General features: G+C 35.6%; 2 protein-coding genes across 2 annotated transcripts; both read left to right on the top strand.

Moving 5' to 3' along the window:
* Positions 1–37,128: 37,128 nt before the first annotated feature.
* On the top strand, positions 37,129–40,417 carry ATP5MC3 (ATP synthase membrane subunit c locus 3). Its single transcript, XM_012753432.3, has 5 exons — positions 37,129–37,183; positions 37,371–37,481; positions 38,676–38,753; positions 39,275–39,468; positions 40,159–40,417. Exons 2-5 carry the CDS (start codon positions 37,443–37,445, stop codon positions 40,271–40,273), a joined length of 426 nt encoding a protein of 141 aa, XP_012608886.1. The 5' UTR covers positions 37,129–37,183; positions 37,371–37,442; the 3' UTR covers positions 40,274–40,417.
* A 13,600-nt stretch (positions 40,418–54,017) lies between these two features.
* ATF2 (activating transcription factor 2) lies at positions 54,018–143,975 on the top strand. The gene is made up of 14 exons (XM_020288368.2): positions 54,018–54,179; positions 67,136–67,235; positions 83,853–83,927; positions 90,152–90,221; positions 99,467–99,563; positions 102,852–102,970; positions 103,113–103,241; positions 107,216–107,394; positions 107,990–108,104; positions 110,075–110,161; positions 120,433–120,582; positions 124,303–124,509; positions 136,017–136,122; positions 141,394–143,975. The coding sequence occupies exons 3-14, from the start codon at positions 83,896–83,898 to the stop codon at positions 141,618–141,620; spliced, it is 1,518 nt and encodes a 505-aa protein (XP_020143957.2). The 5' UTR covers positions 54,018–54,179; positions 67,136–67,235; positions 83,853–83,895; the 3' UTR covers positions 141,621–143,975.
* Positions 143,976–144,179: the final 204 nt, after the last annotated feature.

The following is a 144,179-nucleotide window of genomic DNA, read 5'->3' as shown; positions in this document are numbered from 1 at the left end:
ACATATTACAAGATACAAAAAGGTTACACAATTGCATGATTCTGTCTAACTTTATGGTGATATTTATGTGATTGCTTTTTGTCAATGACCCAGGCCAGAGTTCTTCTGATAAATTAATTTCCTTTTATACCTCCCTTAATCACTCTCTTCAGAGGCTCATGTACTTTAGAATTTCCTTGTATTAATTCACCTTGATGAAAAATCTTTTTTACCTTCACATTTGCTGTGCTTCTTAAAGTCAATTTTATCAATGGAACTCCTGAAATTGCCAAAGTACAAGGATGAATGTCAGAATGTCAGGGGTTTTAAAATGAATTCTGACAAGACAGAAAAGGTCAAAGCAGATTTCTTCAACGTGTTCAAATGTGGTCCTGATTATAAAGAATTTTACAGTGAGTCTTTAGGTTATTCCTTAAAACGACTGCAGTATTCTGCTATACTTGATGGATTAAATTTTGCCTGGAACACTGTTCTCTCAAGGGCCCCCACCTTCTGTCTGGGTCACCCCTCCTCATGCTTCTGCTCTTGGTTTAGATGTCATCTCCTCCAAGAAGTCTTTCCAGGTCCCTCAAGGCATAGTCAGTTGCCATTTCTAACATCCTGTGCTCAGTGTTTATCCCTAGTATAGTATTTATTACATTGCATTATAATTCCCTGTCCATTTGTGCATCTCTGTTCCTGCTCCTCTCCACATAAGATCAACTTCCTGGGGGCAAAAACTGAACCTAACTAAAATACTCCAGAGCCTAGCACAGTGCCTACAAAAAAGTAGCTGATGTGTCTTTATTACATTGAGTATCATTCTTCAAAACCATCGTCCTGTACTCCAGAAAAGCACCAAGGTCATGAAAGACTGAGAAACTGTCTCAGATTGGAAGGCTGGAGGAGATCAAGAAGGCATGATTCTGATCCTGTATAGGATGCTGGACCAGAAAAAGAACATTAATGGGACAATTGGCAAAATTTGAATAAGGTTAGTAGGTTAGTTAATAGTACTGCATAAAAAGACACCTGCACTCAAATGTTTATAACAGCACAATTCACAATTGCAAAGCTGTGGAAACAATCCAAGTGCCCATCAATTCATGAGTGGATTAATAAAATGTGGTATATGTATACCATGGAATACAACTCAGCTTTAAGAAACAATGGTGATATAGCACCTCTTGTATATTCCTGGATAGAGCTGGAACCCATTCTACTAAGTGAAGTATCTCAAGAATGGAAAAACCAGCACCACATGTACTCACCAGCAAATTGGTATTATCAGATCAACACCTAAGTGGACATATAGGAGTAACATTTATCGGGTGTCGGGAGGGTGGGAGGGGGGAGGAGGAGATGGGTATATACAACCACAATGAGTAAGATGTGCAACATTTGGGGGATGGCCATGCTTGAAGCTCTTACTTGATGGGGGAGGGGGGCATGGGCAATATATGTAATCTTAACACTTGTACCCCCATAATATGCTAAAAAATAAAAAATACAGTAAAAAAATAGTACTGCATAAATATTAATTCCCCGGTTTTGGTCATTGTACTGTCGTTTTGTAAGATGTTAACATTTGGGGAGCTGAGTGAAGGGCATATGAGCATTCTTTGATTTCTGTAATCTTTTGTATGAGGCTAAAATTATTTCAAAATGGAAAGTTCAAATTTTTAAATAGGAACAAATGTTCATGTGTTTAAATAAAGTAAAGAAGGAAAGGAGGGAGGGAGGCAAGTAAAGTAGTAGGGAAAAAGGAATGAAAGTTAAAAGCTAACTGGCTTTTGGAAGTATAGCGAGGATAATGGAAGGGTAGGTTTCAGAGCTCAAATGTGCCTCAAATGCCATTATTACCACATTCTTAGCAGTCAAATTAGGAAATGCTGTTCATGACCACAACTTTATGTAGTTCTTTCTTTGCTGCTTATTCCTGAGCTTTGTTCCATGCGCTTTCAAATCATTCAATTTAAGGAGTGCTTGCTGAATGCTTGCTATGTGTTAGGCACCGCAGATGAGCACCCAGGATAGATACAAATGTGGCAAGATACATTCCCTGTCCTCCAGGAGGAACCCAATCTACAGGGCAGACCAAAGCAAACAGGGTTGATACAGTAAGAAATGTGCAACTGTTCCCACAAGTACCAAATAAGGAAGCAAGGCAGCAAAGTGTTTGCTTTCCTGGGAGCACAAAAGCCTCACAGAAGGGGTGATGTGTATGTTGAGATTGAAAATATATGTAACCTAAACATTTGTAGCCCCATAATATGCTGAAATTAAAAAATAAATAAGTAAACAGAATAAAAAATAGAAATTTGCCAGGTAGACAAATTTGGGAAGAGCATTCCAGGCACAGCATGTATAAGATCTCAGAGGTGGTAAACAGCAGAGTGAGTTCAGCACAGCTAGAATGAGAAGCACACATAGAAAAATGGCATATAATTCCCATATCATAAAATTCACCCATTGAAAGTATACACATCAGTGATTTTTAGTATTTCACAGATTTGTACTGCCATCATTCCTATCTAATTTTAGAACATTTTCATCACCCCTCCCCAAATAAAATTCCACATCCATTAGCAGTCACTCCCCATCTCTCACAACCAGCCCTAAGCAGCCACCAATCTACTTTTTGTTGTTGCCTATTCTGGATATTTCATATTAAAGGAATAATACAGTATATTATTTTTGTGTCTGCATTTTTTAATTTTTTTTTTTTTTTTTTTTGGAGACAGAGTCTCATTCTGTTGCCCCAGCTAGAGTGCCGTGGTGTCAGCCTAGCTCACAGCAACCTCAAACTCCTGGGCTCAAGTGATCCTTCTGCCTCAGCCTCCTGAGTACCTGGGACTACAGGCATGTGCCACCATGCCCAGCTAATTTTTTAAATGTATTTTTAGTTGGCCAATTAATTTGTTTCTTTTTTTTTTTTTAGTAGAGACGGGGTCTCACTCTTGCTCAGGCTGATTTCGAACTCCTGACCTTGAGCAATCCACCCACCTCAGGGTCCCAGAGTGCTAGGATTACAGGCATGAGCCACTGTGCCCAGCCTGCATTCTTTAATTAGCATAATATTTTCAAGGTTCATCCATGCTATAGCATGAACCAGTATCATTCCCTGTTACTGTCAATTTTTTATTGTCAAATAATATTCCATTATGTGGATACAACACATTTTGTTTATCTATGCATCAGTTGGTGGACATATGGGTTGTTACAACATTTTGGCTATTGTTAATAATACTGTTATAAACATTGATGTGGAAGTTTTTATGTAGACATACATTTTCATCTCTCTTGGATATATACTTAGAAGTAGAATTGCTAGTTCATATGGTAATTCCCTTATTTTTATAATGATCATTTTTATATAAAAATATTAGAGGTAGAAGAATATCATAGTATTCTTGTTGCATGGATGAATTGTATAATGCTAAAGTCAGGGCTTTTAGTGTGTTCATCACCAGAATAGCATACATTACATCTTTTAGGTAGGTCTTTATCCCTCACCCCCTCCAAACCTCCTCCTTTTTAGTTTCCAATATCCTTTACACCACTTTATGATCCTATGTACCCATTGTTTAGTTCCCACTTATTAGTGAGAACATGCATTTGTTTTTCCATTCCTGAGATACTTCCCTTAAGATAATGTTCAGTCCATCCAAGTTGCTGCAAATGATGTTATTTCATTCGTTTTTATGGCTGAGTAGTACTGCATGGGTGTGTGTGTGAGTGTGTACACACCACATTTTCTTTATCCACTCATCAATTGATGGACACGTAGGTTGATTCTACATCTTTACAATCATGAATTGTGCTGTGATAAACAGTCAAGTACAGGTATCTTTTAGATAAAAGTACTTCTTTTCCTTTGAGCAGATACCCAGTAGTAGAATTGTTGTATTCAATGCTAAGTCTACATTTATTTATTTGAGAAATCTCCATACTGTTTTCCATAGAGATTGTACTGATTTACACTCCCACCAACAGTGCATAAGCATTCCTTTTTGAGTGTATCCATGCCAACATCTATTGTTTTTTGATTTTTTAATAATGGGCATTCTCATAGGGCAAGGTGGTATCTCATTGTGGTCTTAATTTGCATTTCCCTGATGATTAGTGCTGTTAAGCATTTTTTCATATCTCTGTTGGCCATTTGTGTATATTCTTTTGAAAAAACTCTGTTCGTGTCTTTTGCTCAATTTTGAATGTCGTTATTGGCTTTTTCTTGTTTATTTTCTTGTTTATTTGTTTGAGTTTTTTGCAGACTCTAGATATTAGCCCATTGTCAGATATATAGTTTGCAAATATTTTTCCCATTCTGTACATTGCCTATTTTCTCTCTTGGTTATTTCCTTTTCTGTGCATAAATGTTTTAATTTAATTAAGTCCCATTTATTTATTTTTGTTGTGATTGTATTTGCCTTTGGGGTCTTAGGCACAAATTCGTTGGCTAGGCTAATATCTAGAAGAGATTTTCCTACAGTTTTTTCCATGATTTTTATGGTTTCAGATCTTATATTCAGGCTTTTAATCCATTTTGAGTTAATTTTTGTATAAGTTGAGAGATAGGAATACTGTTTCATTCTTTTGCATGTGGCAATCCAGTTTTCCCAGCACCAGTCATTGAATAGGGAATCCTTCTCCCAGTGTATATTTTTGTCTGCTTTGTCAAAAATCAGTTGGTCATAGCTACATGGTTTTATTTCTGGGTTCTGTATTCTGTTCCAAAGGTAGAGGTTTATGTCTCTACCTTTCTCTACCTTTATACCAGTACCATACTGTTTTGGTTGCTATAGATTTGTAGTATAATTTGAAGTAGGTAATGTAATACCTAGAGATTTGTTCTTTTTGCTTAAGATTGCTTTGGTTATTCTGGCTCCTTATTGGTTCCATATGAAGGTTACAATTATTTTTTCTAAATCTGTGAAAAATGACTTTGGTATATTGATGGGAATTGCATTGAATCTGTAAATCACTTTGGGCAATATGGACATTTTGACAATGTTGAGTCTTCCAATCCATGAGGATGGGATGTTTTTCCATTTGTCTGTGTCATCAGTGATTTCTTTCATCAGTGTTTTATAGTTCTTCTTGTAGAATCTTTCACCTCCTTGGTTAAGTATATTCCTAGGTATTTCATTTTCTTTGCAGGTTTGTAAATGGTATTGTGTTCTCAATTTGACTCTCAGCTTGAATGTTATTAGTACATACAAATGCTACTGACTTGTGCACATTGATTTTGTAACCTGAGACTTTGTTGAATTTATTTATTAATTCTAGTAGGAATCTTTTCATGGAGTTGAGTTTTCCTACATACAAGATCATACCATCAGCAAACAGGGATAATTTGACCACTTTTCTCTGATTTGAATACCTTTTATTTCTTTCTCTTGCCTGATTGCTCTGGCTAGGACTTCCAATATTATGTTGAATAGAAGTGGTTACAGTGGGCACCCTTGTCTTGTTCCAGTACTTAGGGGGAATGCTTTCAACTTTTCACATTCAGTGTGATGTTGGCTGTGGGTTTCTCATGTACAGCTTTTATTATTTTGAGATGTGTTTCTTTTATGCCTTGTTTCTTGAGGGCTTTTTTATCATGAAAGGATGCTGGATTTTATTTATCAGATGCTTTTCCTGTGCCTATTGAGATGATCATAAACCCTTTGTTTTTCTTCTGTTTATGTGGTGAATCACATTTATTGATTTGTGTATGTTGAACCATCCTTGCATCCCGAGGATGAAATCCACTTGATCATGTCTTTTTGAAGTGCTGTTGAATTTGGTTTGCTGGTATTTTTTTTGAGGATTTTTGCATCTATGTTTATAAGGGATATTGGTCTGTAGTTTTCATTTTGTGTGTGTCGTTTCCTGGCTTTGGTATCAAAGTGATACTGGCTTTGTAGAAGGAGTTAGGGAGGGTTCCCTCCTTCTTAATGTTATGGAACAGTTTCAGTAGGGTGGATGCCTGTTCTTTTTTGTTGGTCTGGTAAAATTTAGCTGTGAATCCATCTTGGCCAGGGCATTTTTTTTTGAGGGGGAAGTTTTTTTTTTATTATTACTATGTCAATCTCACCATTTCTTATTGGTCTATTCAGGATTTCTTTTTCTTCCTAATTCAGGCTAGAGAGATTATGTGTTTCCAAGAATTTATCCTTTTTCTTTTCCTCTATGTTTTCTAGTTTGTGTGTGTAGATTTCCTAGCAGTCATGGATGATATCTTCTATTTCTGTGTTATCAGTTGTAATGTCTCCTTTTTCATTTCTCATTAAGCTTATATAAGTCCTTTCTCTTCTATTTCTGGTTAATCTAGCTAGTAGTCTATGGATTTTGTTTGTCTGTTTAAAGAACCAACTTTTTGTTTTGTTGGTCCTTTATATTATTTTGGTTTCCATTTCATTTAGTTCTGCTCTTAGTTTTGTTATCTCTTTCCTTCTGCTGGCTTTAGGTTTGGTTTGTTCTTCTTTTTCTAGTTTCTTGAGATGTGACATTAGGTTGTTAATTTGTGATCTTTCTGTTTGTTTCATGTAAGCATTTAAGGTTATGAACTTTCCCCTTAGTACTTCTTTTTCTGTATCTCATAGATTTTGGAAACTTATGTCACCTTTGTTATACAATTCAAAATTTTTTTTTATTTCTTTCTTGATTTTCTTGAAAACCTAAAGATTGTTCAGCAGGAGGTTTTTTAATTTGCATGTATTTGTGTAATTTTGAGAGTTCCTCTTGGAATTGACTTCTAATTTTATTCCACCATGGTCTGAGAAGATACATGGTATGATTTCAAGTTTTCTACATTTGCTGAGGCTTGTTTTATGACCTAACATATAATCTATATTGGAAAATGTCCCATGTGCTGATGAGAAGAAAGTATATTCTGCAGTTTGGGGATAGAAGGTTCTGTAAATGTCTGTTAGGTCCATTTATTCTAGAGTCCTATTTAAGTTCAGTGTTTCATTGTTCATTTTCTGCCTTGATGATCTATCTAGTTCTGTCAGTGGAGTGTTGAAATCCCTGGCTATTATGATATTGCTATCTATTTCTTTTCTTAGATCTTGTAGAATTTACTTTATGAATCTTGAAGCTCCTGTGTTAGATGCATATATATTTAGGATTATTATATCTACTTGTTGAATATAGAATATATAATGGCCATCTCTGTCTTTTTTTTTTTTTACCATTGTTGATTTAAAGTCTATTTTATCTGATATGAGAATAGCTACTCCTGCTTGCTTTTGGTTTCCATTTGCATGTAATATTTTTACCTTTTTATCTTGAGTCTATGAGAAATTTTGAGAATCAAATGGGTTTCTTATAGACAGCATATATCTGGGTTGTGTTTTTTAAATCCATTCAGCCAATCTACCTGGGGTTTTTTGTTTGTTTTGTTTTGTTTTGACAAGGTCTTACTCTGTTGTCTGGGCTAGAGTGCAGTGGTGTAATCATGGCTCACTGCAACCTCTGACTCCTGGGCTCAAGTTACCCTCCAACCTCAGCCTCCTGAATAGCTGGGACTACAGGCACATGACACCATGTCTGGCTAATTTTTTGTAGAGACAAGGTCTTGTCCTTGTTCAGGCTGATTTTGAATTCCTGGCCTCAAGAAATACTCCCACCTTGGCCTCCTAAAGTGCAAGGTTTACAGGCATGAGCCACTATGCCCAGCCCAAATCAATTAATATATCTTTTAAGGGAAGGGTGTTGAGACTGTTCGCATTCAATGTTAGTATTGATATGTGAGATACTGTTCTAGTCATCATTTTTATTGTTGTCTAGTTGTTTTGTATTTTCCCTTGTGTTATTGTTTTATAAGAGCTGTGCATTTTAACTTTTAGTTGTTTTTACACTGATGGGTATCAATTGCTCTGTGCCATGTATAGAATAGTTTTAAGCATTTCTTATAGGGCAGGTCTAGAGGTGATAAATTCCCTTAGTGTTTGCTTATCTAAGCAAGACTTTATTTCTTCTTCATTTATGAAATTGAGTTTTACAGGATACAAAACTCTTGTCTAGCAGTTATTCTTTTTAAGGGGACTAAAGATAGGACTCCAGTCCCTTCTGGCTTGTAAGGTTTCTGTTGAGAAGTCTATTAGCCTGATGGGTTTTCCTTTGCATGTTACATGATGTTTTTCACCTAACATCTCATATGAGTTCCTCCTTCATGTTGACTTTGGCCAGCATGATGACTGTATATCTTGGTGATGCCCTTTTTGTAATTAATCTTTCAGGTGTTTATTGGGCTTCTTGTATCTGGATGTCTAAATCTTAGCAAAACCAGAGAAGTTTTCCTCCATTATTTCCTTAAGTAGATTTTCCAGGCCTTTTGCTTTTTCTTCTTCACCCTCAGGGATGTCTATGATTCTTATATTTGGCCATTTTACGTTATCTCATATTTCTCATAGACTTTGTTCATTCCTCTTGATTCTTTGTTATTTCTGACAAACTGGGTTCATTCAAAAGGGTTGTCTTCAGGCTCTGAAATTCTTTCTTCTGCTTGATCTAGTCTATTCTTAAAACTTTCCACCATGTATTGTATTTCCATAAGTGAATTTTCCATTTCCAGAAGTTCTATTTGGGTATTTTTTTTTCTCATATCTATCTGTTTAATAAGTTTTTCATTCATTCCCTGAATTATTTATTTGGTTTCTTTGAGCTGGTTTTCCATTTTCTATTAGATCTCATTAAGCTTCCTTACAATCCATATTTCAAATTCTTTATGTGTCATTTCAGTATTTAATTTTGGTTCAGATCTATTGCTAGAGAGCTAGCTTTTGTAGGGGTGGGTCCTTTGTGTCTGATTTTGTGTACTTCTGGAGTTCTTGTGCTGATTCCTTCTCATTTGGAACAGCTGCTGCTTCTTGGTTTTGGATTTTCTTTTGTTTACATGGGACTTTTTTCCCCCTCACTCTTAAGGGTATGCCTGTAGCATATGTTGGGTAAGGACCTTTGGCTTTACTTGTGGTACTTTGATGGGGGTCCAGGTTCTGGATGGATACCTTAGTTACAGATATCCTTAGTGTGGTGTTTTTCTCAACTGCTACTTTTTGTAGGCTATAGTGGTAGTGTATTATGTGCATGGGCATATCCCCTGTCTTTTGTCAACAAGGGGAGATGAAGATCTTTGCAATCCTTTCTCTTTCCTGAGCTCTGTGGTCTTTTTTCAACAGTGAGAATTATATTGGGATGCCCAGTTTAATCTCTAAATCAGTAGGTGGTGCTTGTAGGTAAGAGTCTGCCAAGCCCTCTGTGATTGAATCAGTAAGTGCTATGATGGGCTCTGTGTTGTTCTCCCTGCCATTATCTGATGCTTGCAGGAGATAGCCAGCTGCAATGGTGATTTTGGGGACCTGCAACTGGCTCTAGTCCATCACGAGAAGCACTGGATGCCCCAGATGGTGGGTGGGGTCCTAAAGCTCTCAGATGACTCCTTATTCTCCACCATAGCAGTGGGGGTTGGAGGAGTAGGGCTGGGTGGGGCTGGGTCATATGAGCCTGCCTTCAAGCTCCACAAAGATTGGCATAAGAGCTGTCTTGGCTAGGGGTTAAGTTTCAGCTCCTAAACTGCTGGGAAAAGCCACCACAGAGGGGCTGAAGTGGCCCCACCACACCAAAAAGTCTGCTTATGAGGAAGAGGCAGTCTGGGTTTCACAGTCTGGCAGGGGGAGTGGGTTTCACTCTTCTCCCTCTTCACTTGACCCGCAGATCTCCTTCTAGCATCTTGCCACAAGCAGCAGCCCAAACTAGCTTAGCTCACCAGCAATGGCACTAGGTTGAGATCTTCCCTGCCCAGGGTCCCTCCCCAGACAGAAAATGTGGCTTTCCTGTTGGGGGAGGGGTGCTCCACAAGTGTGCTGTGGCTGGGACCCACACCACATTCTCCTTTTAGTTCTGCCTGCATGGGCTCCCTCATCTCCCAAGATTAATTCACAAATCTCCCCTCTGTGCACCAGGGCAACATGACTGAGTCTTGGGGGTATAGGATCCAGCCTGTGGGCATGTTACTGGGTCCCTGAAGATCAATCCCTGACTGTGCCAGAGGGAAGCATGTTGGTCCCAAGTTGCCCATGAAGATTTCAAGCAGGCTTAGTGTCCCTCTGCTTCGGGGTATGCCCTATTCTGCTGGAGCATCCAGGCAAAGAGCACCAGGAGGGTCAGGGGGCAGGGAGTTCACAGTCCAAGAACCCTTTGGTCTGCTGCAGTTCCTTAAGAGGAAAAGTGTGAACTCCACCCTTTGTGGAAGCCTCAGTGTAGTGGCTGTGTCAACAGAGGAGAAGCAGCTGCTTCTGAGAGCCCCAGCTCAATCATACCTTGGGGCACCCATGCCAACTCACATGGGAACTACCACGGCTACATTAGTAGCTGTGGATGCAGGAAGGGAGGAGGAGAAGAATCTGAATGGAGGAGAGCTGGTACTCTGGTCTCCTTTGTCCTGAGGGACACCCCCTGGCTTGTTGCACCCCCCATCCCCTGAAGGCAGCCTGCCCTGAATGTCCAAGCTCTGGGATCACACTATTCCCCTGGGACCCGCTGGCCCCCTGTCACCACTGCAGTCTGGACAGGTGTTGGGAAATGTTTTTGGGGGAACCAGTGACAAGAAAACTGAAGGGCTGAAGGTCCCTGGACAGGACAAAGGCATACAATCGGTGGAGAAGCAGTACGACCCCTGCCAGTCCAGCTTGGAGCTGTGCTAAGATAGAAAGAGATCCCCAGGGAGCTGGCAGTGTGGTGCTTTATCCTCAAGAAGCTCCCAGTTCACTGGTGGCCCCAGCCTTTGGGCTCATGGAAAAGAGAAGCTCTCCAACAGTTTGGGTAACTGTTGTAACAGCCTGTAGTCTACCAGAGGTGTGAGGGGAGGGAAAACAGACACTCCCACCTACCCTTTCCCTGGGGCTCCAAATTCCTAGGGGTTGATCCCTGCCAAAATCTTGCTGCTTCTTATTCTTTTCCACAACATCTTCCTATAGGATCTCTGGTAGGTTCTGGCACTTTTCCCTCAGAATTATACCTGGAGTATTTTTTTTTTTCCATCTAAAACTTTTTCTTCTTTCTGCGATGATCTGGCAACCAATGTCTCTAGTCAGCCATCTCACCTCTCCTCTGGGTCATATGATAATTCTATATTTACTTTTTTAAGGAACTGTCAAACTGTTTTCAAAGTGGCTGTGCCATTTTACATTTCCATCAGCAAGTACAAGGGTTCCAATTTCTCCACATCCACACAGACACTTGTTATTATCTATCATCTTTGTTATAGCCATCATAGTGGGTGTGGAGTAATTTGCTAGAGCTGCTGTAACAAATTAGCACAAATTGAATGGCTTAAAGCAACAGAAATTTATTCTCTCACAGTTTTGACGGCTAGAAGTCCAAAATCAAGATATCAGCAGGGTCATTCTCTCTATAGGCTTTAGGAGAAAAAGTGTTCCATGCCTTTCTCTTAGTTTCTTATGTTGCCAGTAAGCTTAACCATTCCTTGGCTTATAGATGCATCACTCTAATCTCTGACTCTGTCATCACGTGGCAGAGTCTGTATATCTTCTCCAGCATTATTGAATTAGGGCCTGCCGTAATCCAGTGTGACCTCATCTTTACTTGATTACATCTGCAAAGACCTTATTTCCAAATAAGTCATATTCACAGATGCAAGGCATTAAACTTCAACATATCTATTTGGGGTACACATTTCAATCTACAGCAAAAGGTGGGTATCTCACTGCAGTTTCAATTTACATTTCCCTAATGGCTAATGATGTTGAGCATTTTTTCACATGCTTATTGCCCACTTGTATATCTTCTTTGAAGAAATGTCTACTCAAATGCTTTGTTCATTTTTTAATTGAGCTGTTAGCCTTTTTATTTTGAGTTATAAGAATTCTTTATATATTCTGGGCCCTCGTCAAATATATGATTTGGAAAAATGTTCTACCATTCTGTGGGCTGTCTTTTCACTTTTTGATAGTGCCTCTGAAACAAAGAAGTTTTTAATCTTAATGAAGTTCAATTATTTACTTTTTGTTACCTATGCTTTTGATGTCATATCTAAGAAACTAATGACTAATCCAAGGTCATGAGATTTATGCCTCTGTTCTCTTCTAAGAAATTGTATAGTTTTATCTCTCCCATTTGGGTCTTTAATCTATTTTGAATTAAATTTTGTGCATGGTGTAAGGTATGGATCCAAATTCATTTGGTTGTCCTAGAACCATTTTTTTTTTTTTTTACAAACTAGGTAGTATTTATTTATTTATTTTTATTTTTTTATTTTGGCATATTATGGGGGTACAGATTTTAAGGTTTCAATAAATGCCCATTCCTCCCTCCCCCCACAAGTCTGAGTCTCCATCATGACCATCCCCCAGATGGTGCACATCTCACTCATTATATATGTATATACTCACCCCCCACACCTGTCCAATACCCTATTACTGTAGTACCTATGTGTCCACTTAGGTGCTGCTCAGTTAATACCAATTTGCTGGTGAGTATATGTGGTGCTTGTTTTTCCATTCTTGGGAAACTTCACTTAATAGTATGGGTTCCAGCCCTAACCAGGAAAATATAAGATGTGTTATATCACTGTTGTTTCTTAGAGCTGAATAGTACTCCATGGTATACATATACCACATTTTATTAATCCATTCTTGGATTGATGGGCACGTAGGCTGTTTCCACAGCCTTGCAATTATGAATTGTGCTGCTATAAACATTCGAGTGCAGGTGTCTTTTTTGTAGAGTGTCATTGGATCTTTTGGGAAGATGCCCACCAGCAGTGTAGAAGTATTCCTCTCTCTCCGAATCCACGCCAGCATTTATTGTTTGGAGACTTTTTGATAAAGGCCATTTTCACTGGAATTAAGTGATATCTCATTGTGGTTTTGATTTGCATTTCCCTGATGATTAGAGATGTTGAGCATTTTTTCATATGTTTGTTGGCCATTCTTCTGTCTTCTTTAGAAAAGTTTCTGTTCAAGTCCTTTGCCCACTTTTTAATAGGGTTATTTGATTTTTTCTTGCTGATTTTCGTGAGTTCTAAGTATATTCTAGTTATCAGTCCCTTATCGGATGTGTAGGATGCAAAAATTTTCTCCCATTCTGTAGGCTGTTTACTTTCTATTTCTTTGGCTGTGCAGAAGCTTTGTAGTTTGATCATGTCCCATTTATTTATTTTTGTCGCTGCTGTGATTGCCTTTGGGGACTTCTTCATGAACTCTTTGCCTAGGCCGATGTCTAAGAGAGTGTTTCCAACTTTTTCCTCTATAATTCTAGTAGTTTCATACCTTAGGTTTAAGTCTGTTATCCAGGGTGAATTGATTTTTGTGGGAGGTGAAATGTGAGGATCCTGCTTTAGCCTTCTACAAATGACTATCCAGTTTTCCCAGCACCATTTATTGAAAAGGGATTCTTTTCCCCAGCGTATGTTTTTGTCTGCTTTGTCAAAGATTAGATGGCTATATGAGGATGGTTTTTTATCAGGATTCTCACATCTGTTCCACTGGTCAATATTCGTATTTTTGTGCCAATACCATATTGATTTAATGACTACAGCTTTGTAGTATAGTTTGATATCTGGCATATTAATGCCTCCCATTTTGTTTTTGTTGCCTAGAATTGCTTTTGATATGCGGGGTCTTCTCTGGTTCCATACGAAGCGTAAAATTATTTTTTCTATATCTGTGAAGAATGCTGATGGGATTTTAATAGGTATTGCATTGAATCTGTAGATCAGTTTGGGTAGTATAGACATTTTGATGATATTGAGTCTGCCGATCCATGAGCATGGAATGGATTTCCATCTGTTTACATCCTCAGCTATTTCCTTCCTCAGTGTTTCATAGTTCTCCCTGTAGAGGTCTTTTACGTCCTTGGTTAAGTATATTCCTAGGTACTTTAATTTCTTTGTTGCTATTGTGAAGGGAATTGAGTCTTTGATTTGGTTCTCAATTAGATTGTTGTTGGCGTATATGAATGCCTCTGATTTCTGTGTATTGATTTTGTATCCTGAGACTTTACTAAATTCATTGATCAGTTCCAGGAGTTTCTTGGTTGAATCCTTGGGGTTTTCTAGATACAATATCATATCATCAGCAAACAGTGAAAGTTTGATCTCTTCTGCCCCTATTTGGATACCTTTGATTCCATTTTCCTGTCTGATTGCTGCAGCCAGGACTTCCAGCACTATGTTGAACAGAAGTGGAGATAGTGGGCAGCCTTGTCTGGTTCCAGTTCTAAGTGGGAGTGATTTCAATTTTTCCCCATTCAGTATGATGTTGGCTATGGGTCTGTCATATATGGCTTGTATCATTTTTAGGTATGTCCCTTCTATGCCTATTTTCTTAAGTGTTCGTATCATGAAAGGGTGTTGAATTTTGTCAAAAGCTTTTTCTGCATCTATTGAAAGAATCATGTGGTCTTTGTTTTTGTTTCTGTTTATGAGGTGAATTGCATTTATAGATTTACGTATGTTGAACCATCCCTGCATCCCTGGGATGAAGCCCACTTGGTCATGATGGATTATTTTTTTTATAAGCGCTAGAACAATTTTTTGAAAATAATATCCTTCTCCATTGAATTGTCTTGGCACCATTGCAAAAAACAAATTAACCAAAAGAATAAGGGTTTGTTTCTGGACTCTCAAATCTATTGAATTGGTCTGTATGTCTATACTTATGTTGGTACTACATTCTCTTGATTATTGTAGCTTTGAAATCTGAAATGTGAAATCTCCAACTTTATTCCTATTTTTTTTTTTTGAGACAGAGTCTCGCTTTGTTGCCCAGGCTAGAGTGAGTGCCGTGGCGTCAGCCTAGCTCACAGCAACCTCAAACTCCTGGGCTCGAGTGATCCTTCTGCCTCAGCCTCCCGGGTAGCTGGGACTACAGGCATGCGCCACCATGCCCGGCTAATTTTTTTTTTTTTATATATATATCAGTTGGCCAATTAATTTCTTTCTATTTTTATAGTAGAGACGGGGTCTCGCTCTTGCTCAGGCTGGTTTTGAACTCCTGACCTTGAGCAATCCGCCCGCCTCGGCCTCCCAAGAGCTAGGATTACAGGCGTGAGCCACAGCGCCCGGCCTTATTCCTATTTTTTAAAATTACTTTGGCTATTCTGAGTCCTTTACATTTCCATACGAATTTTAATATGAGATTGTCAATTTCTGCAGAAAAGTCAGCTGAGATTTTTGTATGGATTATCTTGAATCTGGAGACCAATTTGGGAGTACTGCCATCTTAACAATATTAAGTCTTCCAATCCGTGTGCATGGATGTCTTTCTATTTATTTAAAACTTCTTTAATTTCTTTCAACAATGTTTTATGGTTTTTCAATGCACAAATTGTATATTTCTTTTGTTAAATTTAAGTATTTTTGACATTATGATATTATAAATGAAATTCCTTCCTTACTTTTATTCAGACTGTTCATTGCTAGTATGTAAAAATAAAGTAGATCTGTACCCTATAACTTTCTGAGTTTATTTATTAGTTTTAATACCTTTTTAGTGGATCTATATACAAGATCATGCCACTTGCAAACTGAAATATTTTACTTCTTCCTTTCAAATCTGGATGCATTTTATCTATTTGTCTTGCTTAATTGACTTTGCTAGAGCCTCCAGGTCAGTGTTAAATAGAAGTGGTGGCAGTACACATCTTTGGCTTGTCCCTGATCATAGAAAGCAAGCTTTTAGTCTTTCATCACTATGCGTGGCATGAGATGTGAGTTTTTCATAAATGCCCTTTCAGACTGAAGAAGTTTCCTTCTAGTCCTAGTTTGTCAAACGTTATTATCATACAAGGTGGAAGAATTTTGTCAAATGTTTTTCCTATCTTCTGAGATGATCATGTGGGTTTTGTCCTTTATTCTATTAACATGGCATATTAGATTCATTAATTTTCCTGTGTTCAACCTTACATTCCTGAGTTCAATCCCATTTGGTCATAAGGTATAATTCTTTATGTACATTGTAGAATTAAGTTTGCTCATTTTTTGTTGAGGATTTTTATCTCTGTATCCATAAGGATATCAGTCAATAGTTTTCGTCTGATATCTTTGTCTGGTTTTGGTATGTGGATAATACCATCCTTATAGAATGAGTTGGTAAGTATTCTCTCCTATTTTTTTGAAGAGTTTGTGAATGATTGGTGTCAATTCTTCTTTAAATGTTTGATAGAATTCATTAGTGAAGCTGTCGGGTCCTAAGCTATACTTTGTGGGAAGTTTTTCAATTATTTATTCAGCCTCATTACTTGTTATAGGTCTATTCAGATTTTCTATTTCTTCTTGATTCCATTTTGATAGTTTGTGTCTTTCTAAGAATTTGTCCATTTCATCTATGTTATATAATTTGTTGGTATATGATTGCTCACAGTCTTTTCTTATAATCCTTTTGGCTTTTTAAAATTAGTAATGATAATCCCTCTTTTATCCCTGATTTTAATAATCTGAATTCTCTCTCTCTCTCTCTTTCTTTCTCTCTCTCTCTCTCTCTTTCTTAGTTTAGCTAAAGGATTATAAATTTTATAGATCATTTCAACTTTCAGTCCATTGATATTTTTCTATTTTTATTCTCTATTTCATTTATTTCTACTCTTTATTATTTCTTTCCTTCTACTTGCTTTGGATTTAGTCTCCTCTTCTTTTTGAATGCCTTAAAATGAAAAGGTTATGATTCGAGATCTTCCTGCTTTTTTATTATAGGCATTTACAGCTATAAATTTCTCAATAAGCACTGCTTTAACTGCATCCCATACATTTTGGTGTTTGTGCTTTCATTTTCATTCATCTCAAAGTATTTTCTAATTTCCCTTGTAATTTCTTCACTGGTTATTTAGGAGTATGTAATTTAATTTCAATATATTTGTGAATTTCCCAAATTTTCTTCTATTGCTGGTTTTTTATTAAATTCCATTGAGGTCTAACAATCTATTTTATAGATTGTTCTTTAAGAGGCTTCAATTCTCTTAAATTTATTGACAGAAGAATGACTCTCTAAATCCCAAAAGTCATGAAGAACATTTGAAGGGTTTTAAGAAGGGGACAGCATGTAAATTATAGAAAGATTGCTCTGGGAGAAGTGTTAAAAGAGGATCAGAGGGCATGGCATGGAAGAGGAAAGGACGAGTAAGAGCCATTGAAAATTATTCAGACAAGAGATGACAGGTTCCTGGACTAAGGTTATGACATGGAGAGGAATGAATAAACCAAAAATATCTTCAAGAAGGAATGTCACCAAAGAAGAGAATTAATTAGATATAGTGAGGACATCTAGAATGACTCTTATACTTCAGACTTGAGTCATTGGATATCTGCTGGGACCATTTGTTGAGACAAGGAAAAAAATGATAAGCAAAAGTTTGGTGTCTAAAGTGGGTGATGATTATGACTCAGTTTTCTATTGAGCATATGAATCACAAGCTCAGGAAAGAGATTTGCACTAAGTTATCTTATTAGTATATTGTCATATGAAGTACCAGAAAGCTAGAGATATGAGTGGGACTCTTCAGAGAGAACAGAGTAAAAAGAGAACAGGGCCAAGGAGGGAAAGTGGGGAACATGGCCATTTAAGGAGAGACCAGAGGACAAAGAGCCAGGAAAGTGCTCTGAGAAAGGCAAGTCATAACAAGAGAACCCCAAAGGCCTGGTGTTCAGAAAGCCTGTTTCAAGAAGGAAGGAGAGGAAACTAAGACAGGAGGATCACTTGAGGCCAGAAGTTTGAGACAGCCTGGGAAACATAGAAAGACCCTGTCCCTAAAAAATGAAAAAAATTAGGCATGGTGGGATCCACCTATAGTCCAGCTACTTGGGAGGCTAAGGCAGGAGGATCACTTGAGCTCAGGAGTTCAAGGCTAAAGTGGGCTATGATTGGACTACTATACTCTGGCATGGGTGACAGAGCAAGACCTTGTCTCTTAAAAAAACAAAAAATAAATAAAAATTGGTAAAAAATAAGAAGAAGGAGAGGTGAACACCTGAATGCCAAAAGGAAGTCAAATTACCCTGCAACTTGAGGATAACCCACACATGACTCTCCTCAACTGTTTTCTGATAGCTTTCTGACAAAGATTTGATTTTGATCGATAAGGTGCAACTGAACACTTCTTTTATTTTTCTTTCCTGGATTCTGTAATTGACATCTGCTGTTCCTACCTGTCATGTATCTCATCCAGCTTCTTTTGAAAACAGCAGTGCTGGTGAAACTGTCAAGCAAGGTAACCCCCACCCTGACCTACCAATGAGAGAAGGGCAGGGCCTCTGACTCATATCAGGCCAATCAGCATCTTGCCTCCTGGAATTTGAATCTTGAGCAGTGAAATTCAAAGCAGTGATAGCTGATCTGAGCTTCTGCTATAACCCAAAGAGAATGTATGGTGTTGCCTACTACTTAAAATATAGAGCTGGCCAAGTTTTTATCCAGCAGAACTCTGGATTCTAAATAGTACTGGGTCTAGGGTCCAAAAAACTCAGTAGTCAAGTTAATAATGTTTTAATGCAATATTTTTAAAAATCAAAATTAATGCAAAAATCTGTGATACAAAATCAAAACTTTAAAAACAGAATCAGCATTACTGATTTTCCCTTTTTGCCTCAGGGTCTAACATGGCTTGAAATTGTACTATAGAGCCCTAGTTGTTCACATTTTCCTTTGTTTCCATGAGCCAGTTCCTATCCTTCTGGTAAATTTCTCCTTTCCATGAGTTAACCAGAAAATATTTCCTTTGTTTATTGCCCAAAACCTAACTAATGTGGGGTCTGACATTTAAGTAAAGTCGACTGCCTGGTAGTTCCTTGGCTGCCACAGATTCTGACTTAAAATTCTAATTCATTGTCCTTCTACTTGCAGAGATTCTATGTTGTCCTAAAGCAAACCTAAAATTCATCTCACCTGAAGACTATTTGAAATCAGAGATAAAAAGCCACCAATTGGGGATGAATCTTGCAAAGTGAAAGAATTCAGACAAAAATGGGTACATACTGTGAGGGGATTATAATAAGGAAACTTTTGGAATGTTCAAAGATTTCCTCACATTACAAGTTTGATTATAAGACAAATCAAATAACATATACACTTTGATTTATAATCTATGGAACTGGAATTCTGCTGCAGAAATTCTTCCCTCCCACTGTAACTTTATAATGGGACTCTTCTGTATTTTAAAAGTCAAATCAGACTTTCAGTTTTCACTTTGGCATATGAGTAGCCTGAAAATTGCTACTCTGTCCTTAGATAAGTAAAAAGCTGAGAAAACTGAAAAATCAACAATTGTTCTTAGATCTGTAAGAGAAGTGAGGTCACAGGGCAAACCGCTGCCTCCAAAATTGGAGAGAGCAACAGGCAAATAGAGAGCATCACAACTTAACAGAGCAGAAACCCATGGCAGCAACCTCTACAGGGACTAGTGCTGAGTTCCTTTTACTCAGTACATCATGACCAGTTATCAAAAGAAAATTATTACAAGACATGCTAAAAGGAAAAAAACATCATCATTTGAAGAAACAAGGCAAGCCTCAAAACCAGTCTCAAACATACAAGGAATATTTGAATTATCAGACCTGGAATTTAAAACAACTATGATTAATACGATAAGCATTCTAATGGAAAAAATAGGCAGCATGCAAGAAGAGTTGGGCAATATAAGCAGAGAGACAGAAATTCTAAGAACCCAAAAAAATAAAAATAAAAAGCTAGAAATCAAAAATACTGCAACAAAATTAAGAATGCCTTAATGGGTTTATCAGCAGACTGGACACAGCTGTGGAACGAATCTCCGAGCTGGAGGCTATCTCAATAGAAACCTTCAAAATGGAAAAGCAAAGGAAAGAAAAACATATCCAATAACTGCAGGCGACTACAGAAGGTGTAACACATGTATGATGGGAATGCCAGAGGAGAAAAAGAAACAAACGAAATATTTGAAATAATGATGACTGAGAATTTTCCTAAATTAATGTCAGACAACAAATCACAGATCCAGGAAGCTCAAAGAACACTAAGTAGGATAGATGCTGGAAAAACTACACAGAAGTCAATCACTTCCCTTCACAACAGCAATAAACAAGTGGAATTTGAAATTAAAAACACAATACCATTTATATTACCACTCCAAAAATAAAATGCTTAGCTATAAATCTAACAAAATATGTACAAGGAAAACTATAAAACTCTAATGAAAGAAATCAGAGAACTAAATAAATGAAGAGATATTCCATGTTCATGGATGAAAGACTCAATAATGTCAAGGTGTTAGTTCTCTCCATCTTAATCTATAGATTCAATACAATCTCAACCAAAATTCCAGCAAGTTATTTTCTGGATATTGAACAAACTGATTCTGAAGGTTTTATGGAGAGACTGAAAAAAAAAAATACCCAGCACAATACTAAAGAACAAAGATGGAGGATTGACACTACCTGACTTTAAGACTTACTATAAAGCTACAGTAATCAAGACAGTGTGATATTGGCAAAAGAATAGACAAATAGACAAATGGAACAGAATGGAAAGCCCAGGAGTAGACCTACATTAATATAATCAACTCACCTTTGACAAAGGAGCAAATGATGTAATGAAGAAAAGATAGTTTTTTCAATAAATTGTACTGGAACAGCTGAATATCCGCATACCAAAAAGTGAATCTAGACCTTACACTATCCACAAAAATTATCTCAAAGTAGATCACAGATTTAAATGTAAACTGTGAAACTATAAAACTCCTAGAAGAGAGGAGACAATTTAGATGACATAGTGTTTGGCAATGGCTTTTAGGACACAATACCAAAGACACTATCTATGAAGAAAAGAATTTATAAGCTGGATTTTATTATAATTAAAATTTTCTGCTCTCTGAAAGACACTGTTCAGAGAATAAAAAGAGAATCCACAGACTGTGAGAAAATATTCTCAAAAGACATATCTGATAAAAAAAACTATTTTCCAAAATAGACAAAGAACTCTTAAAACTCAATGATGATAATAATAATGTTTTAAAAACCAATTTAAAAGTGAGCCCAAGACCTTAACAGGCACTTCACCAAAGAAGATATACACATACCCACCAATATAGTGTCATACAGAGTAGTTTCCCTGCCCTAAAAATCTTCTGTGCTCTGCGTATTCATCCTTCTTCCCCCTATAATCCCTGGCCACCCCTAATCTTTTTGCTGCCTCCATGGTTTTGCCTTTTCTATGATGTCATATACCTGAAATTATACAGTATGTGGTCTTTTCAGATAACTTTCACTTAGTAATGTGAATTTAAGTTTTCTCCATATCTTTTCATGACTTGATGGTTCACTTCTATTTAGTACTGAGTAATATTCCATTGTCTGGATCAGCACATGAAAAGATGCTCCACATCATATGTCATCAGGGAAGTGCAAATTACAACAATGGGATACCACTACACACCTATTAGAATGGCCAAAACCCAGAACACTGAAAACATCAAATGCTGGTGAGGATGGGGAGCGACAAGAACTCTCATCCACTGCTGGTAAGAATACAAAATGGTACAGCCGCTTTTAAAGATGGCTTGAGGGCTCTTACAAAACTAAACATACTCCCACCATGCGATCCAGCAATTGTGCTCTTTGACATTTTCCCAAAAGAACTGAAAACTTACGTCCACACAACAACCTGCATGTGGATGTTTACAGCAGCTTTATTCATTATTGCCAAAACTTGGAAGCAACTAAGATGTCTTTCAGTAGGTGAATGGATAATAAACTATGATACATCCAGACAACAGGATATTATTCAGCACTAAAAAGAAATGAAGTATCAAGCCATGAAAAGACATAGAGGAACATTAAATACCCATTACTAAGTGAAATCTATCTAAAAAAGCTACATACTATATGATTGTAACTATATGACATTCTGGAGAAGGCAAAACCCTAGAGACAAGAAAAAGATCAGTAGTTGCCAGGGGTTGGGAGGAAGGAGGGATGAATAGACAGAGCACACAGGAATTATAGGTCAGTGAAATTACTCTGTATGATACTGTACTGGTGGACACATGTCCTTATACATTTGTCCAAACCCACAGAATGTACCACACCAAGAGTGAATCCTAATGTAAACTATGGATTTGGGGTGATAATGATGTGTCAATGTAGGTCCATCTATTGTAAAAAAAAAAAAAAATGCTCCACTCTGGTGGGGTATGTAGTGATAAAGGAGGAGGTTATGCATGTGTTTGGCAAGAAAGTATATGAGAAATCTCTGTACCTTCAGCTCAATTTTGCTGTGAGCCTGAAGCTGCTCTAATATTAACAAAATCTATTAAAACATACATAGCCAGGCATGGTGATATATGTCCATAGTCTCAGCTACTTGGGAGGCTGAGGTGAGAGGATTGCTTGAGCCCAAGAGTTTGAGGCTTCAGGGAGCTATGATTGTGCTGCTGCATCCCAGCCAGGGTGACAAGCAAGATCCCATCTCTAAAGAAAAAAAAAAAAATATATATATATATATATTTTTTTTTTTTTTAAAGATTTTTTTAAAAGTCTAATCAGAGAAGACCTCAGAATACTGATGATAAATGGGGGGTGAGGACCCAGCTCAGAAACAGGATAAAAGCCTGTAAATAAAAATAAATTAAAAAATGATGATGACATCTTCAAAGGAACAAATGCAGCTGATTCAATTCTTGCAGTTTTAAAGCATTACATGTGTACTACATGGTCCTTTAGAATGGCTTCCAGCTCACCAAAGTGAAAGTGCTTCTCTATATGCCAAATTACAGCGCTAAGGCAGATTGAGGGAGAAATATAATCAACCATTTGTTGATTATTTATTTTCTAATCATGTCCTCAAGCATCTACAGATGTAAGGAAGCATGTGGCCTCAGACTGGAGCTGTTTGCAAACAGCAGGATTGCCTGGCCCAAGAAATGGCGCTTGCTGTGTGATGAAAGCCGCTCCTCTAAAACCGTGTTTGGTTAGCACCTATGCCCTGCTGAAGTTGGCATAGCACATTCTCCGTGGGCATGCTGCCAGCCTAACAGATGGGCCTGAATGTAACCCTGCCAGAGAATCAGTGTGTACAATGAGTTCACAACTGTGGCTAGATTCCTTTCCAAGGATGTTGCATCTACTTAGGCTGCCCCAGCAAATTTATGACTTTCATGTCTTCCAGTGGGACTAATGCATATATAAATAATTCTCCAAATTGGTGGTTCTCAAAGTGTGGTTCCCTGAACCAGCAGTACCAGCACCATCTGAGAAGTTGCTAGAAATGCAAACTTTCAGGCCCCACTTTTCACCTACTAAATCAGAAACCCTGGGGATGGGGCCCAGCTGTATGTGGTTTAACAAACCCACCAGGTGATTCTGATTCAGCTAAAGTTTGAGAACTATTGCACTAAACCACTGGTGCCCAAACGTTAGAATTACCTGAGAAATGTTTTAAAATACTGATGGCTGTGTCTCAACCCTAGAGATTTTGATTTCATTAGTATATGTTGCAACCTGAGTTATAATATCTCCTCAGGGAATTCTAATGTGCAGCAAAGTTCGAGAAGCACTATTCTGACAAATCACAATACTAGCACAAGCTTTGAGGAGAAATGCTTCAGACCTTTGTAAATGCAGGTAAGTCTTTATGAAAGAGTATACATACAGGCTTTGCTTAAACAATTCTGTGATTGATCATTTTATTTTAAACCCTTAGATAAGATAAAAAAAATTATGTAATCTCTGGCTTTCAGCAAAGCCCTCTGTGCTCTGTGGGTCACTTACATTCTAGTCCACCCTTCCTCACAGCATTATATTTAAGTATGCTTCTGATTGCAGTGTACTTTTTAAATCTCATTGAACCTCGTGATGTAATATCCCAAACTCCTATTCTACTGATATTCCACTCCTCTGTATCTCCCAAACCCTCCTTCTCCCTGGACAGGGAGAGACTGATATTAAAAAATTTAAACTGCGTACAACTAAGTTGAGATGATAGGCCAGATGTGGTGGCTCACATCTATAATCCTAGCACTTTGGGAGGCTGAGGCAGGCGAATCACTTGAGGCCAGGAGTTCTAGAGAAGCCTGAGCAACATAGTGAGACCTTGTCTCTACAAAATATGTTTTAAAAATAGTTAGGCATGAGGCCGGGAGCGATGGCTCACGCCTGTAATCCTAGCACTCTGGGAGGCCGAGGTGGGTGGATTGCTTGAGGTCAGGAGTTCGAAACCAGCCTGAGCAAGAGCGAGATCCCGTGTCTACTATAAATAGAAAGGAATTAATTGGTCAACAAATATATATAGAAAAAATGAGCCGGGCATGGTGGCGCATGTCTGTAGTCCCAGCTACTCGGGAGGCTGAGGCAGGAAGATCCCTTGAGCCCAGGAGATTGAGGTTGCTGTGAGTTAGGCTGATGCCATGGCACTCACTCTAACCTGGGCAACAAAGCAAGACTCTGTCTCAAAAAAAAAAAATAGTTAGGCATGGTGGTGCACACCTGTAGTACCAGCTACTTGAGAAGCTAAAGCAGGAGGATCGCTTTAGCCCAAGAATCTGAGGCTGCAGTGAGCTATGATGATGCCACTGCAGTCTAGCCAGGGCGACAGAGTAAGACCCCAAAAAATAAATAAATTGAGGTGATAAAAAGCAAAAAGAAGGCTATTTAAGCCACCAAGTTACTTATAGTTCTTTATGTTTAGAGTTTAGTGTTTAGTTAGCATGTTTAGTGTTTATAAGTACTTGCTAAGAAGGCAAGAGCAGGAAAACTTGAAATATCAACTAATTTGCTGGGTTTTCCCAACCCATTTCACATCAAAGCACATGTAGAAATGATAATATTTGCACATCCCAGTGGAGTTAATAGGTCAGTGAATGGCTGACCACCTTGTGGGCAAGAATTCAGACAGGAAATTCACTGTTGGGAAGGTCTGGATTGATGAAAATACAGATACACAGATGAACTGTTAATATAATTTTATGAAAAATAAAATTTAACAAATATTTGTTTCCTTTCAGTTTTTCAGCAACAAATCTATTATAACATGGCAATGATAGCTCTATGTAGTACTATCCACATGGCTGACTGGGACTCTTTCAATCCATCTAGTCCTGGTCAATCTATTTTCTCAGGGTCTGGACCATGTTCCTGATCCCCTCATGCTATCTGGGATTCTGTTTCTATCTGAACCAACACGCTATCACCCATTGCGCGCCACCAGTATGGCCGCTGCTCAGGGAAACGTGCTTGCAGGATCCCAGTGCAACTTAATGGACACCTTAACTTGGATTTTGTGACTTGGTTCAGTTTCCTTGGAAACTGGTTAGGTCAGTCCCCCAAGTGCTTGCCCTCTAAAGTTTACGTTTCCTCTCATGTCCACATAGACCCACTGTTAAGAGCCCACCATGACCACAGGCACATTCTACATCCTATGACACTTCAAAGCTCCTGAGAAGTATGTTTCTAAAGTATAGGCTTCAGAAGCCAAATTGTTATGATAAGTCTATTCTAGCCATATAGAGATGGCAGAGTACTTAACCCACAATTTCCTAAGCTTCCTTATTTCCCAGATTCCAGCCTTTCCCCCATAGATAAGGGTTATTTTCCTTTATACTTCAAGGAATTATTCCTCTGAACATACCAACCCCTTTGCCAGAACACAGCCAAAGACCATAGACCAACATCAGACTCCCTTGGGGCCTCCCATTCAGGTTTGGTTTCCTGTCTGAAGCGTATTCCTTCTGTGGTTGACTGACTCTACACATGATAAATAGCCTATACCTTCTAGACTATTTAGGATAACTCTAGCTCCCCCAAAACTCTGGGCAGTGGCTTTGTCACTTACACGCTTGCTATATAAATACATCTTATCCATTCAATATCAATATTATTCATCCAAAAAGGACTTTGCACAAATTCATAGAGACTAAAAGCAGAATAGTGGTTACCAGGGACTGTGGGGAGTGAGGAGTTACTGTTTACTAAATACAGAGACTTAGTTTGGGATGATGAAGAAGTTCTAGAGCTGGATGGTAGTGATGGTTGCAGAATAGTGTGAATGTATTTAATATCACTGAACTGTTTACTTAAAAACGGTTAAAGTGGTAAGCTTTATGTTACACCTATTTTACCACAATTGTTTTTAAAAAGGATTCTGAAAGCAGGGAACAATAATATTATTCTCTCGTATTACTCCTATTCTAACTAGTTACTTTGGTTGGAACGGGACAGATATTCACTCAAGTCTCCGCAAGTAATGGCTATTTATTGGAAGATATAGGGTGGAAGCCAGGATCTCATGGCAATCAATGATCTCATGGCGAGCAGGGACCAGAACTAGATCAGACACTGGGACTGTCCCCAAGAACCCTCAGGAGCAAGAGCTGTGAATCTCATCTCAAGGGCTTCACCAGAAACACAGCACAGCCTCTTCCTGTTCCCACTATCTTCACATGTCTTCTTATTAAAGATTGGATCCTTCTTCTCCATCTTTTCTCTTCATAGCTTCTGCTTATTTATTGTGCCACCTTCTTTAAGGCTGAGTGTCCTCATAACCTGGCTTCGCTCTTGGCTTCTATTCCATATTACACCTCTCGGTACATCATATCATGTCAGTTCCTACTCTTACCCACTTCACGTTCTGTTTCCCAAATCAGATTCTCATGGGTGAGCATATATGATTGGTCCAACTTGTCCCTCTTTGAGTAGAGCTTTTGGAGCTAGACCACCCATATGCTGCTCTCCAATCTATATTTTGGCTCCTTGTACTCCCATCGGCCATATAAAAGGTGGATTTATATGGTTCAAAATATGGCCACCTTCAGTTGCCTCTTTAGAGAGGCAGTGGATATAAAAGAGACAGTGCTATCCACATCCAATACAAGCCCATTTTTTATATCTTCTCTCCTTATGCTCTGGAATAATAACCAAACCCTTTGTAGGCGGAGTCACAGCAACTGTTACTACATCTTTGACATCAGCGTACATCAGGATGATCTCTACTCTCAGATGGGACTGAAGAGCAAATGGCTGGCCCGGAGATCACATCAGTAGCAGCCCCTGCAAGGAGCCTTCCTTGCTCTGGAGACCACCAACACATACCCATATCAAGGAGCATGTTAAAACACTTAGCTTGATTTTATGGCACAGTTTTTACCCCCGCTGTTTAATTATTATGTTCCTAATTTTGGCATAGAATAAATCCCAAAAATCCCCTGTGGACAAAGATATCTTTTTTAATCAGCAAATTATTTTTAGCTCTTGGTCATTAAATCCTTACAATATATCTAGCACATTTGGCGTATAGCAAATGTACTAACTAGTAATGTTTTAAGCAGCACCTAATAGTTTCTTGTGTGGGCAAAACACTAAGTAAAATATTCCCCAAACTAGGAGATACAGGGGAGCTATTCCTTGAGACATCAGATCTGGCTGTCCCAGTCCCGTGGAGCAGACTGAACTGTCAGCTGGCTCACTCCAGCTCTGCAGGGCTTGGCGCTTCTGGGCAGAACAGGCAGAAAAGCTGCATTGTGGGTGCCCCCAAGTGGGTACACTTTGATGTGCACGCTGAGGATTTTCTGGCTGGCTCTTCTAACATTAGGTTATGTCTGTGAAGTGTTTTTAAAGATGGGAAAATGATAAAAAGTGTGTATGTTTTTCAGCATACATCTCTTGTAATGTGGTATCACCTGAAATAATATTTAATGTTTCAGGTTACCACAGATCATTTATTTTAGCAAATATATTTAGCAAATATATTACAGGAAAGTTTTCAAGTTGTGCTGCCATGTAAAAGTGTGGGGTAGAAAAAGGATGGACTTTAGCATCAGACAGAACTTGACTTTGAACAATAGCTCAGCCCCTTATTAGTTTGTGATGTTGGGCTATCCATTTAACCTTCCTAATACACAGTTGTCTCATTTTTAAAATGAATTTACAAGTATTTGAAAGGGAATTTACATCATGGGTTATGGTAAGACAATACATGTAATGTAGCAAGGATCATGTCCAGGACATTATAAATATACAATTTAAATCTTTATTGTTATTTATAAACAACATTGTTTGATATACAAATTTATATATAGTCAAAATAAAGTATACTTTTTGAGATATATTGAAGTTTTAGGAGTTCCCCAATACCTTTTCAATAAATTCCTTTCCTACTTAAATCAGCCGGAGGCAATTTCCATTATTTACAACTCAGAACTGAGCAATGTATATGATTATAGCAGTAAAAAAGTATGAGGTTGAACTGCCTTCTTAAAAAATGTCAATATCATGAGAGAGAAAGAAAGGCTAAAAAAAAGTTCTTGGTTATAATAGACTATAGAGACACAAAAACTAAATGCAATATGTAATTTTGGACTGGATCCTGTATTAGAAGGGAAAAAAATTTTGTAAAGGACCTTATTTGGAACAATTGATGAAATTGGAATATGAACTGTAGTTTAGATAGAGGTTTTATCTCAATGTTAAATTTCCTGAATTTAATTAATGTCCTGTGGCTATGTAAGAGAATCTTCTTATTCTTGGGAAATATTAAGGGGCACAATGCATACAACCTACTTTCAAATGGCTTTGAAACAAATTAATAAAAAATAATATATCTCTATGTGTATGTATATAGATGATAGATAAATAGATGCCTATGTATATAGACAATACATGTGACTGTGTATGTGTGTGTGTATAGTGTGTATAGTCAGAGAAAGACCAAAAATTAAAAAGTGCAGACAATGGTAAAAACTGATGAATCAGGGTAAAAGGTAAACAGAAGTTCTCTGTGCTCTTCTTGCAACTTTTCATCATTAAAAATATTTAAAGTTAAAAATTTTTAATTTAACAATATAAGTTAAAAATATTTTACATAAAAAATTATAGAAGATAGTGAAGTAGTCCCTGAAAAAAATCAACTAACTATCCAGAACTTTGAGACAAATTCACAAAACTATTGCAAATTCCTTGGCAAATAACATACGTCGCGTATGTTCAAGGAATGTCTACTGTCTGAAGAACATTAAAGTATATTAACTAATTCTTTTTTGAAATTGAGAATTAAAGCATAAATGTCAAGAATGAGAAAAATTGTGAGCTGTAAGAACTCAGAGGGACATTTGAGATCACCTAGTCCAGGCTTCTTTCAAAGGCAGAAAACCATCCAGATTCCCTTAAGGGATATATTGCCCACTCTTACTCTATGGGATAAATCACTCTGTACTCAGTTCCTAGTTGTTAAAAATTATATATGATTCATTATTCTGAAAATTTGTACATAAAAGAAAAGACTCTACAATTTATCCTGCCTTTTCTGTTCTCATTGTAATACAAGGTAACACAAATAGTGGATAATGGAAAGTTCTTTGTAAAATAATTTCAGCTAATAAATGAAGAAGTAAGGCTAGAAAAGGAATATTGCCATTCTTCACTTCTAATGAAATAACAGATCTAGGCAGTAATCATCAATGGCCACTAAAATCACTAAGTGAAAAATTGATGGGGAACTTTACAATAAATAAATCAGACTGACCTAACTGACCAATTTTAACATTAGAAAAAAGACAACCAGGTATTAAATGTCTCCTAAAAGGTACAGATAGGAAGTGCACAACACTACCTATAAACACTATTTAAGAAAGCAAAAACCCATATCTGACCAAGCCTGTAAATCTAACTACTAATTTACGGGAAATATAGGGTCAGATGAACATGTTAAGTGACAGTTAATTAGCAAAATCCAGAACGTGGAAAACTATATGACAAACATCACAGTTTCTTTAACTAATAAAATTGAAATAGGAGGAAGAGAGAATCGAGACACTAAAAGAAACTTAAAAGCCATATAACTAGTTACAATGTATAGACTTGTTCAGATCTTTAATTTCAATAAACCAACAATTGCAAAATACTATGAGACAATCAGGGCTATCTGAATAGTAGCTGGATATTTGATGGTATTAAAGAATTATTATTAACTATTATGGAAATCATACCTAAATATTTATAATTTAAATATTATCACTTCTAGAATTTGTTTCAAAATAAAATGGAGTATATACCCAAATGTTTATTATAGCACAATACACAATTGCAAAGACATGGAATCAACCAAAGTGCCTGTCAATTGATGAGTGGATAAAGAAAATGTGGTATGTGGAGTAGTACTCAGCCATAAAAAGGAATGTCATTTTCAGCAATTGGGATGGAACATTATCCTAAATATCTTAGGAATGGAAAAGCAAATATTGCATGTTCTCACTAATAAGTGGGAGCTAAACAATGGGTACACATGGTCACAAAGTGTTGTAGATAACATTGGAAACTAAGAAGTGGGGAGTTGAAGGGGGTGAGAAATAAAAACTTACCAATGGGGTATGATGTACACTAGTCTAGTGACAGGCACACTAAAAGCCCCAACTTCAGCATTATACAATTCATCCATATAACAAGAACACTTGTACCCGATAATATTTTGAAATAAAAATTATAAAAATAAAAAAATAAATGAAATGGGGTAGGGGGGAAAGGAAGTGGATGAGAGAGAGAATAGAAGGCACAACACCCTGACCAAGTGTTGATAACTGTTGATGCTAGGGGACAGGAGGGAATTTATTACATTAGTCCCTTTACTTTTGAATATGTTTTAAATTTCCATTATAAAATTGTAAACATCATTTTTATTTTTTTTAATTTTTGTAGCGAGAGGGTCTGGCTATGTTACTCAGGCTGGTCACAAACTCTTGGCCTCAAGGAATCTTCCCACTTTGGCCTCTCAAAGTGCTAGAATTACAGGCATGAGCCACTGCACCCAGCCATAAACAATAGTTTTTAAATATTAAGGTAGCTATATGTTTACTGAAATGAAAATACTACTAATACATATTTGTTGAAAAATCAAGATATAATTTTTACTATGGTAAAATAAACACAAAATTTACCATTTTAACCATTTTTAAGTGTAAATTCAGTGGCATTAAATGCATTCACATGTTGTTACCACTATTCATTTCCAGGACTTTTCATCTTCCCAAGCAGAAACTCTGTGCCCATTGAACAATAACTTCCCATCTCCCCCAGCCCTTAGGCCCTAGTAATCTCTATTTTACTTTCTGTCTGTATGAATCTGTCTATTCTAAGTACAACATATAAGTAGAACCATATACTATTTATTCTTTTGTGTCTGGCTTATTTCACTCACCATGTTTTCAAAGTTCATCCATGGTGTAGAACATATCAGAATTTTATTCCTTTTTAAAGCAGAATAATATTCCATTGTATGTATATACCATATTTTGTTTATCCATTCATTTGTTAGTGAACATTTAGGTTGTTTCCACCTTTTGGCTATTGTAAATAATGCTACTTGAACATTGATGTACAAGTATCTATTTGGGTTCCTGCTTTCAATTCTTTTGAGTATTTACCTAGAAGTGGAATTGCTGGATTATATGGTAATTCTATGTTTAACCGTTTGGGAAACCACTAAACTGTTTTCAACAGTGGCTGCACCATTTTACATTTCTACTAGCAATGAACAAATGTTCCAATTTCTCCACATCCTCACCAACACTTCTTATTTTTTTTTAATAGCTACCCTAATGAGTGTGAAATGGAATTTCATTGTAATTTTGATTTGTATTTCCATTAGATTAGTGATGTGCATCTTTTCATGTGCTTATTGGCCACTTTTAGATCTTGTTTAGAGAAGCATCCATTCAAAACCTTTGTCTGATTTTGAATTGGGTTGTTTGGGGTTTTTTTTGTTGTTGAGTGGTAGACACTCTTTATGTATTCTTGATATTAGTCCTTTATCCGATATGCTAATATTTCCCCATTCTGTGTTGTCTTTTCACTCTCTGGATGGTGTCTTTTGATCCATACAAGTTTTGATTTTCCTGAAGTCCAATCTATTTTTTGCTGTTGTCTGTGCTTTTGGTGTCATATATAAGAAATTATCACCAAATCCAATGTCATGAAGATTTTCTCCTGTGTTTTCTTCCAAGAGTTTTATAGTTTTAGATCTTATGTCTAGGTCTTTGATCCATTTTGAGTTAATTTTTTCAGATAGTATAAGGTAAGGATCAAACTTCATAATTTTGCATATGGATATTCAGTTTTCCTAGCACCATTTGTTGAAAAGAAAGTGTAAGTTTTTATTTAAGAAAATTAAAAACTACATTCATACATTTCCATGTAAAAACATAGTGAACTATCTGGAAAGATATAAACTAAACTGTTAATAATGATCACTTCTGAGAAGGGAACAACAACGCTAGGGAGTAGAGTGTGCAATAGCTGTGGGGTTTTTTCTACATAATTTCTTATCATTTAGATTATTTGCAAGCCCATATTCATCTATTACTTATATAATTTTAAAAGCATTGGTTTGCTTTTGTTTTAAGAGAAAGTTGGTCAGATGTCAAAGCATGAGATGAGTAGGCCAAGAGTCAATATTTTGGCAGGCTACAGATCCAAATTAAATAAAAACTCTGAGGCAGGAGAGCTGTAGCATGGGAAGGAATTAGCACATCTCAAGGGCAATGCTGTTTGTTCAGATAATCTGGCAGCAGCAGTAGCAAATAGAAACTGTAAAGAAGACTTGATCTTATTTCTTAATCTTCCCCTGATACCTCCCCTACACCACCAATTTATTTTATTTTTAATCTTCGGCTATATTTAGGTAGCATGTGTCTTGCTAATGTATGTAAGAGGTAACTGAAGACTCAGAGGTCCCTGTGAACTTTACTAGAGTAAAGCAATTAGAGTTACAAAAAAGTTCTTATGCAATGGGTGTTTGGAAGATGGGAAGTGGACCATTTTGGCCACATCAGAGGGTTTCAGTAACAGAGTGGGGGAGGGAGGACAAAAAAGAAGGCTTAAACATTTACATTAGTTAGTATACATTTTATTCTAGGTTTTTCATAACAGAGATATATTAGGAAAGCAGCCTGGCAATTGTATATAATAAATGAATAAAATGCTTATTGAATGAAAAAATGAGACACAAGAATCTGAAGGAAAAGAGATGAAGACAAGCAGATTAAATAAGAGTAGACTAAAAGCAGTATGACCTAAATAAGATGATTTTAGTGGAAGAAGAAAAGAAAGAATGTGTCTACACTTGTTCCCTAGTGCCACCTGACAAGACCCCTGTCTGGTCAGGAAGTGTGGATTGGAAGCCTAGGACATTTGCCCTCCAGTAAGCTATTAGTGAAACTGACCCATCATTGAACTGATGCTGCCTCCCATTTCCTGGCTCTCTTTCTATTACTTTTCTGACCAACACTCTGTCATTGATAACTCTCCTCTAGCTGTCCCTTTCCTGCACAGTTTTCTACACTAACAGCAACTAGGAACTACTGGAGCCCAACCTGGAAATATTTATAGCTCTTCTTTTAACAGTCAGTGGTTCAGAAAGTGTTCTGTTGCTTTATGCTCAAGAACATTTCATCAGCACTATTATATATCAGCTTCCTGTATCTACCTGCCTGTAGATATCAATCTTCACTTCTAGTATACTTCTGTCCAGTTTCTTGGGTGTGTGGCTTTTTTTCCTATCCTCCAAAATTGTGGGTGTCCAGGATGAGCCTGGTCCCATGATCCAGCCAGTTGGCTAGTATACCTACTGTCATCTTAAAGATCATGTCATCATTTGTCAGCACATGGCCCTATGCTTATATCCCTAGCTTTGTACTAAAGTCCATAATGAATGATCCATCCCACAAAACAAGCAGCACCTCAGGTGCCTGAATTCCAAAATCAAAGCCCCATCCCATCTTCTTGATTTCTACTCCCAGATTAATGACTCATGCTTGGAATTAGACAAGAGTTTGACTATTGTATTAGTTTTCTACTGCCACTATAACAAATCACCACAAAGTTTTCAGCTTAAAACAACACAAATTTATTATCCTACAGTTCTGGAGGCCAAAAGTCCAAAATGAGTCTTAGCAGGCTAAAATCAAGGTATTGATAGCACTGTGCTCCTTCTGGAGGTTCTAGAAGAGAATCTATCACCTTGCCATTGCAGACTCTGAAAACTGCCCATTTTCCTTGGCTGGTGGCCTCCTTCCATATCCTCAAACCCAGTAAAGACTAGTAGAGTCCTTCTCATGCTGCATCACTCTGACCACTGCTATCATCACATCTCATCTGACCCTGACTCTCCAGCCTCTCTCTTATACTTATAAGAACCCTTGTGATTACACGGTGCTCATCTAGATAATCCAGGATAATCTCATGTTGAAATCCTTAACTTAATCACATCTGCAAAATCCTTTTGGCCGTGTATGGTTTCATATTAACAGGTTCTGTGGATTAGGATACAGACATCTTTGGCGGAGTCAGAGGAATCATTCTGCCTACCAAAAGTACCCCTCAAAGGATTTAGCTGAAGAATTTGCAGCCTTTCTATGGCGGAAGAAGCTATCAGTTTGGGCCCTGAGTTCAGCCCCTGAACTTCTTATGCCTGGTCCCACCCTCCCAGTTCATTTCCCAGAGCTCTTGGCATGCTTGCTGTGTGATCAAATGATGTAAACTGATGCTGCTTAGATATAAGAATGTGGTGCAAAAAAAATTAATGGGATGTTTTGAGCCAAGAGGTTGAAATACAGTGAGGAAAAGGGGTACGGGGAAGGATTTGATTAAAGGTAACTCTTGAGAAGTTAAAATGTTAGGATCTTTAGAAAAGAATTTGTATCTAATTTGCCATTGTCTAGTAAAGTTTCCAGAAAGGTGGACTATTTACCTGCTGTCTTTGTTGTTGTATGTTACATATCCTTTATTAGTCAAAGACCATGGGATGAGAAGACCAGAAAGAGGAAGTTCTGAAAATAAATCCCTCCAGCTAAAGCTGAATCCTTGCCCTCTTGAGGTAGGCAAAGGTAGGGTAGCATGTGAGCAAAAGCATAGGAAAGCATGACCTATCTCCTGGTATATAAGTTTTACTTGAGAATAATGGGGGAGGGGGAGAATTAGGTACTTTAATTGGCAATTTAAAGCATTTTGAATTAATTCAATCAGATATACAATAGAGTATAATTGCATGATTGTTTAAAGATTTGAAGATTTTCTTTAAGATTAAGAACAGAAACTTTAAAAAAGTTTCACTGGTGTTTAAGGCTTTACTCTTATAAAGGATCTATTTGTGTTCCTCTGCTGGAACAAATTGAGAGGACTCCCTTAAATGGTTAAGAAGGGTAGATGGAGTCTGACCAAAGAACAACCTGAAACTACTGATATAATTTGCAATTAAATAACACATAGCCACCATGAACACATGGCCTTTCTCCTGAAATGACTGACCAGCCATGTAAGATTGCACAAGACTGAGCAAAAATTGGGCCAGATAAAACAAGTGCTTTACCAGTGTGTGGCTTTGCATATTGGAATGTTCTTTTCACAATGAGGGGATAGGACCCATTAAATTAAAGCCTTTAACTACTGTGTTCCTTGCTTTGCTTTCCTGTAATTACTGATCATGGGTGTTTGTTGGACCACATTTTCTACTTCAAATTCAAATACAAGTTTTTACATTTTAAACTTGCATCTTTTGCTTATGCTAATCTCTAGTTCAAATCAAAGAAAGCAATTTCAGCAAGCACCCTTATTTAATCTATAAATAAATCTTGATGCTTCCATTTATAGATCTCATTTTATAGAATGTGCTTTCTTGATGTTTTGCTTCTGAAAATCATCCTTCTCTTAAAATTATTACATAGCCATTCCTATCTTAAGCCAAGTTCCCTGGCTTGGGGACCTGACATAGAAAAGTAACCAAATTATCAAAGCCCATGGATCAAAAATTCTCAGAAGGGTGAGATGGGTAAGGAAAAGTCTGAAACTATTCATCTAATGGAATAATTGATTTAAATCAATATGGAAATAGGTAGCCAAGGAAAGCATGATTAGTGCTATGTAACCATGTTATTCCTCCATAAGGCCATGATGGTCCAAAAGTGGAAAGAAAATGAGGTATTGCTCACTATGGTTCACTAGTACCACACAGGTACCCTAGAATTCCGTAATTGATGTAGGAGTCTCATATATCACATAGTACTAGGACTAGAAATATGTCCCCTAAAGACGTCACTGAGACTAAAGTGGCAGAAAAATTTGATAAGCAAGAGTCTTCTCAAACATTTTGTTAGTGTTGTGAAATTTCTTATGTCTTAACCATAAATCAAATATCTGGGTCCACTAAACATAGATGGCTTTCACTTCTTGAAGGAGAATGAGGACTTATACTTGCAACTGGCTTTCTGGAAAAAAATAGCTAATATTCATATAACATCTTCTATCACATATAAGAAACTCCTGCCAATATATAGCTAGGAAGATACACACACACACACACACACACGAGCGCCCTGCTGCACGCACTGCTTTAAAACAGGGATAGCCTAGCTATAGATAGAATTTGAATACAATTTGAAGAGTATTGGCTTACTGTCTACAAATATACCCAAGTCTATCCCCAAGAACTGAAATTCAACCTTAGTCCCTTTTATTTAATACAAGCACATAGAGGAGATAATATAATAAATTTTATTAATTACTGTGAATTAACATTCCTAACATATTATAGTTTTTAAAGTTTTTAAATAATGCTTATTGTAAACATATCAAATAATACAAATACAAATAATCTTTCTCCCACCCCATTTCTCAAAAATTTATTGAGTGTTTATTAATGGGCCAAGCATGTTCTAAAGTGAGTGAATACGGGAATGAACAAAACAAAGTCCCTGATGTCATGGACTTATAGTCTAATACAGGAGCCAAACAAACAATAAATAATGCCAGGTAGTAATAAGAGCTAAGAAGAAATATAAAGACAGGTAGGGGATCCAGGAAAGCCTGTCTTAAAAGGTGACATCTGAACAAAGACTTGAAAGAAAAAGGTCCATTATTCTCCAGCCAGCTCAGATCAAAAGCCAAACAACCAGTTCAGTGCTCTCTGCCGGGATGCGTCTTCAATTTTTTCTGGTTGCTTTAGCACCCTCTGGTTCTAGTTCCCTTTAGCACCCACTGCCCGCGAGCCCACCACCAGCGGCTGTCGTTGTCCTTCCGGGCTAGTTACCAATAAAGTTGTTACAAAGTGACCTTGAGCGACTCCCTCATGCACCCGATACCCCGCCTTCTCCATCCGGGTGCCGCGGCGCCAATAAGAGGCAGACTGCGCCTGCGCGCCCAGCCCGAGTCTGTCGACCTCTGCCGCCGTCGCTGCCGCCGCCGCCAGCCGGAAAGGTAAGTGGCGGGTGCGGGAGCGCGGCCTGGCGGGGCGGAGCAGCGTCCGGTGGGGATTCATTCATTCTAGTGGCGCCTCACTGGGCGCGGGGCCCAAGGTGACGGTGTGCACGGGACCTGGCAGGGCCGGGTTGGAAAGGACAGGCCCCAGGAGAGCGCTTGACCTTAAGCCTCTTTGCCTCCGCAGAGAGGAAGCGGGAGAGGAGCCCAAGTCGCCTGTCACCCAGGTCCTACAGCCGCGCGGTCCGAAGAGTGTAAGATGTTCGCCTGCGCCAAGCTCGCCTGCACCCCCGCTCTGGTGCGTAGCCCAGGCTGGGCCGGGGGACTGAGGGCCCGGCCTCTTGGCCTGGAGCGTCCACGTTGTTGAATGGGGCGACCTTCGGGCGGGACACTCCGCCCTCTCAGTGCCAGCTTTCCCCTTACCGCTTACCCCAATGCCCTTTTCCTCCTTTCCTCCTAATCCCGGAGCATCTCAGCCCTCCTCTCCTCCACTAGGACGGTGGAGAACAGCCAAGGCCTAGCTGTCAGGCCCCTCTCGGCGTAGGTCAAATCCTCCTTGCCCCTAGTCCTGGAGTGGCCCACTCCCCCACTTTCTCCATTTCTCTTTTGGGTTTGGGGTCGACGCTGAGTTAGGGGTACTGCTGCGGATGTAGGGAGCTGCTGAGGCCTAGTTCACCGCAGCTTCTCTTCAGTGCTTCTCTGTAGGTCAAACTCGCTGCTGCAGAGGGAGGGACTTTGCCTCACCATGTGGGGGCGGAGGGAGGTGGTGAGGGAGCCCAGTCTTTCTTCCTGCCTCTAGAGTATTGTTTCCATGACCATTTTGCAGACTTTGAGTGAAGTCTAAATCTGGAGGATTTGTTTTAGAGAATCAGGTCTTGGTTCTAAAGGGACTTTCTGTGACCTTAGTTTAGTGGACACTCAAGGGCAAAGAAGCTGGACTGGAATATATCCTTATTGTTATAGTATTTTACCAATTATTCTTAAAACTGATATAGAATTGCTTCAACCCTTTTTTTTAAATTTTATGATTAATGGTCATAGGAATATCTTGGAAATGGGGGGAGCTCATTAACTACTGGACTATTTGAAATGACAAATGTTTAGAATGACACTCCTAATATCCTTGTTGGTCCACTTAAACTTACCAATCCATGTGGGGTTTTTATTGCTGTTTTTCTGACTTGCATTGTGGCACTACAATAATTGAAACATTAAAAGCAATTCTTACTCTCTTTTAATTTTTAACTAATTGTTCCTAGAATTTTTATTCAGAGTATTGCGAACAAATTATGTAAAACTCTACATTTCATTAGCATGAAACTATAAAAATGGCTTCATGTGTTGAAAATGATCCAACAGCAAAGATAAGAGTCAATACAGAGAAGTCTCTGATTTTTGCTGCTTGCTTTTTTAGAACTCATAATACAAGAAGGTCATTGAAGTCTTATCTATATTCTCATTTGATATTTGGAAGTCTTTTTTTCATTAATAGATCCGAGCTGGATCCAGAGTTGCATACAGACCAATTTCTGCATCAGTGTTATCTCGACCAGAGGCAAGGACTGGAGAGGTAATAGCAATAATAAAACTTAGGTAACACTAGTTAGCCTTATTTATGGTTTTGATTACAGTGAAGGGGGAAAAAAAGCTTATTAATGAATAGTTTGAAGACAATCCTTTTTTACCCTTTTATCCAAAAAATATGTGGAAGATGAGCCAATGAGAGAAACTTCTGTATCCAAAAGTTATTCACCTGAATTGGCCAAGAAATATTGTAGTCAATATTTATATTTAAGTCTATAATTTTGAGTTTCCTGTATTTGAGATTATAATAGCTACAGTTTTTTAAAAATTTACTTTATTGTAAAGCATATTCATATAGGTTGTTACATAATTTTCAACAACCTCATAAGGCATAGATACTGTTATCCCTATTCTACGAGATCAGAATTTTATTCTAAGCTCTTGATTTTTCTATTGTGCCATACCACTGCCTATTCACAAAATAGAGAAGTACTCATTTTGACAGTACAGTAATTAAAATAGCTGTGATGACTGATTTGACCTTTGCCTTTATTTCCTGTTCTCTAGGGCTCTACAGTATTTAATGGGGCTCAGAATGGTGTGTCTCAACTAATCCAAAGGGAGTTTCAGACCAGTGCAATCAGCAGAGACATTGATACTGCTGCCAAATTTATTGGTGCAGGTGCTGCAACAGTAGGAGTGGCTGGTTCAGGTGCTGGTATTGGAACAGTCTTTGGCAGCCTTATCATTGGTTACGCCAGGTAATCATTTCTATCCCTGAATACGTTTGTTTAAGAGCATGCCTGAAATAGTTGGAAACTTAGAAAACTACCAAAATAATAATAGCTACTTTGTAGTAAGTGCCTACTCTGTGTCTTGCATTATATTTACAGGGTTTTGTATGCATTATCTCTCTTAATCATCATGACAACCCTTGGGGTATACTCTACCTATAAAGGACCAGAGACAAATATAAGTTATATTACTTGCTTGAGTCATAGCTAGTAAGTGTTAGAAAATGAATTTTTCAGTCTGACTTCAGAGTATGCATTCCTAATTATTAAGCTATATTGGGAATATAATAGAGCACTTTAAGAAAAGTGTCAATTCCATTTTATTTTTTAAGACCTTATTTCTAAACTTTCAGATCTTAAAAGGTATAGAACATACTTTCAGAGGGAGGGATAAGAAGAATGTCAGAATCCCTCAAAATGGATGAAAACAAACCATTTATGTTGACATAGAGAGCTCCCTGCCTTTATGCCATATGATTATCAGAACTGGGGAGAAAGGAGTGTCAAAGGCAGAAGCAAAAAGATGTTAGACAAATACTCTTCTAATAGACTTTCCAGTTTACAAAAATTCCCATGCTAGTAATCTGATTCTTTAACATTTACCAAATATGTTGAAACTAATATTTCAAAGTAACAGTCATATGTGGTCTCTTTTAGAAACCCTTCGCTGAAGCAGCAGCTGTTCTCATATGCTATCCTGGGATTTGCCTTGTCTGAAGCTATGGGTCTCTTTTGTTTGATGGTTGCTTTCTTGATTTTGTTTGCCATGTAACAAATTACTGCTTGAAATGTTGGCATTCATATTAATTACGGATGTAATTCTGTGTATCTTACTGTGACTCCGAAAACTGTAGTGTTGGTGTCATGGAAATGTACGTTATTTCCAAAGTAATTTCATTAAAGATGAAAACTTTAATTTTTGCTGTGATTTGTACTTATACGAAATTAAGGTCATCACAAAGAACATGCATTCAGGCAGCTGCTGTCCAATTCAGAGGAAGCTATAGCAGTTGCCTTACTGATGAAAAATGTTATAATGTAATTTTTATGGGAATTCTTTTATATAGTGTTCTGCACATTGTAATTTATAGGGTTTTTGTTTATTCATATAAAGGAGAAGTATTTGAGTGTTTTGAACTTCTATGATATATGATGAATTAAAGGAAGGTAGTTAATGGTCAAGATGGTTTTGTGTTTTTAAGGTCTAACATGAATTAGAATACTTGGAAGCAAAATCACCTCCAAGGACTGACTTGGCTGTTCTTACACAGCTGGTTCAAAAACTAAATCATGCCAGCTTTTTAGGAATTAAAGCTTTAAACTGGGGGGTAGCATGATTTTTGTTTTTCATTAAGTTTCACATTAAGCAATTGTGTGTCTATATTGAATCTTAACTGTTTTCTAGAAAGGGACTCAGTCTAACTGGCAGTTAGTTTCTTACTTGAACAAGACTCTTATTTATTAAAAACCAAATTTTGAAACTGAATTGGCTACATTTTTAAAGCCAAAAGTTGCTAACATAATGCTTATCACTGCTGCTGACATGTTTATAGTGGGAGTCTTGGGAATGATAGTTGGCTCAACAATATCAGTTAGCTTCTGATACTACATGTTGCTTCTTGGTCAAACTTTTCCTATTAAAAAGAATAAAGTGGTGCTACTATAGAAAAGACTTGAGTTTTTCCCCTAGCAAATATATCATACCATTATATTATTAGTCATCTAAGTTTCAGGGTTTATTTGAAGATTAAGATGACCGTTAGGAAAACTACATTTTACTCCTTTAGTGGCCTCTGCCTAATTTGATTTCAAGTGAGAAAGAATGGTCAGTTTATACTAAAGTTTCTCAAGTGGGGTGGGAAGACCACCGCCATCAGAATCACCTAGAGTGCTTGTTTAAAATACAAATCCCGGCCAGGCGCGGTGGCTCACGCCTGTAATCCTAGCTCTCTGGGAGGCCGAGGCGGGCAGATTGCTCAAGGTCAGGAGTTCGAAACCAGCCTGAGCAAGAGCGAGAACCCCGTCTCTACTATAAATAGAAAGAAACTAATTGGCCAACTAATATATATATAGAAAAAATAAATAAATAAATAAACCACAAAAAAAAAAAATACAAATCCCTAGGCTTTGCACCTACTGAATTAGATTCTTTTTTTTTTTTTTTTTTTTTTTTTGAGACAGAGTCTCACTTTGTTGCCCAGGCTAGAGTGAGTGCCGTGGCGTCAGCCTAGCTCACAGCAACCTCAAACTCCTGGGCTCGAGTGATCCTTCTGCCTCAGCCTCCCAGGTAGCTGGGACTACAGGCATGCGCCACCACGCCCGGCTGATTTTTTATATATATATCAGTTGGCCAATTAATTTCTTTCTATTTTATAGTAGAGACGGGGTCTGGCTCTTGCTCAGGCTGGTTTTGAACTCCTGACCTTGAGCAATCCGCCCGTCTCGGCCTCCCAAGAGCTAGGATTACAGGCGTGACTGAATTAGATTCTTTACCCATGAGACTTAGCAATTTGCATTTTTTAAAACGCTTCCCAGGTAATTTTTGCTCATACCGTATTTCCCCGAAAATAAGACCTACCCATAAAATAAGCCCTAGCAAGATTTCTAGGCATTTGAGCAATATAAGCCCTACCCCGAAAATAAGACCTAGTGATGGGCGTGGCTGTGTTACAGAGCAGTAAAGAAGAGCAGCCCTTCTCATCTGCCCCATGAGAACTCTAGTGCTCGACAGGAGAGATTGGAGCCAATGGTTATAAAGGTATTAAAGTCGCAAGAAATTCAGGATGGAATTCAGGGTTTGGAGAGTTATGATGATGATCCAGAAGAAGACAACTTAACTGTAGTTGAACAAATGTAGATTGTTATACTGTACTTAAAAAAAAATAACACATCCCCTGAAAATAAGCCCTAGGGTGCCTTCTTGAGGAAAAATAAATATAAGACCCTGTCTTATTTTCGGGGAAACACAGTACTGTTTGAGAATGACTAAGTTATACATCGCCATGAAATGAGGCCCAAAAAAGCTAAAGAGCTAGAGCCACTACCAGTTTTTAGTTGATTAATCATCTAGTTTATATCAAATATGAAATTGCTGGAGCCTAAACGATTTTCTTGAACAGCACTACCCAGTATTTAAAACTCAGCAACGTAAATAAAAAGCAATATTATGTGACCTAGCAATTTCATACTTGGATATGTACCCAAAGGAATTGAAAATAGGTCTACAAACAAAAGCTTATACACAATGTTCATAACAGCCAAAAGGTGGAAACGGCCAGGTGCACTGGCTTGTGCCTGTAATCTCAGCACTTTGGGAGGCCAAAGCGGGAGGCTCACTTGAGGCCACGAGTGATCAAGACCAGTCTGAGGAACATAGCAAGACCCCATATCTATAAAGAATAATTTTTAAAAAGTTAGCCAGGCATGACAGCATGTGACTGTAGTCCTAGCTACTTGGGAGGCTGAGACAGGAGAATCGCTTGAGCCTAGGAGTTCAAGGCTGCAGTGAGCTGTGATTGTGCCACTGTACTCCACCCTGGGCAATAAGAGCTGGACCTTGTGTCAAAACAAAGGTGGAAACAACCAAATATCCATCAGCTGATGAATGGATAAACAAATGTGGTATATATCCATATGTTAGAATGTTATTCAGCCATGAAAAGGAATGAGGTGTTGATACATGCTAAATAAACATGAGTAAACCCTGGAAACATACTAAGTGAAAGAAGCCAGACACAAAAGGCCACACATTTTATGATTCCATTTATATGAAATATCCAAAACAGGCAAATCTATACAGACAAACCCAGTTAGTGGTTTTCAGGGACTAGGAGGAGACGAGAATGGGGAATAACTGCTTAATGGGCATGGGGTTTCCTTTTGAGATGATGAAAATGATGAACTAGATAGTGGTGATGGTTATATAACATTGTAAATATACTGAATGTCACTGAATTGTACACTTTAAGAGTTAAAATGGAAAATTTTATAATTAAGAACTGTACTATGTAACAGTACATAGTATAAAATCAACAAATTTTTAAAAATCACCAGGAAATACTTAGCTAAACTAGTCTAGTCCTCTGTTCTAAGTTCATTTTAAATAAAATTAGTCTTAGTAAAGACCTATTCTTGGTGCTGGTTTGGTGATTGAAAAAGCCTGAAACATGATTCTGGGACAGTTTTCTTGTAAGAGATGCCCTAGCTGAGGGCATCCCCTGAGAATGAAAAGGAAATACCTGAGCTGTAGCTTCAGGTTACTGTGGGGGGGAGGGGGCAGCAAAAAAGTCTGGACAGAACAGAATAACTCAGAAGTTTAACTATAGGCTATTTTACTTAGAAGGGGAAAAATAATGAAAGTTCAATATATAGTATATATCCTTCTACTTACTATGTAAATTTCTAACAACAAAGTTTCTGACATTGAAAGTACGTCACTGGAGTGCATCTACTCTGTCAGCGGAAATGTTTATTGTGTACCATTTTTATAGGAAGCACCACCTCCTTTAAGTTTACGAGCTTTGCAAACAAATATTCATTGTAAATGCCTTTTACTAACTGAATAGTTTCTGAACAGAGTCTGATCAAGATGTTATTTTCATGTCATACAGGAAATGAAGAATTTTTCATGTTGATAGGAGTTGGCCTAGCACTCTGGAAGGCAGAGGTGGGTGGATTGCTCGAGGTCAGGAGTTCGAAACCAGCCTGAGCAAGAGTGAGACCCCGTCTCTACTATAAATAGAAAGAAATTAATTGGCCAACTAATATAGAAAAAATTAGCTGGGCATGGTGGCGCATGCCTGTAGTCCCAGCTACTCGGGAGGCTGAGGCAGGAGGATCGCTTGAGCCCAGGAGATTGAAGTTGCTGTGAGCTAGGCTGACGCCACGGCACTGACTCTAGTCTGGGCAACAAAGTGAGACTCTGTCTCCAAAAAAAAAAAAACAGAAAAGAAAAAGAAAAAATTAGCCGGGCATGGTGGTGCATGCCTGTAGTCCCAGCTACTTGGGAGGCTGAGGCAGAAGGATCGCTTGAGCCCAGGAGTTTGAGGTTGCTGTGAGCTAGGCTGACGCCACGGCACTCTAACCAGGGCAACAGAGTAAGACTCTGTCTCAAAAAATAAATAAATAAATAAAAATTTAAAAAAAAAGATAAGAGTTGGCCTATTTATAAACTCCAAGTCAAGAGCACCCTAGAGTGGTAGAGTGCCAGTTCAACTATATGTATTCAGAATGTTGTTCCTAAAGGCATTTCAGATTTTTAGGCACACTTTTTATTTGGTAATATATTGTTTCCTTAGTACAGAAATGTAATATTTCTAATCCCTTTGGAATTAATTCAAAATATAGATTTGAGGTATGAAGTCTATCATTGCACTAACTAAAGAGAAGCTTGTCATTTGTCATCTAGCCACAAACACTAGACATATGTATGCAAACAAAATTCAAAGTAAAATGATGAATTTCACCAGAGTGGCAGTAAGTGCCAAGATGTTGACAAGGAGTAGAAATAATTTTCCAATGAGGGAATCATGTGAAAAAGTGCTATTTGTCTATAATTTAAGATAAACCTTGAAGAACTGTTGTCATGGGGACAGACCAGAAGAAGAAGATATCTTGGCTAGTGAACAGCAATGAGGGAAGGTAAATCAGCAAAGCATTGGTACCTGAGAAGCAAAGTAGTTGCCTGAGTATGAGAGGCAAATAGCATGATATAAGCCTGTAAAGGTAGACTGAGACCACATTATGTAAACTGGCAGATGTAAGAGTGTGTATGGGCTTTATTCTTGTAACTATAGCCAGCCATTGAAACTTTAGAGCTGTGTTTTAGAAAGCTTGACATGCGACCATTGTGGAATAGACTGGAGCCAGCAATGAACAGCAGTTACTACAGGAGCTTTTAGGTCATGTGGGTCTAGACTGGGATGGTGGCAATGAGTACAGATGACCCTTAACACAGGCTTGAACTCCATGAGTCCACTTATACATAGATTTTTTTTCAATAAATATGTTGGACAATTTTTTTGGAGATTTATAATTTGAAAAAACTCATAGATGAACCACATACCCTAAAAATTTTTTTTAAATTAAGAAAAAGGTATGTCATGAATGCATAAAATATATGTAGATACTAACTAGTTCATTTTGTCATTTACTAGTGTAAAATATGCCATAAAATCTATAATAAAAAGTTAAAATTTATCAATACTTATGCACCATACATGGCAACATTCATAGTCAAGAGAAACATAAAGATGCAGTATTAAATAACTGTATAAAATTTACTGTACTACTGTAATAATTTCATAGCCACCTCATGTTGCTATTGCAGTAACCTAAGGTGTTTTGAGTATCCACTTAAAATGCTGTGTGATGCTAATCATTTGTGTGTGAGCAGCTCGTCTCTCTAGTAAGTTGTGTCTTGCAATAAAAAGAGATCTCTCTCAGTTCCTGTGTATTTTCCATCGTGTTTAGTGCAATACCCTAAACCTTGAATAGCACCATGGGAACCATACAAAGTGCCACCAGTGATGCTGGAAGTGCTCCCAAGAAGCAGAGAAAAGTCGTGACATTACAGGAAAAAGCTGAACTACTTGATATGTGCGGTAGTTTGAGGTCTGCAGCTGTGGTTGCCCGCCATTCAGATAGATGATTGATCTTATAAACAGACAACATAAACTTACAGTATTGATAAATACAGTAAAGTACTGTATTTATCTTCCTATGATTTTCTTATAACATTTTATTCTCTCTAGCTTACTTTATTGTAAGAATACACTATATAATATATATAACATACAAAATATGTGTTAATTCCCTATATAATCAGTAAAGTTTCTAGTCAATAGTAGGCTGTTAGTAGTTAAGTTTTGGAGGTGTCAAAAGTTATATGCAAATGTGTTATTGCATGGAGGGCCAGTCCCCTTAGCCCCCACATTGTTCAAGGGTCAACTGTATTTTAAAAAGTCTACAAAAGTAGTATCAGTAGGATTTTACACCTAGATCTCAGGAACCGCATAGGAGAGTGTGTATGCATCTAATAAGTGTTACTCCCTGCGCTAGAGACATTATGTATACTACCCTTTAACCTTCATGACAACCCTGTTATAAATTGGTATTAATTTCCAAGATGCAAAGAAAAACAGACTCACAGGGGTTAAACAAATAACATAGCCATTAAGTGGCAAAATTAGGATGTTCCTTGATTTCAAAGCCCATACTTTGATTTTTTAGTGTGACTGTGTTAGGAATGACAAGGAGAAAGCTGATTTGGGGGAAATGAATTTTGTTTTTGCTTCTTTTTTTTTTTTTTTTTTGGTATAATTTTAAGCATAAGAGGTATAATTTTACTGATCTGTAGGCCTGAAAACAGAGGAAAGGTACAATGTATAGCACGGAGCAGACGTGAATAAAAGAAATGCAGAGCAGCAGTAAGGACTCAGCTCCAGGTAGACAATGAATTTGTAGTGAACTTAACCTAGTTTTGTGAGTCTTTCACAATGTTGGGAAGCTTGTTAACGTGGACTGATGTAAAGAGCAGTGAGGGTTATCAGGGCTGGCTACTGGCAAGAAATGACAGAAGGTCAAGGGGGCTCTAGGCAGAAAGCAAACAAGCACACTGACCTATAAACTTCAAACGGTAAGGAACAAGAGAAAACACCATAGGGGTGACAAATTGAAATAAAAGAGAGGGGTCAAGGGCCCAGAGGTATCAATAAGGTTGAAGGTCTATTTTAGTAAGAGCCAAGAAATACACAAGAAACTTAAAGAATTTCAGAGTTCAAGATCTTAGCGGTAAGGAAGGGACAAGGAATGATCAAAATTTGTGGTCAAGTCACTGAGTGACTAAAGTTGGGTAAAAATAAATGTCATTGCAGTTAATCGGAAGAGATTGTAGACAAATGGGAAATAACACTTTAGAACCAAATAAACTATACTCACACTACTGCTGTAAGTTTAAGTTATATTAGGTTAAGTTTAGCCAATATGGTTTGGTTTGGGTGTTAGGTATTTGGGAGAGGAAAAGTATGTATCATTAAGGTACTATCATCCGCAAAGCCTTTTAAAATATGTGATTTCTACACATGAAATTATAAATGAGTTGTTGAATTCGCTACATGCTGAGTGTATCAACTTTGTGATTTTGTGGTATTACTCTACTGCTAACTTTACAGACTTAAGACCCAAAACACATGATCTATTATCAGTTATTTGCTGAATTCTTTAGATTATTAAGGGGAAAAATTATTCTTTTCAAATCTAATACCATCCTCCTCTGCCTCAACAAACATGGCAGTTTGATTCTGTCTCTGTCAACAGTAAAATGTCTTGGTTTGATTTGATGTAGAGATTGTTAATAAATAGTAGCTAACTAAAATTTATCATAAATATAGGATTTACCAAAAAAACATTGTTTTCATAGACTTTAAAAGTACATAGCATGAGTTTATATTTCTCTTTCCTCCACCCATCCCTATCCCTCCTACCTTCCCACCCTCATATACACACATCCTCATTTGCATACACTCCTGTAGGCTTTCTGATGATGTGTATAACATACTAGAGAGGTACTGAAAGTCCTATCCATGGATTAGCAGCATTGGTATCACCTGGGAGCTTGTTAGAAATGCAGATTCTAGAGCCTCATCTCAAATCTACTGAATCAAAATCTGCATGTCTAACAAGGATCTCAGGTGATTTGTATACAGCTTAAACTTAGAGAAGCACTGTACTAGAATACTACAATTCCCAGCATGCCATGACTTATGTTTAAAAAGCTGTCAACTTATTCATTGAGAGAATTTTTTTCCCCTGCATTGGAATGTACTGCTAACCCAGTGATTCTCAAAATGTGGTCTGATAACTTCTGGGGGTGGCGAGCTCAAGACCCTTTCAGACGGTTCATGAGGTCCATTCTTTTCCAATACATAGCTGTGTGAGGCTAGATTTTCATTATATACTTCAAAACATCATAACAGACAAATCAAATGCAGAAGCAGATATAAGAATACAGCTGTCTTCTATTAAGTATGACATAGCAACTTACAAAAATGAAAACAATGCCATTGTGTTTTGGGCATTGTTTTGGAAAATACAGGGGTATTTTGAATGTTATTTATGTTAACATTTTGTTAGGGGATCCAGGGTCCCAAAACCAAAAGTTTGGCTATCACAGGTCTAATCTGTCAGTGAGAAAACAGGTTCCAATATATGACATTTCATTTACAACTCTATAGAAATGCCACTTTTGTAAACTGAGGGTAACCCTATCTCCCTAGGTCATATCCTGTCCACTATCAATCTGTTTATAATCTTTTAAAACTGGCAAGAATTTGTACTTCTTTGTCTTGAATTGACATAAGTAATGTATCTCTTCTGACATGTTTAGTAGCTTAGATCTTCTTGCTCAAGGGAGCTTAAATATTGAAGAGAGGAATTGAAGAGAGTCCTCAAGATCAATAAGGATTCATAAATCCAAGAGTTTTTGGTGGTTCCTCTTACTAGCACAAGCTAGCATCCTATAACTGACCTTGGCAGACTCCTAAGAGGACCCAGGTTGTTGGCAGTGGCTGCTTTTCAACATCTTCTAGTCAACACGTCCCAGCCATGGAGATTCCAAGATCTTCTCTTATAGTTGAGTCCCAGGGTTTGCTTCCTCAAATAGCTATATAGGTTGGCTGAGTCTCTCAGCTGCTAGACATCTCAAGTTGTTCCCTCAAGACTTGTACCTAAGGACAGCTCACAGAACTTTCCCACCTCTCTAGAGCTATCTATAATGTCTGTTGCTCTCAAGTTCTCTAAAGCTGTGTTTAAAAAGCAAGCTTATAATACCTCATGTTATCACACCCCTGCTCTATTTTCTAGTACCTACTGCTATTTGAATTATCTTATTGTTTATATACATAGTGTGTCTTTCTGCCATTGTACCATGAGAATCTCCTTTAAGGGACTGTCTTATTTATAGTTGTAGCCTCAGAACCAGGAACAGTGCCTGGAATGTTCATGCTCAATGAATATAGATGCTTTGAGTAAAGAGACAGCATCCAGTTGATAATTGACCTAGTTAGCCACAGTTAACCTAAAAGGCTGTATCCAAGGTAAGACAGTAAGAGAAAAAAGCACGGTGTTAGTCGAAGGAACCAGAAGGGTCTCTATAACCAGACAGACCTCTCTCAGTTTCTGGCACAAGGATTGCATGGCTTTTGTATTATGTGGGCCTCAGGTTGAAAAGTAGACTTGTTATGGGGAGCCATGAAGGGTAGACATTGGACTGCCAGACAAAACTCTACACTAGGAGTGGTTCAATCTACTTTTATTGATAGTGTGTAAAGAGCAGAATATAATGATGGCATCCCTCTTTCTACTGAGTCAGATACAAGATAAGATGAGGCATTGGTATCAAGGGTGAAAACAAGGCCCTTAAATTCCATTCTCTCTCTCTGGGCTGGTCTCATTGAAATTGGTATAAGCTAATTGGTATGATTTGAAAATAAACATAGCCCTCTAATTTTTCCCCACAAAGCCACACTCCATTAATTACAAATTCGTTTAGAAAACCAAGGATTTGGGTTGGAGTGTGGACATCCTTGCACTTGAAATGTTCTGAATGGAAATTTCCATGAGGATAGGTCTCGAGAGGTAACTATAACATAGGACATTTCAGCAATGTGCAGGAAAAAACCCTGTGCTTTCAGAGGGAGAAAAGGATCTGCCATGAGATAGAGGCTACCAAAGAGTTGACTACAATGTCTAGGGCCACGCTATCCTCACCTCATCTCTCAGGTATCAGATAGGTAATCATACCCTGCTTCCCCCATCCCTTACACATCACACATAAACCTTGATCTCACTGGTAAAATTCCAGCTAATCCACTGTACTGGACTGTGTCTTGAGGATATCAGGACAATGTGGAGGGTCTTTCTCTGAGCCCAGGACTAGTTGTGCAAAGCAGACAGAAGAGGTGCCCTGGAGTATTCTATGTTTTGTTTAGCTACAAAGAGAAAATGTTTTTAAAATTAATGATTTCTCCTTCCCTCCCTCTCTCTCACACACAATGTAGTTATTTCTATCTTGCTTGGAAGTATTTTATATATATACACACACACACACAAATGAGAAATATATAGTATATATATATACACACACACACATATATATAGTTGGGCAGGGTTTTAGTAGAATTTTTGTGAGCAATAACAGATGAATGGATTAATAGCCCTATAAGGTTCTGAGAGCATTTAAAGGTGATCACTGATTCTTGTGGTATTTAGTAATAGGCACTTTGTAACAGAAATTAGTTTTCTTCAAATAGCCTCTTTTTGTATCTAAGGGATATTAGTTTTATTCACAAGTCATGCTAGGTTCTTATGGAAGACTCACTAGACCCTCACTAATTCGCCTAGAAATAAATTGAGTAGAAGCATTTACAGAACAATAAGACAGAAGTTTCCTGCATTGGTGGAGAAGACTGTAAAAGAACTTTAAGACTCTTGGGGATATTGAGGAATGAGGAAGTGAGAAAGAAAATTGAAAAGTACAGCATTTTATGAGGATATGGACAGTGAGATTTACCAGTTCATGGGACCAGAATTGAAAATACTAACTACATTCATTCTGGCTATGCTGAATGTTTTCCCCATTTGTAGAAAAGCTATAATAAAAGAACTGTTGTGGAACTATAAGTGTGTAAAGTAAAGTGAGGCCCTTTGTTAACTGCCAGATTGCCAAAATACATATGTAACAGAGCTACATAGTTTCCACCTGTTTTTCCCCCCTAATCTTGGGCTTTTTCTCACTTTAGGTATACCTTCTGTTTAGAAAATTAGCTAAAATGAATTCTCAAAACATATTGGAGTACTATCCATATTACTAAATGATTCTTCTCTTTTCTAAAATAACTCTTGAAAGAATATCTTTAAAATAGTATGTTCCTCTAGTGCAGGGGTCCTCAAACTTTTTAAACAGGGGGCCAGTTCACTGTCCCTCAGACTGTTGGAGAGCTGGACTATAGTTTAAAAAAAAAAAACTATGAACAAATTTCTTTGCATACTGCACATATCTTATTTTGAAGTAAAAAACAAACAGGTAAAAACAACCGCCTGTGGCCTGTGGGCCATATTTTGAGGACGCCTGCTCTAGTGCATTATGTAGATAATTAACTGCTTGACAATGGAGTAGAGAAGTAAAAACAAGTAGGAGAAATTTAAAACCAAAGCTACTGACAATTGAAAAGGAATCAAATGTCATATTTTTAATGTATGTGAATAGAAAAATAATTGTTTAAAGAAATCTACTCTAATTGACCCAAGCTTATTTTGAAATGCTATATAACATAGTTTTTCTTCTCACATTAGATGTTTTGGGGAATGAAAAGAGAAATATCATTTTTGTGAATGTTTTCTAGAGCTAACAATTGTGATCTGTCAATCACTCATTTAGTCCATCATCATTTTCATCATCAGTAATCTGAGATGTGAGGTTTTATTGACACAGTGTTACAATAACAATACTACAGTGATAATATGATATAGGGATAGTACTTTCATTTTAATTTAAGAACTAGTGTTAATAATTTGGCTACTCTCAAATATCTTAAGTAATTAAAATTACTTTTAAAAGAGGATTGAGTTGGCTGACATACATGTATATAGGCCAGAAACCTGTTAAAAGGTCCATTGCTATTACAATTTCACCTTTATGCCAGATATCATTATAGAACTACATGCAGTTTCATTAACTCTCAAATACTATCCCCCACAACCTTCCAACAACATAGGGTATAATATAGAGTGCATTTTATGTTAATATGTAAACTAATTCACAATTTTGTAACAAACTAGAAATCAGCATTTAGTAAATGGAAAAACATAGGGCTCTCTTTCTCTCTTTTTTTAATAGTTAATGCAAATTTTCAACGAGGCCTCCCTGATCACACTTTTCAACTTGGGCCTGTCTACTTATTGAACAACCAGTATCTCTACAGTTAACAGTGAAATCTTTAAGTTGTATAGAGAATCATAAAGCAACATTAAGATGAAATATTTTCAGCACTGTACTGTGTTTTGGAGAGTGTACCTGTGTCAATAGCAGAGGTATAAAAATGGTCTCTTTTGTCCTCATTTTAAATTAACCAAACAATCTTTCTTCTTGTCCCCCCCTTTTTAAAAGTACTTTCAGACTTGACAGACATCGCTTTGGCACTGCAACAACCTACTAAGCAGTAGGATAGTATTGTGGGAAGAATGCTGTTTCTATGCCATAGTCTAATTTGGTGTCCTTTGACCCTCTCTAAAATGTTAATACCAGATTGCTGAAGTTTTATAAGGGCTGAGATGATCTCTATTAAAATACATTTTTGGCTTTTGGGAGGCTGAGGCAAGAGAATTGCTTGAGGCCAGGAGCTCGAGACCAGCCTGAGCAAGAGCGAGACCCATCTCTACAAAAAATAGAAAAATTAGCCATTGGTGGTGTGCACCTGTAGTCCCAGCTACTCGGGATGCTGAGGCAGGAGGAGAGGCTAAGAGTTTGAGGTTGCAGTGAACTGTGATGACGCCACTAAACTGTAGCCAGAGACAAAGTAAGACCCTGTCTAAATGAATGCATGAATGAATAAATAATTTTTAACTATGAATAAGTAAAGGTAAATTGATAAATAGAATACACAATTATATGGAGGATTTTCTCTTAGAAACAAGTCGTTGCACTGTTTTAAATTATGATGATATAGCGGAAGATACTGTATCTCCTTTTGGTAAGTTTCTTCGAACATGATTATATGCTAATATCGTACACAGTACTAGACGCTGGGTAAAAGAAGCCCGAAGAATCAGTTCGTTATAGCTTAGTAAAAAGAGAACAAAATCCATTCAGAGAATAGGCTTTTTCTTTTTTCAAAACTGACTTATCTCGCTTTCCCTCTTTAGACAGGTAACGGTGTTTTGGAGAGAGGGGGTGGTTAATTACTAGCAAACTCCGCCTCTCCCAAACCACACCTTACCCCAAGTTCACCTCTCAGGCTTCAGGGTAGACACCCTACACTTTACCCACCTCCCTACTCAAGGCTGAGAAGTGACGGCAACGGAGATGCCGGGCTCCTGAGGCTGGGGTCGGAGGACTCATCCTGCTTTCCCTCCAGCCACTCGCGGCCTTTCCAGAGCTCACTTTTCCTCCCCTCACACCGCCACCTCTTCCCGCGACCCAGCACCCACGCCGGCCTCCAGCCGCCTGCCAATCACAGCCGTCAGCAGCTCCCGGGTTACAGAGCCTCCTTTAGCCTTCTGGTCCCGCCCCATCAAGAACTGCTTCCCGCCCTTCGGGGTCTTTGCCCAATCATCAGCGCCCGAGTGTTCTTGCGTTCCCGCCCCTTCTATCCCCGCCTCTTGAAAACTCGTCTCCTTCCTTAGGCCTGGCGGAATCACCTGACCCGGAGGCGCTCCCTCTGAAGGAAGGCAAGAAGGGGCGTGTGCGTGGAGGGGAGGGGCGCGAGAAGAAAGGGGGGATGCCGGGAGTGGGGCGGGGAGAAGGGTTGTCAGTCCGCTCTCGCGAGAGAGGACGGAAGCCTGTGGGAGCCCGTGGCCTTTAAAGTGCGGTTCAGCCCTTTCCTCCAGGGGTAGTTTGTAAACACGGCTGTGCTCGGGGCTCCCAGGCAACCAGAAGGATCATGAACTAGTGACCTGGAAAGGTGAGTGTAGTGATGGGCAGAGGGCCGCAGGACTGGAGACTGTAGGGATACGGAGAAAGAAGGCGCTAACATGGCGACGTCGGTCACCATAGTCCCCACCCCCCGCTTCCCATCACCTCGGGCGCTCCTGCCGCGGTCCCTAGCCCTCGGGGTGACTGTGACTGTGGCTGTGCTGCCACCTCAGCAGCCCTCAGCTTCTGGAGCCTGACCGGCTGGGCCGGACCGTTAGGTAACTAGCGTTCGTTGTTCTGGCCCCTCCCTCTCGCGCGCTTTCCTGAGGAAGAGGAAAAAAGGAATAACGGCTCTTCTTAAACCCCTCCCTCCGAATTATCTTTCCCTTCGCCGGTCAGTTCAGAGGTCCCTGGGGCGCACATCGAGTTTGCGGGGAGACCTTTCCCCCGACCCCAGCCCTTGGATTGGGAAGGGAGAGGGCCCACTCTGGTGTCCCCACCCAGGACTCAAGCGGTTGAGGACCATGTGTTTGTGATGGTGGCGGGGAGGAGAACCGGGAGGCACGCCTAAAAATAGGGTCAGGGTCCCTGGCTTGTGTGGAAGGAACCTGATGGAACGAATGGTATGGAGAACCTGGGAACTGGAAGTCTCGGCCCTTTCTGCCACCCTCCTACTCCCGTCACCCCCCACTTTTTCCCCGTGGGGCGGGGCTGAGGTGTGCGTGCAGATTGATTTCGGTATTTTCCCCTAATTTTGATCTCCCTGGGAGGATAGCAGATCTTCTGTAGGGAAATAATCTGCTTTTTATCAATGTCCTAGGGACTAGAGCCGATATGGGCGGGGGGAGAGAGTGTTTGTGTGTGTGTATGTGTGTTTTCTATGCACGTTCGTTGAACCGAAGATAGGGGGAGGGAGAGAGAGGAGGAGCTGGGGACTATTTTAATGCCCCTAGTTTAATATAAAATTGTCTTTCTTTAATGGAGAGTCTTAAAAAAGGTGAAGCAAGAGCAAAACTACTGTGGATATGGTGGAGTATAAGAGCTTACTCTTGATGGACTTTAGGCCTATTGACTAATCCCTAAATTATAATGGGAAAGTTACAGTATCTTAGGGGTTTTAAATTATGAATCTGGTCATAATGCATACATTTAATGCATATATTTAAAATCAGAACAAAAACTGACTTCCTCTGAGCATACTTTTAGCCCTATTTGAAGAAATATATAACCACTGACATTGCCATTGTCAATAATAGCCTTTCTAGGCATAATCTTTAAATAGTCATATAGCCGTGGTATATTGTACCAAAATTATGAAGGTATGACTTTATTTATAAAAGCTTGTTAAAAAGTCAACCCTGGGAGAATAAGTGCCTTAAAAATGCAAACCCCGTAGCAATTTTATCTTGAATTTAAATTTGTTTCACTCACTTGAGAAATCCACTGTAAATACTTTTTTCAAAACTGTAGGGACTTCCTTGTAAAATGTACTCTACTGCAGGCTAAAATTAAGAATCTTAATCTTAAGATCTTTAAGATCATCAATAATTGGGTAATAGTTAAGAGTCATAGTCTTTGTAAAATAATTTGAATCTTCCAAATTTGCAATGATGTGTATAATGCCTTCCTAAAATGTGTTTAATCTTGCTTTGAGAGGATGTTATTGCCAGTAAGTTTAAAAAATTTAAAATACAGTATTGTGGTAATCTATAACTTAGGTGTTTTGTATTATGATTGTCAATAAGGATGGAGCTTTTAGGGACTTTTGTATGTGTATTTAAGGTACGTAATTTGGAGATCTGATTGCATTTCTTGGAAATCTCTTATTAGAATGTTTATTTCATATTGGGAGCACTGTATTATTATCTATTAAATACCTAGTCCAGAAATTCCTGCATTTGCTTTTTTATTTGGGTATTTGTTTCTTATTTTTAAACTAATAGTATAGTTATGTCAGCTTTTTAACAAATAAATTGGGGGATGTTTTTTGTTGGTATTCAGGATTTGGAAGCTATGTGCGTATCATTTAAAAATGATATGCTGTACATCAAACATTTACTACCTATAGCTAGCATTAACTGTTTCAAGAAATCATGTACTTTTTTCCTACCAAAATTTTTATATTTTGGAAAACTTGGGTTTTAATGATATATATGTTCTTTGCTGGTGAATTGTTTTATCAGGTAAACAGTCCCACCATGTATGTCATTTCCACTCATTTTGTCTTCAGGGTCTTCCTTTATGAAATATGTCTATAAGCGGGCATTTCTTTCTCTTTGTTACTATTGAAATGTTGTTTGAGAAGATAAAGTAGTTGAAGTTGCACTTATTTAAAACCAAATTTTCACCAGGAACTCCCTTGTTTAAAACCCAGTGAATAACAATAATTGATATTCATCTGATCCTTATAAAAACAAATACTATTCGTATTTGTTTATAATTAAAATTTATCCTAAAAACAACCTGCTTTGTATTGTTATAGTTAATAGTTTAACTTAGTATTTGTGTTTATCTTATATTCACACTATTCTCAAGGCTAAAAACTTGTCTAAAATGCTGCATGTTCTCTTTATGTAATTTTCAATATTTAGGTAGTAGGATAGCAGTCACCTATTTATATCTAAGGGAAAACCCCACAAAACATTTTATTTCTTTTGTTATGTTTCTCAAGGTGAAAAAGTTACAATATGGTATAGTTTCATAGAAAATTGAGGAAATTTGGGCCAGGCGCATTGGCTCATGCCAGAAATCCTAGCACCCTGGGAGGCCAAGGGTGGGAGGATCGCTTGAGGCCAGGAATTGGAGACCAGCCTGAGAAACATAGTAAGACCCCATCTGTACAAAAAATAGAAAAATTAGCTGAGTATGGTAGTACATGCCTGTAGTCCCAGCTGCTTAACAGGTTGAGGCAGGAGGATCACTTGATCCCTGGGCATTTGAGGTTGCAATGAGCTATAATCATGCCTCTGCACTCTACCCCAAGCAATAGAGTGAGACCCTGTCTCAAAAAAAAAAAAAAAAAAAAAAAAACAGAAAAGAAAATTGAGGAAATTTGTCAATCTTTAATGCCATCAATAATTATTTTACACGTTATTTTAGATTATAAATATTTAGTCATAAATAATTATATAGTTATGTATGTCTTCATTCTTATTTTTTTTTTCTTTTTTTACTGAGATTTCAAGATGTATATGTCTTCATTCTTATTGACAGTCTTGAAATGTGTATTGATTTTCACTTTAAAGTATGTTTAGTGATGCTTATTTTTCTTTCTTGGCATTTTGGCAATGGTAGTAAAGTGATTAAAAACCTTTTTTCAACAAGAAGAGATGTAAATACAGTGTTTTGGGAGCTAGGCCCATTCACCATGTCCTCTTTCTCTATCTTAACAAAGATAGTGGTTCTCAACTATTTTTTTGCCTTAATACCCCAGGAATAAGAGGCTTTCAACAGTAGTAGTGGCTTATTACCACAGAAATTCTCAACAAGATTGGTAGGGAAAGATGGGGTGGGAATAATTGTAATTGGCAAAATACCATATAGACTTTGGTTATTTTTGTAGTATGTAGGTAGTTGTGTAGCATAGACTATAAATTTATAAATATCTCCCCTAAATGTTCTTTAGTTTGCCTAATAGAAACTAAACCTTTGTCATTCCAGTTTTATAGCTTTGTTTTTCTAATTTTACTGTTTGGGCTAGAATGTTTTCTTTTACTAACAAACAGAATAGAACATTTGTTACAATAGTATTAATTAGAAATCAACTTCAGTTTTACCATACTAACAAAGATTTAATTATTTTTGTTCCTTCTAGCTTATGTATATACATTATAGTTTTTATAGAATTATGAATAAGTTTTGTTTATTTTACTTTTATAGCATTGTATTTTTCCATGTTATATAAGCTTTGTAATATTTGATGGTTACCTGATAGTTAACCAGGTAACTGTTAAATTCGCTCAGATTTAATTACCCAAGAGGAAAATAATTGTTTTCTGTTTTTGCCCATTTTAACATTGAATTGAACATCTCTCTGCATATACTGCTTTCTTGTTGTGAATTGTTTCTGTAGGATATTAATCTCAAATGTGATTACTGGTCAAAGGATATAGATGTTTCAACAGTTGCCAAATTTTTGCCTCCCCAAAGACTTGAGCAAGTTTACATTATCATCAGAGAATGGATGCAGTAGCTTTGCCATAATTTTGCCTACTTTAGAGTTGTGGTTATTAATAAAGTGTGATTACTTAATTGGGAATTATTACTTGAAAAACGTTGTATTATAATTATTTAGTTAGCCATATCATACTGTAGTTATTTATCTACAAATGATCTATGCTGGGGCAAATATTGTATATTTCATATTTTCTGTCATTTCACTATTTCTCTTAAACTTTACTGAAACTTTCAACAGCCTAGTAACAGTAATCCTTAAATTGTATGCACTTTTATATGGCTTGCACATTGAGTATCCTATGCTAGTTTGTTTAAGAGGTACTGTCTGAAATATAGGTTTCACAGGATTACTGTCTTATGAATTTGTCATTATGAGTTAAGATTTATGACGACAGATTCCTTTCCATATAGGTAACCCTTCAAATAAAGAGTGTGTTATGACCAAATTGACTGAGTTTTTATTTCCTCAATATCTTCTGGCACATAGTATATAATCAGTATTTTAGGATAGTTATGAGGAGCCAGATTGTCATGGGTCTATAGCTTATTAACTGTGTTACCTTGGGCAAATTATATAACTTCTCTATGGCTCGGTTCCTTTTTTTGAAGAATACTTACATAGTCTTGCTGTGAGCATTAATATAATATGTATTCAATACTTAAAACAATGTCAAGAACTTAATGCACTCAGTATGTAGTGCAGTAATTATTGTTAAAATTCGTTCAGAAGCAATAATAATAATCTAGCACAGCCTTCCTGGATGGAAGACAGTACAGCAACCATCTATTTGGTATCTTTGGCTACAAAGTTGGGTTTTCCCTAGGAATTTATAATTTGTGGTGGAACTTACCACCTTGGAATTCTCATAAATCCATTTCAAAGAATATTTCATATTTTTTGTTACATATGTGCCCTTTCTTCCCCAGACTTTTTCTGTAACAAATTCATGCAGTATGGCATATCCTTATTTTGATATGTTATGATAACCATGATCATGATTATGAAATTACGATACCATGATTTCCATAAACTCTAATGATCTTTTACTCTACCAATCCCACTATAAACATTCTAGTAAAATCTTTCATTTCTCCTTGCCATTGTGGAATTGATTATAATTAAATTAAAATACCATAGTTCTAATGTTCTTTTGAAATCCAACTCATAACTACACTGTCATTTCTCAACCACAATGTTGAGAGTCACTGAAATCTTTTATTGTTTGTAAGATAGGTTTTAATGATTGTTGAAATGTGGATGTTGGATTGAGGGTATATCACTTTAACTTACTTGAATTTTGATATACTTTGAAAAGAGAAAGAAGTGAGCTTATCTGTGTTGTATGGGTATTGTACAGAATCAGTAGTCTATCTTATTTGTGCTTTCTTTGTAATGAGACATTTTTATTGATATACTTTTTTTTTTTTTTTGAGACAAAGAGTCTCACTCTGTTGCCCTGGCTAGAGTGCTGTGTCGTCAGCCTAGCTCACAGCAACCTCAAACTCCTGAGCTCAGGAGATCCTTCTCCCTCATCCTCCCAAGTAGCTGGGATTACAGGCATGCGTGGCCACCATGCTCAGCTAATTTTTTCTATATATTTTTAGTTGGCCAATTAATTTCTTTCTATTTTTTAATAGAGACAGGGTCTCGCTCTTGTTCAGGCTGGTCGTGAACTCCTCACCATGAGCGATCCTCCCGCCTTGGCCTCCCAGAGTGCTAGGATTACAGGCGTGAGCCACCGTACCTGGCCTAATATACTCTTAATAGTGGTAATGACTATGAATTATTGAAATTCTTGGTGAGCTGTGGATTTCTATGTCTAGTATCTTTTTACTTTTACAAAAAGCAAATTTTAGTGAGGGAAAAGCAATGATAGATACTTATATATTTTATACATCTACCTTGGGCAAAAAAGCTGTGGACCTTATAATCACATAGTATATTACATTATATATTTATATCACATTACCACATCTAAAGTGATGTTATTAGTAAAACTTGCACTGGCACTGTTCATATTCATAACTGTTAATCTGTAAGTTCTTTGTATTTATGTATTTCTAGTGTTATTTTATAAAACTATAAGAACCTAGCCTGGCGTGGTGGCTCATGCCTGTAAGCCTAGCACTTTGGGAGGCAGGAGAATTGCTTGAGACCAGGAGTTCAAGACCAGCCTGAGCAAGAATGAGACCCTCTCTCTACAAAAATTGCAAAAGTTAGCCAGACATAGTGGCACATGCCTTGTAGTCCCACCACTCGAAAGGCTGAGGCAGTAGGATAGCTGATGGTTATAGCCCAGGAGTTGGAAATTGCAGTGAGCTATGATGACTCCACTGCACTCTAGCCCAGACAACAGAGCGAGACCTTGTCTCAAAACAAAAAACAAAAAAACTTGTTTACTTTATATTACCTAGGGATTAAAAGTCTAGGAATAATCAAGACTCACTTTACAAGTGAAAGTTTACTCATGCCTTGGACTACTAGAGTATTTTTGAGGTTTGGGGCTGATACAGCTATTCACATACTCATAGTACAGGCTTGAGAAGACTGATGCTCTTTATGTGTCCCATCAGCCTTGAGAAATTTCATCAAAACTTTAAGTATGCTCTTGGAAATAGTGATATTCATGAAGGACATCTGTTGTGTCTGCTGTGAGGAAAAAATAAAAACTGCTGCTTTCCTCATTAAAGTTGGGCTTATATTTTTCTCATTTCTGAAGTTTGATTTCCCTACATTGATGAATGTTACATATCAAATATATTTATGGATAACATCAAATTCATGGGTTAAAGATTAATGTAAAAGTCGTCTGTCTGAAAGTTAAACTTACATAATTCTCAGTTTCTGGCCTTAAAAGTAAAGATTAGGTATTTATGAAGCGTTAGGAAAATGTACATTTAAAGTCAAAGGAAAATGTAGCGAAATTTATGGACTTAATACTCGTGATGTACTATACTATATATTTTACATATATTATTTTCATTTATTCCTTTTGATAACTCTGAAATGTGTATTTTTTACTGGAGAGGATCATAGTGAAATCATAACATTTCAAATTTTCCTAATATAGGAAGTCAAAGATACTTTAGCCTTGAAAGGGGAATGAAGTCCTATTAGCTCATGGCTACAAGTTTTCAAACTCCTGGACTTAGATTTGTTATGGTCATATTGCTGTTCCCAAGATGAGCTCTAGGATCCTTTCTTGCATTTTGTGGTGCTTGACCAAGATAAAAGAAAGAAATTATAACACATACACACACACACATACCCCTCTCTGTCTATAAGGTGCTACTGCTCTAAAAGTCCTGGGGCACAAGTCCATCTTTCTGATACCTTAAAACTTTTGCTCAATGTATTAAATTTCTATTTCTACCTCACACATTACCACATACTTAGCATCTTAAGTTAACACAAATTTATTATCTCACAGTTTTTGTAGGTCAGAAGTCCAGGTGGGCTCAGCTGGGTCACTTGCGTAGGGTGCTAGAAAGTCAAAATCAATGTGTTGGCAGAGCTGTGTTCCTTTCTGGAATCTCTGGGGAAGAATCCACTTCCAAGTTAATTTAGGTTGTTGGCTGAATTCATTGCCTTACACTTGTAGGGCTGTCATCCCTCTTTCCTTACTGGCTATCAGCCAAGGGCTGGTTCTTGCTCCCAGAGGCTGAAATGCTATTCGTTCGGCCCCTCTCTAATAATGGCAGGTTAAATCCCCTGTCTTTTTTTTTTTTTTCTAGCTTAATTTCTGACTCCAGATAAAGAAACTTCTCTGCTCTTAAAGACTTATTTGGTTAGATTGGGCCCATGTTGTTAACCCAGGATTCTCTCTATTTTAGGATCTGTAATCCTTTTACGTCTGCAAAGTTCCTTTGGCCTTGTAATGTAACCTGTTTAGAGGCTTTTGGGATTTAGGGTGTCAACATCTTCAAGGGGCTGTTCTGCCTGCTATACTCATGTATACTCTTGAAAAGAAATTTGAGAAAGTGTGTACCATTGAACATTTCTAAGTTGATTTCTAAAATTTTTCATAAGTTTAAATAGTTGAAAAAAGTATAATTGCTGGCTTTTCTAGATATTGACACCACTCTTTTATAAGTATCTAAATACCATAGTGATTTGATACTATCATTGGTTTTAAAGAACAAACTTGAATTAACCCCTCTATAACAGTTAGAAATTTCACTGTTCCTTTTTCTTATTAAACTTTTATATTCTTTCCACTTCTCCAACATAATTTTACTTGGATCCAGTGTATTTTAATGTTTTAAAATATTTTATTGATCTCTCATACTATGTTAAATACAAATTTAGCTTTTTGAAATTTTTTGTTTGTTTGAGACAGAGTCTCACTCTGTTGCCAGGGCTAGAGTGCCGTGGCGTTAGCCTCGCTCACAGCAACCTCAAACTCCTGGGCTTAAGCAGTCATACTGCCTCAGCCTCCTGTGTAGCTAGGACTACAGGCATGCACCACCATGCCCGGCTAATTTTTTCTATATATTTTTAATTGTCCAGCTAATTTTTCTATTTTTTTTAGTAGAGATGGGGTCTCGTTCTTGCTCAGGCTGGTCTCGAACTCTTGAGCTCAAAGGATCCTCCTGCCTTGGCCTCCCAGAGTGCTAGGATTATAGGCGTGAGCCAGCTTTTTGAAATTTATTACTGTTTTCCTCTTCATTCTTGTGGAACTTCTTAGGGTAGTACATTTTTGGACAACTTTTCAAGAATAAAAGAGGCAGTCATTAAATGAAAATTGTTACTGTTTCTGCTGTCACACTATACAGTATATCTGAATCAGAACATTCCTAAACACAAGTCAGAACACCATTCTTAAAGCCATGCTTTGCCTTTAACAGAAATAATTTATAAGACAGGGAAAGACACAAGCCTGGGGGTTAATGATGCCTTGATTAATGGAGGCTTGGAGACATTCTTGTTTTAAATTATCCATTTAGTTTGTTCCATGGAAGTTTTTCCAACCTGGGGCAATGCACTCTAATAAGATTTGGGATGAATGAGAGGTATGAGTTTCTTTTGAAAAGTAGGAGAATGGGGCCTCAGAGAAAGTAGGCAGATTTTTAAGAGAGCACACAAAGGGAAGTTGAAGATATAGAAATTGATTTTAAAACTTGTCTTGCTCTAGTATCCCCTAGAAAGCCTTAGTGTATCTTTGGTACCCCAGTTTGAACACTGCCTATTTGAAACAACTGTCCCTCTCTCATGCCTAACTCCTGTCTGTCCTCTCACAAGGACAGAAGCCAGCTTCTTTCGGCCACCCAGGGTTCCCCTTGGGTCTGTTACGTTATTCTGAGTCCAAACTCATGAGATTAATTCCTTTCTCACACTAATGCCTACCTTTTGGGCCCGTTTCCTGGCACATACAGTATTTGGCTCTTACCAGGATACTTGCCATTAGCAGTGTTTGTACCTTTCAGTGGAGATCCTATCCATAGGTTAGTTACATCCAAATACAGTTTGGACAAATATGTTACTTAACATTTGGGTTAACAACAAACCACATATAGGACATTATGATGTCGTAGTGCAATTCATGACTTAAGTATTTGTGGTGTTGCTGATGTAAACAAACCTGCTGCATTGTCAGTTGTATAAAAGTATAGCACATATAATTACATATTGTACATAATACTTGATAATAAATGACTGTGTTACTGGCTTATGTATTTTTTATCATTGTTTTGGAGTGTAGTTTACTTACTGAAAAAGCCTCTGGTAGGTCCTTAAGGAGGTATTCAAGAAGAAGGCATTATTGTCACAGAAAATGACAGCTCCATGTGTATTATTGCCCCTGAAGACCTTCCAGTGGGACAAGATGTGGAGGTGGAATACAGTGATACTGATGATCCTGACCATGTGTGGGCCTAGACTAATGTTCACGTTTGTGTCTTAGTTTCTTACACAAGAGGTTCAAAAAGTAAAAATTTTAAAAAATGGAATAAAGCTTATAGAATAAGGATATGAAGAAAGAAAATATTTTTGTACATTTGTACAATGTGTTTTAACCTAAGTGTTACTACAAAAGAGTCAAAAAGTTTTTAAAAATTAAAAAGTTCATAAAGTACAAAAGTTATAGTAAGCTAAGTTTCATTTATTGGAGAAAGAAAAATTTTTAAATAAATTTAGTGTAGCCTAAGCATACAGTATTATAAGTCTACAGTGGTGTACCAATGTGTCCTAGGCCTTCACGTTCATTCCCCACTCACTCACTCACTCACCCAGAGCAACTCCCAGGCCTGCAAGCTTATTCTGTATTTTCCCTGTACCTTTTCCTTGTTTAGAGACTCAAATATCATGTTGTGACAGTTGCCTACAGTATTCAGTACAATAACATGCTGTACATGTTTGTAGCATAGGAGCAATAGGCTATACCATGTAGGTTTGTCTAAGTACACTCTGTGATGTTCACACAATGATGAAATCACCTATTGACACATTTCTTAGAATTTATTCCTGTTGTTAAGTGATGTATGACTATATAAGAAATGTACAATAGGGTAGTGATGGTAAAGGAGAAGTTTCTTTTGTCTGTGCCTTTCAAGTTACAAAAAAGTCATTTTTAATGTTCAAAGGCTGGAAGATAATGTTAACATTGCATATGTAAGACATAGTTGTACAGGGCAGGTACAACTAGCTAGCTTTAATCTTACTGACTTTTGATTCAAATGGCAATAATATTAGAAGTTTGTCTTGGAATTTTTTAGGATGTTATTAATATTTCCTGATCTTTTGTGAGCAACTGCTGAAATAAGAACACGAAAATCTCTGTATAAATAGTAAAACAAAAAGCTATACATAAAATAAATATTTCTCTGAAAGAAACAATTCACAGAAATTTATTTCTATTTAGAAGATGTGAACCTTAACTTATCCCACAGAGTCATTTGTCCTCTGAATTGCTGTTCCATTTATAGTCCCTGTTTTACATTTATGCAGCTAAATATTCTATTCGGGTCTGTTTTTTCCTTAAGGAAAAGTCTGTATATAAAACAGAATTTTCGGCCGGGCGCTGTGGCTCACGCCTGTAATCCTAGCTCTTGGGAGGCCGAGGCGGGTGGATTGCTCAAGGTCAGGAGTTCAAAACCAGCCTGAGCAAGAGCGAGACCTCGTCTCTACTATAAATAGAAAGAAATTAATTGGCCAACTGATATATATATAAAAAATTAGCCGGGCATGGTGGCGCATGCCTGTAGTCCCAGCTACTCGGGAGGCTGAGGCAGGAAGATCGCTTGAGCCCAGGAGTTTGAGGTTGCTGTGAGCTAGGCTGACGCCATGGCACTCACTCTAGCCTGGACAACAAAGTGAGACTGTGTCTCAAAAAAAAAAAACAAAACAGAATTTTGTTGCCTCCTTTGGAATGAGGGTCTTTGTGGTATTCACGTCAAAGTTTTAAGCATACTAAGGATGTTTCAACCAGTCTTATTCAAGGCAAAGTACAACCTTTCTTTTCAACAGTCTGCACAATTGGGAAATCTCCCAAGTTCACATATGTCCTGATAGTGGAAGCTCAGCCCTGCGATGATGGTAAAGGAAAGTCTACTTTCCCTTTAAACATCGTGCTCTCAGGATCACTGCCTTTTCCTTATGTGTTTGGTAACTGAGCTTTCTGCCAAGTACTTACCCAGTCTCACCGTGGCCTCTCCATTACTTACATAATGATTCTGCTCAGTCATTTCTGAGTTTTGTAAACTGCTTATGTGAGTTTACCATCCCAAACTACAATTTAGGTTGTTTCTTTGTTCTTACATTGTCATTCTGGTCTTCAGATTTTTCCCTTTTTCCTTTCACCTGCAGATTGGCCTTGCCTATTTAGAGAAGTCCTTATGAATGTTGGTCTTGCTTCTTGGCCACTGGCAGCTTCTGCTTTTGAAAACTCCCTTCAGTAGACTGCCAAGGCATTTCTATGAGGTATCCAGCTATTCTACATTTTAGAATGAAATGAGTATGACAGAAGCGACTAATTTGTTCACCAGTATTAAATAAAGTTTCCTGTGAGATTCCTGAAAAGTTTCCTTAAAAGCAGGGGGTGAGGGGTGTGCTGTTGCTCATCTTTCCTTTCTCATCTTGCTGTCTTATCAGCAGATGTGATAGCTGGAACTTGAGCAGTAATGTTAAAACCAGAAAGGGGAAGGCACATATTGAGGATGGCAGAGCAAAAAATAGAACTGTGGGCACCTAATGATCATGCTTCTAGACTGCCTGTATTTGTGTGAGAGAAATAAACTTCTGAATCATTTAAGCCATTGTTAAATTTTGACTTTTCTGTCATTAACAGCTGAGCCTAATCCTAACTGATATAGATAAAAAAAAAAGTTAAACTTTTTCCCATTAAGAATCAAATAAACCAGGTCTCATGGATTTTATGGTACAATAATGACAGAAGAAAAACTTAATCTCCACTCTAAATATTTTAATGTTCAGATTCACCATTGCCATTTCATCTGTTATCTATGATTCCCCCCCTCTCCTCACCCTCCATCCCTGTCTATTATGGTAAAAAGGTTCATTTTTCTACTTTCACCAGGTTTCCATTGCCCTTCTATCCTTGAAACTGTCATACCTCTGATAGGTGATAATGTGCCAGGAGTTATGGGAGGCTACAGGATAAACATCTTTCTGGAGCATTGAAGATTTTAGGGGGAACCTTAATTTTTATACTAAAAAATACAGAATGGAGGGCAAAATTTACATGCATTTTTAAAATACAAAATAAAGGAAACCTTTTTAAATGTTTATTATGGAGTTGAACTGCATGAGGCCATTTCTTTAGATCCCGAAGGGTAATGAGTTTACTCTCTTCTACCTCTCCTTTTCCCTAGAGATACTAGATGGAAACTTGAGAGGCCCTGCTTACTTGATAAGAGCTGAGGCATTCCTGGCAGCAGAGTGATTAAAGCTCATGGCCCACCAGCTAGAAAGGTAAGAGATTTTAAGCTTAACATAAAAGTATTTTTTTATGTTATAAGAATGTATCTGATATTGTAAAATATACATATATGTACATAAGATATAACTCAAATATTATATGATTTTGTGATTATCTCTCAAATATTACTGAATTCAGCAAATGTTTAAAGATAGCAGTCCTTAGAATACTAATGTCCTAGTAAAAAATACTGATGTTTAGTAAAAAAAAGATTGAGGTTCAGCAAATTTGGAAATGTCCTTGTGGAAATAGATTGCATATCAGCATATAAAAGCACACTAAGGACTTATGTTAAAGTGTTTAATTTTAACGCAGAGGTTCCTAAACTTATCTGAGTAGGGACACCTCTTTAGCTAAGGGTCCCAATTTAAAGGTCCCAATTCTCCTAGGATTTTATAAGGATAGTAATGAGAGGAGTTAATCTGTAAGGTATTTTCTACATTTCAAAAATATTTTGAGCAAAATGTTTACCCATTCTATGGCTGTACATGCTAACTAAAATGTCAAATTTATTTGCTTTTGGATTGAATTATAGGAACTAAATTTGTTACCATGATTGTCTCATGCTGATCAGAAACATTGATTCGAAGTTGTATAGTCCCTCAAACATGACTTTATTGAACATCTACTATGTGCCAGCCACAGTATGGTGATACTACAGATACAAAGTAGAATGGCTTCTAAACATGGAAGGAAAATATCAATTTAATAAATGTAGTCTAGCATACAAAATATTTCAAATCATGGTGATCTAGAAATAGACTTTGTCAGATAATAACAAGATACATAAGCAAATTGGCCTGTTCTATTGTACCTGGATGTGAAGGTTCAGATCAAAAGAGAAATTATGCATAAATGCACAATTTGACAAAGATTTGGAAAATAATTTAAATGTACATAATATCTATTTGAAAAGTAAAAAATTTTAAAGCAAGTATAAAGAAGAAAGGGTGGTAACATTTGATAATTTCTTCTTACACATTTATATGTGCATTAAATAATTTTGAGCTACTTGACTAGCTTAGATGATCAAGTTTACTATTTTGGTTAGATGTATTCTCCATAAATAGAAACCACATGAGGGCAGACACTGTGTGTCATTGTATCCTGGAATCTAGCATAATTCTTACCCTATTCCATGTGCTCAGTATTTATTAACTGAATGACTAAATGAGAGATCTGAATTTCAGGTTAGGGGAGTAGTAGATGGAAAGCTATCAGAAGTGAGCCATGTTAACTAAGAAGGGGATGGATGAGTGAGAAATGGATGACATGAGGGAGGAAGCTGATTCAAACCCTGCATAACAAGATTCAGAGATTAAGGGTAGCATAAGACTGAGATGGGAGGCAGTGATCAGTCCATGCAGGGGTCTGGAAACAATGTTAAGGATTTGAGGTTTTATCCTAAGGATTTTTCTTTATAACTGGTCCATTCCTCTTATTTTAACTAGCAGTGCTTAAGTTTAGATCAGGCGTCCTCAAAGTACAGCCCTCAGACCACACGCGGGTGTTTTTGCCCATTTGTTTTTTTACTTCAAAATAAGATATGTGTGGTGTGCATAGGAATTTGCTCATAGTTTTTTTTTAACTATAGTCCGGCCCTCCACCAGTCTGAGGGACAGTGAACTGGCCCCCTGTTTAAAAAATTTGAGGACCCCTGGTTTAGATCATCATTCTCTGTCTTCATCTGAGCAGTAGCTTATGCTGGTTTAGATCATCATTCTCTATCTTGAACTGAGCAGTAACTTATGTTGGTTTTCTTTTTTCTTTTTCTTTTTTTTTTTTTTGAGACAGAGTCTCACTTTGTTGCCCAGGCTAGAGTGAGTGCTGTGGCATCAACCTAGCTCACAGCAACCTCACAGCAAACTCCTGAGTTCAAGCAATCCTGCTGCCTCAGCCTCCCGAGTAGCTGAGACTACAGGCATGCGCCACCATGCCCGGCTAGTTTTTTCTCTATATATTAGTTGGCAAATTAGTTTCTTTCTATTTATAGTAAAGACGGGGGGGTCTCACTCTTGCTCAGGCTGGTTTTGAACTCCTGACCTCGAGCAATCTGCCCGCCTCGGCCTCCGAGTGCTAAGATTACAGGCGTGAGCCACCGCGCTGTGCGTGGCCTGTGTTGGTTTTCTTATGCGTTGCATTGTACTCTCTTAATTTATCCTCCACATTTCTATTAGTGGTCTTGCAAAAATGCTCCTCTGATTATCTAGTTCACTTACTTAAAATCTTCCAATTTCTTAGAGTAGGGTTAGGCAACCTTTTTCTTTTCTTTTTTTCTTTTTTATTTCAGCCTATTATGAGGGTACAAATTTTAAGGTTTCCAATAATCCCCTTGCCCCCCTCCCCCCACAAGTCTGAGCTTCAAGTGTGACCATCCCCCAGACGGTGCACATATCACTCATTATGTATGTATATACCTGCCCCCTTCTCCCCCCTCCCACCTGCCCAGTACCCAATTAATGTAATTCCTATGTGTCCACTTAGGTGCTGATCAGTTAATACCAATTTGCTATTGAGTATATGTGGTGCTTGTTTTTCCATTCTTGGGATGCTTCACTTAGTAGTATGGGTTCGACCTCTATACAGGAAAATACAAGATGTGCTATATCACCATTGTTTCTTAGAGCTGAATAGTTCTCTCCTTGGTATACATATACCACATTTAATTAATTCACTCATGAATTGATGGGCACTTGGGTTGTTTCCACACCTTTGCAATTGTAAATTGTGCTGCTATAAACATTCGAGTGCAGGTGTCTTTTTTGTAGAGTGTCATTTGATCTTTTGGGTAGATGCCCAGTATTGGGATTGCTGGATCAAATGGTAGATCTACTTGTATCACTTTAAGGTATCCCCATAATGCTTTCCATAGAGGTTGAACTAGTTTGTAGTACTACCAGCAGTGTAGGAGTGTTCCTATCTCTCCGCATCCATGCTGACATCTAGTGTTTTGGGACTTTTTGATAAAGGCCATTCTTTTTTTTTTTTTTGAGACAGAGTCTCACTTTGTTGCCCAGGCTAGAGTGAGTGCCATGGCGTTAGCCTAGCTCACAGCAACCTCAAACTCCTGGGCTCAGGCAATCCTTCTGCCTCAGCCTCCCAAGTGGCTGGGACTACAGGCATGCGCCACCATGCCCGGCTAATTTTTTCTATATATATTAGTTGGCCAATTAATTTCTTTCTATTTATAGTAGAGACAGGGTCCCGCTCTTGCTCAGGCTGGTTTCGAACTCCTGACCTCGAGCAATCCGCCTGCCTCAGCCTCCCAGAGAGCTAGGATTACAGGCGTGAGCCACCGCCCCCGGCCAATAAAGGCCATTCTTTTTTTTTTTTTTTGAGACAGAGTCTCGCTTTGTTGCACAGGCTAGAGTGAGTGCCGTGGCGTCAGCCTAGCTCACAGCAACCTCAAACTCCTGGGCTCGAGCGATCCTTCTGCCTCAGCCTCCCGGGTAGCTGGGACTACAGGCATGCGCCACCATGCCCGGCTAATTTTTTCTATATATATTAGTTGGCCAATTAATTTCTTTCTATTTATAGTAGAGACGGGGTCTCGCTCTTGCTCAGGCTGGTTTTGAACTCCTGACCTTGAGCAATCCGCCCGCCTCGGCCTCCCAAGAGCTAGGATTACAGGCGTGAGCCACAGCGCCCGGCCAAATAAAGGCCATTCTTACTGGAAATAAGTGATATCTCATTGTGGTATTGATTTGCATTTCCCTGATGATTAGAGATGTTGAACATTTTTTCATATGTTTGTTAGCCATTATTCTGTCTTCTTTAGAAAAGTTTCTGTTCATGTCCTTTGCCTACTTTTTTTTTTTTTTGTCATATTATGGGGGTACAGATTTTAAGGTTTCAATAAATGCCCATTTCCCCCCCTCTTTGCCTACTTTTTGATAGGGCTGTTTGATTTTTTTCTTGCTGATTTTCATGAGTTCTAAGTAGACTCTAGTTATCAGCCCCTTATCAGATGTGTAGGATGCAAAAATTTTCTCCCATTCTGTAGGTTATCTGTTTGCTTTCATGACTGTTTCTTTGGCTGTGCAGAAGCTTTTTAGTTTGATCATGTCCCATTTATTTATTTTTGTTGCTGCTGTGATTACCTTTGGGGTCTTCTTTATAAATTCTTTGCCTAGACCAATGTCTAGGAGAGTGTTTCCAACATTTTCCTCTAGAATTCTAATAGTTTTATACCTTAGGTTTAAGTCTGTTATCCAGGGTGAATTGATTTTTGTGAGAGGTGAAATGTGAGGATCCTGCTTTAGCCTTCTACAAGTGGCTATCTAGTTTTCCCAGCACCATTTATTGAATAGGGATTCTTTTCCCCAGTGTAGTATGTTTTTGTCTGCTTTGTCAAAGATTAGATGGCTATATGAGGATGGTTTTATATCAGCATTCTCAGATCTGTTCCACTGGTCAATATTCCTATTTTTGTGCCAATACCTATTTTTGTGCAAATTAATTTAATTAGTACAGCTTTGTAGTATAGTTTGTTATCTGGCATATTAATACCTCCCATTTTGTTTTTATTGCCTAGAATTGCTTTTGATATGCGGGGTCTTCTCTGGTTCCAAACGAAGCGTAAAATTATTTTTTCTGTATCTGTGAAGAATGATGTTGGGTTTTTAATAGGTATTGCATTGAACTTGTAGATCAGTTTGGGTAGTATAGACATTTTAACAATGTTCAGTCTGCCATCCCACGAGCATGGTATGGATTTCCATCTGTTTACAGTCTCTGCTATTTCCTTCCTCAGTGTTTCGTAGTTCTCCCTGTAGAGGTCTTTTACCTCCTTAGTTAAGTATATTCCTAGGTACTTTATTTTCTTTGTTGCTATTGTGAAGGGAATTGAGTCTTTGATTTGGTTCTCAATCTGATTGTTGTTAGCATATATGTATGCCTCTGATTTCTGTGTGTTGATTTTGTATCCTGAGACTTTACTAAATTCATTTATTAATTCCAGGAGTTTCCTGGTTGAATCCTTTGGATTTTCTAAATATAATATCATATCATCAGCAAGTCATATCATCAGCAAACAGTGAAAGTTTGATTTCTTCTGCTCCATGGTATTAAAGGCCTTTCAAGATTTGCTTACCTTTCTGGCCTTACCTCTCTTCTCTTAACCTTATATGCTTCAACCATGAGAAGTTATTAGAAATTCTCATTGTTCTCTGCTTTATTGTGTCTTAACATGCTGTCTCCTTTTTCTGAAATATCCCTGACTGGCTGATGCCTCTTACTTTGAGAAGACTCAGCTCACGCATTACTTCCTTCATTCAGTAGCCTTTCCAGGCCTTCTCTTGGGTTAGCTTGGTCCTTAGGGAGCAGAAATTCAATCAGGTAAATTCAAGTGAAAAGGGGGCTTATATTAAGGATACTGGAGACTGGGAGGGACCCAATCACAGCAAGCATAGTTGATCATCACAGAAACTAATTTTCATCCTCTTGACTCCATGGTTTCTCGTCTTTATTTTGCTCTGTCTTCTCGATTCAGGCCTTCATTAATTTCTTATCATTATGAACATGACAGAAAGTGTCTACCAGTCCTAAGTGTGATTTTTAAATCTCTGGTACCCACTGCTGTTTGACTGATTTATTTTTCTTTTTATAAATTTCCTGAAGAGGTAGTTTGATTTGGCTTAACTTGGTCAGGTGTCTCTTCTGGATCACCTGAGGCAAGTGTCAAGGTCATGGATACATAAGATGGCCGTTTACTGGCAGGGCAGATCAGGCTCTCTAAGAGGAGAGTATGGGTGCTTTAGAGAGATGACCAATTCCATTATGCTCCTTATGGTCCCATAGTGTCTGTGTTTATCTTCATTACTATATCTATCAGTGAATAATTATTTTCACTTTTTTTTTCTCCCTTACTACTCTGATTTTAAGGGCAGGGACTGTGTCTCTTATTCTTAACATGATATTGGATACAAAATAGGCAGTCAGACGTTCTCCAAATAAGTTTCATAAAATAAATGATTTGCATTGGAAATGTTTGGGAATGCTGTATATTGTATGTAGTAGTATTATCCATTTTTAGAAATTTGCTTTGAAACTTGAGTACATACTTGAAAGGTATGAGTTTACAACATTTATAGTTCTGTAACCATCTAACTATAAGATCAGTCAAATTCACCTCTTAGAATCTAGAGATTTCTAAGGTTAGTCACCAGAAATTGATTCACCCCCCCCTCCCATTTTTGTAGATTTGTTTGTCAGCACTATTTCCTTTGGAGCGAGTTCGTTTCCTTCTTTCTTGTTTTTGATAGAGATGTAGGAAAAGGAAATATTTTATCAGCTGAATCACTCGAATGATAGAATTCAAAATAGCATAAGAATATTGATACTGCAGCCTACAGACTTAACCCACATGTCATATTTGAAAAAAGGAACAAGGACGTTGTCTAATAGGATAAAGGATTATCTAATATCAACTCTTGAGTCTTTATGCAGATTTGTAAATTGTTCTACTTTGGCATGATTCTCTTTGCTCTTAACATTGCAGTACAGATTGTAGTTTTTCTGTTCTTTAACATATAAACATGAAAATTATAAATCAGAAACAAGCGTAGAATTGTTAAAGAATCAGCATATTTTGTAGTATTTTTCTCATCTTATGACTACTGCCAGAAACTACACGATGCTAATTATATGATTATACAGTAGTCCCCCTTATCCTAGGGTGATACATTCCAAGACACCCCCCAGCAGATGCCTAAAATGTCAGCTAGTACTGAACTGTATATATGCTATGTTTTTTCCTATATAGTAACAGGTGGGTAATGTATACAGCATAGATTTAATATTTTTGGAATGCAGTTGACTGTAGGTAACTGAAACAGTGGGAAATGAAGCCATGGATAAGGGGGGACTGCTATATAGTAAACGATAGTACATATTATTTATATATAACTTAAACTCCTTGTACACATTTTTCCTTTTTTCTTTTTCCTTTTTTTAGTTCAAAACTCTTTAATAGTAAGTTGCCAGTATGATGCCCCATTACTACCCAAAACTCATTTTCTACAAAACATTCTCTTACAAAACCACAATACAACCATGAAAGCCAGGTAGTTAATACTGATATATTGCTAACATCTAATCTGCAGGTTACATTTTAGTTTTGCCAGTTGTTCCAGTAATGTCCTTTATAGCAAAAGGATTTAGTCTAGAATCTCATGTTGCAGTTATTTGTTATATCTCATTGGTCTTTTTAAAATGGAAACAGTTCCTTAGTCTTTCCTTGATTTTAATGACTTGGACACTTGCAGATTACACGCCAGTTATTTCATAGAGTTTACCTCAATTTGGGGTTGTGTAGTATTTCTTCATGATTAGATTCAGGTTCTGTATCTTTGGCACAACTATCATAGAAATGATGCTGTGTCTTATTATATTCTATGAGGAACACATGGTTTTGATTTTCCTTATTTCTGGTGGGGTTAACTGGAATCACTTGAGTAAGGTGATGTTTGTCAGACTTTTGTACTGTAGATTACTCTTTTGTCCTTAAGCTATATTTTATAGGGAGATACTTTGGGTCAATGTGAATGTCCTTTTCCTTATCAAACATTCAGTTTATTTATCCTTTTATATCAGCATGGATTAATGGAACCCTGTTTTATTCACAATATGATCCATTACTATCATTATTTATTTTGATTCTCAAATTGTCCCAGAAAGTGGCCAAATCTATAAGTCCTTTCTTACTTTCTGGCACAAGATATTCAAAGCCTATCCTGTACTTCCCTACCCCAGCCCTGGAATCAGCCAGTTCTTCAGGGAGTCCAGGTCCACTTCGAGAGAGGATGATGTATAGACTTTAAGATCTGGATGCTAAGTGTGTTTATTGTTATTAGGGTTTCAGTGTTCCCAGGCCCTCTCAGTGGACACTGATAGGGAAGTATATGAATATATATATATATATATATATATATATATATATATAGTAACATCTGTATTTCTGTATCTTTATACTGAAAGCCAGAAGTTCACACCAGTATCTCCAAATCTTATCTAATACCAATGTTCATTCTATTTTTATAATTCCCTTCACTACAGTGTCAATTCACTTTCACCCAGCACATCCTTGATAAATTTGCTCATTTGATCAATCCCCATGTATCTATATAATGAATCGCCTGTTGCCACCAGGCCCTCTCTTCCCCATCAAGTAAATGTCCCCTTGCTTGGGTCCCGACACCCTCTCTGGACTAGTGCCACTCCTTTACCTGATGTGTCCACTTTCTCAGCCCACTAGGGCATTGACATCTCACATCAAGCTATCTCCCCTTCACAAGGAAATCTTTCTTCACCCAATTCAGACTCCCAACATTCCATCCAGGGCTGACCGCCCCCCTCATCCTCACCCTCATCCCCATTGACATCTTTCTCACCTTCCCAGGCTCAGATACTCTGCAGGGGGCTACCACCAGGGCCTGTCTGAGCTACCTTCTTTACAGACGCACTTATATTTCATAGCTAAGTTATTAGAAATACTTTGCTAGTTAATTTCTCCCATTTTCTTTTATTCATCTTAAAGTGTTTTTCTTTACTATTATTGGCATTTCATATTATGTGTGATTCCATTGGATAATGGGTTTGTGTAATAACTCTAGAAATTCTAAAATGGTCTTTCTGTACTATTTTTAAAAAATGGTTTACATAAAATTTCTATATAGCTGTTATGCATAGAATAGCAAGACAATAACAGCTAGTAGGCACAGTATAGTAGGAGAAATGTTTTTGTTCCATATTTTCCTTTATAAGTCATTTTACCCTTTCAGACCTCAGTCCCATTTTTAGGGTGAATAGTTAGATGAGTTTGGGAACATGATGAGGTATGTGATCAAAAATCCATGTCATAAGAAAGAGCCTATGATCTATATTCAAGAGAGGGAATTTTGGACTAACATTTTATTTATTTCTTTTTAATTTTTAGAGACAAGGTCTCACTGTGTTGCCCAGACTGGACTCAAACTCCTAGGCTCAAGTGATTCTCCCACCTCAGCCTCCCATGTAGCTGAGACTATATAGCGCACAACACTGCATTCAGCTAACGTTTTATTTTTTTAAATGGGCAAACGAGACATTTCACAGAGAACTACATATGACTTAATGAAAAGAGTTCAACCTCATTAGTGTGTCAAGATAATGCAACTTTAGTTTTTTTACTCTTCTGACAAAAATGTTAAAAAATAATATCCACTTTTGGTGTTGATATTGAGAAATAAAGTCTTTCTTTACCGGCAAAGTAATAATCAATGCTGTATATTGGAGGGCAGTTTAACAATATAAATCAAAAGCCTTAAAAAATATATACCTTCACTTTGACATAGCAATTTCACTTCTAGAAATTCATCATGTGTAAATTACTAGATATTGCACAAAGATTTGTCCCAAAGATATTTGTTGATGATAAAAGTCCGTTAATAAAGAATTATGTGATGCTGGCGTGGTTGCGGAGAGAGAGGAACACTCCTACACTGCTGGTGGGACTGCAAACTAGTTCAACCTCTGTGGAAAGCAATATGGAGATACCTTAAAGCGATACAAGTGAATCTACCATTTGATCCAGCAATCCCATTGCTGGGCATCTACCCAAATGATCCAGTGACACTCTACAAAAAAGACACCTGCACTCGAATGTTTATAGCAGCACAATTCATAATTGCAAGGCTGTGGAAACAGCCCAAGTGCCCATCAATCCAAGAATGGATTAATAAAATGTGGTATATGTATACCATGGAGTACTATTCAGCTCTAAGAAACAATGGTGATATAGCACATCTTATATTTTCCTGGTTAGAGCTGGAACCCATACTACTAAGTGAAGTATCCCAAGAATGGAAAAACAAGCACCAGATATATTCTCCAGCAAACTGGTATTAACTGAGTAGCACCTAAGTGGACACATAGGTACTACAGTAATAGGGTATTGGGCAGGTGGGAGGGGGGAGGGGGGCGGGTATATACATACATAATGAGTGAGATGTGAACCATCTGGGGGATGGTCATGATGGAGACTCAGACTTTTGGGGGGAGGGGGGGGAAATGGGCATTTATTGAAACCTTAAAATCTGTACCCCCATAATATGCCAAAATAAAAAAAAATTAAAAAAAAAAAGAATTATGTGGTAGAATACTATATAGCCATTAAAAATAACCTATAATATTTAGTGATATTACTATTTAATAATGGGACAGAATTTAGATAATTGCATTTTAAAGAAGTTGTAATACTATTTTTATAACTTTTTAAGTTAATGTATAGTGACACATTGACTGGACTAGATTATGTACTCTGGAATGTTAACAGTGGTTATCTCTGAATAGTGATATTCTAGGTGGCTTTTATTTTCTTCTTTTTGTTATTCTGTATTATTCTGGGAGAAAAAAATTAAAGTTCCTTACAATGTCTTAGTTCAGTAAGTGTAGTTTAGTTTATATTATCAGGAAATAACAATTTTCTTCTGAATCCCAATGAAAACTTCAGCTTTAGAATTTGATAATTTATACAGTATAACTAATAGTAGAAATTGTTCTGGTTTTGTTGTCAAAAATGAAAGTCAAAGTATAATTTTAACAAATTTGGGACTCTAAATTAAAATGCCTTATAGCAATAAAACAGAAAATACAAGGAAACATATACATGTTTATATGTATATATGTGGAATTAACTTAGCTGGAAAGAGGAAGCTTTCACTTTTGTACTGATCTATTTCTGCAAGAGCATCAAGCAGATGTCCTCAATTCACGTGATGCTCTTATGCCTATATTAAAATGATTGTTATCTCATATTATGTAGATTTTTTTTCTTTAGAATTTTCAGAGATTTACTTACTCTTTCCCTCTGTATTTTTGGACTCACCTCTTTCTCTAATCTTAGGAGCAATTGTTATTGCTTTTTATCCCAGAGCAGTTTTTGCTTATATTTCTCATTCAAAGTTTGAGAAAGTAGTTCATATGAAGGAATATTTTTTTTTTCAGAAATAACATATATGAGCTTACATATTAAAGTTTTTTATGGATTCCAGCAGAGCACAGTGGCTCAATCCTGTAACTCCAGCACTTTGGGAGGCTGAGGTGGAAGGATCACTTAAGCCCAGGAGTTCAAGACCAGCTTGAGCAATATAGCGAGACCCTTGTCTCTACAAAAAATTAGCTGGACATGGTGGCATGCACTTGTAGTCCTATCTACTCAGAATACTGAGGCAGGAGGATCTCTTGAGCCCAGGAGTTAAAGGCTACGATGACCTATGATCATACCACTGTACTTCAGCCTGGGAAACAGAGCAAGACCCCATCTCTTTAAAAAAAATTTTTTTTTCATGGATTCAGATCTGAAAAAATATATTTGTATAGTACTGTATTGGTTTTAGAAGAACTACATACCTACGTGAAATTTTTAAGTGTTGAAAGTAAAGCTTCATGTTGAATTTAATTTAGAGAAAGTGTCAGGGGCACTTTGTTAAGCTCACTGCATAATGGGAGACAGAGAGCAAGTTGCCATTTCAAACCTGGAAGTTTCGCTGAGTTTTCATAGGATGTGAAATGAAAAATCCAGGTGATGGTGGGATACTAGGAGGAAAAAAGTGAAGTGAGTTTCACTCAAGTAATTTATAGGTACCATTCATGAATGGTCACTATCCATGATCTTTGACTTTATATATATCTATCGCAGGTTATTTCAAAAACCTTGGAGTTGACACCTTAAAGTTTTTAAAGATTTTTAAAACAGCTTTTCAAGGTATAATTGACCTACAATAAATTGTATATATTTAAAGTGTACAACTTGACAAGTTTTAACTTACACGTAAATACTCATGAAACTGTCATCACAGTCAAGATGATACATTCACCCGATAAGTTCCTCCTACCCCTTTGTAATCCTTCCCTCCTACTCCTACTTCTGTCCATAGGCAACCATCTGTTTTCTGTCACTGTAAATTAGTTTGTGTTTTCTAAAAATTTGTATAAATGGAATCATACAATGCGATTATTTTTCTTGGACTGTCTTTTTTCACTTAGCATAATTATTTTGAGATTCTTCCATGTTGTAGTATCAGTAGTTTTCAAGACAGATTCTTTACACACTTAAGTATTTAGTTCTAACTAAAGTGAGAGCATAGCAAGATGCAATCTGATTTGGGACTTTTAATCATCAGCATTTTAGTCTAGCTAATATGATTATAGCCCACAAGGCATTTTAAACATTCCAGGACTAAGACATTTTATTGTGGTGTGTCTTTGCAGCAGTGATTACTTCATAGTTACTTTTGAAATTAAAGATCACTTCTTTCTTAAATAGATTTATTCCTGATTTTCTGTTGCATTTTGTAGCTCTTCTCAAATGAGGGGATTATATTATTTTGTGCCACTTTAATTTTAGCTTATTGTGGGCATTTTGCTTTAACCTTCATTTTACTTTATGTTCATGAATAATTATATTTCAGAAATTTACTTTAATGGTAGTATTAATTTAAGATAGTGTAGCTCTAGCTCTGTTCAGGTCAGATTATAAGACTTCATGTAACCTGAACCGGTTTCTACATCAGTAAAATGGGAATAATAAGGCATACCTCATGAAGTTTTTAGAGGAGCAAGTATACAGTATATATAAATCACTTAGAAAAATGTTAGAGTGTTCAAATGGAATGATTATTACTCATAATAGCTGTGAAATCTTTATTTGAAATTATATTACTGTATATTTTCAGTTGTCTGAAACTTTGAATGAAGTACTGTCTTGCTGAGTTATTGATAGTGTGGGGATTAAGAGCCTCTGTTAAATACTGATAATGAGAAATCAGAAACCTGTAATAATTTTACTTTTATCATCTGAGCCATCTCTAGTACAGATTATTCGTGTTTTAAAAATAATAGCAGCTGCCATTTGAGTGCTTACTATAAGCAAGTCATTGAGCTTTTTTATATGATATTTTACTCTCAAAATAACTCTGTAGTGTAGATACTGTTATTCTTATTTGCCAGACTTCACAGTGGTTAGAGTAAAAGCTAAGGCTCTGAAAACAGTGCACTATCAGATATGAGCTATGCTTTTTAAAATATCACCATGTTTCTCCAGGTACTGCTTCTATACGAACAGCATTTACATTTTTAGTATCTATAGGATTAGTGTTCTCTTCTCTACCTCACATAACAGGGCCTCTGCACCTTGTAAACATTAAGAAGTCTTAGTGTAGTCTTAGTATCTTACTGATACCTGTTGTAGCTAATCTCTGATATTTTATACCAGTACTAGGCACCTCTGTCTTCATCATTAGTGAAGAATTGGAATGGAAATATTTACAATTTGCTAACAAATGGGAAAATCTTGTTTTAGATCCTTCATAATATTTGAACCTTAAGTTACCCAAAATTAGTTGTCTGTCTCTTTAATAAAAATAATCTGTTTGCCAGGGCATGATAGGGGACCTGTAGTTCCAGCTACTTGGGAGGCTGAGGCAGGAGGATCCCTTGAGCCCAAGAGTTTGAATCCAGCATGAGTAACATAGTGAGACTCTCAAACAAAAATTTCTTAAAAATAAAAATCACCTGTTTGTACTTTTCCTAATTAAAAAGGTAGAGGTGTTTAATATTGTTCATTTCTTTAAAAAATCTTGGCATAGAAGTTGGCAGCCTTTCTGATAGGGTGTAGAGTTTTTACTTCTGTAAGAAGTTAATGTGTACCTATACATTTTACAAATTATAGTTTCTTTGGGATTAATTCAGCATTCACTCCGTGCTTGCTATTGGCAAGTAAGATACTATGCAGATGTGAGTATGAATAGAACAGCCTTACAATGTTAATAATAATAATACTAATAGAATTGCAGCTGCCATTTTATCAGGTACTCATGTGCCAAGTATTATACTAAGCACTTTACATATACTATTTTTTAATGCTTACAGCAACTGTGAGGTACATGCTATTACATCTATTTTATAGTTGGGGAAACTGAAGCTCAAAATATTTTAAAACCTTGCACAAAGTTGCTTATCTTCTGAGTGGCAAAACCAGGCTTTGAAGCCAATTCTGACTCAACAGCTCATATTCCTTTTGCTATTTTGTGATTCTTCAAGAAGTAGTAGGCAATAGGATGGGGTGGGAGAATCACACAGATTATATTATAGACTATATTATAGAACATAATGTGAGTGCTATAAGCAAAGCATAAACAACACAGAAAGCTTAGTAAGAGACATTTTTAATTTGGGTTATGGGAAGGTATCACAAAGAAAATGTTATATGAACTGGGCCTGACAATATAATATCAAAGAAGGCAGACATTCATCTGGGACGTTATATTTATGATTTTAGGATGGAGTTTCATTGTCACTCAGGCTGGAAGTGCAGTGGCATGATCATAGCTCACTGCAGCTTGAAACTTCTGGACTCAAGCAATTGGGAGAGGGTATATTTTAGATAGAGCCAAAAGAACGCAAATTGAGAGTCATTTTCATAGGATAACTGGCACTCTAATATTGTTAAATGGATCGTGGTATATTAGAAGTAGCACTTAGCAGGAGGTGAGGTTCAAAAGAAAGGGTAGCTCTGACTATATCATTCAAGATATAGATATAACCCCTAAAAGGTTTTATCTATTAAGACATACCAGATAGATAATCAAATTTGTCTTTATAGCATTCAGTGATAGTTTTTAATCTTAATTTGGGATTGCAGGGGAAAGGAGGTTTGAGTTGGATGCTTGATTAGTTAGTTTATACTCCATTACTATCTTGGAAGCTCTATGAAGGCAGGTATCTATCTTAATTCACCACTACATCCTCAGCATCTAGCAAGAAGTGCTAGTGTCAAGCACAAAATAGAAACTGAAGAAATGGAAGATAAAAGAATATGAGAAGAAGAGTTAAGAGAAACCAAGGAAGCTGACGTTTAAAAAATTTTGTCTAGAAGTCTCCTAGGTACTTTTTATGACAGTAATTTCCTACTAGAGTAGGTTGTAGAGAGGCTTGCCACAGAGGAGTGTGGTATGTTAGCAATTCTCAATCTGCAATCATTGATTTCTCCAACGATTTATAGTTTAACAAAGTCTCCTTTCAGGCTTCTGTTGTGAGCATATTTCCAGCCTTGCTGTAAAAGGGAGATAAGCCTAGATTTAGAGGTTTGAGATTTAATTAGATTAACAACAAAAAGGTAGCATTTAAGCCTCCCAGAGGAATTGCTATCATTTATGTCTCTGGGTGCTTGAACTGTTAATAGTTACAGTTAATATTTACCTCAGCTAGTTAGTAGGAAATGGTAATAAGGGAATGGGAATTTTTACTGTTTTTTTAGGAAATAGGCGGTTGTGTAGGTAAGGAACTTGTTTTGTAGGGTGTGGGGCCAGTGTAGTGATGGGAGAGAAGAGATGAGAAAGGAAGGTATCAAGGGTTAACTCCCTCTGAAAGCTTTTCTGTAACTATCAGATTGGTCCTTAAAATCTATATCCTTGTAGTATTTTAGTTCTTATTCCTACCCAATTAATTGAGATTGTACTTCTGTATTCCTCTTTCTTCTGCTAGACTAAAAGTTGAGTCTCAAGAGCAGGAATTGGTTTTTTCATCTTTGTGGCTCCATACGTTTTATGTTTAAATGAATTTTGTGTGAAACTGAATGAGTCACTGCTTTAGGTAGTTAACCTCTCTCATGCAGCTGACGTTCTACTTGTAATGACAGAAATGTGACTATTGTAGATTTACTTTGGATTGTTCTAGTGTTCTTTTCCCTGTCCCCACAGGCAGTAAGTAAGGTTGAATGTAAATGGAGAAATTGAACCCTACCAGATACAAATTTTGCCTGGGGCAGGGAAGACACTTTCCTCTTTCTATCTTCTCTACCAGATTGAACTTTACTCCAGGACTCAGAACTGTGGCTAGTTTCACGTTTCCTCACAAGAATTATACAATTTTTCTGAGCAAACATATTCTTGAAACCACATTTATAAACAAAATTATGAAATATGTAATTGTTTCTATGTGCCATTGGCTTATTTGTATAAGCATCTAGTTACTCTTGTTTACCACTAGACAAGGTTTCAGTGAATAGAAGGTGAAGTATTGGCAGAGTTTAAAAATGGGCCACTGACCTGGGTAGTTTCAGTGTGTTGTATGTACCTTAAGCTAATACCAAATAAGCAAATTGTAAAGTTAGGGAACAGGGAGTTGCTTATATAAATCAACTATATCGTGGGACAAATAAGTTTTGATGAATTAGGCTGAGAAGCTGATGTCTACTGAGTACATTTAAAACTTTTTTAAACTCTGAATAGAAATATTAAGTCACATCTTTCTCATCCAAGTTCAGAAGTAAGTATTTGTACTCATTTAATGGCTGTGCTTCCACCGCATCCCTAAGGGCTGAATTGAATGTTTCTTACTCTTTTAAACCTTTTGGTAGAGTTGGATATATTAATCCTATGTTTAAGGCATTTATGTGTTTGTGTGTTCATATTTCAAGAGCAGTACTCTATTATGAAAAGTCTTAATAGTGACTAGGTTTTTGGATGACATTAGTGCTACAGAGAGTAATTTGAGCACTTTTATTTTCTACTGGTGTTTCAAGGAGTGTTTCAAAACTATCTTTAACAGTGTGAAACCACTTTGTTTTTTAGTATCCTTGCCATGAGAAAGAGGATGTGATAAGTTGTCCAACTTATGAAATTCAAGTTACATGTGAATTCTGCCAGGTATGTGTGCCATATTTGGTATTTTTAGCTATTTTTTTATATTTTAGGTTATAAACATTTTCATAGGTTGTTTCTATTAATAAATATTTAGGTTTTTTGATAAGTAAGAATCATTTAGTATGTAGTTTAGCTGATACTCCTATTGTGTTTTTAAATTATCAGACTAAGAGCATCAACATGTACTTAACTATCACAGATATAAATGTGTTTTAAGGTTTTGATTTCTTCTAAAATGAATTCAAAATACTACTAGTCCCATGAGATGTTCTGCGAAAGCATATTCAAATAGCAAATAGCTGTGGCAAAAATGCCATAATCTAGGTGCTCCTCTAGTCACTCCACTTGAACATTTGAAAGCCCTGAAAAGCCCTGCAAAGAAAAGTATACTTCAGCATTTCCCAAGTTTGTTTGGCTACATACCTTATTCGATATAGTACCTACTGACATCTCTATCGACATCTTTTGGGAAACATTGTTCTGAAGGGTTAACAAGCTAATGTTGAAAAAGGAACAATGTTACAGAATTACTAGTTGAATCAAATGTATTTACTATATATAATTTCTAGAAAGAAAGCAGTAAGAAAACAAAAACAAGTTGATGGAAGGAATAATTGGGAACTTTAAGTTGAAATTAAAAAGTAGGAAAATAATCTTTACTCTAAAATGTCTTTTTGTAATTGTTTTATTTAGATCAGGATCCAAAAAGGTCCTTATGTAGAACATTTAGAAATTAAAAATATATATATATCCTTTTTTCATCTAAAGCAGTACCTCCTTTGCTCTTCTTTTTTTCCCCATGACATTTACTTGTTGAAGAGATCAGGTCATTTGTCCTGTGGATTTTTCTATGTATAGACAATCTCTAGCTTCCAATGGTTTGACTTGTGACTTTTGGACTTTATGATGGTGTGATGCCTTAAATCTCTCGCTCCACCTATACTTGGAATCCTGTGAAGTTCAGTCATTTTTAAATATACACTTTATGCTTCGTATCTATGGGGGATTGGTTCTAGGACCTACCACAAATACCAAAATCTGTGGATGCTCCAGTCCCTGATACAAAATGGTGTAGTATTTGCATATAACCTATGCACATCCTTCCATATACTTTAAATCATCTCTAGATTACTTATAATACCTAAAATAATGTAAATGCTATGTCTAAATGGTTGTTATACTGTACTGTTTAGGTCATAATGACAAGGAAAAAAGCCTACATATGTTCGGTATAGGTGCAGTGGTGTTTTGTTTTGTTTTTGAATATTTTTGAGCCAAGGTTCATTGACTCCATTGATGTAGAATCCATGGATACAGAGGATGTACATATTCTTTCATTTTTTTACTGTTTTCTATAGTATGTGTCCTTTTCAAATCAAAGCTTCTCTTAAGTTGTCCTGGAACACACAGTATCTGGGTAAAGTTGTCTATATAATTTTTGTCTTATTTCTTAGTATTTGGTTAGATATACTATTTTGGTTTTTACTTTTTGCTTTTTATTGAAGTATAATTTACATAGAATAAAATGCACTATGTGGAGTAAAATCTGTTTTATCAATCTTTTCTTGTGTGAACATTGCCTTTTTAAGAAACCTTTGCCTACTCCAAAATCAGAAAGATTGTTTCCTAGTTTTTCTTCTAGAAATTTTTTCTTTGCCTTTCACATTTAGATCTATAATCTACTGTGACTTATATTTTTAGTATGTCATGATATAGCAGTCAAGGGTCATTTTTTTTTAACTTATGAATACTTAAATTGATGTAGCATTAAGGCTCTGGAAAGTCCTGCAAAAATGAAGCCCACAGTATAATATGCTTTGGGAAACATTGATCTAAAGGGTTGATAAGCTACTGTTGTGTAAAGGGAATATCACACAGTTACTAGTTGAGTTGAATACTGTTGCTCTATAAAATTTCTAGAACCAGGGATTGAAAAGACCATCCTTTCCCCACTGAACTGCAGTTGAGCCTTTATACAAATCGGGTGTCCTTATGTATGTTTCCATTTTTATACTTCATTTTCCATTGATTTAAATATTTCTCATTGGACTGATACCATACTATCTTAATTATTTTAGTTTTATAATAAGTCTTGATGTCTCATAAGTCCTTTAGCTTGATTACTGTTCTTCAGGATTGCCTTACTTTTGCGTTTCCTTGTAAATTTTAGAATCAACTTCGACATACACATAAAACCTGCTGGGATTTTGGTTGGAATTGTATTTTAATAGATTGATTTGGGCAGAGTAGTTGTCTTATTAACATCAAGTCCTCCAATGCATGAACATGTCACATCCTCCATTTATTTAGTCCTTCTTAATTTCTTTGGAAAATGTTTTGTAGGTGGTTTTTTTTTAATGTATGGTGTACATTTTTCATTAAATTTATTCCTAGGTATTTGTTTTTAGTGTTATAAGTAGAATTAGTGAAATAGAAAGCAAGAGTACAAATGAGTAAATGAAGCAAAAGATTTAAAATTAGCAATAAACCCTTTAGACTGATTAAAGAAAAAGAGAAAGTTAATGATATTAGGAATTTTAAAGGAGACATGACCTCAGATATAGTAGACAAGAAAAAAGTAAGAGGGTGTTATGAATAACTATACCAATACAATATTAAAGTATAGATGTGATGAGCAAGTTTCTGGAGGACAGAATTCTACAAGAATTTTGGTTTATTTAAGGATACTGAATTCATGACTTAAAACTTCTCCACAGAGAACACCCCAGACTCAGATAGCTTCATTGGCGAATTCTTCCAATATTTAAGAAAGGATTAGTATCTATCTTACACAGATTCTTCCAGAGAATAGAAAAGAATTAATAAGACCCAATTCTTCTTATAAAGCCATCATAACCTTGATACCTGGCAAGGTTATCTCTCATGAACATAGATAGATTTAAAAATCTTAAAAGATTAGCAAGTAGAAATTGTTGGTGGTTTATCAATAAAATCATTCATTGTGATTTACCATATAAAAACAATAAAAGAAGAAACAGTAATCATTTCAAGAGATACAGAAAAAACATTTGATAAGTTCCATATCTACTTATGATTAAAACTCTTAGGAAATTGGAAATAGGAGAATACTTTCTTAAATTGATAATGGGTGTCTAAAAAATTAGGTGTATTTTTAAAAGACTATCCAGTATCTGTAAATTGTAATAAAATGAGGTATGCCTATATCAGCAATTCTCATGATGGTCCAAGGACCCTTAAGGGTCCTAGAGATTTTTTAAGGAGTCTGTGAAGTCAAAAACATTTTAATAATAATACTGAGATATTATTTGCCTTTTTTACTGTCATTTTGTCACAGCAGACATGGAGTTTTCTAGAGGAGACATGGCAGTAATATCGCAACAGGTTGAATACAAGAAGCAAATATAAGAATCCAACTGTCTTGTTGTGTTAAGCCAGACAATAAAAGATTTGCAAAAAGTATGAAATAATGCCTCTCTTTCTTACTAAATTTTTTGTTTTGAAAATACATTTAGTTTTCATAAAAATATGTTATACATATTAACATGCAATGAATTCATTGTTATTTTTAAAGAAATTAATAAACTGATATTTTTAGAATTTCTTAGTTTTATTTCTAATTGATCGATATTGATAATAACATAAATGAAAAAGTTCTTTAGGGGTTCTAAATTTTTAAGAATGAGAACTGCTAGGCCATAGTGTCCTTCTCACTCATTTTCTTTTTCTCTTTGTTTTTTGTTTGTTTGTTTGTTTGTTTTTATTTTTCGAGACAGTGTCTCGCTTTATTGCCTGGGCTAGAGTGCCGTGGCATCAGCCTAGCTTACAGCAACCTGAAACTCCTGAGCTCAAGTGATCCTTCTGCCTTAGCCTCCTGAGTAGCTGAGACTACAGACCTGTGCCACCACACCCGTCTAATTTTTTTCTATTTTTCTCTTGCTCAGGCTGGTCTCCAGCTCCTGAGCTCGAGTGATCCTCCCACCTTGGCCTCCCAGAGTGCTAGGATTACAGGCATGAGCCACCATGCCTGGCTTCCTCACTCATTTTCTATTTAAATAAATTTCGTTAGTGGTCAGTCACAGCCAATCTTGTAGAATACTTTTGCTTATATTTATAGATTTGTATACCAGTATGCCTTGGTTTATAAAAATTTAAGAAGCATTGGAAGGATAATATGTTTCTCAGGTAAATAGCAAACATCATGAGGGAATGTTCCAAACTTAGCTATAAAATAGTTTATAGTGCTCACAGATTCTGTAGGTCAAGAATTTAAACAGGACACAATGGGATGGCTTGTCTCTACTTTTTGATCAATGCGTGATCAGATGGGGAAATGTGAATGAATCGTCTCACATCATAGTGGTTGAGTTCTGGGATAGAGCATCCTGACCAGTAGTATATTAGGAGCAAGCAAGTTCCAGATGGCCAAGGCAGAGACTATAAGACTTCTGACCTAGCCTTGTGTCATTTCCACAGTGCCCTATTAGTTGAAGTAGTTATAAATCCATTCAGATTCAAGGAACAAGCTGGTCTGGAACTACTGACCTCAAGTGATCCTCCCATCTCATCCTCCCAAAGTGCTAGGATCACAAGCATGAGCCACCGTGCCTGGCCAAAAAGCAAACTCTTAAATTCCTTCTTAAAGTTACACCTTTTCCTATGTTGGAAGCACTATGGATAACTCAAAGGGAGGTACAAAAATAAAAGAGAAATAGGTCCCAGAGGAAGGTGATCTCTCTTCCCAGTAAAAGAGATAATATTTACATAACAAAATCTCTATCTCTAACTCTAATCTCTTTCTAAATCTTACTTCCAACCCCTTTGTTAGTGGTATAACTTAATCTTCTGAGTACAAGTTCAAAGCCCTTGACAATATTTTATGTTGTTTCCTCCTAATGTATCAAAATTTCGTCAAAGGTTTCATATATCTTGTTTTTAGGAAACTCATGCTGGTTCACAGTCACAGTTTAAAGTTTTAAGCATGTACATAGTGATCACTGAGAATATAAAAGATTTCCTGGAAGTCATAGTCAACCTTATGTATAGAATTAAGAATTTGTAAAATGTGTGAACAAATTTTTCTTGCTTTATCTAAAGTTTTATTGCTATAATTGTCAAATAGCCTATGGACAACTTGATATTACACTCGTAGGTGTAAGAATGACACTTGAGGAAACATTCTGGTTTCTGCTCCAACACATAAAGAGCTTTAAAGTCATCACTCCTGTCTTAACAACAAGAAAAAAGCTGAAAATCATCAACTCTTCTTAGATCCGTCAGAGAATTGAGGTCACAGGGAAATTCATTACTCTGAAAGGTAGAGGCTAAGGCAGATACCGAGAATCACTAGTTTACCAGAAGCAGAAGCCTGCTGATGGAGCCAGTAGAGTTAGGAATACTTAAACTATTATATAATTGACCAATTGCCAGAGGCTCATTATAGGCTAGCTTAAGTTAAAAATCCTGTAGCCCAGTCATAAGGGGAGTGGGAATAGACATACTTGCCTTTGTTTTAGTTACAGGGTCCCCGCTAGGATCTCAGGGTGAAGACTGTAAGAGAAAAAAAAAATCTAGCTTCCAGCAGGAAAAGGAAGAAGGGGGACGGGATGTAAAGCTGAGAAGAACTTGTAAAGCTCACAGCCCAGAGCCCAGGGACACAGGTTCACTAAAACACTGAAACCTAACCTCATAACCATATCAGTCAGGCTCCTGTATGATAACAGTGCAGTGTAGCTCAAAGCTCAGACCTCATTTAAGAAGTCTGTAAGGAAACCCAAAGACAGGAGAAATAAAAACAAGGACACGATAGAGGGTGTTTTAGCTTCAGCAAACAATAAACACAGCCTAACTCCTACCAGACAAACATAAAACCTCACACAAAAGCCTATATATTTTATGTTTATATAGTATGATCCTTGAAAGACTGCATAGTATTTGCTCATTTAATTTTTTTGAATGAATGAAAATTTATTCATTTCACCATAAGTGCTTTTACACTGTTGAGCAGGAGTTAACCTGATAGAGCAGTGTTCCTAACCTTTTTTCTATAGTGCAAGATCTGCATGTTACATGTATTTGTGTATTCATAAGAAAGTGGAAGATAGTTAAAATGTCAGCAGGTGTTTTATTTCACGTTCAAACAGAAAAGTTAATAAGTTTAGTGAAAGTCAAATGTTGAGATTAAATTATTCCTTACTTAAAAATATATACTGTGAAGTGTTTAGCCATCTCTTCATGTTTGATTATAGGCAATACAAGGACCTGTGGAATATGAGTGATGACAAACCCTTTCTGTGCACTGCGCCTGGATGTGGCCAGGTAACATAAAAATTATTTTAAATCATTTTTATATATTCCCACTTATTACAACACTAATGACTGAATATATTATCATTAAAAGGATTTTCTTATTATGTTTTATAAAATTTTCGAGTTAGGATGGAAAAGAAACCCAGAAAACTTTTAGAAAAGAAATTCTTCTTTTTCCTCAGTAGCATATCTGAGTTTTAGAAAATACAATGTAATATGGGGGGAATAGTTTTATCTTGTAATGGAAAGATGGAAGCCTGGACAAAAATCCAGGATTTAAAAGTGTATTAATTTGACTTTTATTGGTTGAAAAATCACTGATAAGCTGCCTAGTGGAAATTCAGATATACATTGTCTTATGAGAATTATCTTACTCAACTCTTATGAAATTAACTGATATTTACCTCTGACAGTATCACTAATGTATTAATGTTCTTAAGCTAACATCTTTAATATGGAGCATGTATGGAAGCAATTTCAAAAATATTTTAGTTTGAGATAATAATATTTTATTATTTTATAACAGGCCATTAAATTATTAATCTATTGCTGTTTTCTAATCTTACAATAACTGGACACTAAAGAAGAATGAAAGAATAAATGTAATGTGTAGTGAAGTTACAAAGTACTTCAATATATAAACTATAAATCATAAGTAAGCATTATTGGCTTTTATTGGTTGATCATTGGTTCTCATTTATTTTCTTTGGTTTATATTCTTAAAGCTGCATATACTTTGTGTACCATTTGATAAGTTTTAACATATGTATATACTCATAAAATCATCACAACTTTCAAATTAGTGAAGAATGTTGCCCAAAAAGTTTCTTCATGCCTATTTGTAATCCTTCTCACCCCTTCTACCCTTGTCAACTACTGATCTGCTTTCTGTCACTGTAGATTTATTTCATTTTCCAGAATTTTACATGAATGAAATCATATAGAATGTACATTTGTCTGGATTTTTTTCATTCATCATAATTTATGATTTCTCTGTGTTATGTGACTATTAGTTAATTCCTTTTCCTTGAGTAGTAATATTTCATTATTCTACAGTTTATCTGTTTACCTATTCATGGATATTTGGCCTATTTCCAGCTTTTAGTTACTATTTTAAAAAGCTGGTGTGAATATTCATATACAAGTCTCTGTATGGATACATGCTTTCATTTCTCTTGCGTTAATACTACCATTATAATGATAAAATTATATGATAGATATATGTTTAACTTTTTAGGAAATTGCCAAACTGCTTTCCAAAATGGTTATACCACTTTACATTCCCACCAACAATGTGTGAGAGGTCTTATTGTGCCATATCCTTTTCAACACTTGATGTTGTCGGTTTTTTAGATTTTAGCCATCCTCATGTGGGTAGACTGATATCTCATTGTGGTTTTAATTTGCATTTCTTTGATGACTAATAACATGATGAGCTCATATGTTCATTGGCCATTTGTATACCTTACTTTTGATGAAGTATCTTTTCAAAACTTTTGCCGACTTTTAAAATTTGTGTTGTCTTTTAACTATTGAGTTGTAGGAATTCTTTATTTATACTGGATACCATCTTCTGTCAAATTTTTTTTTCAGGTCTGTGGTTTGCATCTTTGTTTTCATAACATCTTTTGATGAATTGGTCTAATTTTAATGAAGCCTAATGTATTAATTTTTCCTCTTTTTTGATTGTTGCTTTCTGTGACTTGTCTAAGAAACTTTTGCCTACCTTAGGTCACAAAGATATTCTCCTTTGTTTTACTCTAAAAGCTTGGCTTTTTTCATTTAGGTCTCTTCCATCTTGAATTAATTTTTGTGTTGTGTCGTGAAGTAGGGGTGGAGGTTAACTTTTTTTTGATGTGGTTTTTCAGATATTCCAGCACCATTTGTTGAAAAGATTTTTCTTTCCCCATAAAATTGCTTTGTCTCCTTTAATGAAAATCAAGTGAGTGTGTGTGAATCTGTTTTGGGGCTTTGTATTCTGTTCCATGCATTGGTCTGTCAACTTTTATGCCAATACCACACTGTCTTGATTACTCTAGCTTGACAGTTAGTATTCCAGTCAGTTAGGGTAAGTTCTCCAATCTATTATGGTTCTCCTTTTTCAAGATTGTGTCTTTTAATTTTTAGTATTCTGGTGAGGATAAGGTGGTATCTCCTAATTTTAGTTTACGTGGTATCTAATGTTGAGCGCAACGTAAGGGTAGGAGTTATCAGAGTTGATGCTATTTTAATTAGGTTGGTCAGGGAATGCAGCTCTGTTAAGGTGATGTTTTAACATGAAGAAAATATGGAGCAAATCCAACTAAAGGTGCAGCAAATGTAAGGCCCTGAAAAAGGATAGGTTTGTCGTGTTTAAGAACAGAAGACAACTATTGTGTGGCTATAGCATATAATGATCAATGAGAAGACTGATAAGAGATGAGGTCAGAGAGGCAGGAACAAAAGACATTTCCTGTAGGGCCTTGTAGACTGGGATAAGGGGTTTAGGTTTCATTCACAGAGCAATGAGAAGCTATTGCTGAGGTAAGAGTGGAAGCAGGGAGATGAGGGACCAGTAGCAGTCCAGGTGAGAGAGGATGGTGGTTTGGAGTAGGTGGTAACAATTGGATGTACGGAGGAATAGACTGATCAGACATATATATTTTAGAGATATTTTTATATACATTTTTCTATAAAATTAAGATCTAAAAACTACAATTCTCAGAATCCTTTGCAATTACACTTCTAGGTATGACTTTAGGTTCCACCAACCAAATTTATTCTTCTGATAAATCAGATTTACTTTAACGTTTTGGATTTGGTACTGAATTAAATGGAGAGAAAAGTCATATTACTCAAATTATCCATTTTGTTGGTTTGAATTGAACAGACACAACATGATTTTGTAATCCTTGGATTACAGCTAATACAATATATTCTTAGAGCCAGCCTTTAGACAATGACCAGTTTTGCCATGTTGTTCTAGGTATCATTCTTGGAGACACAGTCTCAAACAAGCCCTTACCTAATTCCTTCTCCTGATTTTCTTCTGCTTAAAATAGTTAAAATGATTTATGTTATTTTTTTATTAACTCTTTACTAATCATACACATGCTGTGTATCATACACATAACATGTTGTTAATTTTAAAATCATTACATTAAATATACATAAATAGAAGAAAAACCAATTGCTAAACATTAGAACATATGTGTATGTAGAAACTGTTTCTTAAAAGACCTCTCTAACATTAAATATATATGAAAAAAACATTAAGAAGTTAGAATTATTTTTTTTTTATTTCGGCATATTATGGGGGTACAGATTTTAAGGTTTCAATAAATGCCCTCCCCCCCCCAACAAGTCTGAGTTTCTAGCATGACCATCCCCCAGATGGTGCACATCTCACTCCTTATGTATATATATACCCGCCCCCTCCCCCTCCCACCTGCCCCATACCCTATTACTGTGGTACCTATGTGTCCACTTAGGTGCTACTCAGTTAATACCAGTTTGCTGGAGAATATATCTGGTGCTTGTTTTTCCATTCTTGGGATAAGAAGTTAGAATTATTTTTTAGACTTCCTACTATTAAAGGAAGTTAACATTTATTTCCATGTCCACTTTCCCATCTCCTGATGTCTGATAAATTCTATTATTTTTTACATTATCAAGATTTATAATACTTACATTTTCTCAAGATTGGGAATACTTAAATTTTGTCTTATCTGTAATTCCCATACTTGCTTAGCTTTATTTCTATGTCAAAATAGTATAGATAGAGAAGAAGGGTGAGAACTAAGCTTTAGAACATTCCATTGTTTAAAAGTCAGAAACAGGGAGAATGTAGCATGAGAGGAGGCTAAAAAGCAGCAGCCAATAAGGAAAATTGAGTCCTGGAAGTCAAGTAGAAAAAATATTTCAAAGTGGGGGAATAATATAGGATAAAATGAGGATTCAGTATTTACTGTTGGATTTAGAGACCTTGTTAAAAGTAGCTTTCAGTGAAGCAGCAGTAACAACAGTGTGATTGGAGTAGGTTGAATAGAGAAAAGGGAAAGCACCAGAAATGGAGACATTATAGGACAGCTCTTACTTGGAGTGTAGCTTAAAGAGAATAGGTATCTTCAATGTAGGATTGAAGATGGAGCTTTTTTGTTTGTTTTACATTTTAAGATGGGACCATCACAGCATATTTGGCACTGCTAAGAGATGTACCATTGTAGGAGTGTGGTCCTTAAGTAGCTAAGAGGATGGGATCCAGGGGTTTTTGTTTGTTTGTTTGTTTGTTTGTTTGTTTTGAGACAGAGTCTCAACTTTGTTGCCCTGGGTAGAGTGCAGTGGTGTCATCATAGCTAATTGCAACGTCAGAGTCCTTGGGTCTAGGGATCCTCCTGCCGCAACCTCCCAAGTAGCTGGGACTACAAGCATGCACCACCATGCCCAGCTAATTTTTTCTGTTTTGGGTAGAGGCTAAGTTTTCTGGTTTTGGTAGGGTCTTTGGGTCTTGCTCTTGCTGAGACTGGTCTCAAACTCCTGACCTCAAGCCATCCTCCTGCCTCAGCCTCCTAGTGTGCTAGGATTACAGGCATGAGCCCATGCCCAGACCAGGTTTATTTTTAAAACAAAATTGGGACCATACTGCGCAGTTTTTTATTTGGATGACCTGTGTATCATGAGCATTTTGTGTGTTGAGAACATGCTTTTAAATCGCTATGTAGTATTCTAGCAATAGCTAGAGCATATCCCTTAATTGATTTACCTATTCTGCTGTTGTGAACTTTTAAATTAATTTCAGTATTATAAGCAATATTGTGGTTAGTATCCTTCTATGTAGTCCTTTGTATGCATCTCTAATTAGTTTCTGAAAATACGTTTTAGAACTAGAATTATTGGATTAAAATATATACATATTTCTAAGGTTCTTCATATGTTTTGTCAAGTTGTTTTTAAAAACTAAATCAATTATTTCTTATTCTTAGTTTAATTCTTGCTAATAGTGGCTGTTTTAAACATGAATACTTCAATTCTGAGTATTATTTTTGGGGCCTATATTTGTTCCCTAAAATACTTAAAATAATCTCTGTGTTATAATACTACCTTGTAGTTATTACTGTCCATAATATAACCTGTTTAATGTCAACATCATCCATTTGTTAAATCCTGCTGAGAGCAGAAATAGTTTAGTCTTTCTTTAGATTGAAATAATATTTCCTAAGAAATTGAAGTTTCTAATTATAATTGATTTTAGAAGCACCAATTTGGTTGTGGTAGTACAAATTATTTTTTGTCACCAGTAAACAGTGACATTATTCTGAGTTTGAATTTTAGCTTCAACACATTTAATGGACTTAGTTAAATTTAAATTTCAAATAGATTTTTTACAATTTAAAATGTATTTTGTTGATAATACCACTTCAGAGAGAGACCAATGGAAATCAATGCTAAGAGTTTTAACTATAGACTTTTGCTACTAAATCTTTTCTTTCTTTTTTTTTCTTTTTTTTTTTTTGAGACAGAGTCTCACTCTCTTGCCTGGGCTAGGGTGCAGTGGCATCAGGCTAGCTCACAACAACCTCAAACTCCTGTCCTCAAGGGATCCTCCTGCTTCAGCCTCCCAGGTAGCTGGGACTACAGGCATGCGCCACCATGCGTGGTTAATTTTTTCTATTTTTAGTTGTTTAGCTAATTTCTTTCTATTTGTAGTAGAGACGGGGTCTTGCTCTTGCTGAGGCTGGGCTCGAACTCTTGAGCTCAAGCAATCCTCCTGCCTCCCTCGGTCTCCCAGAGTACTAGGATTACAGGCGTGAGCCACCACTCCTGGCCTTAAATCTTTTCTTATATGCCTAACTGTTAGGAATTCCACAGAAAGAGTTTTGTTAATTTCATTTGTGTTAATGTTCTATTGGATTTAGTAAAGATGAGATAATTTAGTGAAAGATTCATTTAACATTGGTACTCTTTTATATTACTAGTGATATCTTTGCTTTGGCATCACTCATTGAAAATTGTTTCTTTGGTAGAATGTTTATGTTATAAGCTATTTTACAGAGGAGATAAAGATACATTTTATATTTCGTCTAAAGTCTCAATGAAGGTATATGAGAGAGAGACAGTGTATGTGTGAGAGTGAGAATGAATCAGTAACTTCCTGCTGTTGAATAGAGTCCTTTAACAAGTGAAAGAAATAGTAAAAAGAGCTATTGGCATGATGGCTTGAAAACTTACTTGTGCCTATTTAATATGTTAAATAGGAATAATCAGTATATCATGGATGTGAATATATGTATTAAATGTAGAATGACTGATTTCTTAGGAAGTGGGTTCTGGTAAGAGTGGTCAAGCCTTAGTATCACAGATTTCCCAGATACTAGAACTTAATTTATTATAGAAGCAACTGATTCACTTCCTTCCATCTGTCAGGTTACCCTTCCTTTTTAACCTTTTAAGATAGATGGTTACCTATCCTGCTGGGGACCTATCCAAAAAATATTTTTTTGCTGTTTTTCCCATTGTTTATTGAGCTGTATGCTCAAGGTCTTATTCTTGTTTAACAAAATATTTTTGGTTTTGTGCTCATTTATAGCATTTGCATTGGGGTTGTGCTTTGAATTGCTATGAAGAAAAATTTTATGAATTCAGTATGCTGGCATTGCTAATAATACCATTATAATTTTTCTAGAAAATTTATTTTTAGAATACACCTTTTAATTTGGCTAGGAAAGCAATTTACATAGATTCTGCAAAAATTTTTATCTTAGTTTGTAATACATACTTTATAAATATTTGTTTAGAAAAGAATACATTTCTTTCATATATATAAAACTTTTTTAGTGACTGCCTTTTTACAAGATTGCCTTTTCACACTGTCTTTTTAAGTTTCTGGTTAAAAGCAAATAAATTTTGTCAGATGATAACCAAGGTCAAATTTGCCAAGGTATCAAGTGCCAATTTGAGTGTATTTTGTCCTTTGCATTGGAAAGTATTGCTATCTATATGTATATAGATAATACCATTATACAGTCAATAATCCCTTTATAAAGTAGCATTTAGGTAAATTTGATCTGTGCATCCTGTGTGAGTTTATGAATGCATAGTCCTTGCATTTCCCCTTTTAATGTTTGTATGATCATAAATACTTGTTAGGTTCCTTCTAGCCACTCCTTTTAACTTTAGAATGCAGCTTGGTGCCATTTTCATACATTTTGTATATAACACAATGTTATTCATTCTATAGGTAGTTGTGCTTTGATTGGAATATTTCTGGTCAAACTAAGCAGGGGATACTGGTGGAATAAAATTTGTAGGAGAAAACTTTCCAAGTTCTTACCTATTAGTTTTGCTGACTTTTCAGTTTTAAAATCAGGGACCTTTGCCAAAATGCATTCATTCACAAATGCTTAATGATTGCCTTCGGTGGAAAAGACACATTGTGAGTTTCTTTGGAACTTAAAATGAATCTTGCTTTAAGGTGTTTTTAGTGTGGACTATAAGACATACATACATTTAAAACTAATACAAAGTATAAAAAGTAATAAAATAATATTAGCATACCACATAGATGTGCTTATTCAGCAGTCTGTCAAAAGTACCACTACTTCTTATTCCTCCAAATTTGGGAGGGATTGTTACAGTAATAAAGTAATGGGAAGATAATCCCTGGGTTATGGTCCCAGTGCCTGAAATTGGTGCTCAGTAAATGTCTGAAGAGTGAATGAATGAAAAAGTCAAGTGATGGAAGTACTGTTGCATCCAAACACTCTACTTCAATGGGAATACAGACATGTTGTGAAGTGAGATTCCTAAACAATAGTTAATTTTCCGTTGGTGTGTGAAATAATATAAACACTGAGTGATAAAATATAGCCAAATTAAATGAAAGCTTAATTCACCTTGATCAACAGTTTGTGGTTCGAGGTGAGATATTTTCCTTCCTTAGATTGATCTTTAAGATTCAGCTCTTTATTGTAATATGCTTATTCTTTCAGTTAGCAATTATTAAGTGCATACTACATATTAAACTTCGGGGACCATAGTAGGAGCTCTGCCTATAATATTGTGCTATAACCAAGGCATTGTGCAGAGCATACCGGGGCAGAAATGAGAGGCTTTAGTTTCTACAGGCAGAGAGCTAGTGGTCTAGGCTAAAGATGATATAGGTACTCAGTGTTATACATTTTTAAAAAATTTAGAATAAAAAGTATAATGGAAAAATAGTTTCTTTATTTTAGATTGTTTTACTGTCACCCTAAACTATTATTAGTTGCATGGAAGGATGTAATGAATTGGGTAAGTGGAGGAGACCACAAGAGAAAGCATCCATTTTGATGGTTTGAGCAAACCAAATTCAAGTATATGTATTTGAACATCCCCATTTGTGAGGTTGTAGACTAAAGAGTGAGTTGAGATCTATTAATTTGGAATTTTAAAATTATTGCTCTGAAATAAAAAATAAATGCTCCTTCTTTTCAGTTATAAATGTTGCTTGATGAGCATCTTCATAAAGGTTGATGTTCAGAAACAGGAGGTATAATACATTTATTATATTGTAATCATAAATGTTACCTTTGGCATGCAGGACTTACCCAAATTAAGTGTAGAAAAATATGGATAGCTTTTAAAATAAAATTATCTGAAAATTAATTCTGCTTCATTTTTTCTATAAAAACTCTGATAAAATCATTTTGGCTACTTTGTTAAAATTTTTATTTTAAAATGAACTGCTTTATTATTGTGTTGGTTGCTATTTTTCATTGAATTAAAATAAAGGCATTCTTTTTTATGCAGTAACATAGAGAATCTTATTTTTTAATTGTCTAGGAATAATATTTATATTAAAAAGTCTCATTTAAAAAGTGGTAAGTAACCTCAAGTCTAGGTAAATACAGTACTTTCTTCAAAAGTAATTGTACCATGGAGTAAACATAATATTCCTAGTATCATATTACAAAAAAAATAATCGTGGTCTATTTTTAGTGTCCAAATGAAATTTATATAAAGCTTTTTTGCCTCAGGTTTTATTTTTAAATGCTCTCAAATGAGTTATGTGACCTAGTAATATATCAGTATTGCTTATTCTTGGGTAATAGATTTCTCAATGATTGTCTGAAATCTAGTATGCTTATCTATACTAACAATAATAGTTTCTTTTATAGTTTACAAACTATTTCACTGTTAATGGAGGTTTTACATGTTGTGGAAATGAATTTCCTTATCATTTTACTTATTTGATCAAATTGAAAATCTTAACTATATTTTAAAACTTTTTGCCACAGCGTTTTACCAACGAGGATCATTTGGCTGTCCATAAACATAAACATGAGATGACACTGAAATTTGGTCCAGCACGTAATGACAGTGTCATTGTGGCTGGTTAGTATATGCTTTTATTAATAGCTTATATACATATTTCACCTGGAATGTGCACAACTTTTGTGTATTCTCTGTAAATAATATAGTCTGGTGATATTCCAATGACTTCATTTACAGTAAATGTTGGCAACATGTATTTTACCCATTACATTTCCATGTTTCCTTCTGACCATTCATTTCACTTTTTGTGTGGTTTTCAAACATAGATTTCAATGTCAATTTTGTGGAAGTTAATTAGAATTCTGGGAACATTCATGCCATCTACAAAGTTTACATTTAACTGTGATAATTGAACTAATGTGGTATTTAGTCAGCATTTCTTTTATCTGTCTTGTACACGTGGTCTACAAGGCTGTGTGAAGATAGAAAATGATCAAGCTCCTCTTGTTGGAGAAAGAGCAATTAGCAGACTTTTGTTCATTAGAATTTTGTTAATATTTCTTTTCAGACTAAACATTTGTATTACTAAAATACTTTCAATAAAGTGGGCCTAAATTCAGTCAATGCTTGTTTTTGTGTATTGACTCTCTGAACTGTTGATCCTATGAACTACAGTATAACCTAAGCAGATAATTATTTTTCACAATATATGAAAAGAGGAGCCCAATTCATGCATTGGTTTATTGTCATTCCATGCTGTCTTATCTGCTCTTTTTTGGTATATAAATATATATACACACACATCTATGTATATGTATACACACACATACTATGTGTAATTTCACTACATTTATATATTTTATGAGTAAGTATTGTGATAAGAAAAGTCTTATATAAAATTTTATATAAATTTCAGACCTTTTGTGTTATACTTAATGCATTTGCATACCAAATATTCAAATTAACTCTAGATTTTTCTTTTCTCTTGTAAAGCTTAGGTTATTTGTAAGTCTGGAATTATAGCTGAATACTGTTAACACTTTTAAATTATTAATCAGTATAGTAATGCTTTAGATAGAAAATAAGGCAAGTATTAGATGGTTTTTCCCATATTTTCAGTATCAGAATTTTTGTAATGAAGAAATTAGAGGTAACAAAAATTTGATAATTTATTCAAAAACAATTTATGGAGGAAAAAGATAGAGGAACTTTTAGTATATCTTCAATTCCATAAGTAAAAAGAGGAAGAAAAGAGTGAAGTATGCTTTTCTTTATAGTATTGTACATTAGATGTTAAGAGCTAGAACCAAAAAATGTAAGCAAGCAATATAGCAGTAATAACTTTAAAAGTTCACTCTCCTAGGCACGAAAATCTTCGTTTCTCTGAAACTTACTGCCTTAGCTTAATCCCTCTCTCTTCTTAACTCAAAAATGTTTTGAAGTTGGTTTTTAGAAATTACTTTCCTGTCTGATTACATTTAATACAGTAGAAAAACAGGACACAATCAAACACAGTGCTCATCTTTGTTTTTGTTTTTTTAAATAAGACAAGAGTTTTAAAAAAAACTCTGTAGTGGCCCAGTCATAGCTTACTGCAGCCTCAAACTCCTGGGCTCAAGCAATCGTTCTCCCTCAGCCTCCCGAGTAGCTGGGACTACAGGCACATGCCACCACGCCCAGCTAATTTTTTCATTTTTTTGTAGACAGGGAGTCTCACTTTGTTGCCCAGGCTGGTCTCTGACTCCTGGGCTCAAGCCATCCTCCTGCCTCAGCCTCCCAAAGTGCTGGGATTATAGGCGTGAGCCACCACGCCTGGCCCCATTTTTTGAACTAACATATTTTGAGATAAAAAATATGGCATTACTGTATAAATATAATACATGATGTGTGTGGTATATATTTGATGATCCATATGCAGTCTGCATGTTAAATGATTATGCCTATGTTGACTTTTAAGACTTTTCCCTCCCTTTAACATAAGAGCCTTCTAATGAGCTTAGATAGACAAACCCTTTGGGTGTGAACAGAAGAGTCAAATTTGTGTTTGACTTATTAATTCAGTATCATGGACTTAAGCTGATACATATACACTAGGCCTTTAGTATGATTTTGGAGGTTTTTTAGGGGGTAGGAGTAGAGAATATGTTAAAGACTAATAGATAAAATTAGGACACAATAGAGTCCCTTCTGTAATTCTGATATTACTAACAGTGCCTTAGACAGGCCTGTATTTTGTCTAGTATGTATGACATTGGGTTATTTTAGTGTTAAATATGTTTATATATAGTAAAAATATTATTACTCTAGATATGGATGGGGGCAAAGATAATGAGTAATGCCCATTGTGGGAACACAATAATTAACAAATATGTGAATTTTAATTTCACAAAAGATTTTGTGAGTATGTAATCTTAAACCAGGAAGTCATCCTTAATAATTTTAATTTAATTTAGGCTAGATCTCTCATGTAACATGCAAGATTGGTGCTCTATAGTATATAAAGTGTGAATAGAGTTTGAATGTGCTACCAACTCTAATATATATAAGTAGCCTTGAAGTTAATAAGACTAAATGGGCAAAATTTATAAACTTGCTATTTTTCATTCAGCCTGGGCCTTATCTGGCATTTGTTGTAGCTAGAACATGTACTCTCAGTACATAGGTTAATGTACATAGCATGAGTACATAGTCAGTATTTCATGTTGTAAGAAAGTAGACTTAACTATTTCTCTACTGCCTAGAAATTGAGTTAGAACATTCTGCAGACATGTGACTCATACCCTTTGTACCAAGCTTGCAAAAGGCGTTAAAATAGAAAATTACTTTTAGTAGCTAGTACTAAAAAGGGTTTTGTTTTGTTATGGTTTGTTTTTAGGGCTCTTATTTTAACTTTTTCTTCCTTGTAGTATTTTGATCTGCCTGCTAAAGATTCTGTTTTATCTTAAGCTTACTTTCATAATAGATTATGAATAACTAATGGAAGGACCAAGTTAAAGCAAATATACATGCTCTTATCCTAGTTCTTTTCTAAATTGCATGTATTTAAACAATTGTAGTTATATTATAATAACATAAATTTTAAAATATTCTTAATACTATGTCAAATAATGATAATAGTTTATCATCTTGAGTAGATGATGTTTATGCCATTCTACTCAGAAGGAGTGGACTAAGGAGCAAAAAGGACTTCTTTCATGTTTTTATGGTTCATAAAGTTGGAGGAGATAATCTTGAAGTGCAACAAAAACTTAACCAAATTTTGTTTGCTTTAAAGGAAGAGGTCTTTCCAAAGAGAGAATTAACAACTGATTGAACCAGTCCTGCTAATTTGTTAACTTATTAGCTATATTTTAGAGTCTTAACATGATACTTAAAATCTATGCCATTACTTCTTGATATTTATTTCAGATCAGACCCCAACACCAACAAGATTCTTGAAAAACTGTGAAGAAGTGGGTTTGTTTAATGAGTTGGCAAGTCCATTTGAGAATGAATTCAAGAAAGCTTCAGAAGACGACATTAAAAAAGTATGTTGTTAACCATGAAATTCAAAAAGAGTACTTCTGACAGAAAAGTATCATGATAGTTCATGCTTCCTGCTTTCTTAATTTACACATGCTGATTGACTGTTTTGAACTTATAACTTTTTCTTTATTGTTTGCATTTTAGATGCCTCTAGATTTATCCCCTCTTGCAACACCCATCATAAGAAGCAAAATTGAGGAGCCTTCTGTCGTCGAAACAACACACCAGGATAGTCCTTTACCTCACCCAGAGTCTACTACCAATGATGAAAAGGTTAGGTATTTGTATTTGTGGTAGAAATGTAAACTAAAGGGAAAATGTAGTACCCAAATAAAGTTTAATATTTAATCTCCATAAAATGTTAATGTATTACATTTTACATAATTCAGTGTCAGCTTACAATAGTTTTTCTATTTGAAAGCCTATGAATGCTCAGATATTTCAGGTAAAGAAGACTGTATCTTTATAGATAATAACCTTTTTACTATACACAGAAAAATACCTAGGGGAGAATAGCAGTCATTTTAGATAAAACTGTTATTTTAAAAGGATATTTAAACTTATAAATCTAATTAATTTTTCTAGGTTTTGCTATTTTATACTTAGTTACTTTTATACAGCGAAGGTGTAAGAATATATACTAGAAAATGTTTGAACAGTGATTATTTAGATTTTTAAAGGGTTATGGGTCTATTTAGTCATTCTTAGCAATGGATCTTTGGTAGCAGCAATTAAGATGATGATACTACCAGGCACAGTGGTGGGTACCTATAGTCCCAGCTACTCAGGAAGCTGAAGTAGGAGGTTCACCTTGAGCCCAGGAATTTGAGTCCAGCCTCGGCAACATAGCATGACTCTGTCTTTTAAAAAAAGAAAAAAAAGATGATGATTCTGTCTTGAATACCATGGTAATCTGAGACCACTTGGGCTATAGTTGTGTGTTGAGTAACATCTTTGTTTATAAGCATATAAAGTGAACACATTTATTTGGGAGCACCATGTGAGACACAATGAAGAGGCAGTGGTACATATAAAGAGGCAATGTCAATGTTCTCTTTTAGATTATGTATTCTAAAACCATAATAACTTATTAATGGACTCCTGCCACGTCAGAGAAGATAGAAATAGGAAACACAGAAAAAGTAACTTTTTACCTAGTAATACATGTTTTGATCTTAGGTTTGGTTTTTGTTTTTTTCATTTCCTTTTCCAGATTTTAAAAGTACATTCTCATTACTCTTCTGTAAGAATACAGAAGAAAATGCAAAGGAGAAAATCAGAATTACCTATTATCCCGTATTGAGTTCTAAGAATTACTAGTATTTTGAAACTTTTTTCTAGATATCTACTTTTCTACATACAATAAATATGTAGGAATAGTTACATAAAAGGATAGATGGATGCAAAGAAAAATCCTAGCTTACTTTTATATTGTGCTTTAGATAGCAATAATTAACATTTTCCCATGTCATTAGAGATTTTACCAAATCATAATGTTTAATACTTATAATTATTTAATCATTATCATAATATATTTAATTATGCTGCTCTTTTTGGACATAAAGGTGGTTTCCACATTATCACAGTTACTAGAAATGTTGTTAAATCTTTAATATAAACTTTTTTCATAGAGAACATTCTAGTCCTTTCATACTTACAAGTTTTTCACTGTTCATGGCTGCTTTAGCATCTTTTAGGAATATTCTTTCTTCCTGCATTCCTCAATTGTTACTTTTTCTTGGGCAGGGCATAGCCATGCCAAGTTGTAAAAACAAATCATTTCTAGCCCTCCTTTTCTGTCTTGATTTTCTTGCTAGGTGGTCTCATCACCTTAAAGACTCATAACTTTAAAAACTCTCAAATTTATTTATATTGACCCAGGTATCTCTCCAGATTGCCATATTCATATCCAACTCCATTTAGGTATTTCCTTTTCTATGTCTAATAGACTTTTTTTTTTTTTTTGAGTCAGGGTTTTACTGTCATCCAGGCTGGAGTGCAGTGGTGCAATCTAGGTCACTGTAACCTTGAATTCCTGGGCTCAAGCAAAGTGATCCTCCTACACCAACTTTCTAGGTAGCTAGGACTACAGGAGTGTGCCACCATGTCTGGCTTTGTTTGTTTGTTTGTTTGTTTGTTCGTTTGTTTGTTTTTAGAGATGGGTCTTGCTGTATTGTCCAGGCTGGTCTTGAATTCCTGGGTTCAAGCGATCCTCCCACCTCATCCTCCCAAAGTGCTGAGATTACAGGCATGAGCCATCATGCCCAACCTAATATACATCTTAAACTCAGTATATCTAAATCAGAACCCTTGATTCTTTCCTCAGTTTTTCCCATCTCAGTAAATTTTCTCCATCTGGTTGCTCAAGCCAACAATTTAGGGAACATCCATAATTCCTTCTTTCTTTCACACTGTAACCAACAGCAAATCTTATCAGATCTACTTCCAGAATATATCCTGAATCTTCTCCTCTTCTGTGTTCAGTGTTAAGCACTTTAGGCCAAGCCATTATTATATTTTACTTGCGTTATTAACAATTATATTCTAACTGAACTTACTGCTTTCATCTCCATTCTATTTTTTATAAGTTTTTTATAATAGATTAAGTTATATCATTTCCCTGCTTAAAATCCTTCAGGGGGTTGCCATTGTATTTAAGATAATTAAATACACTCCTTAAATTATTTAAGATAATTAAATCACACTCCTTACCATAAGCCCTCTTTGATCTGGACTTGTCTATCCATTCATCCTCACCTCATGACACTGCATTGTGTTCATCAAATAGGCCAAGCTTTTTCCTGCATCAAGACTTTACATGTGGTATTGCTTCCTAAGAGTAAATGCTCCTTCCTTATCCTTTTAGTATCATTTCAAATGCCATCTTTGCAAAGAAGCTGACCTTCCCTCACTATCTAAAGTAGTCACTCTGCCTTAGCCTCAGTTCATGTTCCACTCTTTATTACATTGCACTTTTCTTTTTCTTTCTTTCTTTTTTTTTTTTTTTTTGTTAAAGAGATAAGGTTTCACTCTGTCACCCAGGCTGGAGTGCAGTGGTGCAGTCATAGCCGCCAACTCCTGGCTTACATGATCCTCCTGCCTCCCAAGTAGGTAGGGCTACAGGTGCATGCCCCCATGCCCAGCTAAGTTTTTGTAGCGACAAGTTCTCCCTGTGTTTCCCAGGCTACTCTGAAAATTCCTGGGCTCAAGCAGTTCTCCCTCCTCAGCCTCCTAAAGTGTTGGGATTATAGGCACGAGCCACCATGCCCAGCTTTGCACTTGTTATTCCATAACACTTAACACTTACTATATTCTGAAATTTTCTTGTTTGTTTTACTTGTTTATTGTCTCCCTCTTCCTACTAATATTCGAGGGCATCTTATAAATTCTCAACTTGTTACAATAAATAGTAGTAGTACTAGTTTATCCTTCCTGTGTAGCTTAATAAGATTTTGACAATAAGTGGCAGCATACAGGCTAACTTAAAGAACACAGCAGACCCCATTTTTATGCTAACTAATTAAGGAGTTCTGGGTAAGACCCTTTAATCTCTTTGTCTCTTAATCTGTAAAACTGGAGGAATACCATCTTTAAGATCCTGGCTAACTCACAAATTCTGTTTTCCTTCAATTTGGAAAGCTCTCACTGTAGTGATTATTTTACATTCAAGATACCAGTATTATTTGGCCGTTTGATATTGAGGAATTACTGATATAGAAGGGGTAGCTACCTGAGGTTATCAAATATTTGTATTGCTTTAGAGTATTTTTTAAGTATTTCTGTTCCTGAATTTGTGTTAACTATAATGTAGTCTCCCTGGACCTGTTTCTTCTCTGTATAGTATAATGAGGGAGTAAGACTAGGCAGATTTTAAATTTTAAATTCTATGCGTTTTAAATTCTTTGATTCCATGAGAATGGATTGTATTTTATATTTTACTAAAATTCTCACAGAAGCATAGCCAAGTTGCCCAGCCTAACTTATTAATGGATTAATAGGAAAAAAGTTGTACTAAAAAAAAAAGCACTCACATTTTTAAAAATTAAAATATTAATTGAACCTTACATTTGGACCTTTACAGCTCTCTCTAAAATTTTCTTTTAGTTAATTTTAGATATTAATTTACTTTGGGGGTTAATTATTATCCTATAGATGCTTTTAGAAGTTTGTTACATTCTGTTCACAAAGGTACATGAATTGATTGGCATTTTTAAATGCCACCCTTTCTTTATTCCATTGTTTAATAGGAAGTACCGTTGGCACAAACTGCACAGCCCACATCAGCTATCGTTCGTCCAGCATCATTACAGGTTCCTAATGTGCTGCTTACAAGTTCTGACTCAAGTGTAATTATTCAACAGGCAGTACCTTCACCAACCTCAAGTACTGTAATCACCCAGGCACCATCCTCTAACAGGCCAATTGTGTAAGTGATTCAGGCCAATCATTGAAATATATAATGCATCATTAAGTTTTTCTTGTTATGATTTTTCCTAAGACATTTAGTTATTCAAATTATAACCTGAGGGGGGTGGTGTTTGTGAGATCTGCATGCTTTGACTTTTGGAAAAAGTATTTGGGTAGTCTTTCTTTAATACAAATATTATCTAATACATGGGAAAATAAATATCTAAAACTTAGTTAAAAACAAATCAAAATAGAATGTAAATTTAAGATGATCTCTTATTTTCATATTTCACATAAAACATATAAAATTACTCCATCACCAGATGACATATCTTTCATTTCTTACAAGTAACTCCCAAGAGCTTTCAGATCAGAATTTTTCTCATTTTATGAATTGGAGATTGTCCTAAGTAAATCGCTAATTTTCCCCCTTTTTAAAATACCGCTACATTTAAGATGCAATTTAAAATAATTAAATTTTATAGTTTGTTTTGTAGTGGTTAAGAAAATTTATTTTTAAATGATATGGTAGGAGTAAAAAATACTGCTATATTTTTAAGAGATGATTGGTATGGATCTCTTTTCTTTAATTTCCCTTCTTTTGTTTTTATTAGCCCTGTACCAGGCCCATTTCCTCTTCTGTTACATCTTCCTAATGGACAAACCATGCCTGTTGCTATTCCTGCATCAATTACAAGTTCTAATGTGCATGTTCCAGCTGCAGTCCCAGTAAGTTAGAAATGTAGACTATTTAAATCTTTATAGCAGAATGGGTCTTTGTAAAGTAATCAAGAAATATAGTTGGGGCTGCTGATTGGCTAATGAAACTGAAATTAACAGAGTACGTATTAGTGGTGAGTAGTATTTATTCACTGATATTTATCGTAATAGCATATACTATTCAAGGCAAGCATAATTGGATAGAAAACATATTTTCTTCCCCCTAAAATCTTTATTTTCCTTATTTTTTTAATATTAAGAACTATATTCCTTATTCAGCCCATTTCAATTTGACTGGATTTTGTAGGATTCAAATAATAACACAGTGTTCTAATTTTAAAATGCTATTTATGCTAGAATACTTGTCAGGTAACTCCATGGTATTTTGATTAGTATAGAAATTGTTTATAAAAACACACTCTAAATTTTTATGGTCAGGTTGAGTTTATAGAATTGTTTTGGTGGCCTAAATGTTAAAATCTAAATGTTCTAAAACAATAGTCTTCTACTTTTCTAATGAGAAGATCCAAAGGAAAAGTTTTAGAAACATGTTAAATATATAAATATTGAAAGACATAGAAAAAATAGTTAAATACCTACTTATAATTAATAGTGTAATGAACATATAAAAAACACATTGGAATAATTAAGTTAGAAATAATGCTTTTTTTTCCCTACTTTCACATTTCATAAAACAGTTTTGTTCAAACTCTTCAATGTCTCTTCAACATTCAAGTTTTCATCCTGAGAACCACTTTTTGCGACATCTAGCACAGTTTTCCAGAACACATTTTCATTTTCATCTAAATTATTTACAGTATATCACTTTTTGAATCTCTCTAGTATTTTCTTCCTGACAATCTTACCCTTAGCCTTAGATAAAAAGATAGGATTTTTTTAAAACCTTACAGAAACATGTTGCTGATCACATACAATGTAATTATTTACTGTGTAGCTTTTAACAATTATTTTTAAGAGCCTACTTACAGTAACATTCCAACACTTTTGGTAGGATTATAGACCTAGGAATATTACAAAGATTAATGTTAAGTATTCTTTTTTATGAACTAAATTCCTCCAAGTTATCTTTCTAAGTATCTATAGGTAGCATTGATTGAGGTAATTTCAAGGTAATGTGTCTTCTTTAAACAGAACTTTGCTCAAAATCATTGAGAAACTTTGTAAGGACTCAAATATAAGGTATCTGCTTCATCTTTTCTGAGGATATTTTTGAGGGGAAAACATTCTTGCCTTGTGTTTGAGATTATATGGTTATCCTGTTAAATGTACCTGTGATGACAGCAACTTGAAATGAAAGAAGAGATATACTTTATATATATACTTACTGTTTACTCAGTGTTAGGCTTAAAAAATAATGACACAAACCAAAGTGGTAAAATCTATTTTAGATTATTATTACTTGAGAAATTGCTGGGTGCAGTGGTGTACAGCTGTAGCCCCAGTTATTTGGGAGGCTGAAACAGAGGATCATTTGAGTCCAGGAGTTCTGGATTGTAGTACACTGTACTGATTAGCTGTCCACACTAAGTTTGTCATTATTATGGTGACCTCCTGGAAACAAGTTGCCTAAGGAGGGATTTACTAGCTTAGATCAGAAACAGAGCACATCAAAACTCTTGTGTTGATCAGTACTAGGAGCACGCTTGTGAATAGCCACTATATTCCATCCTGGGCAACACTGAGAGACCCTGTCTCTTTTTTTAAAAAAAGAGAAATTATTAGAGGTTATCAGCTTCTTTATTATGCATTATAGAAAATTTGTATGTACATTTTAGAAAAGCAAAAATTCATTGTTAAAATTATTTTTCATGCCTAGTTGTCACAAGTTTTGAGATTTTTTTCCTTTCAAATTCAAAATGGAAGTGTTACAGATCTTATAACAGCTATTGTGCAAATAAAGTACAAATCTCATTTTGAACATATTCTCTGGTAATTATTTTTCAATATCTTTTGTATAGCTTGTTCGACCAGTCACCATGGTGCCTAGTGTTCCAGGAATCCCAGGTCCTTCCTCCCCTCAACCAGTACAGTCAGAAGCAAAAATGGTAAGCAAGATTTTATTCTGTACATTTCTTGACCCTGTTTTGAATTAGTTTTTCCATTAAAGCTTGCTTCACATGCACAATTTAGATCACATTTTATAAAATTGTGTACTGTATTACACTATAGATGAACTAGAAAGTTTGGAAAAGGAAAGCTTCCACTCATTAGTATAGTGACTAGTTAGTGATACTTTAAAATAAATGGGTGGATTGAGAGTAAAATTCTTAATTCTTGTCACATGTAGTTTGTCAGGTTGTTGGCTTTTTAAACAAACTTTTTCTCCTCCTGGTGGAGACTAGGAGTATTACATCTGAAACTAGATGGAATCATATGAAGGCAATGCTGATATAATGAGTGGTTTTAAAAGTATTAAAAAGAATTCCAAAATAGTATACAAGTTAGCAAACATTGCACATGATACATAAAAGGGAAACTATTTTTTTCATTGTGCTTCAGATGCTAAGAAATTAGTGTTGTTTAAAGGGATGAGTTATATATTAGAAATCAGGAGACATGTATTTTAATTTCAACTTTAATCCTAACACTATTATTCACTACCTTTAGTCAAACCACATTAACTTTCCTGGGTTTCTGTTCCCTCATATGCAAAATAAAAGAATTAAGCTTTGATTCCTATAAACTTTCTAATTGACCTCAAGCTTCTCTTTTATTTTTTAAAATCAGTATAAATCTTTCTTTTACAGGCTAACATAATAGCATCAGTTAGTAGATATTAATGTTCTATATCATAATATAGCTAATAACATTAATTAATGTATCCTTAGGAAATCAATAGATAAGTAGTTATTAGACACATTTTATTGGCTTCAGTTCTTTGCTAGGAACTATGCTAACAATATGAATTTTACACATAAAAAAATGTATATTGCAAGATTTAACTTTTTTTACTGCTCTTCTCTGTTAATGTAAATAATCTGAAATTTGAACATATCTTTTTTTAACAATAAAACTTATACACCATCTGAATGAACAATTGGTTGAGGAGTATAAAAACTAGCTCATTACTGGTAGTGGTGAAAGAACCTAAAAACCTTAGTGAGAAATTTTTCACATCATAGCATGTCTAGGTCAGAGTTTTGGAAATGCTAAGATGAATCTTCTTCATTTGACAGCAGAAGAGCTTCACTGGAGATATTTTTTATACTTCTATTTACTATAATAATGAAAAAAATCAGTTAAATTTTCTATACAGTGAAAACTAAAAAGACATAGAAGTTAAAGAGACCCTGTTGTTATACACTGCATCTAAAAATATTTTTACATATTCAGTGGACTTTTTCCTACAAAGTAATTCAAAAGGAAGAAATTCAGTTTAAAGAGATATTTTTATCTGCAAGAATAGGCCGTATTTCTAGAAACTATTAAACTTAACACTAACCTAAAGAACTTTTTCTTTTAGGTCACCAGGAAATTAAATTAAAAAGAATAAAAATATATATATATATATATATATTTTTTTTTTTTTTTTGAGACAGAGTCTCGCTTTCTTGCCTAGGCTAGAGTGAGTGCCGTGGCATCAGCCTAGCTCACAGCAACCTCAAACTCCTGCGCTCAAGTGATCCTCCTGCCTCAGCCTCCCGAGTAGCTGGGACTGCAGGCACAAGCCACCATGCCCGGCTGATTTATATATATATATATATATATATATATTAGTTGGCCAATTAATTTCTTTCTATTTTTATGGTAGAGACGGGGTCTCGCTCAGGCTGGTTTTGAACTCCTGACCTTGAGCAATCCGCCCGCCTCGGCCTCCCAGAGTGCTAGGATTACAGGCGTGAGCCACCGCGCCCGGCCAGAATAAAAATATTTTGTATGCTTATATATTTTAAAAATATCGAAAGTATAAATTTTATAAATTTATATATGAAAAACAGTCATTGGTTGAAGATCCAAAAATAGCAAGGGAAGTCGCAGATTGCTCCACTTAAATTTAAAAATCCAATTAAATTTCTTATAAGAATTTCCTAATGTAAAATAGTCATATTTAGGTGATTTCCTATTTTAATTGGGATAATAAATAAGGTTGTCCTATTTTTGATTATGACATTAGAAACTAAAATAATTTCAATTCTTTCTTTTTGTATTTTTAGCTTTTCATTATGGAAAATATAAGACATATGCAAAGTAAACAGTATAGTATAATGAATAACCATGAACTCATCGCCCAGCTTCATTTATTAGCATTATACTACCGTTCTTGTTTATCTATACCTCAGTCTTCCCTCTGTCCCTGTTCAGTTGTTTTTTATAACTCTTTCTTAATGTAAAATTTACATGCATTGAAATGAACCAGTTTTACCTATACAGTTTTGATAAAACATTTGTGTAACCCATACCACTGATATGATATAGAATATTAACATCTACCCAGAAAGTTCCTCTATTTCTCTTCGCAATCAGTCCTCTCCCCCATGTGTTCTGATATTTGTAACCATAGATTGATTCTAGAGTTTCATATAAATGGAATCACTGTATACTCTTGTGTTTAACTCAACATATGTCTCTGAGATTTATACATGTTGTTGAATGTATCATAGTTCGCTTGTTTTTTATTGTCAGTGGTATGCCATTGTGTGAACATACTACAATCTTTATCCATTCTCCTGTTGATAAACACTTGAATGGCTTCCTTTATGTAGCTATTATGAATAAAGCTACTGTGCACATTCTTATATAACTCTTTCATGGACATATATTTTCATTTTCTTTTCTTTTCTTTTTTTTTTTTTTTTTTTTTGAGACAGAGTCTCGCTTTGTTGCCCAGGCTAGAATGAGTGCCGTGGCATCAGCTTAGCTCACAGCAACCTTAAACTCCTGGGCTCAAGCAATCCTTCTGCCTCAGCTTCCCAAGTAGCTGGGACTACAGGCATGTACCACCATGCCCGGCTGATTTTTTTCTATATATTTTTAGTTGGCCAATTAATTTCTTTCTATTTTTAGTAGAGACAGGGTCTTGCTCTTGCTCAGGCTGGTTTCAAACTCCTGACCTTCAGTGATCCGCCCACCTCGGCCTCCCAGAGTGCTGGGATTACAGGCATGAGCCTGGTCTCATTTTCTTAAATAAATACCTAAAAGTACAATGCTGAGTCAGAGGATAGGTATACATTTAAGTTTATATAAGAAATTGTGCAACTTTTTCCCCAGTTTACATTTCTGCCAGCAGTGTTTGGGAATTCCAGTTGTTCCCACATTCTTCCCAACATTTGGGTTTCACTATCCTTATAACTGTAGACATTCTAGGGTTGTGTGGCAGTGTCTCATGGTTTTAATTTTCATTTCCTTTTTGTCCAGACTTTCTTTGTGAAGTCTTTTGGCCCTTTTAAAAATTGCATTGTGTTCCTTTCATTATCTCTTTATAGGAATTTTTTTTTTTTTTTTTTTTTTTTTTTTGAGACAGAGTCTCACTTTGTTGCCCAGGCTAGAGTGAGTGCCGTGGCGTCAGCCTAGCTCACAGCAACCTCAATCAGCGGGGCTCAGCGATCCTACTGCCTCAGCCTCCCGAGTAGCTGGGACTACAGGCATGCGCCACCATGCCCGGCTAATTTTTTGTATATATATTTTTAGTTGGTCAATTAATTTATTTCTATTTTTGGTAGAGACGGGGTCTCGCTCAGGCTGGTTTCGAACTCCTGACCTTGAGCTATCCGCCCGCCTCGGCCTCCCAAAGTGCTAGGATTACAGGCGTGAGCCACCACACCTGGCAGGAATTCTTTATATATACTGTATACAACTTTTTTGTTAGAGATATATATATCTTTTGAATATTTTCTCTTAGTCTGTAGCTTGCCTTTATTTTTCTTAATGGTGGGTATGTTTGTACTATCATTGGTTATTACTTTTGTCCTTAATATTTCTTTTCTCCTATGTAAGTTTAGTTTGCATATCTTTTTTAGCTTCTTAAGGTAGAGGCTACATCTTTTTTTCTTTTCTAATATAGGCATTTAAAGCTATGAATTTCCCTCTGTGTACCAATTTTGATATATTTTCATCATCATTAATTTTCTAATTTCCCTTGTGTTTCCTTCTTTGACCTGTGGATTATTTAGAAGTGCATTGTATTATTTCCAGATATTTGGGGATTTTCTATTTATCTTTTGCTAACTGATTTCTATTTTAATTATATTGTGATTTGAGAACATACCATCTTTGGTATATTTGATTGTCCTATATTTCCATTTTCTAATAATAGCTATTTATTTCAGCTAGTTTGTGAAAACAATAGATTACTATACTAGTCAAGTAACGTGAACTTGTAACTGAAAATATCAATTTACTGGAGTACTAAGGGAATTGTGATTAGTCAAATTTTTTTGTTGTGTGAAAATTATTTCATACTTCAATATTGTTTTTATGTTTTTATCAAATATTCTTTATTTTTCCTGTTTTAGTAATTAAATTAGAGTGCACATTATTAGTATCTGTTTGATTTAGGAATTTTGAGAACTTTGTGTATCATCATCATCATCAGCCATAATTATATATTATTATATGTACGAAATGAATCTACCAGCCTTAGAGCATATTGTGCAAATAGTTTGGTTTTTGTAGTTTGTTAATTCATGTTCATATGTTTAATAACTGTTTCTATTGATTATTATTTGGCAAACATTTCATGGGTACTAAGAAATCCAACAGGCATGATCTTAAATTTTGAGGTTTTCCTTCCAAATGTTTTCAGTGACCATCAGGAGAATCAAAAAAGAGTTTTCTTCTTCTAAGAAAGCCATTATTGATTTTTTTCAACATGTACAACAATTAGGATTATATATCAATGAGATGTTTGGTTTGGGTTTTTTTTTGTTTGTTTTTGATGCCTTTGATGGTGACTTTTGTGCACACAACGATTATTCAGGGAATACTTTTAAAAATAATACTAGTTCTTCCCTAAGTTCTCAAGGCAGTTTACAAATACAATTACGTTATGATTGCTTTTAACGTGCTTAAAACATAATTAATATTAAACACGCAAAGTTGCATTTATTCAGTTAATATGTCTTCGTTTCTCTGTAATTACCTCACTCACCTAACAGACTTCCACACATACTTTAGTAACTCTTAAATTTAATTAAACTTATAGATATGGTGAGACTTGGTTTTCTTAAATATTCCTGTATTATTTAGAAGCTTAAACATTTTAAAATGAAGTCCAAAAGTAATCTGTTACTCCATGTGGCAAATTATTTTAGACACTTTTAGAACATGAAATACCAAATAGGTATAGTTTATTTCTAATTTTGAAATTAAAATGTCAGTGTCATTGATTAACTTTATTAAGCTTCTGGGGGCTGAAAAGACTTAAAAATAAACAATTCTATCATCCTAAATGAGGAAAGGTAAAAATGGGTTTATATCCCAGTGCACAGAAGTTTCTTAATGACCAAATAAATGATTACAGAACTTGATTTTTTTCCTGTATTATAGATAGATCTCCAAATCCATGCTCTTCCAAATGGGTGGCTCCCAACTCACATCCCCTAGATTCACATTACATGTTAAATAAATCTTTTGTCTGGTTGTCTGTAGTCCCTCACTAAAACTTGTAATTTCTTCTTTCAGTGCTTCAGTTGGATCTTACTATGTTGATTTCAGCTCATCCTTTTGGGTTCTGCATCTCTCTGTCTCAGATTTGTGGTCACAATCTGTTAATGGCATGCTGTAATGTGTAGCAGCAGAAAAATGGCGACTCTGGTAAAAGGACCTCTGGTTAAAAAATAATATAAGAGCCTCTGGTCACTTAAAAAAAAAATGTTTTAAAAATTAGCTGGGCAGGGTGGTACCCACCTATAATCCTAGCACTTTGGGAGTCCCAGGTAGGAGGATCACTTGAGGCCAGGAGTTTGAGATCAGCCTGAGCAAGAATAAGACCTTATCTTTACAAAATACAGAATAATTATCCAGACATGGTTGCATGTGCCTGTAGTCCCAGCTATTTGGGAGGCTGAGGCAGAAGGATCCCTTGAGCCCAGGAGTTCAAGGTTACAGTGAGCTATGATGACACCACTGTACTCTAGCTTGGGCAATAGAGCAAGGCCCTGTCTCATAAATAAATATATATAGAGAGAAGAAGGTAAAAAGAGTAAAGTAAGTAAGTGATATGGTAGAATTGGAACACGTAAGAGTGAGTAGCATGCCACAGCTAAAGAGAAACTTACTGTGTGTCCTAAGAGAGACTGGGATACTTTTGTAATTTTTAGATGCCCAGTGCTTACCGGAAATTATTATATATGCAATGTTTGTGTCTACTATAAATACTGAAATAAGACCTTTTCTGCTCAAAAAATTTCTTCTGAGTAAGCGTTTTTAAAAAGAAAATGTTTTTAAGAACTTTAAGTCTTTGGAAAAATAAGAACATGGTAAAGAAATGGGGATGGGAACCCACAAATACAAGATTATCTAGTACTTTTTAAGACTACAGAAAAATCTCAGGATTTTTTTTTTAAAGAATTACACTAGATCTCACCAAATTCAGGTTTAGGGGTTTTGTTTGTCATTAAGCAGATAAATCATAGATATATGTTTTCTATATTACTCTTCTAAAAAAAATTTTCTTATATGTAATATTTGTAATCAAAAAGCAATTCTTCTGAATAAGAAAATATTAATCATCTAGGAATTTTAAGAAGATTTAGTAAAGTATTTGAGTAGTACCCAGAATCATTCCTTTAAGACTTGTGTGACAAACTGAAAAATATCCTCTGTACACAGTGGGTAGCCAGTAGGTTTTCTGCAGGGGGTTTCTACTGAGAGCTGACAGAGGGCATCTTGGCAAATGTTCAGAAACCTACATTAACTTGGTTGGGCCCTGCATGGAACCTCATGTTCAGCAGAATTCTTCTGACCTGCCTCTGCATGCCAAGCTAATCAGCAAATACCTAATGAGCCCACTCCAAAGAAACAGACCCTCTCCCAACCTACTTCATTTTCATATGTTCTCTGGGGTGGGGAGACAAGACTTCATGAGGACTGATGATGCTGCAAAGACCACAATAATGATAATTAACTTGCTGAATTTAGAAGATTATGCTGTTAATTAGTTGCAAAATAAAGATAAGTAATAGAGCAGCAGATGGTAGGATAACACCCAGGAGAAGGAGGGTTATTACTCTGATGAGCTTTTGTGGCACATATGAAATATGGATCTGACTTTTTCATAAATTGTTTCTAGAGAACATTATCTTTTTTTCTTTGAACTATGATGGAGTAGTTTGTTCCTACCAAGTTCTGACAGATGTGATAAAATTTATTTTCAAGGGTGCAACATAGAACCTGAATAACAAATTATTTGTAGCAGAACACCTCTTAAAGTGAATATGTCATATTGGTCAGCACAATAAACTCTTCACCCTTTAATTGGCACAATCCATATTATCTCTCTAGGAAAAAAGTTTTCAATATAGTAGTTGAACTAAAATTGCTGAAACTTAAACATTAAGATAGAGTCTGCTTCTCAGAAATATAAGGTATTTTTGTTTTGTAAACATGTATACCTTTATGTTAAATTACAGTTATGTCTGTTTTATTGTACATGTTGAATATAGACTTTTTAAATCTTATTTAATTTCTGAGTGCTTCATCTTTATTTCTCAGAGTACCCAATCTTTATTTATGTATATTAAATTTCCCTACTGGGAGAAATTTTGATCTTAATAATGGACTGACCAATGTCTGATGTTCAACTTGATTACTTAGAATACTTAATATTAGACCAGAGCTTTTGTTGAAAATATGTTTGGTGAACTGGGAGTCAACTGACAGAAATTCTGGTTTTATCTCTGCTAACTCACTGTATGGTTCTGGGAAGTAAATTGACTTTTGGGAGTTTATCTGTGTAATGGTGATCAGACTAATGGACTTCCTTTATCTCTGCTAGCATCAAAATTCTATAAAATAAATGTCCATTATATTTATATGTGTTTTCATTAATTTTTTTAAACCAGAATTTTTGGCCTTTTTTACAGTGCTTCTAACAAATATATGAGTGGATTGTAGGTATCCTTATATTTGTTGTAAAATGTATGGAAACAATGTATAGTAATTGCTTTTTTCACCTAACTCATTCTAATTTTTTTAAGCATACATGCATTTTTGTTGTAGTTTTAAAAAAAATTAATGGGCAGTTCAGAGCAGTGTTAATTAACCCTTAAAACCCTTTTCTTGCATTTTATACCCAGTGGCATACTTTCCAAGTCAGACCCATTGTAATCAATGTAACAGCATGAAGCAAACATTAGAGCTTCTTCACTGGATGAGTACTGTATACCCTAGGGCAGTCAAGGGAGGGTAATGAATGAATACTGATGCTGCTTTTAAGTGCTCTATGAGGTAGTAACTTGCCCTACTAAAGATTATTCAAGAGAGTGATGTTTATGTACTTCAGACTCCCCTATGTGCAGTTACTGTATTTCATTAATTCTAAGAGTTAAGCTCTTCACTATAAAACTTTAAATGCTCTTCAGTTCTATGATGTTTTCTACCTAAGGACTTAAAAGTGTTTTACTAACACATAATTTACCAAGCCTCACATTGCAACCTCTAGTTACATTTATGTTCATTTTATATCCAAAAATGAAAGCCTCAACATAGTGCTATAGACTTGGTACTATTCATTGTATTTTGATATTTACCATTCTGATTATAAAAGATAGATGTATGCAGACTGACTGCCTCCTCAGACTCTCCTCCTTTGTTCTGCTTATATATATGATTTACACTTTTCAACTCTTATCTTTCTACTCTCAATTTTTATTGATCATTTTCTTAAAGTGTTCCTATCTGATTCCAGTCAGCTACTGCTTTGGTGACTAATCTAATTTCAGTTTTAACCCATCCACTTCCATATTGCCCCATCAGTTATTAGTGTCCTAATTTCCTGCGTCTTAGCTATGAATATAGTAGTTTCTGATTATTAAAAAAGGAAGGAACTAGAAATGTTGTATGGATTCTGAAAGACTCAGTGTATAACTTAATCTGGAACATATTTTACATATAAAATGTGTCTGGAGCCAAACCAATGCTTAAGATGACCCCTAAGTACATTTTGAAAATTCAAAAGCGTAGGAACTGTCCTGATTCTTTGATGTTCCCCCACCCACATGCTAAGAAAATAGAGGCCTTGATAGCTATTCTTAAAGAAATAAGGAAGCTGACATATGAGAAACTCTTTTATGAGTCAGATAGATTTTTACATGTTATATTTAATTTTTAACTCAACCCTGCAAGGAATTTCTCATTCCCAATTTAGTTATCATTATTCCAAGTTTTACAGATAAGGAAACTGAGACTCAAAGATTAATGATTTGTTCAAAGTCACGAATAATTTGAGGTAAAGTTAAGTTCTGACCCTAAAATGTCTTTTCAGCTGTATAAGACTTTATAATACATTACCTGTACTAATCAGTGAAGACATTAATACTTTACATATGTGGTGCTTTTTATAAGTTCGTAAAGAAGTAGTCTGTCAGAAAAGTGGGAGAAAACATGCCAGATCCTGGGTGACATAACTTGCCAGTTGCAGTATCAGGCTTGGTGTTTTCAATCTTCAATGGTTATTTTTGAATCATTAAGCCATGTAAGCCTCTGAATATCTTTCTTGATCTTTCCATGTGTTTTCTGGTAGCATCAAGTATAAAGTATGCAGCATGGTGCCAGGGAAAAATTGTGTACTTTAAAATTAATGAGATCTGGGTTCAAATACAGGATTTGAATTATCTTAATGGCTGTGTGGCTTCAAGCAAATGATCTCTGATTTCTTAATCTGTAAAGTGGGGATATTATCTAATTAAAAATTCATTGAAAAACTACTGATATCAAAACAACATGGATGAATCTCAAGTGCATTATGCTGAGAAAAAGAAGCCAGGTTCAAAAGGCTATGTTTTCATTTATACAATACTCTGGAAAAGACAACACTCTTGAGATCCGAAAACAGATCAATGGTTTTAACAGTTTATTTATATTTTACTATTTTCTCAAAATTTATTAGGAACAGCAAAGTATAGAATCTTCTAGTAGTGCTGTACTAGGCAAAAAGATTCAGAGATGTTTTCCAGAGATTCAAATTGTTTGTCTTATTGATATTTATTTATAATGATCTTAGGAACACAATGAAATATAAAAAATGAAAACTAGTTCTAAAGCTGAATGTGTTTGTGTTTTTTAACAAATATCTTTTTTGTTTAACTGAAGAGTATATTGAGAGTTGAATTCGGGTATAAAGTAGGTGATTTTTTTATTAATGGTGTTTGTATTTCAGAGATTAAAAGCTGCTTTGACCCAGCAACATCCTCCAGTTACCAATGGTGATACTGTCAAAGGTCATGGTAGCGGATTGGTTAGGACTCAGTCAGAGGAATCTCGACCACAGTCATCTCAACAGCCAGCCACATCTACTACAGAAACTCCGGTATGTGTGTTTTCATCATTCAGCACTCTGTCATTTTTATAAAGACAGTACAGATAGTCATCGGGGAACACCTCTATAGTCCCAGCTACTTGGGAAACTGAGGTGGGAGGATAGTCTAGGCAACATAGTGAGACTTCATCTCTTTAAAAAAGACAAATACAATGTAATTTATGTGACTTCTTTATGTACTTTGAAAAAATTATGCTGGTCATGTTATTCTAAAAGTATATCAGAAGCCTTAGGAAAAGGTATTTCAGTATACAAGTATTGAAATAAAAATACTCAGGTTACCTATATAATACTCAGGTTACCTGAGTGTTTATGTTGTAGAAAATTTTAAGAGGTTAAGTTCTGTAAATTTTATAAACAGTAACAACTTCTTTGATATTATTGAGAAATGCAGTATTCTTCAGAAATGTATATAAATCTTACGTTCATTTTCAAGTGGCAAAACTGAGAGTTCTAAAGAGTCTTTTGAGATCTTTTTTTAAAAATTATCATTGATATTGCTGTTTCCTAAAATGCTGTATGTTCATGATTACAATACATATTATATTCTAGTATTGTGATGGCCTCTCCAGCTCAGTGTATAGGGCTGTTAATTACTGTTCCAAATGCCCCAAAGAGGAGCCATTTTCTCCTTTAGTAATTCTTGTTTCTGATTTTAATATTTGCTCACTCATTATAAAACATTACTGCTTTTTATTAATTTATATAAGTAACCTTGCCTGACTTCTAGGTAATCACAAGTCTTTTAGAGAAATATATACGTATAGATTTACATATACAAATGTATGTATGTATTACATTACTAACATAACTCAAATGGCTTTTGAATTAAAATGTGTGAAATATCACCAAAGGAGCAGATATGCTTTATGGCAGCTATTTATACTAGAGACCCTTTTCACATATGTCTAGTTTGTGAGTGCTTATCAGATGATTTATATTTCTATGTCTACAGTGTATTTCTATAGTAAAGGATTATTATATTTCTGTTAAATGTTTCAGAACTTTATTTATACCTTTTCTCTACTTGAAGAATATTAGCATTGGCATTAAAAAGCAAAAGTTTTCTGTCAAAGAAACACAGCAAGTTTTAGATTGCCACCTAAGCGTAGGTATTTATATAAGTGTGTTTTGTCTTTACCGAAGTTAAGATAAACTGGAATGTAGTTGTAGTTGTCATCACTGAACAAACTTAAGGGCCGAGAGAGAGAGAGGTAGAGAGTGGGAGTGTGTGTGTGTATGTTTATGTTATAATTCAGGGGTTATGAGCCAAATGTAGCCCCTGACTAAGTATTTATGTGGGGTGTGTAAGCCAAGTATGGTTTTTACATTTTAAAAGGGTTATTTTTTTTAAAGAAATGAATATAATTTATTGTTATTATGCCTTTATTTTATTATACTAATTATAGTTTAGCTACATCTAATTTTTACTTACATCTTTATATTTTATTGTATTGGATAGAAACCTAAAGACAGGACTTTATCTGTTTGTTCACTTCTATATCTCTAGTTTCTAGAATAGTTCCTATAAATATTTTCTGAATGAAATGGAATGAATGAATCAATGGAAGTGGGGAGAGGAGTAGAATAGGAGTCTAAGCAGCCTCAAATCCTTGTTAGGCATAAAAATATACAAATGTAATTCTGTAATAGTTTCTGCTATTCTACTAGTGTTTGTGATTAGTCTTTGCTATAATGAGTTAAATAAATTAAAAACAAAAACCAAAAACTGTTCTCTCTTATTCAGCCAAATGAGTTAAAGAAAAAACCTGCTATTCTCAATAAGAAAGATAAGAGGATGAAGAAAAAATATTTCAAGATTGCAATTCTTGAAGCCAGCCATAGAAATATTTTTCTAAAAGATTAAGTTGCAATAATGTAGGTAAAAAAAATTTAGTTTAATGCTTGATCTTTACTGCAATTAAAGTACTTTATAAATGAAATAACTCTTAATTTTTAATGCTAGTTATTTGGACAAAGGAATTAAATGATAGCTTTGTATTTGTTTGTAGAGTGAGAAATTTTGGTGATTTACCTGCAGAACTTATCTTGAGACTTGTATATAAGATTTTTGCTTATTACATAGATTAGGAGAAAACAAATTTTATTCACACCATTTTAAGATATAATTAATTACAAGGAAAATATTGTTTTCAGACTTCTTCTTTGGATCATGTGCCTATACCCACAAAATGTTCTTGCCTCCATACCATTTCCAAGAATTCATTTTCTGTTTCCCGTATTCAAGTGTTCTGTGGCACAGTTTTGGGGTGTTTAGAAGCTTGGAGGTACCTATTGTTGTATAGTCCTAGACACTAGACAATATGACTAATGACTACAGATTTCTGTCTCTGGCTGTTCTGAGATAACCAAGCTGATCCACTGGGGGACAGGAGGAACAATAAAAATGAAAATCAAGGCATCTGTGATATTCTACCTACCAGGAAAATGAGCATTATAAGAATCCGACCCTTAGAAAAATAACTGACCCTAAATTTCAAAAACTGAAGAAAGCCTGCATATACCGAAGTATATACATACTTTCACTCCTTAATTTCAGAAAAACCAATTTATAAAGAAAATTGATAACACAGTGAGATGATATCTTTGCGGCAACTTGGACAGAACTAGAGACTATTATCCTGAGTGAATATCTTAGGAATGGAAAAACAAATACCACGTGTTCTCGCTATAAGTGGGAACTAAACAAAGGATATATGTAGTCATAAAGTGGTATAATAGACATTGAAAACGAAGGAGGGGGGAAGATGCAAGGGGAGTGAGGGATAAAAATTCACCTGTTGAGTAAAATGTACACTATTCTGGTGACTTTAAGCTACACTAAAAGTCCTGACTTCTGTATTAAACAATTATATAATTAACAAAATCACTTGTACCCCCTAAATCTATTGAAATTTAAAAAAAAGAAGAAAATTGACAGATTTAATATAAGATATATTTAACATTAAAATAGCATAGAAACATGGTTTCTTATCATGAATTTCAGTAGGAAGCTATTAAACTTTTTAAGTTAGTAACTTATTTATAATCAGTAGTTTTCAAAGGATTGAATAATGGAATAAAGTCTTTTTAAAAGTACACTTGTACTTTGGGAGATCGAAGCAGGAGGATTGCTTGAGGCTAGGAATTCAAGACCAGCCTGGCAACACAGCAAAACCCCATCTCTACAGAAACTTTAAAAAACTAACCAGGTGTGGTAGTGTGAACCTGTAATCCCAGCTTCTTGAGAGGCTGAGGCTAGAAGATCACTTGAGCCCAGGAGTTGGAAGATTCAGTGAGCTATGATCATGCCGTTGTACTCCAGCCTAGGTGACAGTGAGTCCCTATCTCTTTTTTTTTAAAAAAAAAGTACACTTGGAAAAATAATAGATCTATGTATGATTATTTGTATTTTACTTTTTAGTTTTTTCATATTATTTCTACATAAATGAAAATACTATATATACTTTAGAAAGAATACCATTTACTATAACATTGCATTAGTGAGAATTTTGTTGTAGCATAGCTCATTTATTTCAAGAATGAAGTTAAACCACAGAATTATTTTCATGTTTCCTCAAAATACTAATATATTCAACAAGACTTAGAAAATAAAGTTAATAGCTCTCGTCCTTGGACATTCTTAACTGCCTTATGTTAATTCACTCACTAGAAACAAATATAACAAGCTTCCATCTGTGTTTATTGTAGGCTTCTCCAGCTCACACAACTCCCCAGACCCAAAATACAAGTGGTCGTCGAAGAAGAGCAGCTAATGAAGATCCTGATGAAAAAAGGAGAAAGTTTTTAGAGCGAAATAGAGCAGCAGCTTCAAGATGCCGACAAAAAAGGAAAGTTTGGGTTCAGTCTTTAGAGAAAAAAGCAGAAGACTTGAGTTCACTAAATGGTCAACTGCAGGTATGGTTCATATATGTGAATTTTGTTTTATTTATTTCTTTTTAATAATTGTGAACATAGCTTTTTCCTATTTATCTAGTTGCCATCCAGACGTTATAGGACATAATATTGGGTTTGTATGGAATCATAGACATTGTAGGACATAATATTGGGTTTGTATGGAATCATAGTTTTGTAAATCAGTTTGAATGCTAAGGTGAAGTAATATAAAACCTTTCAACACTGAATCAGTGAAGAATTTTGAAGTGTAAGTATTTACCTGTGTAATCCAAAATGCCTAAACTATCTGACTTGAACTTTATAAAATTATGATATAAAGTCCAAACAAAGAATTTGAAAATTTAAAAATGTCACCTGGTCACTTTTTTTGTCTATTTTATGGTTTATATCACAACTATGAAGTTGTTTCGGTAGCAGTTTTTATTTTTGAATTCTTTCATTCTTTGAATTATAAATTTTGTTTCGTTTTATTTAATGTGAATATAGTGCTTGTGAAAAGTGCCAGATTGACAGCTTTGGAAACTCAAGGACACTAATTATCACAGAACAGGTACAATATGTCTAGTGGCAGCACAAATCATTTCATTGTCCTGCCAATGTGCCTCAGATACATTTCTTAGAACCTTACAGAGTATAAAGGTTCTAAGACTCCTTCCCAGGTCAGTCTTTGGTAAGATTTCCAATGACAGTATCAGACTGCACTAAACCTATTTCCTTTCTGTGTTTTCTTCCTTCTTTTGTTTTTGTTATTTTTGTTTTTTAACATTATGAATATTCTCCAGTAAAATCTTTTTTTTGCTCTGTTGCCCAGGCTAGAGTGCCGTGGCATCAACCTAGCTCACAGTAACCTCAAACTCCTGGGCTCAAGCAGTCCTTCTGCCTCAGCCTCCCAAGTAGCTGGAACTACAGGCATGCACCACCATGCCCGGCTAATTTTTTCTATATATTTTTAGTTGTCCGACTAATTTCTTTCTATTTTTTAGTACAGACAGGGTCTCGCTCATGCTCAGGCTGGTCTCGAACTCCTGACCTCAAGTGATCCTTCCACTCAGCCTCCCAGAGTGCCCGGCCTCCAGTAAAATCTTTTAAATCTAAATTGATGAACATCAATAAGAAAATTTGTTAATAAATTGCAGTTGTTATTAGCCTAGCTCAATCTTCTGAATTACCCTTTCTAAGTTAAAAATGAATCTTTCTGTATAATCATAATTGATGGTAAGAGACCAGTTCTCTCCTTAAATCCAGTAAAGATGTGACCAGTATAATTGTTTAAATGCTTAAGAAAAAGTTTTTAGCATCAAGCAAGGCATTTAACCAGATGTAAATGTTGTAACTTAAAATTTTTCATATGCAAGACAGACATTTTTTGAAAGTCTTCGTTACACTTTGAATATTGACATAGAACAAATGGACTGCCTTGCAAAATTTATTTTTAACCATTTTACTTTAATAATTTAGAAAAAACTTAAGCATGGCTTACCATGTCACATAGATTTCAAATATGTACTTATATACTAGGTTTATTAAGAAATACCGTATTATCATTATCATCTGATAAATAAATTCTTATTTAAGAACTAGTTTTGGGCTGGGCGAGGTGGCTCGCGCCTGTAATCCTAGCACTCTGGGAGGCCGAGGCGGGCGGATTACTTGAGGTCGGGAGTTCGAAACCAGCCTGAGCGAGACCCCCATCTCTACTAAAAAAAATAGAAAGAAATTAATTGACCAACTAAAAATATACATACAAAAAATTAGCCGGGCATGGTGGCGCATGCCTGTAGTCCCAGCTACTTGGGAGGCTGAGGCAGAAGGATCGCTTGAGCCCAGGAGTTTGAGGTAGCTGTGAGCTAGGCTGACACCACGGCACTCACTCTACCCTGGGCAACAAAGTGAGACTCTGTCTCAAAAAAAAAAAAAAAAAAAGAACTAGTTTCACAAGTTTTAGAAAAAAATTTATTTTAAATGAAATGGAATAGATTTAGGTACATACTACAAAAACAGCTATTCTTTACCAAAACTATTAGAATATTAATTATTGTTAAATTTTCAAATTTTATTATATTAATGAAGTGATTTAGATACATTTATTTTTTTTCTTTTCTGTTCTTAACTAACAAAATCTTCAGAATGATTTGGCTATTTTATACTTACAGGACATAAAATATAATCTCTATTAGCTTCAGTTATCTGGTCCTACTTCTTGGGGTTGTGTAAATCAGTCATATTAAAGTGATGTGTAAATCAGTCATATTAAAGTGAATGCAGGTGTTTCTTCGTACAGAAAATTTTATTAGTAAGACAAATTTATCCACATTTTCCTTTGTAACTTGGCTTTATTGTATCTTGTTTAAGAAATAAAAATGTTTGGCCGGGCGCTGTGGCTCACGCCTGTAATCCTAGCTCTTGGGAGGCCGAGGCGGGCGGATTGCTCAAGGTCAGGAGTTCAAAACCAGCCTGAGCAAGAGCGAGACCCCGTCTCTACTATAAAAATAGAAAGAAATTAATTGGCCAACTGATATATATATAAAAAATTAGCCGGGCATGGTGGCGCATGCCTGTAGTCCCAGCTACTCGGGAGGCTGAGGCAGAAGGATCACTCGAGCCCAGGAGTTTGAGGTTGCTGTGAGCTAGGCTGACGCCACGGCACTCACTCTAGCCTGGACAACAAAGCGAGACTCTGTCTCAAAAAAAAAAAAAAAAAGAAATAAAAATGTTTGAAAACTATAAAGTGTTATATAAATAGGTGGTATTATTTATAGGGATCTTAGGTTGGGCCAGTTTTCTGCTTTGACCCAAGTTATAGCACTATTAACAGCTTTTACTGAGATATTGCTGTCATCAATTATACTGCAATTCTGATCACCACTATTTTTTTTTTTTTTTTTTTTGAGACAGAGTCTCACTCTCTTGCCCAGGCTAGAGTGCCATGGCCTCAGGCTAGCTCACAGCACCCTCTAACTCCTCGACTCAAGTGATCCTACTGCCTCAGCCTTCCGCTGGGACTACAGGCACTGGCTGCCATGCCCTGCTAATTTTTTCTATTTTTAGTAGAGCCGGGGTCTTGCTCTTGCTCAGGCTGGTCTCAAACTCCTGAGCTCAAGCAGTCCTCCCACCTCGGCCTTCCAGAGTGCTAGGATTACAGGCATGAGGCACGGCACCCAGCCTCATCACCAGTATTAGTAGCACCACCTTATTTTTTCAGAAAACCTTGGAAAATTCAGTATTCAAAATAAATATAATCTTCATTATCTAATTTTTTTCTATCCCACAAACTATGATAAAAATAATCATTATTGTAATTATATGCTATAGCATATTGAAATTAAAGCAAGATTTATTATATAAGTAGAAGTTAGCCGGCACATTTTTTGAAGCATGAAACTTAAATGGAAGTCAAATTCAGGAAATCACTAAATTAAGCTCTACAATTGATAAGGAATTTCGTTACTACTTCAAATTACAAACATAACAAGTAGGATCACTATTTTAATCATTAAAAACAGTGATAGTGATGGTGAACATTTCTTCATGTCTCTTGGCCATTTGTATCTCTTTTGAAAAATGTTCATGTCTTTTGCCCACTTTTTAATAGGGTTATTTGTGTTTTTTCTTGCTGATATATTTGAGTCCCTTGTAGATTATGGATATAATCGTAGTCTTTTGAAGGATGAAAAATTACCCATTGAGTACAATGTACACTATTTGGGAGACAAATACACTAAAAGCCCAGACTTTACCACTGTACGAGTCATCCATGTAACAAAAAACACTATACCAATGAAATCTTTTGAAATTTTTTTAAGAACTGATCATTTTAGTTTTAGAAATGCATTCCAAAATATAAGGAGATGAAAGGATGTATTATCAGAGATTTGATTTAAAATGCTTCTCCAAAAAAAGAAAAGCAGTTGGGTCCACCTGCTAAGGAAATACCCATAATATATTTTAATGGGCAAAATGAAAGTTGCTGGAAACAAACAGCTCAAATGTCCATCAAAGATGAATGGATAAACGCATTGTGGTATATACATACAATGGATTATTATTCAGCCATACAAAGAATGAAGTATGTGCTACAGTGTGGATGAAGCTTGAAACATGGTAAGTGCAAGAAGCCAAAACAAACCATACGATATGTATTACATGGTTCCATTTATGCAAAATATCTAGACTAGATAAATCCATAGAGACAGAATGCATATTGGTGGGGAGAAGGAGGGAATAGGAAAAAGCTGCTTAATGGGTAAGGGAGTTTACTTTGGAGTGATAGAAATGTTTTGTAACTGGATACAGGGTGGCATGTGCACAGTATTGTAAAATGTACTAAATGCTACTTGGGGGGGGTTACGTTTATGTTATGTGAATTTTACCTGAGTATATTACTCAAAATAAGTTGCATATTAAAAGGTATAACAATCCTTTTTTATTAATAAAAGGTTTACACTTAGGTGAATAAATGTATAAGTGTGGGAATTGGTATAGAAATGACTCCCTCAAGTATAGGTAAAATTTTAGGAATGACATATTACCAAGATGTGAACAACGGTGAGGAGAAGATAGAAAAGCGTGGATGGTTTGAGCAGAAAGGGTACTTCCGTTATGACTTTCTGTTATTGTTTCAAGTCAGTATATAATGTTTGCTTTTTTGTTGTTTCCTACTTGTCAAATCAAATAAGAACAGTTTTTATAAAGTGACAGATCTTAGTTTTCAGAGTATAAATAGTTAACATGCTTATAGTAGATTCAGGGAGAAAAAATTTCTTCAGTCTGCCAAGAGCAAAACCGTTAACTGTGAAGAACAGAATGACTTGTAAAGAAAATTGAATGTCAAAGAAATAATTAAACTCTACTTTATGTGAAAACATTCATCAATTCTACATTTCCTTAATAATCCTTCATGTGACATACAGGCTTAGCTGATCAGTGTAGTGGGCAGTAATGACCCATAGTTACTTATATATTATGTTAATATATAATAAAAAGATTTAACAAGTATTGAAGTATGATTGTTCATATTTTTACTGAATACATATTAGGCTTTAAAGAAAATACTATTCAACCTTCTTGCCCCATTTACTGAATTTAGCTTTCCAAAATCATTACTAAAAGAACAATTTCATCAAATTATGTTAGTGACATTTGACGTAATCTACACCAAGAGTTGAATACTGTTGGTTATAAATTATTGTATTTTTTAAAGTAATACATGTTTTATTAATTTTGTTATCTTTAACTTGAAATGGTTTTAACCTGTTTATGGCTTTGTCTTTCTGTTATACTCATTATGGAAGTTCTCAGTTTAGAATTTTAGCATGTTTTCTTTATGAACAAAAAGGCAGACTCTTCTCTTTACTAACGGTAGTAGCTCCTTAACAATTACTCCCTGGAGGCTAGGCTCATGCCTGTAATCCTAGCACTCTGGGAGGCCAAGGCGGGCGGATTGCTCAAGGTCAGGAGTTCAAGACCAGCCTGAGCAACAGCGAGACCCCATCTCTACTAAAAATAGAAATAAATTAATTGGCCAACTAAAAATATATAGAGAAAAAATTAGCTGGGCATGGTGGCACATGCCTGTAGTCCCAGCTACTCGGGGGGCTGAGGTAGAATGATTGCTTGAGCCCAGGAGTTTGAGGTTGCTGTGAGATAGGGTGACGCCACAGCACTCTAGCCCGGGCAACTGAGTGAGACTCTGTCTCAAAAAAAATAAATAAATGAAAACAATTACTCCATGGATAAAACTTGGAAATTGTTTTGTTGTGAATTTTGCTTTTATAACTTTGATATTACAAAATATTTGTGAGTAAAAGCTCTGTAAATTCATAAAGCATACTTTTATAGCTAGGATTTTTCACTCAAGTTAATGATGTGGAAAAGGTTTTATTTATTGGTCCTTTGACTTATAGGGAATGGGATCAAATCTTTTATTCCCAGTACTTAAACAGTATGCTATTTTGGTATTTGTCACTTAAAATAGGAAAGAATAGCAACAATTGGAAGATGCTGTACAATAATACCTGTTTGTCTTAATTCCTGAAAAATGTTACTATTCTGTGATCTGTCTTCCCTTTTTTCCCCTGAGTTTTTAACTGTAAGTCTAGTACTTGTTTTTACTAGCCTTTTCTGAAGATCTTTTTTGAGCCTTTTCCATTGATCAAACTGATAGAATAAGAGATATTAAGAAGATCAAATGAGACAGGGTATAGAAAACTCTGTTGTTACCATACTGTGCAAATGCTAGTTATTATTCATTCTGTCATTACATATCTATTGTGTGCAAGTTATATTATCAGACACAGGAGTAACAGTGAAAAAGACATTGTTTTTGCACTTACAGTATTTGTAGTATAGCAAAGGAGACAGATATGTAACATTCATTCTGCAATGTGTTTCTGAAATATTTTATAGTTCTAGAGAGAACCCTATCTTCTTTTTTTCTATTGTTATAGATATAAATTAAATATCTAGTTTGTTCTTATGTAGAACAATAACCCTTGGAACTGTGTGGTGGGAATCTTGATACTTAACCACTGACTTGTGTGAAAACTAAACAAAATAAATAAATATACATATGTAATGAGAAATTCCCCAAAAGAAGAAACTGTCAAATATTCTTTAATTCGAGGGGTAATAACTGAACTAGAAAGTCAAAGATCATAAATTTATGTAATACCTGATCATCAGTTCATGGCCAGATACCAATAAAAAGTTTTGATTGATTAATCAATTGGCTATCTTGTTATAATTTCATCAGGCTGATGATGAGTAGCCACATTTATTAGAGTGGAGCAGTGGTACAGATGATGCCAAAATAATTTACATTGGATTTCAGGCCAGAATAATAATTTGTTTTAGCATTTATTCTATCTTCTCAAATATGTTTTACTTTGACAAAATAATAATTGCTCACATTTGAATGGGACTTTTACATTTTCAAAACGCTTTCACATTCCTTATTTCATCTTCAGAATGATCCAGGAAGATAATTAACATATCTTACAAGTATACTAACAAATAGTAGAGTACAACCAGAAGGACTTTGAAAGCTAAATCCAATTGAAATCTAGTCTAAAATAATCCACAGAGTAGATAGAAGTGTACTTTTTTTTTTCATTTAATGTTAAATCTGTTTATGGCTTAACATCACCCTCAGATTTACTTTGGCTTAAGCAAACCAGTTGGGAGGGGAGGATAAATTATTCTCTTTTTTCACATTTTTTTTTTTTTAAGAAACAGGATCTTGCTATGTACCCCAGGCTGAAATGCAGTAGCTATTCACAGGCATGGTCACAGCACATTGCAGCCTTGAACTCCCGGGCTCAAGGGATGCTCCTGCCTCGGTCTCCCAAGTAACTGAGATTACAGGTGTGCATGTGCCATTGTACCTGGCTCACTTTTTTTTTTTTTTTTTACATTTTTTACATTCTCTGTGTAGAATCTTTAGGAGTCTATGTGTTATATTTAGGTAGCAGCCCTTTATCTACCTGTCTATCTATCTTTGGATCTTTCTTCATAGAAAAATTTCAGAATTAAAATCATGATTTATGTAGCCATTTTATCCAAATACTATTATAGTTGTACCTATATTTTTAAGAATAAAATATTTATACATATATGTATAAAATTCTTGAATGCTTGGATTAATTTGTTGAATTTTACTATGTTTATCATAAATGATTTAGAAACCAACCAGCTTCAGCCTCTTCTGCCTAATTTAGTTATATAATCTTTTCTTGCATGAGCCTCCTATTTTCAGCCTCTGTTTGACCTGGTCTTGACCACTAGCATATGCTTACACTTAGGGCTGTAAAGCTCAACTACATTCACTTCTTTCAAAGCTTGGACTATTCTCATGCCTAACCTCTACTCCAGCTATGTTTGCTTTACAGTATTTCTCTCAGTCCTTTTCCTTGTCCAAACTGTCTCATTTGCTGCTTTCAGTCTAGTACTGATACCAGTTTTTAAAGAAATCAAATATTAGGATGAAATAATAATACAAACTGTATCTGATTTGTAACCTCTTATCTAAAAGTCACTTTTGAGCTTCAGGGTCATTATTAGGACATCTATTATCATTGTAAAACATTTTAGATCAGGATGATGTAAAAGATTGGACTGAATTTGTATTCAGCATGCTTTGAATTTATTGGGTTTTTTTTCTTATTACTGTCATTTAAAAGGTGCAGGGGGAGACTGGTTATTTGAATTTTTGCGAAATACAATTTACAGTATACTCGACTGTTATATCTGTTAGATATATGTAAATTTATGTATAAAAATGTGCAAGTTTTATTTTTAATTTCCTCTTCTCTTTTTGGTCTTTTCCATTGTTTGCGCCAAGCATAACTCCAATTAAAATTTAGTTAGCACAAATGTAAGTGGTAACAAGAATCAAATGCCTTACCTCTTGAGTCCTTAATGTTCATTACCCATTGTTAACTAGTGGCATCTTCACATTTGTTTATTTGTTAATGGACCAGGTAGTCTAATTAGATCAGCAGCCATAATACTACCAACTGTTAAGTTTGAAATATAGAAATTGATGTTCCCTTCATCACTTTCAAACCTGTTTATTTAAAGAAAGAATGTATATATTTAATTTTATTTAAGTGCATGGGAATATTATTTTAGTTTTTAATTCTCAAGGAAGTATTTAAACCGACTATTTTATATTGGTTAGATAACTCATAACTGCTTTCAGTAATTTTATCACATCCAGCATTTTGTTTCATAATATGGTTTATGATGAATGCATAGAGTGTTTAAGAGTATTTGTGATTTTTTAAAATTATGTAATTAGGGTGGTGCTATAAAATATGCCAATTTTCTTTTCAGAACTGATAAAATTAACAGTGTAGCTATGTTGGTGAGATTATTGGTATAAATAATGAAGTTAGGACCTCTGACCTGTTTTATATTATTTAAGACAGCAGTCCCCAACTTTTTTGGCAGCAGGGACTGGTTTCTTGGAAGACAATTTTTCCACCAATGGGCTGGGCTGGTGAGGGGCAGTGGTGGAGCTGTGGCCGTGATGCAAGCAAGAAGCAAGCAGCTAGAAATACACCACACCACAGGCTCACCTCCTGCCCCGGGGTTCCTGAGTTTCATGAAAGACAAGTTTTCTTGGGGGGTGGGCAGAGTGGCAGTGATCAGACAGTGATGCACGACCCAGTTCCTAATAACTCGCAGACCAGAGGTTGGAGACTGCAGAAGTAAGCTATTTCTTTCACCTTCTTTGGTATTTTTGACTGCCCAGACATAGAATTACATGGTCCTCTCTAAAATATAACAATCTACTCGGTCCATATCAGGCAATGTGCTATGTATATGTATACTCTGAGGGTACAAAGAAAAAGATAGTATCTGACCTCAAGAAATTCCCAGTCTGATAGAGGTGGCAAGCAGGTACACCAAAAGTTCCAATCCAGTGTGGTAAGTACTATAGAAGATATCTATATCTAAAACACACAAAAGTATATGGCTCTATGAACATACAAATGGACTCCTAACTTCTTTTCCTATGCAGTTTATACTGTACTGAGTTGACTCTTAAAGAGTGAAATAATTGCAAAGCAACAAAGAGAGGAAATGAGCTTTGGTCACTGTCCAGCAAGTCTTATCTCATATATAATATTCTTTTTGTTTTGTTTTTGGGTTTTTTTGTTTATGTTTTGTGTTTTTTGGGATAAGATCTTGCTCTGTGACCCAAGCTAGAGTGCAGTGGCATGATCATAGCTCTCGGCAACCTCAAACTCCTGGGGTCAAGCAATCCTCCTGCCTCAGCCACCTGAGTAGCTGGGACTACAGGCTTGTGCCACCATGCCTGGCTAATTTTTCTATTTTTTGTAGAGATGGGATCTCGCTCTTGCTCAGGCTGGTCTCAAACTCCTGACATCAAGCGAGCCTACCATCTCGGCCTCCCAGAGTGCTAGTATTACAGGTGTGAGCCACCACTCAAATACAATATATTCTAAACATAATTTAAGCCTTTTTTATTAAGGGTTTATTATGAGCATCAATTTTTGTTCTGTACTTAAATACAAAATGTTGTACTTCATTGTTATTGGGATGTGAGGAACTATTTGACCCAATAGACATGCCCTTAGATTACTTAATTTTTATTCTTTTGATTTTTATGTTTCTGTCATTTATCACTTAAAGAGACCTAAATGCAAAATTATTTTACATTCAGTTTTCTGGTTAAGAAATGGAGGGGAAAGTGGCATGCCTGAGCTTTTACGTATACCTGTTTGCTATATTTTCACATTTACTTTGGGGTTCATGGATGAAATCTGAATGGTTAAAGTTAATGTAGGTTCAAATAAGTAGAGGTGTTTATAAGGTAAGAAATTGTTGTTACCTATTTATTAAATTCATATTATTTCTAATTCTTAAGTATTGGCAATGATCACTACTTTAAATGTTTTTAATATTTGAGGGTAACACAAAGAAATTAACTGGACTCCTTCAATTTGGAACTTTTACAAAGAATTTACCAAATTAACGTATCCCAGACAATGCCTGAAGCATGTGTTCTGCTATAAGGAGTAGGACAAATCACCATTGACTTACCAGATTTAAATTTAGATGTGTACAAATTGCCTGGGTCAAAGTCAACAAAGCCATTTAAATATTACATCTGGTTTCATTGGTTTCAGTGTCCAACATAGTACCTTGCAATGAATTTTAGGTATCCATGATTCCTTGGTTGTGGTTTCCCCTGTAGAGCTTTTCCTACTTTCTAGGAAACTAGAAACATGCTTAATTGAATTCCCAGAATGGATTTTTCATTTTCAAGAGAATGGAGTCAGTGAAAATTCATCCTGACCCCCTTGATGTTTCTAGTTTTTCAAATAATCAAAAAGAACATGTAGGCCAAGTGCAGTGGGTCACTCCTGTAATCCTAGCACTTTGGAAGGCTGAGGCAGGAAGATTGGCTGAGTGCTTTGGGAGGCCAAGGCCAGGAATTTGAGACCAGACTGAGCAAGAGCAAGACTCCATCTCTACAAAAAAATAGAAAAATTAGCCAGGTATGGTGGCATACTTCTGTAGTCCCAGCTACTCGGGAGGCTGAGGCAGGAGGATCTCAGGAGATCAAGGTTGCAGTGAGCTATGATGAGGCCACTGCACTCCAGCTTGGGTGACAGAGTGAGACCCTGTCTGAATAAAAGAAAGCATGTAACATGTATAAAATAAAAATACTTTCAACAGGTAACTATATAATGCATAAAGAGTTCCAAGCCAAATGATAATATAAAAACTTTAAAATATGCTGTCTAGTTGTGCTGTTATCCTATTTAAATTTTTAAACAAGTTGCAATTTTTGTATAAATGCTAAAATATAAAAGTGATGTGTACTGATTAGACATTTAAGCAGCATATTTTCTTTATTCCTTAATTTTCTGCCAATGATGTTCAGTTTTCATATTTTAATCCTTGCTTGTATTTAAACAGTAAAAAAATATGTTCAGTCTGAAACTGGTAAGGTACATAAGTTGTTTCTTCTCCAGAGTGAAGTCACCCTGCTGAGAAATGAAGTGGCACAGCTGAAACAGCTTCTTCTGGCTCATAAAGATTGCCCTGTAACCGCCATGCAGAAGAAATCTGGCTATCATAGTGAGTAATGTTCCATTACCTATAGCCTTAGGCTACATCAGTGAAATACTGCCAGAGTGAATTGAGCTACCATGAAAAAAATGGAGACTGCAGTTCTAATATTTAAGATTAAATATCAGAATTTCTGTAAGGTTATTATGGAGTGGGATGGAAGGGCATACTTTTTTAGAATCTAGAGAGTTTGTTTTCCTATTTCTAGCTTTTTTCTAGGTATTGCTATAGACCAACAAAATGAGTTAGCTGATAATTTAAAATGTACTATAAGTAATAATGGTATTTTGTTTATCTTCTGAGGCTAACACTTTGTCTTAGATTGACAGGGTGAAACACTTAGCTTCCATTCATTAATGATGAGATTTTGTTTTTAATCAGCTATCTTCATTTAGCAATATATAGTATCCACTTACAACATTAGATCCTGTTTTTTCTTAAATAATGTCAGCATTGTGCAGTGTTTTTATTGTTGTGAACCTTTATATTAAGCTTTCTAGTTAGTCTTAAAAATACTAAAACAGAATCTGCTTGTAAGTTTCCACTAAAATGTTTCCTCCCAAAATCACAATCTTCTGTTTTCAGCATTTTAGAGGTTAACTGTGCTTTTTCCTTTTTGTAATGTCCTTCTTTTTTCATAAGATACACAATGTTGGAACCAGCTGTTACTCTTGAATAAATGGCCAATTTTGTCCATCGTACACAAATTTGTAACAAATAATAGAGTTGGGAATGCATTAGGCAACATTCATAATAGATAACCCACAGCTTTCATTTTTATGATTTAGTGATATTTCAGGATATTTGTAAATGTGAAGATTGTTTCAACCATATGTATCCACTTCATTTTAATTTGCCAGTGTCAGTAATTCAAAAGAAACAAACATTTTGTATTGGATGCAAACAGTTCCTCAGGTGCTCACGATAAAACTTAATGGCCACCATCTTTACTTGTAGTCATTGTAAGCAGTTTCATCAGAATGGGCAATATTTTTTAATTTAAAAGATTCAGTAGATTTAGCAACTCACAATTGCCATATATATTTAGAACACTGATTTTTGTCAGTTTTGAGCATATAAATCTCAGTTATTTGATATCTAGTCATTTTGACAGGACGGTGGAACACATTGTGGAATAAATTGGAACCATATAGAAATATGTTTGGGATTTATATTAACAATGATTGCTGCAGGGATGAGGCCATTATGATTCCCATCTGACTTAACAACATAATTTCCTATAGAAGCTACTGAGTTCAGCATTATGCATATATGATTTTCTTAAGAAAGCTCTCTTGAATTTTGATAGTTTAAAAGGAAATATACAAATGATTCTATAAAATTAGAAGGAAATTAACTCATCTCTTAAATTTTATTCAATTCAAAATTATCTATAATTTTTAATCTGTGATAATTTACTTGGTAATCTCAATTTTAACTCTTGTTATCCAAATAATAGGCGCTCAGCAGATGCAAGCCAATTATTCATTTTAACAATTGATTTACAAAGATATATTTTTAAGTGTATAGATGTATAGACTTATATACTTAAAACAAAAATCTAGATTCATAAATTTTTTGTCTGTTTTGAGCATATAAATCTCAATAATCTGAATATATATTGTGCTAGTTTGTGATATATAAGAAATGAATCGGCCGGGCGCAGTGGCTGAAGCCTGTAATCCTAGCACTCTGGGAGGCCGAGGCGGGCGGATTGCTCGAGGTCGGGAGTTCGAAACCAGCCTGAGCGAGACCCCGTCTCTACTAAAAATAGAAAGAAATTAATTGACCAACTAAAAATATATATACAAAAAATTGGCCGGGCATGGTGGTGCATGCTTGTAGTCCCAGCTACTTGGGAGGCTCAGGCAGGAGGATCGCTTGAGCCCAGGAGATTGAGGTTGCTGTGAGCTAGACTGACGCCATGGCACTCACTCTAGCCAGGGCAACAAAAGTGAGACTCTGTCTCAAAACAAAAAAGAGAAATGAATAAAGATGTTTTTGTTGTCTTAGAACTATTCCTTCCTTTGTTCTTGTCTGGTCATTTAGATAATCAAACTAACTAAAAGTTTAGCTCTACCAGAAAATCAATTATCTTCTCAGTTCTTGGGAGATAATTGGATTTAGTAGAAATTTTCAAGTAATTTCTATTTTAAAATTTAAAATTTTTGAAATAAATCTGATTTCTCTTTTAATAGCCAAAGTAGATTGGCTAAGTGAATATTTATATATGTTAGAGAAATTCACAAATTCACATTCTTTGTCATGTTGTAGCATACAGCAGTTGTTAATGGTGGTAAACTGTAATACTACCTAAATCTTTCAAAACATTTGCAGGAAAAAAACTAAGATTTAGTAGCAATTAAGGAATATTATAAAACCTTGCAGACAAAGGTGACAGTACTAAGTCAACAGTCAGTGTCTATCTCACTCAGTTTTAAAACTGAAAAAGTCCCACATCCTACGAAACCACTGAGTGATGGGAAAACTATGACAGTTGGTCACCCTAACAGTTAAATAATATAAAACCCGAATGAAAATAAGAATACATTTTTAATATTTGAGTTCCATTTTTAATATTTGAGTTCAATATTTGAAGAATAAAGCACAAAAGTGATCTTACCACCATGAATTCATATTCTCTAGATCTGGGCATAATTAATTTTGTATTATGATTGTCTCTGTAACTATAAATGGAAAGGGAAGCTTCTTGGGTCCTAAATTGAGCATATATGTGAACATAGGTAGAGAGCTTTGTAGAGAATCGAATAGTCAAACAGCTGGTTTCTTTTAGCTTAAGCAGTACAGAAAGTGGCTCTTCAAGTGCAACATGATTTCCTGCATCTTTCTAGTACTTGTGATTATACCAGTAATTTTCTCCCCTCACCTTCTAGAACTGGACATGGGTGCAGATATCTCACATTGTAAAGGTATTTTATACATATATAAAATTTATAATTACATAATTATGAGTACCTGATTCTTTGTGCTACCTAAAGATTTTGCTTTACCTAATTTTGAAAGTCTATAGATAAGCACTAGTCCATTATAATTTACTCTTTTGAGTCACTGCTTCCAGTATATATTTACATTTCCTCCATTCATCACAAATCAAATCAGCTTCTTTAATCTTGAGAGATAGTGTATCTCAAAAACTTAATATTCAGGGAAAGGTCAGCGTGTTCTGTTGAGGAGTAGTGGTGATCTAAACAAATAGAGTTTTTTAGTATTCTCTTCAGTTAAACTGTCATTGCCAATGTTTTCTTATTTTTTTTTGAGACAAAGTCTCACTCTCTTGCCCTGGCTAGAGTGCCATGGCATCAGCCTAGCTCACAGCAACCTCAAACTCCTGGGTTCAAGCTATCCTTCTGCCTCAGCCTCCCGAGTAGCTGGGACTACAGGCATGCACCACCATGCCCAGCTGATTTTTTTCTATATATATTAGTTGGCCAATTAATTTCTTTCTATTTATAATAGAGACAGGGTCTCGCTCTTGCTCAGGCTGGTCTTGAACTCCTGACCTTGAGTGATCCTCCCAAAGTGCTTGGATTACAGGCGTGAGCCAAAGCACCTGGCTCGCCAGTGTTTTCTTTTCTTTGAACATGGAACTATTGTATTGGCTATTTAAATAACTGAATTACAGATATTTTAAAATTTCATTATTGCTTGATCAGAAAGTTATTCTTTCTGTTTTATATAATTTTTAAATGATTACTAATTTTTATTTTTTTTATTGTATCTTGAAGTCAAGTTTTTATCCAGGAGGTATGGGTTTACATTTATAGCATATTATAAAGAAAATGGCATTCCATCTCATTAATGTATTTTAATACCTGCTTTTCAAAAGTGCATAGATTTGAGGCAGATGTTTCAAAATTCCATAAGAATTACTGTATTTCAGAAAACTCTCAAAATGGGGAGTTTTTTTGAACTAAAGTTAGGTATCCTCCCCCTCCATCATCTACATTACAAATCGGGAGGTAAGTCCCACTTCATAAGGTCTATAGTCTTTTACTAATTGACTTTCAGAATTGGCATCTGGCCATCAGTTAAGCAGGGCCAATATCATTCTCACATTTGATAGTAAGCCTGCATATTGTCACTTCTGAACACTGAATGAAAATTATTTTTTAATGCCAAGTGAAAAAAGCAAAGTGTAAATTTTAATGCATTCAATATGATACTATTTTTAGAATGTTTAAAAATAAACAAAAGCTAAACTTATAATGTTTAGGGATACATACACATATGATAAAACTACAAAAAATAAAAACAAGGGTAATGGTTAAAGAAATATCAGAGTAGTGATTACCCCCTTGGTGAGGAGAGGCACCTCCAGGAAAGAGCGGTAGTATTGGCAGTGTTCTCTCAAGTTGGGGGCAGGATTCACAGGTACTCGTGTTACTGTTGTGCTTCATAGCTTACATATACTGTAAATATTTGCATGTGTTGTCTGTATCAAATTTTTCATTAAATGAAATTACTGGCTTCTATTAAAATAAAAATGATATAAGATTTGTTCAGGCCTAAATATTGGTAGATTTATTTTTCATAAATATTTAGAATGCCCCTTCCTGAATATCTTTTCAGTTGTAGTATTTAGAGTTTTATATGTATTTTTATGTGAATCCCAATTAATACATGCAACTGTAACAAGTGGTGGCATTTTGATTCTAAATATTGCTTATTCTCATGTGTAAGCATCATTAGAATCAGGTGTCATAATCATCCATGGCTGCAGTACATGATGGATAGCCAGAATAAATATAGTTCTGGAGAATGCAGAGGGGATCATTTGAAAATATAATTTGTATGTAAGAATTCGTTTTGTTTATACATATGGTAATAAATGCTTTTTTATCTTTTAATAAGAATGACATGTAGGCAAACCAGACTGGTTTTTTTAAATGTGTTGCTTGGTAAGTATTTGATTATATCTGTAAAAGCCTGTCTCCTAAACTCTTACCTCATTTTCTGTCTTAACACTATTTAGCAAATAGTGAAAATATAGTTAAATAAAAATTTCTTCAGCTCTATTCTGTGAGGCACCCACATTTTTCCATATGTATGATTGTGCCTTGCTTTGACCTGTTACAGGTAAAATTGCCTACTTCATGACTTACATTAATAGTTCCTCAATTCCAGTCTCACCGACTTGTCTACATAATCAGTTTTGTAAAATACCTTTTAACTTTTTACTGTGTATATTGACTGAAGCTAATGAGACATTCTAACATATTTTATTTAAGAAAATGAATAATTTTTCTTTTTTCCACTCAGCTGCTGATAAAGATGATAGTTCAGAAGACATTTCAGTGCCGAGCAGTCCACATACAGAAGCTATACAGCATAGTTCTGTCAGCACATCCAATGGAGTCAGTTCAACCACCAAGGCAGAAGCCGTAGCCACTTCAGTCCTCACCCAGATGGCGGACCAGAGTACAGAGCCTGCGCTTTCACAGATTGTCATGGCTCCTTCCTCCCAGGCACAGCCTTCAGGAAGTTGATTAAAAACCTGCAGTACAACAGTTTTAGATACTCATTAGTGACTTCAAAGGGAAATCAAGGAAAGACCAGTTTCCATTTATGAGAAATCTGTGGTTGTAAATTTTTTTTTTTACTTGAAATTAAATTTGGCTCTAAAGTTGGTGTAGCAGCAGTTGATGATCAGACTGAACAACAGTTTTTAGTCTCTGGAAAAAGACTGATTTTGCTTTTTTTATAAATATTGTTAGATTTATTAATTTTTCTGTGCTCAATGTGTAAATTGTATTATAATTCATTGTGATTTATTTCACTTTTAATTTGGTGGTGTTTTAATAAATGGGGGTGATACTGAATCTCTCTTCCCACTTCCATTTCTTTTGACCACTCCCTAACCCTCAACTGTGATGGTAGTATTGTTATCATTTATACCAAAGTTCTGCATAGTCCCTATTGACTTTGTAATGTTAACAAAGTCATAAAGCACTAGGCAAGAGAAAGACAGAAATTTGCTTTTAATCTTTTTGCCTTTTATTTTGCACATTTGCAAAAGGAAGAATATTAGAGAACACTTTTTTTTAAGTGAGTGAAAATATGGTAAAAGACATACAGTGCTTTTATGCACATTCTTAAACTAAATCAAGGTCATTAATAATAGTGCATTTTCCTTTTTTTAAGATTTTAAGTAACATAAATTTTAGGATTTTCAGCATTTCAAAAATGACTTTATTTTCCAAATCTTAAATTCAGCATTTTAAACCTATGTTTTGAGGCTAAAAAAAATATGAAATATAATATACAATACAGGGTTATCAGATATCTAATTTTTGAAATTAGCTCTTATTGGTTTGGGGGATTTTTTTGTTTCTTTTTTGCAGATTGCAGGTTACAAACTGAGAAGTTTATGCATAATCAAGTACGGTATGGTTGCCAGAAAAGCCTAAAATTACTACTTAGAAAATTTAAGACTGTTTACCCCCATTGTCTTGTACTTGCGAGCTAACTTGTACTTATTCTTGTGAAAGCACTGTCATCTTTTAGTAGCAAATTTTGATAACGTTTCTCGTGGAAAAAAAATCAGTATCTATCTTTAGAACAATGTAATTATAATGTGGGAAGCGTGCGTGAGAATGAGAGAGAGAGAGAGAGTGTGTGTGTGTGTGTGTGTGTATGTATGTCTTCAAATAGTTTATGCCAGCAATCTTTGCTTGAATGTTTAACGATGCCTTCAGTGTGATGCTGGCCAATAGATGATTGCAGTTTAAAATGTCATTACTGTGCAGGCTTGGATAACTAACATTCCATGATGTAGCTTGTTTCTGATGAGATGATTGTAGGTACACTTTTCTCATTATCCAGTCATCTGTGGGATACTGAGTTTTCTAATGTGCCATTATCTATTTTTATTCTGCAGTTATGTTCAAAATACAGTACAATATTTTAAAATAGACTAAATTGTTAAACATAAAGTAGTAGATGTGCGTAAGAAAACTTTGTAAAATAGTTATGAGTCCTACCCAGTAGCAACTTCTGGCATTCAAGCAGGATTCCATTATGTAAATATCTGTAATGCATTTATAATAAGTTGTGTAGTTTGTTCTGCATCCATACTGCACTATTTGCTAAAGTCTCAGTGCCATCTCCTAATGAGACTGACATTTTAAAAGTCTGTATGGAATATCCTTGATAATTCAAGGAAATATCCCACCTGCCTAAGTTCCAAACTGGGAAACATTCAAATTATACAAATGACATTTCAGGACTTTTAAGTATGAAGATAATAGGAATTTTATTGTTTGGCTTATTAAAAATGAGAGCATTTTTAGTTGATAATTCTTCTAAAATTGTCTATTTTTAACTGATTTCATAATTTTAAAGTAATCAATTTCTAATCATGATTTTGCCATAGTTATGCTAAGGAATTATCTCAAAGGCACAAAATACGAATTCTGCAAGAAGGCTCTTTTTTATTGTTGTTTGGATGAGTTAGGAAAAGCCTCAATTTTTCACTCTTAAGTCCTTCAGTGCATTTTTCTTTCATCTTATTATTTATGCAAGTTAAAGTTCTTTGGTAACAGAATTCTTGCAACTGTAAAATAAACTACATAGATGTAAGAAGTCATGTAAACAGTTAACGAGCTTACCAAGGTTAGCAAAACTTTCATTGTAAATCAATCTGTACTCAGCAAATAAAAATCATTATTAGTTGTATAAACACAAATTCCATTTTGACTTTCAGGATGTCACACTACTTCTGTACCTAGCATTTTCAGTCCTTATATTTGCGATGTTACACAAACTGTACTATTTTCTTTTATGTGCAGTTTGCATGAGTAAACCATCAGAGAATAAATTCTATCTTTAAATTATGTTCATAATTTGCTTGTTCTTACCTGTCTTTCCTAAAGTAACATCACCTGATAATTTTTTTTTCCTTTAGGGCATTTATTACCTAAGAAGAAACAGAGATTCTTTCTATATCTGTGATAAAATTCATTCCCTCTTGAAGACCTTTTAACTGCAGAGTGCTCAGGCTTTGTTCTTCTTCTCTGCATTCTCTTTTATGTCCCTGAAATTCATAT

The sequence above is a fragment of the Microcebus murinus genome, chromosome 8, assembly GCF_040939455.1.
Source record: "Microcebus murinus isolate Inina chromosome 8, M.murinus_Inina_mat1.0, whole genome shotgun sequence".
Lineage (NCBI taxonomy): Eukaryota > Metazoa > Chordata > Mammalia > Primates > Cheirogaleidae > Microcebus > Microcebus murinus.
The sequence above is the reverse complement of the archived record's forward strand: the minus strand, read 5'-3'. Positions and strand labels throughout refer to the sequence as shown.

What these genes read in the sequence shown, in the direction of transcription:
- ATF2 (XM_020288368.2), top strand. Translation starts at nt 83,896, where the DNA reads ATGAAATTCAAGTTACATGTGAATTCTGCCAG. An exon ending in CTACTACCAATGATGAAAAG is followed by an intron (nt 103,242 to 107,215) that starts GTTAGGTATTTG and finishes ATTGTTTAATAG; the next exon opens with GAAGTACCGTTGGCACAAAC. An exon ending in ATGTTCCAGCTGCAGTCCCA is followed by an intron (nt 108,105 to 110,074) that starts GTAAGTTAGAAA and finishes TCTTTTGTATAG; the next exon opens with CTTGTTCGACCAGTCACCAT.
- ATP5MC3 (XM_012753432.3), top strand. Translation starts at nt 37,443, where the DNA reads ATGTTCGCCTGCGCCAAGCTCGCCTGCACCCCCGCTCTG. An exon ending in TCGCCTGCACCCCCGCTCTG is followed by an intron (nt 37,482 to 38,675) that starts GTGCGTAGCCCA and finishes TTTCATTAATAG; the next exon opens with ATCCGAGCTGGATCCAGAGT. An exon ending in CTTATCATTGGTTACGCCAG is followed by an intron (nt 39,469 to 40,158) that starts GTAATCATTTCT and finishes GGTCTCTTTTAG; the next exon opens with AAACCCTTCGCTGAAGCAGC.